This window comes from Manis pentadactyla, chromosome 3 (assembly GCF_030020395.1).
Source record: "Manis pentadactyla isolate mManPen7 chromosome 3, mManPen7.hap1, whole genome shotgun sequence".
Classification (NCBI taxonomy): domain Eukaryota; kingdom Metazoa; phylum Chordata; class Mammalia; order Pholidota; family Manidae; genus Manis; species Manis pentadactyla.
The window spans coordinates 218,639,098-218,747,320 of record NC_080021.1 but is presented as its reverse complement, the minus strand read 5'-3'; the positions used below and the strand labels follow the sequence as shown (position 1 = coordinate 218,747,320).

The following is a 108,223-nucleotide window of genomic DNA, read 5'->3' as shown; positions in this document are numbered from 1 at the left end:
GTGCTGCCTGCTGACTGCAGGTGGTTTGCAGCAGCTGCCGGTCCTTGAGTTCAGGGCCGGGAGGGGTCTGGGTGGTTCCTGTTGCCGGCCTGGGGCTGCAATGACTGCTGCGTCCCCTGCCCATGCACCCCAGGTCCAGGGCTCTGAGGAGGATGCTCCTTCCTCACCTTCTCTGGCCCATGCTTCACCCTGTCATGCCAGCGCAGCCCTGCCTCAGGCTGCAGGGCCAGGTCCACCATCTGCTGAGTGACCAGGCTGGTCCCCTGCCCTGGACCCCTGCACCACCCCAGGGAAACCTTGTGCTGGTGTGGGGTCAGCCTTCCTCCAGGGACCAGAGCAGCAAGGGATGGTGTCTGTCCACATGGTGGGGACTGAGAATGGTGCCAGCACCTCCTCCGGTATGCCCTCCTGGGTTCCTGCTGTACCAAAGGGCCGCTTGCTCAGGGGCCCCAGCACAGCCCGCTTCGGGGCTGCCTTGCTCCTGGCCACGTCTGAGCCCCTCCGGGACGGGATCCGGGTCTTAGTTACTGTCTCTGGGTCTTCCAGCAGTGCTTTGCATACAGTAGGTGCTCAATGAATGTAGAGGGCAGACAGACGCAGCAAGACAGACAGAGAGCCCCACCGCACAAGAGCGCAATTGTTTGTTGGGTCGTGTGAATTGCAGCAGTAATCAGCACCTATTCTGATCGCGGCCCATCCAGAGGCATATGTGCTTATCCTCCCACACTCCCCTGGGTGTCTCCTCTGGGCATCGTCTGCCTGGGCAGAGATAAAATGCCCTCGACCAGAGTCAGACCACAGGCTTCCTGTTTGGCTCTCCACTAGTTTCTTATGGGGCCTGAAGCAGGCTGGCTCCCCTCTCTGGCTCTAGTGCCCCCAGCAGTCAATCGGAGGTGGGCATCCCTGACCGCGGTGAGCTGGGTGATGTGCAGTGGGACAGCCGGCCACTCAGGGGTGTCTCCGCAAGCGACAGAGGGATGGGGGCTCAGGAGGCAGGGTGCAGACAGCTCGGGAACCTGTCCCTGCGCCCTCCCCAGACTTGCTGACCTGCCCCCGAAGGCAGTGAGCACCCCGCTCCCTGGTAGGGGGGCATCTGAGGCTGGATGGGCAGGTATGCGCTCAGGCCCCGGACCACCTCACCAAGAAGCCTGCGGAAGACGCTGGGTCCTGGCACTGGCCCTGTGCTTCTGCCCACCGTGCCTGTGCTAAGTTAAGCTCCTTTCGGGCATGGGATGCCAGGCACGCAGGGGCGGGCAGGGGTGCACGGGTCTACCAGCAGCAACCCTGTAACCCCTGTTCAGGAGGTTAGAAAACAAGGACCCCTGCTCCGCCACCCGGGGTTAATGGGGCCCCGGATTCACGGCCCCGCCCGCCGCCGCGGGGCGGGGGTGGTGGGCGGTGCTTCCCGCCCGCTGGGGGCGGTGACCGGGGTTGGCCGTGCAGCCGGGGCGGGTCAGGGGCCGCGCGGTTCCTGCTGGGCCGCTGCTTGAAAAGGAAGGAGGTGGCAGTGGGTAGCGCAGCCCCACTGGGCCGAGGGGCGCTGCAGCCGGCGGAGGTACACCCCTCGAAGGGGCAGGGCCCAGGCAGTCCCCTGGGCGGGCGGGGTTGGGACCGGCCTGGAGCTGCAGGGACTTCTCTCTGCCTCAGGCTGCAGCGAACACGGGGCTGGGTGGGCGCGACCGTGGGTCACCGTAGGGGTGGCAGGGGGCCTGGGCACCTACCCCGCCCTTCTCCGCTGGGGGAAGACTGTGCCAAACGCTTACCTAGGTCAACCCCCCTTCATCCTACAGCCTGCCAGGAGGGCTCCTCCGGGCCCCCGCTTTAGAGCATCACGGGGTGCTCAGGCCCTGGCTGTCCTGTACCCTCACCCCTGGCAATGAACGGGCCACAGCGCTGACTGCGGGGTGGGAGGTTGCTGGAGGGTCAGCAGAGCAGGTTAATGAGAAGCAGCTGCTTCTGGTGGGCGGAGCCTCGGGCCACCCCCACCCCCAGGCCGGGTGGCCCTCCGGGACTGGCCGTGGGTGGGAGGAGGCACTGGCAGCTACAGGCCAGCCCCGATCCTGTTGGCACAGAAGGGAGGAGGGAGGCCCGGCAGGTGTGCTGGGCAGTGGTGGGGACAGACGGCCGGCCTTGACCGTGCAGGCAACCACGTGACGTGGACTTTCCACCAGCAGGACGCCACTCGGGGATCCTGGAGGACAGGGAACTCCAGGGACTGAAGGTAAGGGCAGCCACGTGCCCAGGGCACCTCTGCAGGCAGAAGGCAGGTGGGCTGTCAGCCTGTGGGGCAAAGGGGGACAGAGGGGACTGAGGTGCCCTGCCTCAACCTCCCCCCCACCTCCCAGAGCCTCTCAAATCCCAGCCATATGCCTCCTCTGTCCCTACTCCCCTGGGAGGGGCCACGGGGAGGGGCAGGGCAGCCTGACCAGCCTGGGAGCTGGGCCATTCACCTGCACTGGGCACCGGTGAGGGTGGGACAGGGTGTGGTGTCTCCACCCACCCACTTGCCCTACCCCCCAGGCCAGGCCCTGAGACGTCTGGGCCACTGCAGAGGTTGGTCGGGGTCAGGAGAGTCACAGTCTTCAGCCACACAGAGGCCTGGCCTTGCATCGCAGCTCGGCCACATAGAGCCCTGGGACCGGTCACCTTAGTGAGCCACTGCGTGCCTCAGTGTCCCCCCTTGTAAAATGGGACAGCAGTCTTACTGACTTTGGAGCAGTTTGCAATTGTTGAATGACCTCCACCCTTGGCATGTGGCATGCACTCGGAAGTGGAGGTCGACTTTCTTAATTAGCAAACTGATGTCAATTATAACTTAACACCGGTGGCATGGCCCACTTTGCCTGAGATCGCAGCAAATTCTCTTGCTCTTCCTGCTGATCCTAGAAGTGGGCCCAGGAGCCCCTCCGAGGCATCTCTCCCCCCAGTGTTGGACAGGTGTCCCCAGGGAGACACTTTTCTGGCACCTTCTTTCCTTAGAAGCTGGGCTTCCTGGTGACATCCTTATAATTATGAGATTTTCCTGGCTGGGGAGGTCTGGGAGGACTTCCTGAAGGAGGAGGGATTTAGGTGGGCCCTGACAGCCGGCTGCTGGGAGGACTCTGAGTGGGGAAATCGGTGGCCCAGCCTCGGAGCCCCTCCCTGGTTCCCAGGATGGCCTGAGGGAGCGGGAGGCCTGGACCCCACTGCCTTCCTCACCTCCACCCTTCGGTCTCAACGGGCAGAAAACACTTCTACCTGGTGTGGGGAGGGCATTCCCGTGGAGGGCTCCCCCAGCCCCATTCACTGTCTGTGTTGGGTTGCAGAGGGCAGGGAGGGACTGAAGACAGAGGCGGGATGCTCCACACCTAAGAGGCTTGTCTTGGGCCCTGCATGAAGACTAGAGCTGTCTGACCACTGCCAGCATCTCAGCGCTTCATGGAGGCCTTAAAGGGCTCAGTCCCATGCTGTCCAGCCATGTCAGCCACATGGCTCTCTCAAGGCTGCTTCCTTTAAATGGGTCCTGGTGCCGGAGTGGTGGGTGGGGTGAACGTCCCAAGGGCAGGACAGTGGGGAGGAGCCTCTGATTGCCCAGGTCCAGCTTGAGGGTCAGTCGGCAGTCGTGTCCTCTTGATGGCCGCCCCCAACAGCCTGCTCCTGGGCTGTGCGGGAACTTCTGCCCCCACCCCCACTGCAGTCTCACCCGGGCGCAGCCAGAGTCTGATAGACGCCAGGCCCTCAGGATGCATGCGCTGGATGGATGTGTGAGCGCACATGTGCTGTGGGGAGGCCACAGGAGGAAGCCTGGTGGGTAAAAGCACAGGGACACAGCCCTCACTGGGTCCCCTCTGCACCCCAGCCAGCCCTGACTCTTTCCCCAGCTCCCTGAGTTGCCAAAGCCTGGAGTCCTCATGGCCTGGCTGAGCCGAGCCCTGCACGTGGCTGCCACATGCCCTCGCCGGAGTCCTGCATGGGGCCTGGGGCCTCGCTCCCTGACCAGCAGGGCTGGCCCCACCACTGAGAAGAGTGTGCCATACCAGCGGACCCTGAGAGAGGCACAGGGCCCCTCAGTGGTGGCCCAAGGCCCCAGCCGGCCCCTGCCCAGGACAGCCAACGTGGTGATCATTGGTGGGGGCAGCTTGGGCTGCCAGACCCTGTACCACCTGGCCAAGCTGGGCGTGAGTGGGGCAGTACTGCTGGAGCGGGAGCGCCTGACCTCTGGGACCACCTGGCACACAGCAGGTAGGGCCTGCGGGCAGGCGGGGCCAGGGCCTGGGTGCAGTGAAGGGCCCATTCTGGGTGGACACCCACAGGCCTGTTAGAGGCGGCTGAGCCGGAGGGGGAAGGGCACGGAGGAAACATTCTCAGTCAGGCTGAAGGTGGGCAGACTGGGGGGCCCTGCCCGCCCCCGTCTCTGAAGAGCTGTTGGGGGAGGGGGAGAGAGCGCAGTCAGTGCCTGTGGGATCCTGAAGGGCAGAGCTGAGACAGAGTCAGGGGCCCAGGCGGCTGCCTGTTCAGGGTGAAGCCCCTTCCCCGGAGCCACCAGGGAGGAGGAGCACCCATGGCGGGAGAGGATGGGCAGGGACGGGGCCTTCAGGGCCCCAGAGAGCAGTGTCTTCCATGGGCACCAGATGTGTCCCAGATTCACATCCTCCTAACTAACCAGTGAACATGTAATAAGCACCTACTTTGTGCATGGCTGCAGGGCAACAAAACTTCTGCCTTAACCCTGGGTTAAGTGTGCCAGTTTCTGTGGGGTAAACACTCCCACACTGGCCCATGTCACCAGTGTAAGGTCACTGAATGTGGCACTGGAAAGACCCTGAGGCACCACCACACAGCCTGAGAGCTGACCGTCAGGGCCCCACGCCACGGCCTGCACCCTCCCGCTGTCCCATCTCAGCAGGGCCCATGAGCCTCTCCCCGCACTGTCACACTGACCTCCCCCTGCCCTGTCCCTCCCAGACTGTGTCCCGAGGGGAACAGCTTCACTGGTGAGGAGCCCGCTCTTGGGTTGCTGTCTGCTCTGGGTCGGGGTCCCCACCCCCAGCTTTCTGATCCTGGGCACAGGACAGTTTCTGCCACCTTAATTACTCTGTAAGGTAATCATGCCCACCTCACAGGGCTGCTGTCACCCTGTAACAGGCATAGCCCAGGACTTGGCACACAGTAGGTGCTCCATAATTGGGAGCCTTTGATATTGTCGTTTGCAGCTGCCCAAGGGCCTGGAGGCCCATCCTAGAACTCGGCTTTGACCCCATCACTTCCTGCTCATCAGCCTCCCAGGGGTCCCCGTGGCCTGCTACCTGGTATCGGGAGGACCTGGCCTGTGGGGAGAGGGGCAGAGCACTCCTTGCTGGGGACTGACGGTGCCCGGCCCTCCCTGGCCAGGCCTGCTGTGGCAGTTGCGGCCCAGTGACGTGGAGGTGGAGCTTCTGGCCCACACGAGGCGCGTGGTGAGCCGTGACCTGGAGGAGGAGACAGGGCTGCACACAGGCTGGATCCAAAACGGGGGCCTGTTCATCGCGTCTAACCAGCAGCGTCTGGATGAGTACAAGAGGCTCATGTCGGTGTGTGCCCTGCCAGGGTGGGGGGCTCCCTACCAGGGCGGCAGGGCAGCGTGGCTCAGGGAAGGAGCCCAGCAGATCTGGGTTCAAACTCTGGGGCTGCCCTTGATGGCTGGGGAACATGAGACAAGTGACCTTGCCTCTCTGAGCTTTGGATTTCTCCCCTTTAAAACGGGACCTTGTTTCCGAGCACAGTGCACGGAGCCCCAGAGGCAGGAGGGCCCAGTAAGCGGGAGTCATCATCACGGTGTGTGGTGCCCACAGGGGCCAGGGTGGATAAGGAAGCACACTACCCAGAGGGCAGCACCCTTCTCTGCAACACCGACAGGGCTTAGGGAGGTGTCGTGGGGGAGCCGGGCAGAGGAACCCTGTGCTGGGAGGGGCGCTCGTTCCTAACCCAGAGCAGCCAGCCTGGACCATAATTCCAGGGCATGGGTGAGACAGGCTTCTCCAGCAGTTCATCCTTATGAGCAGCGATTGAATACCCGCTCAGGACCCAGCGAGCAGCGCCTGCTGTGTGGTGAGCCGAGGCCGGTTGTGGCAGGGACCCTGAGCTCCCTGGGCGCCCAGGACGGAGCAGCGGCAGCTGGTCTCGTCAGATGGGCCTGGGTCTAAGGGTCAGGACGTAGCCGTATTCTGCCCCCTCCTCTTGAGCTCACTCATAAGCTGGGATGGAGGCGACTAGAGGAAGCCCCCACCAGCGCCCTCGTCTGTTCACCTCCGGTCCCCAGGCTGCAGACCGAGGTCTGCCTCTTTTCATTCCCAATTTTCAGACAGAGAAGCTGATTGGCTCGGCTCAGCTCTAGATGGGCGGAGCCTGTCCTGATTGGCCATGCCTGGGGACATTTGATTGGCTTTGCTTGGGCCAGTCGAATGTGATGGGGGTGTGGGCTGTCCCACCAAGTCAGGGCCTTGGGACAGATGACCACGTTGATCTTTCTGGCAAGCTGGTCTGATTTGGAAACTGATCCTCAAGCCAAAGCTATTAGCCCTGCAGTGGTTATTTTAATTTATTTTATATAGTAAGCCTTCATGTGTTAAGGTCTGAACTAAGCTCTTCAGGGATTTCAGCCACGTCAACGGTTATCACCCTCACCTGCCTGGGCCGCATGGCTAGTGTCCGAGCTGGACAGGGAAGGCGGGAAGGCCCCGGAGCACGCGGGTGCCACCATGCCATGCTCCTTACATTTATGCGGAGCTGGCCCGAGGGACAGGGGCCGCTGGGGCGTGGTGGCCAGCTAAGGCTTCCTGGAGGAGGCAGGGTTGGAGCTGACCCAGGGAGCCCAGATGGGGAGGCGAGTATCCAGAGGAGGTCTGCTCCCCGGAACTGACTAGCTTCCTCCCGTGCTCCAGCTGGGCAAGGTCTACGGCGTGGAGTCCCACGTGCTGAGCCCGGCAGAGACCAAGACACTGTATCCGCTGATGAACGTGGACGACCTCTACGGGACCCTGTATGTGCCGCACGATGGGACCATGGACCCTGCCGGCACCTGTAGCGCCCTTGCCAGGGCCGCGGCAGCCCGGGGAGCGCAGGTACTGGTGGCCACGGGCCCTGGGTCTCCTGCTCCCAGTCCCCACTCCTGCCTGAGAACCCCAAGAGCAGAAGGCTTGAGCACAGGTGTTGTCCTCCCTGCTGGTAACCGTGGGCGGGGTGGGACCTGAGCCTTCTGATCCACCCTGCGGTGGCGGGCTGTGCCCTGCAGCTCCCCGGGTGTCAGCCTCCTCCCCTCCCTGAGCTTCTGGCCCGGCTGGGCAAGTGAATCCTCTCAAAGTCGCTTCCTTGATGTGTCGTCATCTCTGTCTCAAATGCACCCATTGTTGTAGAAAAGACAAATAAAGCGAAAACAAGAGTGAACATCACCCGGAGGCAACCAGTGCTGGCGTTTTGGTTTTAGTCTGAGCATTTTCCCCGCAGAGACACACTTGTAGACAAAGTGAAGCCACACAGCACTGTTTTGTGACCTGTTTGCCAAAGAGTAGGCCACAGACATCTGCTACGCCAAAGAGCCTGGCTTTCTTTTTCTCTTTTAAACTCACTTTACAAAAAAGAGCCACTGTGTTTGGGAACAAGTTCTCCAGGTCCAGGAATGCGTGGATTTAGTTTCCGGCACTGTGGTTACCCCCGTCCCCAGCCCCCACGCCAGCAGTGCTCCCACAGCGTGGGGCCAGTGACCGCAGAGAGCCCCACCCGGCTTTGGAAGCAGCTCCTCTCTCTCCTAGGTCATCGAGAACTGCCCGGTGACTGGCATCCGTGTGCAGACGGATGACTTTGGGGTGCGGCGGGTTGCGGCAGTGGAGACAGAGCACGGCTCCATCCAGACGCCCTGTGTGGTCAACTGTGCAGGTGGGAATGGGTTTCTCTCGGCTCCTGAGTGTTGGTGGTGGCTGCTCCCTAGCCCTGGCCTTTCTCTGGGTGGGGGCCCAGTGTGGGGAGTCACTGCCAGGGCAGACAGACCTGCAGAGGTGCCCTATACCCTCCCAGCTGGCAGGCCCCACCAGCTGCCAGCAGAGCTGACCTGTCCGTGCTTTACCTGCAGGAGTATGGGCGGGCGCTGTGGGCCGGATGGCTGGGGTCAAGGTCCCGCTGGTGGCTATGCACCATGCCTACGTTGTCACAGAACGCATTGAGGGGATCCAGGTAGGTAGATGGCCCCAGGCACTGTCAGGCTGTGGGGGGCTGGCTTGTGGGGTGGCGCAAGGACCCAGCTGTGAGCCCAGCCCTTGCAGGTGGAGTGACCCTCGTGGGTTCCCCTACCACTCTGAGCTTCTTCGCCTCATCTGTGAAGTGGGCGTGGTATCACAGTGTTTCAGGTGGTGTGAGAATGAATGGGGTAGCACCAGGGTGACTCCGGTGGCGCCAGCCCCCTTGGACTTCAAGGCACAGCTCCTTACCGATGCCCAAGCCTGGCCTGCATGGTGCTGCGCTGCCAGGTCCTGTACCCCAGGTGTTTTGGGAACCCCCAAATGTTTGCCTGATCCCAAACATGCCCTGGGTGCCAATCTGAGGGGGCACTGCTCCCCATCCCCAGAACCTTCCTGGGAGCCCAGTGATGCCTCTGCAAGGGAGGAGGGGGCCTATGGACCCCTTCCCTCCTTACCCCTTCTGACCCCTGTCCTGTGGTGGTGGCCGGTAGTTCCCTGTCCCCTTGTCACTGAGCATGCCTCACCCCTCATTGTGCGTCCATCTACCCATCTGTCCACCATTCCATCTAACCCTCCACCCCCACCTTCTCTCTATCAAACGTTGACAGGATAAGATCTGTGGTTCAGACCCTGTTCTAGGCGGGGCCTCTGACACAGGGAGGGGCCTGGTTCTGGCGGGCATGGAGCTACGGGCGGGTACAGACAAGCGCACAAGCTGTTTCAAAGCAGGCTGACAAGGGCTCTGCAGGCCGGGTCCAGGCCCCCAGCCCATGGACGGGGGGCGGGGGGGGGCCCAGGTGGGGGCGCTTGTCTGAGGGATCTGCTGCAGGCAATGAAGGCAGCAGAGCAAGGCCCAGATGGGCGAGGAGAGTGCATGGAGCATGGCGGCCAGGGACCAGCAGGCAGCTCAGGGGCCCGCCCAGGCGCAGGCAGAGGGGAGAGGTGAGGGCGGAAACCGGCCTCGCGCAGGGTCAGGCCCCGGCAAGAGTGTCCTGGGAGCCTCGCCCCCGCCCTGGATAAGCCTGGCTTCCCTCTGGTCACTGGGGACACGTGAGGTTGGCGGCTGGCTGGACCTCAGTGGTGCAGAGGGTGGAGAACTGGGCAGGAGCCAGGGTCCCCACGTGCTCCGGTCCCTCTGCCTTGATGCAGGTTTTCCCCACTCACAGAAGGATGAGTTTAATCCAGCTCACGCCTCCTGGGGACTGCATGGTGCCGCCTGCTGGGTCGGGCGCTGGGGAGCAGAGAGAAACCACTGTAGCTGTCGGCAGGATGAGTCTGTGGCCCCGGTTCTGCAGGGGGAGCCCCCAGGTGGCTGTCAGGGCCGGCCTCAGGCTGCAGTGGGCTCTGGAGGGCTGGCCTAAAGTTGGGGGCAGGCTGGAGGGTAGGACAAGGGCTTTGTCCTGGGATGGGGACCCCAGGGCATCCACCATGCCCAGGACTGTGGCCTCAGGCTCTCCAGGCCCTGATCCCTCCTGATGCCTGGCTTGGGAGCACCCACCTTTCAGGAAGAAGCAGGGCAGAGTCAGCCCGGGCCCTCCATGAGTTTCAAAGTCAGAGCCAAGCCAGGTTTATGTGGGTTGGTCACAAACTCTGTCCCCACACGGGACCGCACGGGCTCTCTGGGGGTCGGGCATTCCCCCGACCCCCCCCCCTACAGAGCCATGCAAAGGGACCCAGGCTTGGGGTCTGCTTCCCCACTCCTCTGTTACCCAGCCTAGGCAAGTCAAGGTGCCGCCTGAGCCTCAGTTTCCTTGTTTACAAAATGGTAACAGTTGCACCGACCACAGGGCTGTGCTGAGGGAGGAACTGAGTTGGAGCTGGAGTGCTGAGCGTGGGGTCCTGCACGTGGCAGGCACACAGTAGGCGGTGGCTGTGCTGAGGACGACGACTGTGACCAAGGGGCATGGGGAGGCGCAGCCGGCTGGTACTACAGAGGAAGAGAGCAGGGAAGGCTGGAGCTGTCAGGCAGGCTTCCTGGAGGAAGCCCACAGGACTTCGGGGGGTAGGGGGCAGGAGAAGCAGACGGAAGGGAATGGGCTCAGGTTGGGAGGCAGGGGCCTCAGTGGGACCAGGGTCATACCTATAGGGTGGGCTCCTGCACGGAGAGCGCAGTGAGGGGACCCTGTGGACGCCTCGGGACTGAGCTGAGCACGTGCTGGGGCCCCAAGGCAGCTAGGTGAGCTGGAGCTGGGACGTGAGGACCCTGGGCCTGCTGGGGCAGAAGTCAGGGGCTTCCCTGGCCACCAGGTGTCCCCACTGTCCTGCATTATGAAGCACCGGTGGGTTTATTTTTTATTTATTTATTTATTTAATTGTGTTTCTCTTCATTTTTAGAGTAGTGTTGACAGTAGAGGCAATGATGTCAGTATTGTTATTTCTGAAATGCTCAGTTGCTGAGAATCCTACTCCCATCAGCAACCCCTCCAACATCCTAGACATTCTCATTCCAGCTCGACAGAGGAGACAGACAGCTAGCGGAGAGGGCATCTGCCAGATGTCCCCTTTTAATCTGCATGTCCTCAAAGAGGGGGCAGAGGGGTTATATCCGACGTGTCCGTCTCCAGGGCAGGGGTAACTGAGAAAGGGGCTGGACGCATTCCCTCCAGCACTGAGGAACCACAGAGGAGGGGGGCTTCTCTCCACTCCTGTTTGTTTACTAAAATGATTTTGTTTTGTTTGTTCATTGGTTAAATCAGTAGTCAGTGTTTGCAATACAATGACAACATAAATATTGTTAACTCCTGAGCAAATAGTGTACAACTTTTTGTGTTTCCTGGAGTTATTAATAGCTTTTTTCTACTGTCTCGGTTTTCTATGTAACTGTCACTAACTGTAACTTGCCAGCTATGTCTATCTGACATTATCTTCATTCCCCAAACTCCACACGTACTGTCAGCCACACGCATTTCCCATCCCACCCTCAACCTTAGATAATCACTAATCTGATTTCTGTCTCTATGGATTTTCCTATTCCAGACATTCAATAAAGTGGAATCATACCACATGTGGCCTTTTGTGTCTGGCTCCCTTCACTCAGCATGAAGTTTTCAAGGTTCATGCATGTGGTACATGTATCAGAATGTCATTCATTTTTTGACTGAATAATAGTCTACTGTGTCCTACATTTTATTTATCCATTCATCTATTGATGGACATTTGATCTGTCTCCGCTTTTGGCTATTATGAATAATGCTGCTGTGAGTATGCATGTACACATTTTTGTGTGGTTTATGTTTTCATTTCTCTGGGGTAGACATCTTTGAGTGGAATTGTTAAGTCATATAGTAATTCTATGCTTAATTCTTTGAGGAATTGTTAGACTGTTTTCCAAAGCACCTGCACGGTTTTACATTCCCACCAGCAGTGTATGAGGGTTCTGATTTCTCCACATCCTCACGGATACTTGTTATTGTCTGTCTCTCTGATCTAGCCATCCTAGTCATTATGAAGTGGGATCTCATTGTAGTTTTGAGTTGCATTTCCCTAACGGCTAATGATGTTGAACATCTTTTCATGTGCTTACCAGCCATTTGCATATCTTTTTTGGAGAAATGTCTATTCAGATTCTTTGCTCATTTTAAATTGTGTTATTTGCATTTTTATTGAGTTATTAAAGTTCTTCATACATTCTGGATGCCAGTACCTTATCAGATTTATGATTTACAAATATTTCCTCTCATTCTGTGGGTTTCCTTTTCACGTTCTTGATGGTATTGTTAGCAGCACAAAGGTGCTTAATTTTGATAAACTCCAACTTATGTAATTTTTCTTTAGTCACTTGTGCTTTCAGTGTCATATTTAGGAAGATATTTCCTAACCCAAGGCCACAAAGATTTACTCCTACATTTTCTAATAAGAATTTTATAGTTATAGCTCTTACACTTTGGTCTATGATCCATTTTGATTAAGTGTTATATATTGTGTGAGGAAGGGGCCTGAGTTCCTTCTTTTGCACGTGGCTATCCAGTTGTGGCCAGAATGATTTGTTGAAAATTATTCTTTTCCTCATGAATTGCCTTGACAATCTTGTGGAAAATCAACTGGCCATTGATGTGAGGGTTTATTTCTGGACTCTTGATTCTATTCCATTCATCTACATGCTTTTCCCTGTTATGCCACTCTGTCTTGGTTATAGTAGTTTTGTAGTAAGTTTTGAAATCAAGTAAAAGTCCTCCATCTTTGTTCTTCTTTTTCAAGATTGTTTTGAATATTCTGGGTCCCTTGCATTTCTGTATGAATTTTAGGATCAGCTTTTCAATTTCTGCCAAGAAGCCAGCTGAGATTTCCATGGGCATTGTGTGGGAGCTGTAGATCAACTGGGGGAGTACTGCCATCTTAACAATAGTAAGTCTTCATTTTGGAAACATGGAATGTCTTTCCATTTATTTAGATTTTCTTTCTTTCAAAAATATTGCAGTTATTAGAGCACAAGTTTTGTACTCCTTTTGTTAATATTATTCATAAGCATTTTATTATTTTGTAAATGGGACTATTCTTAATTCATTTACAATTATTCATTGCTGGTGTATAGAAATAAAATTGTTTATTTGTTGTACATCAACCTTGTGTGCAGGTACCTTGCTGAACTATTTTATTAGGTCTTATAGGTTTTCAGTGGGTTCCTAGACTTGGGACGGTATCACCTGCAAATGGAGATCATTTTACTTCTTCTTTTCCAATCTGGATGCCTTTATTATTTTTTCTTGCCTAATTGTTGCTCTGGCTAAAGCCGCCAGTGCAATGTTGAATAGAAATGGTGAGAGTGGACATTCTTCTCTTGGCTAGGTTAGAGGAAAAGCTGCAAATTAGTGGCTGTTTCTCAAATATCTTTTTTAGGAACTTCCCTTCAATTCCTAGATTGTTGAGTGTTTTTATCATGAAAGGTGTTGGATTCTGTCAAATTCTGTATTTTCTGCAGCTATTGAAATGATTAGTGGTTTTTGTCTTTTACTCTTTCACTGTGGTGTGTTCCATAGGCTGATTGTCAGATGCTAAACCAACCTTGCATTCCTGGGATAAATCCCATTAGGTCATGGTATATGATTTTTTCTATATATAGCTGGATTCAGTTTGCTAGTATTTTGTCAAGGATATTTGCATCTATATTCATAACGGTCACAATTTTCCCCCTAAATGTTTCAACAGGTAAGTCAAATCCCTATAATATTTTCTGCATCCTCATACACATCAGAAAAAGCACATAGTCTGTAAATCCCATCTCCCTCCTCCTGCTGCCTTCTGATCACCACATTGGACTGATCGCCTCTTGGCCTCTGCTTGGCTGTTACCCCGGGACCTCCCACCCCTCTTCTGTTTGGATCTGCAGCTCCCTTGATCCATGGCATGTTTTCTGGTTGCTTACTGAGAAGGGATATGTGGGAAGTAAATGGTTTTTTGTCCATGAATGTCTGAAAAATCTTTATTCTTTCCTTATGCTCAAGTGATGGATTGACTGGGTCTAGAATTCTGCATTTAAAATTATTGTCAGAATTTGGAAGACTTTGTTCCAGGTCTTCTAGCCTGCAGAGGTACTAGTCCTTTACTTAGGACCCACCCATTCACCTGGGGTTCTGATAGTTCACCCTGATGTGGCCTTGGTGCGGGCCTGCTCCGTTCACAGGGCTTGGTGAACGCTTGTGAGCACTCCGATATGGGGATGCAGGATTTTCAACCTGTGAAATCATCTTCGTTTTTGCTTCGAGGTTTCTTTCTACTGCATATTCTGTTTTCTCCTTCTGGGGCCCCGGGAAGGCAGACGTTGGCCCCTTGGGACTGATCTTCTGATTCTCTTCGTTTTTTTCCCTTTCTGATCTCAGTTTCTTTATCTTTTGTAGCCTGATACCTACAAGACAGTCTTGGTCTTTCTAAAAATTCAGCCTTCCTGTTGAATTTTTTCATTTTGATGATCATATCTCATTAAAAGACCTCTTTCTTGATCCGGGGCTGAACCTTTTCCACAGCGCCTCGCCTCGCAGGCCCAATCTTCTCATTTCTCTGATGTTCTCCTTGTGGCTTCAGTTTCGGGAGGGAGCCCGCAGGCTGCCTGAAGCTTGGAGGGATGGGACAGGAGAGCCTTTTGCAGAGGGTAGAGGCACGAGCCCTCCTTCCTGGGGAGGGGCCCCAGGGTCAGTGTTTGGAGCCTTCCCCAGGCCACTCGGTGTCTCCACAGGAGTCTTTGGTCAGCTGTTGGGGAGGCTTGGCAGCCCACTGGGGATCCTGTAGGCAGGGCCAGGCCTGGGCTGCTCGGGGTCAGGTGAAGGGGACCTGGGCCCGCTGCTTTGAAGAGACCCTGGTCTTCCTGTTCACATGTACACATGCACACCAAGCTCTGTCGTTCATGCTTGCTCACATGCACAATCACACAAACACGCATACACTAATGCACATGCACATGTTCTTTCACACTCACGTGCACACACACTCACCCACATGTGTGCACACACACACCCATTCTGCCCAACATTCCTGTGCTCGCCACAGAGACCCGGCTCGCCACAGGCTCGGCCCCTGCAGATTGGAGGGGACGGAGGGGGCAGAACTGGCCTGGCTCACTCAGGCCTGCCCCCAAGCCCGAGCCAGGGCGCCAGCCCTCTGTCCACCCTGCTCCTCCATGTCGGTCAGGATCTCCCTGTCTGCCGCCGCCTCTGCCCTGTTCTCTCATCTTTGGGGGTTTTATCTTTTCTTCTCTGCCTGCATTCCTCCTTTTTACATCTTCGCTGTACTTATGGGGTTTGGGATGGAGAGATTGGAATGGGGGTGGTTTGTCCACTGTGGGCTGGCATCCCGGGTCACTGGGTCCTCAGGACCCTACACAAGGAGGAGGCACTGTGGGTGGGTCTGCTGTGGGCCTGTGGCCCCCAGTGAAGGTGCTGGTCCACTGCCCAGTCCTGACTGAGCCTAGGCCTCTCTGCTCTGCCTTCCAGAACATGCCCAACGTCCGTGACCACGATGCCTCAGTGTACCTCCGCCTCCAAGGGGATGCCTTGTCTGTTGGCGGCTACGAAGCCAACCCCATATTCTGGGAGGAGGTGAGGGACCAAGGGATTGAGGGAGGGCATTTGGGCTGCGTCTGGGTGTGGAGAAGCCTTCCTCCAGAAAGCCTGAGGGTCCTCAGGTGCACAGTGAGAAATGTCAGGACCCCTCGCCCACAAGGGTCCAACCCATTTCCTCCAACCCTAAAAGAACCTGGCACTCAGGTAGGTCCAGACCTGGGGCAGGTAGGGAGCTTGTCTCAAGACATCATAGTTAGAGGCAGCAATAATGCAACAGAATGACTTTAAAAGGTCCTGAAAACATTCAAATCCTCTGTCCATCAGCCAGCATTCTGTTTGTTTTTCCGTCCCCCTCCCACCCCTTGGCTGCAGCGGCATCTCCCTGGACCTGGGCTACTCTCCTGGGGGCCTCGGGGTGGAGCGCTGGCCCCGAGGCTCCCTTGAACATGCATAGGTCAGTCCTGCACCTATATTCATGCATTTAGTCCACAGATTGAATGACTAAATGACTACTTGCTGGGAAAAGAGGGAAACGAAGATAAAAGTCCTGGTTCTAGGATGCCTGTATCTTCGTAGGGAGACAGACAATAAACAAACAAGTAATGCAGTTTTGGATGGTGATGTGGACACTGCATGAAGTCAGCAGGCTCAGGATAAACCTAGTGGGATGGGGTGTAAGGATGCCCTTCACACTGGTCAGGAGGAACCCCCTGAGGAGGTGACATCCAGGCAGGGCCCTGCAGAGAGAACAAGGTGTGAGGGACCGCCCCGGGCACAGGGGAAGACCCTGAGGTCAGAGCAAGCTTGGCCTCCTTGAGGAACCGAAGGAAGCTCAGCCTGGCCTTGGGTCAGTGGCAGACGTGGGCAGGCCAGCTCACGCAGGGCTTTGCAAGCCTCTGGGAGCCAGGGGAGGCTTGAGAGCTAGAGACGGCAGGATCTGACTTAGGATCTGAAGGAAGGTGGGGAAGCAGGGCGGCCAGGCAGAGGCCACTGCGTCAGTCAAGGGCAAAGTAGGTGGGGCCTGAGCATGGGGGTGGGGGGAAGGGGCAGCAGACAGGATCTGCTGGGGGGATGGTGGAGGGGGACAAATAGAGGAGACCTGAGGGGACAAGCCCAGCCCTGGCACCCGTGTCACTCGGCGGAGACCGGCTGGCTCGGCTCCCCTCGGGTGGCTGTCAAAGAGCAGGGCCCCCGCCCTGCCTCCCCAGGTGTCCGACAAGTTTGCCTTTGGCCTCTTTGACCTGGACTGGGATGTGTTCACTCAGCACATCGAAGGCGCCATCAACCGCGTCCCTGTGCTCGAGAAGACGGGGGTCAAGTCCACAGTCTGTGGCCCGGGTAAGTGGGGAGGCCTGGAAGCTGGGATGGGGGTCCTTGGGTCGTCGGGGCTGACTGCTGAGGCTGGCTGGGCCGGAGAGGGACCCAGGCCACCGCTCCAGGCTCTCATCTTCTCCTCCCAGCAGCACTGGGCTGTCCGTGTTGTTTTTACTTCCCTTTGTAGGCAAAAAACCTGGGCGCTGGGCAGAAATTTGCCCATAGACGCCCCGCCAGACTTCTCTGCACCCCTGTGTGAACCCCTCCTGGCATGCCAGCCTGGGCTCTTCATCCCCACTCAGCTTGTCCCTGGAAGTTGGTATTTCATCGGTAAAAAGGGATGAGCCCCCCTCCCAGCATCCCAAGAGGCTGAGCGTGGGGCGGTGGGAAGGCCAAGGCCGTTCAGACGCTATCCTCCCAGAGCTGCAGGCTCCCAGGTCCAAACGTAGCCTCAGCCCCACTTTCCCAGGGAGCTCTGCCCTCCCACCCTAGGCTGTTGGCCTCAGCCCTTTGCTCTCGGCCTGGGCAGCCAGTGCGGACAGGGCCACTCACTCACTCAGCGTGGCAGGGCCCCGAGCCCCAGTCTCCTCTCTGGCCTCCAGGAGAGCTGAGCTGAAGTAGCCGGAGCAGAAACGGGGGCAGTGAGCAAAGGTGCCCAGGCCCCTGGACGCCCACTCTGCGTAGCGCAGCCCCGGACCCCCACCCCGCTGGCCGGTGCTCACGCGGACCGCGCACCAGGCTGGGAGAAGCAGCTGAAGTGTGTTTGGCCGTTTTTGTACCAGCCGGGCCACACCTTGAAGTTTCAAAGACGATGTGACAGATCCTTGCACAAGTAACTTGCAGCTCAGCAAGGAGAAATGACCACCCAATGACCGGACAGTGCCAGCCTGGGGTTGCCCAGGGAGCTAAGGGACCCCGGGTGGGGGAGGCTAATGCAGACCGGGCAGGTGGTCGGAGCCGGGTCTCCAAGGCTGTGTGCAGATGAGAAGGTCCCAGAGTAAGATTCCAGGCCAAGGAGCCATGGGAGCGGGGATGTGGAGGGAAGGAGCATGCCCAGCGCTCACCCAGGCCAGTGTAACTCTGCTGAGCGCCTGCTCCGTGCTGAGTGCACGCGGGGAGCACGCCAGCCGGTAAGAGGCTGGCCAGAGCTTGAGTGGTGCCGCCAGGGGAGGCGCGCTCCATAGCAGGGGAGGCGACCTGTTGCAGGGTGAGGGCGCAGGGTGAGGCCGCTGCCTGGAATCTTGGCAGAGGGTGGTCTCTGGGAGGGAGGAAGGGCGCGCGCGTTGGCCTGGGGAACCAGATGTTTACAGCTGCAGGACCCTGGGTGTGGCTGAGCCCAGCAGCTACCAGTGGCAGCACCTGCAGCGTCACTCGCCTGCCCCGCCCCCAGTGTTAGCTGGCCCCTCGGGGCCAGAGGCGGGCAGGCACGGTCTGGCTGGACAGACCCAGGGTGGTTAGCGACTGCGGCCCAGTGGGGAAGGTGCTGTGATGGGAAGCAGTGGGGTAGTAAGTGCCGGGTGGGCCCCCAGAGAGGGGCAACCCAGCCAAGCTCTGAAGGGCGAGCGGGTGCTGTGCAGGGGAGCAGGCCGGGCACAGGCCAGTGCCTCGCCGCCCTGCCATGGCTCCAGCAGAATCCCGCGGGCACTGGCCCACCTTCCGGGGGCACAGCATCTCTTTCATTCTCAACAAAGGCAAGAAACGGGTAGGGTGAGGCTTGCCTCGGGCAAGGCGGTGGAGAGGTTCAAAAAGATAGTGTTCCCCAAAGAGGAACCTGTGTCCGAGCCCTGAGGCCCTTGTGCCTCCGTGTCCTCATCTGTGAACAGGGTCACAAAGCGCCCACTCAGCTCTGGGCAGTGAGGAGGAGAGGCCGCGTGTGAGGTGAGGTGCAGGGCACGGGCACAAGCGGATGGCAGTGAGTCCCACAAGGGGAAGTGGACAGACAGAGGCCGGGGTAAAGCGGCTTCCACGGTCGCCCAGGGAGTGAGGAGGGATGGGCCAGCACAGGGCAGGGGAGGGTCCTGATGCCAGGGGCAGGTGGCCTGCTGCGGAGCCCGGCCCTCTCTGCGGTCTGCGTCTACACGGCCGCCAGCCTGGGCTGCTTTCATCTGCGGGCCCGTGAGGAGGACCTCCGCGCCAGCGGCAGCAGGGTGGGTGCGCCCCTGACTCCGGACTGAGTACAGGCCTGGGCCTGGCCGCGCGCCGGTGACTCACTGTCCCCGCCGCCTCCCCAGCCTGTGTGGGACTGGCAGTGAGAAACGCAGGACTGCAAACCCCAAGGGCACAGGTAACCCAGGGAGGGCTCTTAGTCAGCCTGGGAGTCACTGCTCCTAGGAGGCCCTCTGGGGGAGGTGTGTGCATGCCAGGACACCTTGTGTCTAGCTTCCTGTCTGTGATTGAGGTTTCCTGGGGGAACTAGGGTTCCTCCTCGCCAGGGTGGACAAGCTCGGGCAATGGCCTTCAGCCTTGCCAACAGAACAGAACAGGGAAGTCCCAGGCACCCTTGACTCGGGGAAGCTGGGGGCAGGGAGGCTCCCATTCGGGGGCGGGGACTTACAGCCACAGTAGGGGCCCCTATCTTCGCTGCCCCAGGCCCTGCACATTCCCCATCAGTCTGTTACTCAGTCTTGAGTCATTTTTTTTTTTAACATTCCGGCCTCTTGTCCCCAAAACACTCCTGCCAGCTGTCCTCAGATCCCTGTGGGGTTGTTCAGTGCATCCTGCCTGCCCAGGGCCTGGAACCGTTTCCACGCTCCCCCAGGGCTCACCTGCTCAGCCAGGACAGAACTGCAGCCTCACCTCACCAAAACCTGCCCCCCAGCGACCACCTCTGAGCTGCAGGGCCAGCGCCCACTGGGTCTCCGCAGAGGCTCCAGGGAGCTCCTGACCTTCACCACGTGCCTCTCCCCCTCCTGTCTCCTCCATTCCTCTCTCCGTCTCTCCGTCTCTGCGCTGGAGGATCTCTGGGCTGGCTCAGCCCCTCTCTGACCCGCCTCCCCCACCTGCCCCTGCAGCCATCCCTGGCCCTTCTCTCTGCCCTCCGAGGTGCAGCCCCTCTGGCTGTTTGGAAACTCCCACAGGTCCCGCAGGGCTGGTAGCTTCCATCTGCTCAGATGCCACCCCGATCACCCCCGGGAGCAGTCCGAACTTGTTCCCAGTCCTGTGCAGAAGCTAAGAACTCGGCTGGGTCCCAGAACCATGCTCCCTATCAGGGTGACGGGGATAAGTCAGACCCGATGGCGCCCCATTTTGTCTGTAACCTGGGGTGATGATCGGGTGAGCCAGAAAGAGCCGTTGGAGCAGCCAGCACCCTGCCACCCCTGACCCCTTATCCCAGCACATGTTCTGACCAGGCATTTTCTCTTTTATTCATTTACATATTTACTCCCTCTGCATTCCTGTCAGCTCCAGGGAGGTTGGGGGGCATAAGAGGGGTGCGGAGGTGGGGGGGGGTGGCTGGGGGTGGACTTGTCGTGTTCAAAGCCCTGGGGACATAGTATTTGTAAACTTCAAGTATTTGTAAACAAACCTGGAGCCCTGTGAAAAAAGTACCATGATCCCAATTTTACAGATGAGGAAATTAAGGCTCAGAGAGGTGAAGTGGCTCACCCAAGGTCACACAGCATGGAAGGGGTAAAGCAGAGTTTAACCCAGGATTGTGGCTGCAAAGCTCAGCTCTCTGTAATGATGCCTGAGGGTCCCTTTCCTTCCGAGTCTTGACCTCTGCCTGTGGCACATTGGTGGCAGACAGTGGAGGTTTGGTCCCCTCTCTCAAAGAACGTCCATCATTCATTTGTTCATTGAACATTTATCAAGCACCTCCTGTTTGCTGGGCCCTGTGCTGGGCCTTGGGCACAGCAGTGAGCAAAGGCCAGTCCCTTCCCTCATGGTGCTCATGGTCCAGTGGACAGGACTGGCAGGCAGGACACAGCAAGAAGATGGTACTGAGACAGGGAGCCGTGCACCCTGATGGGGCTCAGGGTGAGGCACCTCATCAACAGAGGAGTGGTAGCCATGAGATACACCTGGACCCTGTAAGGTGCTAAGGAAATGTGGCAGGAGCAATCAGGGAGGCTTCTTGGAGGAAGTGGCATTGAGCTGGGTCTTAAGGATCAGGAGGGTCTGGATGAAGGATGCACCTGCAGACCCCTGCCTCAATTACTTCCCTTTTGGGAGGACCTCCCCCCCCAGGTGCATGGGGCCTGGAGGAACCTTCAGGCCCCCTTTCCTTTCAGAGTCCTTCACACCCGACCACAAGCCCCTGATGGGGGAGGCGCCTGAACTCCGAGGATTCTTCCTAGGCTGTGGCTTCAACAGTGCTGGTGAGTATGGGCAGCCACCTCCCCAGCACCCCCATGAGTGAGGGCGGAGCAGAGAAGGGTGGCCTCTCCTTCAGTTCTCAGAGCTCTGGGGGCACTGGCCCAGGAGCACTGTGGCCCTGGTGGGCTGGAGGCAAGAGAGGCCTGCAGGGAGGGGTGAGGCCCATTGCAGCAGCCAGACATGAGGTCCAGGCTCGGGGTGGTGCTGCCCTGGGATGGGAGGGGTGCCGAACTGGGGACAGACTGCACACCTGGGGCTCCTCCTGGCAGGAATGATGCTGGGCGGTGGCTGTGGGCAGGAGCTGGCCCACTGGATCGTTCACGGGCGCCCGGAGAAGGACATGTACAGCTATGACATAAGGCAAGCGTGTGCCAGGCCATTAACAACTGCCCTAGGGCTGCAGGGGAAGATGGGAGGGGCGGTAGACAGTGAGGGCTGTTTAGAAAGGAGCCTCCTCTGAAATCCAGGGGGCTTCTTGGAAGAGGCTGACAGCAAGGGAGGAGAGGAAGGGGGGCAGCCAGCGGGGGCAGTGCTGCGGGGCGCCTGCGTCTGCCAGATCCATCGCCTTCTCCAGTTTGCAGCATGTCTCGGCCCGGTGTCCTCGGGCCTACCCTGTGGGTCGGCTCCGGGGTCGGCAGCGGGACCTCCTCAGCCCACCCTGCAGACAGCGGGGCTGCAGGTGGGAGCCGGAGGGACTATGCCGGTTGCCCAGGGAGGGGTCTGAGCTGGAACCGCGACCGCTAGCATGTGGCTGTGGCTGGGGGCCAGGCGGCCGTGAGCGGACATGCCAGTTGTGTCACCCACTTAAAGGGTGACCCACTGTGAGCAGGCGTCTCCCTATAGCTCGGGTGACACATGTGCCTCCGATGCCCCTGGACACAGTGAATGCGTGTGTGAAGGGAAAATGCTCGGCATCGGGTCTGCACATGGAAACGCTAGGCAGACTTGAGCTGAGGCCGAGGGGAGCTGATGCCAGAGCCGGGGAGCACGCTGGTTGCCCCTCTGTGAGTCGGGCCAGTGATGCAGGCTCTCCCGGGCAGGGTCCAGTGGGTGGGAATCGGTGGGGTCTTGTCCCCAGGTGGCAGTTTTGCAGCCTGTGCACTGCAGGGGGGTGGGGGGGCAGCCATGGCAGCGCGTGGAGGCACCTGCCTCTGGTGTTCATCCTGCTCTGGTTCCTGCTCCTGGCAGACGGCAGGGGAACCCCAGCTGCCCACTAGGGCCACAGTGGGTGCTGGAGTGGAGGGGGCGCTGGTGCAGCTCAGCGTGCCTGCTCCTCTGCTAAGCTGGCCACTTCCTGGCCGGATGAGGACATAACACCCACCGGGGCAGGAAGGGGCTTGGCCCCCACAGAGACAGACACTGAGATCCCCGGCTGCCTCCCCCTCTGTGGTGCCTGGCACAGTGATCTGCTCTTTGGCTGCCTTGAAGCTTGTCTGAGGCTGCGCCCACACACTCTCCCAAGAGAAGAATGTTCCAGAAATGATAAAGCTGCAAGGGGCCTTGGGGATGGGCCAGTCCAAGCCCCTCCTGCTGCAAACAGCTAAAAGGAGGCGCCAGGGGCAGAGGAGACTTGCCTGAAGTCACTCAGCTCAGGAGCCAGTGGGCAGGGACCCTCTTCCGGCCCTGAGCAGGGCTGTTGGCTGTGCCCCAGCCTCCCCTGGGGATGACGGCTTCAGCGCTGGAATCAGAGCAGCCAGGGCTCAGACCTGGCCTCACCTCCGTTGCCAGGCGGTCCCTGACAGCAGAATGGGGCTGCTGGAGGGCCATGCGGGGAGGGTGGGGCGTGGCTCTGCATTCGCAGGCCGCCTGAGCTCTGGGCTGGTGGAGGCCCTGTGCCCAGGCACCTGCTGCCACCTGCAGTGTCCCTGCCCAGCTGGGAATGGATCTGGGCCTCCCTCCCTCAGTTGCCTCCCCTGGAGGGAGTGCCCTAGAAGCTGCTTTGTGGCTGGGAGGCAGAGTGCCAGCCTCCGTTTCAGGCTAGGTTGGGAGGCAGGGGTACAGGGAGGGAGCCCCTAAGAGCTGGAGCCCAGTGGGTAGGGGTGGGAGCAGGAAGCTGGCACACTTGCCCTCCTGCTCTGGGTGGTGCGTTCCAGGAGACAAGTGGCTGATAGCATCCCAGCCCCGAGAGGAGCCTCCATATCCACTCAGCCCCCTCCTGGATGGCTGCCACTGCCGGGAGCTGCCAGCAGCCGGGGTCTGTCAGCAGTAAGGAGATGCTCCGCCCCCCTGGGCCTGATCAAGGCCGTGGGAGATGAGATACGGACCCTGCAAGACAGAGGCGGAGCCAGGAAGTGAGGGAGCTACATCAGAGAGACACCGTGCTCCCAGGAAGGACAGGGACAGAGAGAGCCTGTGACCAGTTTCTTCCTGATTTGCCAGCCTGCCTGTAACCCTCAGAAGGTCAGAGCAGAGCATGGCCACGTCATTCCTCACCTTACACGCAGGAAGCCGGGTTCAGGCAGGGAGGAGCCTGCAGGGGGCTGTCTGGGCTCGTGGAGACCCTGGGCTGCCACAGGCGAGCCTCACAGGCCAGCCTGGCACCAGGCGGCCTCCAGGCCACGGCAGCTGCTTCACACGGCGCAGGCGTGGCACCCCCTTTGAAAACCCAGAGGGGTTCTCAGTGGCCCAGCCCCACCCCCACGACCTTTCAGCTATATGGCCCTCATCCGGCCCCTCGGCCCCTCTGCAGCTCAGTTTCCTCATCTGTGAAAGGGAAGCGATGACCCACCCTCAGAGCAGAGTGTGTGTGAGGCTCACGTGTGGGCGCTTTGCCTGGAGCCTGACATAGGCTGTTGTTTTTAGGAAAAGTCCTGGGGTTCTGGTAACCAGGCAGGGCAGGAGGAATCATTCCTTGTTTGAGCAGGGAAGGCGGCTCGACCCCAGCCCCAGCCCTGGTCCTGGCTGCAGGGCCCTGCGCTTGCAGGTGGGATACGGTTGCCAGGTCCCCCCGGGCCACAGGGAGTGGTCCGTCTGCTGCCGACTCCTGGCTGTGCTCTGGCTGAGCTGAAAGCCCGTGCCTTTGGCATCCACAGATGTGGGCAGAGGTGAGCAGAGGGGCTGACAGAGTCCCGGCCAGCTGGGAGCCTGGATGGGCAGTGTCTGTTGGTATAGGTGTCACCCAGCCCTGCCCAGCCTCAGCCCCCTCTTCTGTCCCCTCCTAAGCACCCAGCACCCAGGGGGCCTGAGGAAGGCCCCTGCCCCTCTCTGGGAGCCACAGTCTCAGAGCAGCTGGGAAGATCACCATGTCCCTTCCACAAAGAGCCACATCAGCTCCTGGTGCCTGCTGGGTACGTGGGACCACTGAGGACACACAGCCGAGGGGGGCCTCTTGGCCTCCTCCCTTCCCAGCCTGCCTGCCACGTGTTTCCCAACTGCACACCCTGAACACCCTGGTCCTGCAGCCCAACATGCACACTGCCGCCACCCCCGGGAACCCCCCAGGCTGCTGGCCCAGCTGCACTGCTCTCCCTCCTGCGACGGGTCCTGGCTCAGGGTAGCCCAGCATGGGCACAGGCCGGGTTTCCTCTCTATGAAATGAGTCCCATGGTGGGCCCCATGCCTGAGGCTGCTCTGATGAGTGACAGAGAGGGTTCTTGCAGACGGCATCCGGCCCTGGACGCACACGGGAAGGAGCTCCTTAGACCATCACAGTGGCCAGGACAATGTCTGTAATAGGGACTCTCATCTGGAGCGCCTCTCCCCCGCCCAGGCAGTGCACCATGCTTGCAAACCAGGCATGCAAACCTGGGTGCAAACCAGGACTCAACTCGCCCTGATGAGGCTCAGGCAGGAATCCCTGAGGACAGAAACACCAATGAGGGCATAGCTGGTGGGCAGGTGGGCCCCAGAGGATGAGCGGGATGCCAGCAGGTAGAGGGCGATGGGGGAACAGGTGGAGAGGCTGCGACGAGCCGGGGGTCTGCGAGGTGGGTGTGTGGGGGGTACTGCAGGGCCCTTGTCACGGGCAGGCCAGGTGTCTGACTGTAGCCCAGCTGCTGTGCAGTCTGGTTCGGGGACTGGTTCAGGCAGCCGAGGCCAGGCTGAGGATGAGCCTTTGGACAGCTTCAGCTGCTGTGCCCACGAGAAGCTGGGGCGGGGGGTGTTGGTGAGGAGGCTGAGCTCGCCCAGGTCTGGGAACAGTCCGGGTCTGTGGCGGGAGGCCAGGGAGGACTCCAGGGGAGGGGATGAGGGCCCAGTGCTGCTCCAGGTCCCCGGCCATCCCTCCCTAAGGCCCCCCTATCTGCGGCAGGCGCTTCCATCACTTGCTCACGGACCATCGCCGCTGGATTCGCGAGCGCAGCCACGAGTCGTACGCCAAGAATTACTCCGTCGTCTTTCCCCACGATGAGCCCCTGGCAGGGCGCAACATGAGGAGAGACCCCCTGCATGAGGTGCCACACCCAGCTGGCACCTGCCCTGTGCCGGCGGCTCTTGCTCCAGGGGTGTCCAGGGTAGTGGGGTGACAGCAAGAGGGACCCCAACTGCAGGGCTGGAGAGGGGTGAGGTGGCGTGTTCATTCCCAAGTACCCACTAACAGAATGCCCTCGGCACGCACCCCACCTGTCTTTCCTGACTTCCCCCGTGAAGGTTCTGAGAGGCAGGTGCTCGGGCAGGCGTGTGCCCTCACACCTGAGGGGTGGGGGGCAGCCTGCTGCGGACGTCTCTCCTCCTGGGAACTCCTACTTATATGGTGAACCCCACCATCAGGAGCCCTTCCTTGAGGCCTCCTGGGCACCCCCTGCCATGCTCACTCGGGTCTCCACCCGCATCCTTGTCCCCATCTCCTGCTGCTGTATGCTTTGCTTCCCTACTGCTAGGACCCTGGGGACAGGAGCCTGGCCCCAGTCATTCTGGTTCCTGGGCACTGAGCTCAGAGCCTGACTCTTAATAGGTGTTCAGGGAACGTTTGTTGATTGGGTGGATGGAGGGAGGGCAGGGCAGGGGTGTAGGAGCAGATAACAGGGGGTATTTAGGCTGATTAAAAGAGCCTCCTCCATCTGAGATTCCAGTGCCTGGACCCCAGAGGCACCCCTGGTCCACTGCACCTCCAGGAGAAGCCTGAGGTCCCCAGTGGCTCCCAGGCTGCCCTGCTCCTGGGCTGCCTTGGGTCTGTTGGGAGCTTGGGCCACACACGCCTTGGGCTCTCCCCAGCCTGCCCTGGACTTTGGTCACCCCCACTCCCCAACAGTTCTGCCCTCCCCAGCAAGATGGGCTTGCTCATGTGGGCACACAGTTCTGCCCGGAAGGGCCGCAGCAGGGGCCCACCCAGACCTGCATGCCCCTTCCTCCCTGGCACCATGCTCAGGACACCTCCGAGCCACTGAGCTGTGTTTTGCTCAGTACAGGAGCCTGCTTCCACATTCTCCCTCCTCGGAAGGGCTGCACCTCCCTGCGTCACGGGACCCATCGCTCCCTGCGGGAGGGGAGCCCTGTACTGGGTGGCTCCTCCTGGAAGTCTGGGGAGGACATATCTGGTGCCACCGGTGGCCTCCCCCTCACAGCCTTGGCGGCCATGGAGGCAGCAGACGTGGCTGCCCAGGGCCATGGGTGCCCCCCAGTCCTGGCGCTCTGCCCTGCCAGACTCGGCTGGGAAGGCTGTGGGGCCTGGAGTGTGACCCCGAGGCCAGGAGACGGGGCTGCCCCTGGGCCCTTCCAAACCTGAGAGTGCGGATCCTTTGTTTTCCCCCAAACCAAATTTATTCTCAAGGAAATCTGCCACTATATTACTTTATTGTGTTCATGGGATATTGTGATTTATAAGAAGAAGTATGTATTTCATCTTCCTCCCTGTTTCTGGCAAAGCTCCCCAAATCCCTGAAGTTTCCCAAGAGGAGAGCCTTGAGGGCACCTTTGTTATGTTAACGAGGTGACATGAGCCTCCTCTGATGGGGGCTGGTTGCCAGGGTAACCAACCCCAAGATCAGAGAGTTGGAACTTTCAGTCCCCCTTCCTCCCCCTCCCTGCCCCTGCACACCCCACCCCAACCTCTGGGGAGGGAGAGGGGCTGAGGCTGAATCAGCTGCCAATGGTCAGTGATGCAGTTCGTCATGCCTCAGTCCTGAAGCCTCCATAAAAGCCCAAAGGAGGGGTTCTGAGCACTCGGGGTGGTGACTGTGTGGAGGGGCCGGGTTGTGGTGGCCTGGCGAGGCAGGGAGACCCCTTCCCCTGACCTTCCTCTTCGGCCGGCTCTTCCTGAGTCATAGCCTTGTGTAAGAAGCCAGCGATCTAGAGAGTAAAACGTTTCTCTGAGTGTGGTGGGTGCTCTAGCAGAGAATCAAACCCGAGGCGGGGTCCTGGGAACCTGCGACCTGTAGCCTGTTGGTCAGCAGCCCTGGTAACACCCTGGGCTTGGCGGAGCCCTCAGCCTGTGGGATCTGACGCTGTCTCCGGGCAGACGGCGTCAGCAGTGAGTTGAGCTGCAGGGCACCCCGAGGTGTCCTCGAATTACTTCGTGTGTGGGAAGGCTCTGCACACACACATACAGAAAATGGGTCCAGAAACCTAATTTAGCTGGCTATATTTTTTTATTGTGGTAAAGTACACATAACACAAAATTTATCATTTAAGTCATTTTAAAGTGTACAATTCAGGGGGATTAAGTACGCTCTGAATGCTGTGCAACCATCACCACTGTCTGGTTCCAGAACGTTTTCCCCAAAAGGAAACCCGGTACCCATTAAGCAATAACTCACCATCTCACGCTCCCTGGTATGCCCTGGTGCAGACCCTGCTCTGGCTTTCAGAGGGCCTCCTGGACGTGTCTGCACTGCCTGGGGCCCGGTGGAGAGCCACCCTGGTGTGTCAGCCATAAAGACCAGGGCCCCGGCCTGGTGCCTGCTTCCCACCCTGACCCCCTCCTCACAGGCCCTGTGTCCACACACAGCCACGCTGGGGGCAGGGCCTCAGTGTAGGGATTTGGAGATTAGGGGTGGGAGTGTATAATTCAGTCCCCGACAGAAGGTAATTCTAAAGACTGGGGAATCTTGGAGTGGGGCGGGGGTCCTGGGGGGCTCTGGTGGGAGCTGCAGTCTGGGCTGGGATCTGATCACTAGGATCTCTTTGCCCCCCGCTCCCTGGCATATAAAGTGGTGGATTCAGTGGCTCGGCTGGGCTGCAGTGGTGTCTGGGCTGGACTGAAGGGGGCTTGTTCTCCCCCCTGCCCAGGAGCTCCTTGCACGAGGCTGCGTGTTCCAGGAGCGGCACGGCTGGGAGCGGCCGGGATGGTTTAATCCCCGAGGCACGGCTCCGGTGAGTAGGCTCACAGCACCTGGTGGCCTTGACACTAGCCTTGCCCCTGACCCCTGTCCCTAGCCCACCTCCATGTGCTCCCCTGCCCCACCCACCACCCAAGGAGGCCACATGTCCCCTTGTCAGGAGCACAAGCTGTGGGGGTGTCAGCAGGGCAGGTAAGTCATCTTGTCATCCTGGACCTGGGAAGCTGAACCCCGTAGATCCGCCCCGGAGTGTGGGGCCTCCTCCTCGGCAGGTGTTCCCAGGGGTGTCACCACCCACAACAGCCAGGCCTTCCGTGGCCCAAATAGACCCAGGCTCCTGGGAAGCTGATGTGCCGCAGCGAGGAGGCACAAGCCCCCCTCCCCTCTGCCATGTGCAGGAAAAATTAGAGCATCTTCTCATAATTTTGTTTGTATATTTTTGGCAACTCCAACTGTTAGTGTATGTTAGTAGGAGGATTTAGCACAAAATTAGGCATTCCGTGTTAGTTTGTAAGTTGGGGCTTCGCAGCATCCTGGCTTCTAGGTGCCTCTGGAGGGCTCTTCTGCTCCCCTGTTGCCTCCCAGGGCCCAGGGAGAATCGAAACCATCCTGCTTGTCAAACAAAGGGCCTGGGTCTCCCGGAGCAGCAGTGTGGTGCTTTAAGCCCAACTAAGGGGACAGTGTTTGAACCAGATTTGTACAGAATAAAATCCCTTTCCCTTTGCTATATTTTGTCAGTCCCCTTCCAGGTCAACCCACCTTCCATCTCCATAGCAACCTGCGTCCCAGGGCAAGTTCCAGGGCGTGCTTAGGCGGGAGGAAGCCAGAGTGGGCTAAGGGCTCCGAGGTCGGCCTGCTGAGGCTGGTTGGCCACCCCTCCTTCTGCGGTGCTAGGGACCCACACTCCCCACTGAGGAGCACAGGCCTTCCCTCAAGGTTCACATCCCTAGGTAAGGGACACAGGACGCAGGCAGACCAGGAGGGCCACCGGGAGGATGGAGGCCGTGGGGCTCTCTGAGACCACCAGCTGGAGCAGCCTGTCCCCATCAGGCTGAGAGGCAAGGGCTGCCAGGACAGGACACAGCAGAGACGGTGGCCTGGCCAGACCCACCTTCGAGCAGTTCCCTACAGAGCCCGCTTCCTGTCATCCGTTCTGTCTTACTGGAGCCCATGGGCAGGGAGAGGGTGCTGGAAGGGGCATCTGGGACACATCACATTCTTGGTCCTGAGATGGGTAGGCTTTGTATCTCCACCCAGGAACCATCCTGGGAGTCCAGGGCACTTGGTGACAAGATGTTCTCCAGCCCCTGATGCCTGGCCAGGCTGCAATGGCTGGGACATCCCTGCTGGGGCCTCCGAGGAGAAGGAGGGTGTGGGGAGGAAGAGGAGCAGCTCGGTCAGCAGGAGCAGAGGCTGGGAAGGGTGCAGTGGGTTGTGGGCATCTCTGAGATTGGCTGACAGAGGGTAGGAGACGCCAAGACAAGTGGCCGCCGAGAAGCCAGCATCTGGGTGCACCTGCCACCTGGGTTCATGCCAGGCTCTGTCGGGTACTCACCTGTGACATAGGGCAAGGTTTAATTTCTGTGTACCTCAGTTTCTCATTTGTAGAAAGGATCTCCCTCCTTAGAAGCCTGAGGCTCTTGGAGCGAGGCTTGGCCCCAGGTCGCCACGGCAACGGCATCCGGAGCCATTGCTGCAGCCATCCCACCTCCATCTCTGTCACCACTTCCTCAGCCGGTCCTTGAGCCTTGAGTTGAAAGCCCTGATATGGCTCCAGGTCCCAGGTGACCTGCTCCACTTCGGCCCCATCTCCCCCCACCTTGTGTCCGCCCAATTTCCCTTCCATCCTCCTGGGCCCCTGACCTGCCCACCGTGCCGTCTCCATGGCCGTCAGACCACCACCACCCTGGTGCCATTTGTGCAGCTCTTACAGACTGCGCTGACCCCTCCACCACCCCCTCTGCCCCGCCCGCAGCACACCTGCCAGGGGGAAGCTCTGCGAGGTCAGGACCCTCTGTCTTGCAGGGTCAGCGCAGTGCCTGTCAGCAGCAGGCACCAAGCCTGTTTGTCTAGGGAGGGAGGGAAGGTGGCGGGAGGCAGGCTGGGGGGCCGGTGAGCACCACAGCTCCTTTTCCCAGGTTCTCGATTACGACCACTACGGGGCCTATGGGACCCCGGTGCACGAGGACTACGCCTACGGCAGGCTGCTGGCCGACGAGTACACCTTCGACTTCCCGCCGCATCATGACATGGTCAGTGGCCGAATCCCCCCTTCCCTGATGTAAGAGAGAGGTGGGTTTCCGGCAGAACTGACCCCCAGTGGCCCAGCAGGAGCTCCTGCCAGAGGCTCTGTGGGCTCCCTAGAGGCTTGCCTGACTCCGTTTTGAGGAGGAATGAGGTGATGTTTGCCTCACTACCCTCCATCCGTACCAAGTCTTGCCAGCCATTATCTTGCTGCTCCAGGCCGTCGGGCTGGGCAGGCAGACAGGCCTGGATCTGGCTGTGTGGCCTCAGGCCAAAGGCTTCGCCTCTCTGAGCCTCTGGTCCTGCCTGCTAATCTGAGGACTTGGGAGGTTTTGTGAGTTCTAAGCCCCTCCTCCCGGGGCCCAGCGCAGCACGCCCCCTTGCAGAGTAGATCTGAGACTGGCTCCTCCAGGGGACAAGCAGAGGAGGCCAGAGCTGGAGGAGGGTCTGTGACCCGGGGTCTGCTCCAGAGGCGGGCAGATGAGGCTGGTCCGGGTGCACCTGGTGGCTCAACACCCTCACCCGAGTGCCGGGCTCCCCACTCCCATTGGGGTGGGGCGACAAGGTCTTGGGGGCCGCATCACATGGGCATGCTCACACAGGCAGTGTTTGCAGAAGAACAGTGCCAGCTGCCACTTGAGCTGCCCAACTGTTTTGTAAAGTGCTTCCCAACTAGAACATTGCTGGGTCCCTATGTGCCTGGCTGGCCTGAGAGCGGGACCCAAGTGTCACTAGGGCATCTAGTGTGGGAGTGCAGCCAAGACCTCGGCCTGGGGGCCCCCAGGGCCTGGGAGGTACCCGTGGGGGGGTTCTGGGTGCATCTGGGGCAGGCAGCCAGGCCAGCTTCCCGGGGGTGTGACCTGTGTGCTCACGCGGGACCCTTGCTCAGAAGGCACCTGGGCTGCGTTTAGCGCTCTGCCACCCCTGCTTTGGAACTCTTCATACTCTCTGAACATGGGCTGCACTTCCATTTTGCCCTGGGCTTCAAATGCTGCCCCTGTCTTGAAGGGAAGGAGCTGTTCCTCCCATGGCTTGCTGTATTGGCACAAGCACAGGAGGAGGGACCTTCTGAATGGCAGCAGGAGGCACGTCGTGCCCACAGCCTGAGGCTCAGGAGTCCTGGCCCTGCCTTTCGGGGGTTGAACGGGGCTCCATCTGGTGCCTTTGCACATGTGGCTTCTGAGGCGTGCGGGATGTTCTGGCCTCCGAGGACGTGGGAGCTCCAAGGGGATGCCGATTTGGCTTCGTGGCTTCACCCAGCTCTGCAAACGTGCCTGAACAGTCCCAAAGCATGAAACACACACATGTCCTCGGTGCTGGCATCTTCCCCAGCCCTGGTAGACACGACTCAGCTCAGCCCAGGAAGCTGTTCTGGGTTCTGGTCTGCAGCCCGGGCAGCGTGAGTACCGTACTGCAGTGCCTGACTGCAGAGCAGGAGCTCCGTGAAGTGGGGGCGCCTGGACATGCGTGGAGTCGCAGCATCTGGGTGAATGAGGGGCAGAGACCCAGTGGGGTGCTGTTTCACAACCAGCTCTCCCAGGGAAGCCCGACTGCGGCTCTGGCCACTTGCCCTGGTGTCAGTACTCACCAGCCACCGCCTCCCACCTGCCCACGCGCGCCACTGGATGCAGACTTGGGAAGAGGTACCAGCCGCCTCTTATGGCTGGTGCACTAAACAGACCCAGGGGATGAATGGCTCTGCCTTTTCCAGCTGTGTAACCCTGAACAGCCCACCTACCCTCCCCAGGCCCCCGAGGGCGCGTAGGGTGAGGACTGTGGTGGTGACCCCCTGGGTGGTGGGTGGTATGCAGACCGTGGGGCCGGAGCAGGTAGTGCAGGCTGCGCTCACCACCGTGAGCGCTTGGTAAGTGGTGGCTTTGCTGTTACAATGTTTTCTTCCACAATAACAACGTTGGTGGTACATCTGCTCAGCAGCTGGGTGATGTGTTAGCACAAGGACACAGTGGTGCCTTAAGAGAAGGCCAAGTATCAAAAACAGAGGGAAAAGAGAAGACAATGACAGCCTGGTGGGGCATCTGGACACCCTGTGGAGGGAGTAGGGAGAGATGGTGGGTGGTGGGTTCCTTTTTAAAAAACAGCTCTATTGAGTTACAATTCACAGAGCATATAACCCATCCATTTACAGTGCACAGTGCTGGTGGTGTAGTCGCGGGGCTGGCTGTGCAAGCCTCACCCCAGTCCAATCTAGGACCTGTTCATCTCCCCGCAAAAGAAACCCCCCGCCCATTAGCAGTGGTTCCTGTTCCCCCACCCCTCCCCACCCACCCCACAGGCAACCAGGAATCTATTCTCGGTCTCTGTGGGTTTGACTGTTCTGGACATTTCATACCAAGGGAGTCATGCAGCGGGTGGTCCTTGTGACTGGCTCCTGTCACTCAGCGTAATGTTTCCAAGGTCCATCCGTGTTTGCGGATGTAGCAGTATTTCCATTGCTTCTTGTTCTGAACAGTATTCTAATATATGGGTTTTATATTATTTTATTTATCCATTCCTCTGTTGATGGGCAGCTGAGTGGTTTCCGCTTGTGGGCTGCTGTGAATAATGCTGCTATGATCATGTGTTTACACGCTTTTGTATGTACATGTTTCATTTCTCGTGGGCGTGTACCTAGAGTGGGGTGCGGCCTGTGTGGTGACGTCTGCCAGCGCCCCCAAAGTGGCCTCGCCACTGCACAGTCCCCCGGCCACGCTCTCCCAGACAAAGGTTCTGACTTCTCCGCACCCTCGCCACCACTATTCATGTCTGTCTCTTTGATTCTGGACATCCTAGATCTATTGATCCTCTGGTTGTTTAAGAGCATGTTGCTTAATTTCCCTAATGGGTGAATTTTCCAATTTTCCCCCTGATTTCTAATTTAGTTCCATTGCGGTCAAGGAACATACTTGGTATGATTTTAATCCTTTTGCATTTATTTATTGTCTCACGTTTTGGCTTGTGATCTGCCCTGGGAGTGGTCCCTGTGCTCCAGAATGGTGGGGGTGTGCTCCTGTCCGCACGGGAGGGAGGAGGGTCTCGGGCAGGCCTGTCTCAGCGCCCACCACATCCCGCCTCCTGGAACTTTCCAGATCAAGAAGGAGTGTCTGGCCTGCCGGGGGGCTGCCGCTGTGTTTGACATGTCCTACTTTGGGAAGTTTTACCTGGTGGGCCAGGACGCAAGGAAGGCTGCCGACTGGCTCTTCTCCGCTGACGTCAGCCGACCGCCAGGTATGGAGCCTGGGATGGGCCTCTTCGCTCACTTCAGCCCCAGGGCACAGCGCTGGGCACTGAGGAGGGTGGCAAGCTGACCCCCTGGCCTCCCCCAGCTCATGGCTCTGCCCCTCAGCCTGGCCCTGGGCCCTGTGTCCAGAGCCCCCTGCCTTCACCACCAAGCCCCGGGCCCTCAGCACCTACCCTTCCCTCCCCTCCTTCCTTCCTCTGTTTTTTTTTTAAATTTAATTTTATTATTTTTATTTTGGTATCATTAATCTACAATTACATGAAGAACATTATGTTTACTAGGCTCCGCCCTTCACCAAGTCCCCCCCACATACCCCTTCACAGTCACTGTCCATCAGCCTCGTAAGAAGCTGTAAAATCACGACTGGTCTTCTCTGCGTTGCACAGCCCTCCCCGTGCCCCACACACACACTATACATGCTAATCATAAGGCCCCCTTTCTTTTTCCCGCCCTTATCCCTCCCTTCCCACCCACCCTCCCCAGTCCCTTTCCCTTTGGTAACTGTTAGTCCATTTTTGGGTTCTGTGGTTCTGCTGCTGTTTTGTTCCTTCAGTTTTCCTTTGTTCTCATGCTCCACAGTTGAGTGAAATCATTTGGTACTTGTCTTTCTCCGCCTGGCTTATTTCACTGAGCATAATACCCTCTAGCTCCATCCACGTTCCTTCCTCTGTTTTTACTTTGTTGCAGAAAGAACTAGAAGCAGCAGGCCCCCAGTAACTGTCCGGGCCTGGGGAGCCCATTGACTCCTCATGGGAGGGGTGGTCTCCCCAAACAGGGTTTCCAGAACTAAATAGAAATACAGAGCTCTAGTCAAATTTGAATGGCAAGTAATGAATGAATGATTTTTTAGCTTCAGTATATCCTATGCAATGTTTGGGATTTTTGCCCACCCACCCAACCAGAAGCTCACCTATCCCCACCTTTTGGTCCCCTGGGGCTGAAGCACCACAGACAGGGCGGCTTTAACAACCTGCATGTGTTGTCTTGCCATTGTGGAGGCTGAAAGTTCAGAATCAGGGTGTCGCAGGGCCCTGTGTCCTCCGAGACGCCGTAGAACCTCGCTGCCTCTGGCGTCTGGTGGTGCCAGCATCCTTAGTGGCCCTCAGCTTGGAGGCACGGCGCTCTGATCTCTGCCTCTGCCATCACACGGCCTCTGCATCTAATCCTCATAAGGACACCGGCTGTATTGGGTTGGGACCCACTTCAGTGACGTCATCTTATGATGACGTCTGCAAAGACTTTATTTCCAAATAAGGTCACCTTCACAGGGCCTGGGATCCAGGACCACAACATATCGTTCTGGGGACATAATTCAACCATTTTCTAGGAACCAACCCACTGCCCGCCTGCCTGTGCTCCTCCTGGTCCCCTCCCATCAGTCCTCCCGTTAGTCCACCCTGGCCAGGCCCTGCCCACCTGCTCATTTTCTCAGCAGACAGGGAGCTCCTGCTGGGCCAGGCACAGTGCGGGAGCCCCAGAGCAGGTGCGGCGGGAATCCTGCCTCTGAAACCTTCCCAGCGAGGTGGAGGGCGGAGAGTGGGCTGGAGGATGGAACGGGGTGGGGGGCCTCAGTGGGGAGGCATTTCGAGACGTTTCGCCCTGATCCTACCCCTCCGGGGTGGCCATGCTGGGTGACCTGCCCATCCCTCTCGGGGTCACTCCGTCATGATGGCATCGCTGAGCTGAGGCCTTTGGGCAGTCACTCCCACTAGGGCATCCTGCCACGTGGTCACCCACACTCATGGCTCTGTGTCCCCCCGAGCGGCCCCTGTACCCCGGGGCCAGCATGGACCTGGAGTCTTCCTCGTGTCCCAGGCTCGACGGTGTACACCTGTATGCTGAACTCCCGCGGGGGCACCGAGAGCGACCTGACGGTCAGCCGCCTGGCCGCCGGCCCCCAGGCCTCCCCACTGGCCCCCGCCTTTGAAGGTAAGAGGTGCTCCAGGGCGCGGCAGCCCTGCTCTGGCAGCTGGTGGTGCACATGGCACACGGGTGGGAGGGGCGCCCGGTGATCGCCTGTTGTGCGGCCAACATCGGGGCCTGGAGATTAGAGGTCTCGCTTTGGGCTGAACGCAGGCTTTGTTCAGGCAGCGATGCTGGGCTCTGGGTGCTCATGACTGCGTCTTTGAACGTGTCCCCCCCATGGTGTCTTAGAGCGTGAGCCGGTGGGTGTGCTCAGCACGCCTGCCCGGAGCAGAATGAACCAAGGAGAAGGCCATGCCTCCCCGTGGGAGAAGTTAGCTCCTTTCTGCCAGCGACATCTAAGCTGAATCAGCTTTCTGGGCTTCCAGGGGACGCCCGGTGTCAGGTCTGGGCAGGTAGAAGATAGGCAGCCCAGTGGCCAAGCTGATACTGGATCCTCTGTCGCCCCTCCGTTCTGCTTGCATGCCCCCAGTGGCGGGGAGCTCGGTATCTGTATTCCTTGTTTGCACAGCGCTGACTACTGCTGAGCTGGATCTGACCCCCAACACTTGAGCTCCCACCTCCCTGCACCCTTGGTTCTCGCAGGAGCAAGCTACTCTAGTCCTGCGACCCATCCCTGCCAGGGAAGAAGAGAGATGTGCCCAGTGGGAAACATTCTCTTTCTCTCTGATGGGGCCCCGTTGGCAGCTCTGAGGGTCTGGATTTGCGGAGAAGAAAGGGGTCAACTCCGTGGCTGTCTGGTGGCCCCAGCTCTGGGCCTGGCTCTGTGCTGCTGGAAAGTTTAGCTGGGCCCTCAGTGGGGCTTCGGTCCCTGGGCACTGGGAGAGGGCAGTGGAGGGAGAAAGAGGGGCTCATTCCTAGTCAGGTCACCTTGCCAAGAAGTCGGCGACAGTCCCTGAGCACCCACTGCGTGTCAGGCTCATTTGAGGCACCGAGGACACAGCAGTGAGCCGAAGGAGGTTCTGGCCCACGTGGGGCAGGGTGATGGGACAAGTTTGCTTCACTGCCCATGGGCTCCTCTGGGGTCAGTTTGGGCACTGAGGGCTGGCGGGGACTCCTGAACTTCCGAGGTGGCTGCCAGAAACAGTGTCATGGGAGTAGCCCTGGCCAGACACAGGCTGATGGGGAGACCAGGCTGCGAATGTGGGTGAGGGTCTTACTGGGGCAGGTAGAGCTTGGGGGCCCTTCCCTCCTGCCATTGGTGATGTGGAAGGCATGGGCTTAGCCAGGGCATGTGAGCTCAGGGCTCATTTGCAGAGGCTTTACCATGTGACAGCTGAGGGCAGCCTTGGGAGCAGGAGGTGAGAGGGGCTGGGCAGGGCATTCAGGGTCTCGCCTTGGGCTGAATGGACAGACATATGCTGGAGCCAGGATGAGGAAGGCTTCTTGGAGGAGGTGATGTCTGGCCTGAGCCTCAAATGTTGGATAGGAGCCTCCAGATAGAAAGGTGCCTGGAAGGAGCTAGCTGGAGGGGTCAGAAGGGGCCATTTAGAGAAGAGCTGGTGGGAGCTTTGTTTGGCCTTTACCCACCAGAGGAGGGGAGGTCCAGGCCCGGGCACAGATGCCATCCTTAGAGAGCGAGTCTAAATAGGGAGACAAGACAGAGAGAACCCAATCAGTGTGCATGTCACCAAAATCCTGGGCCAGGCTCTGCCGCTGCCGGGCTGAGGGGCCCGCCTCTCTGAGCCTCAGTTTTCCCCATCTGTGAAGTGGAAACAAAAGGACCTGCCTGCCTGGTGGTGCCGGGGGTGCTAGGGAACAGCCTCCCTGAGCCTCCGTTTCCCCGCCTGTGGATCCCTGGGCCCGAGGGTTTGAGGAGCCTGCGCCTTGCCCGGGTGGTGAGGGCAGGCTCTGGGATGAGGGAAGGGAAAGGTGCTGATCGCCTGCAGAGGTGCTTTTCCTAGACTCCGGCACCTCTGAATCAAGTTAAATGGCTGCCTGGCTCGTGGTGGGTGCCTGCCCGGCCGGGGCGAGTGTGTGTGGCGAGGAAGGCACGGTGGCGCGCGAGCCACGTCCCAGGAGCACTGAGGAGCGTGTGAAAGGTCCCAGGGACGCCGCTGAGTGTGGGAGCCAGCTGTGCACTTTGTTTTATTTTCAACCTTAAAAACTGTGCTGCTCCTGCTGTGAACACACACGTCTGTCAAACACATGCGCTGTGTACATGTGTTCATTATACCTGTTATATCAGATCACCGGCGGGTGAAGAGGATGTGATTTGCATTCGGTCAAGGCTGTGTACAGAGCAGCTGTCAATCTTGAAGGTGATCTTTTAGACCACATAAGGGTATGTGCACAGGAAACACTTTGGCAACACAAAAAATACAAAATAAAATCCCCAGCCCACAGCTCCATGGCCTGCACCCAGTGCCCCCCGCCAGGGTCTCTGCCTGGCAGGCTAGGCCTGGACCTGGCTGACCAGGGCCTCAGGACCCTGCACTTTGGGGATTTTATGATGCAGGATGGCTGCCCAGAGGAGGCGGGCTCCATAGCTGCCATCCCCCGGCACCCCGCCCTCAGGAACTCCCACCCTCCTGGGAGAGGCCCAGGATGTCTGCAGGTGGTGGGACTACATGGCGGGTGAGACTCCGCTCCTCAAAGGTGTCCGGGATTCTGACGTCCCGTAGGAGCCCCCTGCCCAGGGATGAGATTTTGGGATAAGCCTTGTCTTTTTGGCTTCTGTCTTCTTTTGTGTTCATGCCTTTCAACAGGACAGAAGGAGAGAGGAAACTTGATCAAACCTGGCCAGGATCTTGATAGGTTTTTTTATTTATCCAGCGAATGTTCTCAAGAGCCCTATGGGAGCAGGTGCTCCTGTTCTGCCCATTTTGCAGATGAGAAAACAGAGGCTCCAAGAAGTAAGACCAGTGAACAGTAGAATAGTGTCTGGCCAGGCAGTCTGGTGTCCTCCTGGGAGTGGGGCAGTGTCCCTGTGAAAGTCCCCAAAGGGGGAGATGGCAGGGATTTGGGGAGCAGCCCTTTCTTTCTGCCCCCAGGGTCCAAAGGATGCTTGGTGTGTGCAGGGCGTGGTCCTGGCCATGGGGAGATTGGAGGGACAGACATAGGCCCCACGTCCCAGGCACAGGCAAGGGAGCAGGCCACTGAGGAGTGAGGTGAGATAGGTGCTCTGCAGGGGTGGGAGTGGGTAGGAGAGCTTCCTGGAGGAGGTGGTGTTTGAGCTGGGTCAGGAGCCTCCTGGGGCTTGCCTGGATGCAGTGGGAGCAGGGAGGTGACGACTGTAGCCCGGGCAGCCCTCATTCTGCTCCTCCCCAGTTGGTACCAATGGAAGCCTGGGTTGGAAAAGGTGGAGGGTCCCCAGCTCCGTGCTTCCAGGCAGGTGTTCTGGCCCATCCCAGCCCCAGGACCTCCCATCACAGCCTGGCCAGCAAGTGTTCCTGGAGAGGGGCAGAGGCCCCTGCCCACCTTGTCCCAGCTCTCTGCTGCCAGCTGCTCTCTCCTTTGCCAGAAAAGGAAAGTGAGGCATGGCTGTTCTGTAATGGCAGTAGGTGGCTGCACTTATTTTCAGGATGGCGTGTTGTTCCTCTGCCAGGGGGCACCCAGGGAGGACCAGCGTTCTCCAGCTCAGGAGCAGCCTGAGGGCTGCTGCCCACTGCCCACCTCTCACCGGTGCCCACCACGTCTGAGCAGGGCTGGGGGCTGCTGCTAGGCCTGCCCAGGGCTGATGCCCAGTATAAATGGTGTCAAAGGCCAAGAGATGCAGCCCCACGCAGGACAGGACCCCAGGAAGGGGGTGAGCATCCCAGCGTATAACCACCCCTGCCGATTCTCCATCCCTCCCTCGCTGGGCTCCCTGTACTACTGTAGCTCTTTAAATCCTCCCAGCAGCCCCAGAGGGGGTCTGATCACATTCCCATTGTACAGAAGGGGAAACCAGGGCCAGGAGGTCAGGGATTACCCTGGGTTCATGGCTCCAAGAGGGGATCCCTGACAGAATTAGTAAGGAAGGAAGGCGGTCAGATGGGGAGGGGAGGTTCAGAGAAGAAGAAGGAAACTCTCACCCCCTGCCTCCCCCGGCCCCTCCCACAGCTCCCCAGAGATTGTTGCGGGGAGTAATCAGTGTGAACCCACCCACCCCAGGCCCGGGCAGCGCCTGAATCTCATGATATGCCTGCAGCTGAGATCCACTGACCCCAAGTTGCAGATGAGATCACGGAGGCTCCGGGAGGCTGTGTGACAGGTCCAGGCCCCTCAGCCAGCCAAGGCCTCAGCTCCCCAGGGCAGTGGCTTTCCCGGGATGCTGGGCCAGGTGACCGCACTCGTCACCAGTACCCAGGTGGCAGTGTGGCTCAGGCGCTGCCCTCAGAAGTGGACAGAGCCTGGTCCTCTTCCACCATGTGATCTCTCTGAACCTCAGTCTCCGTTTCTGAAACCTGCCCCTGGTGAGAACCTAGACCTCACGGTGAAGCCCCAGGGTTACTGTGCTCTGGCTCGTGTTGCTCACTTAGAAGGAAAGAGCATTTGTTTTCTCAGCTGGAGGCCTCAGGCTGCCCCTCGCTGCCCCCTGCCCCTCCCATCTCCCGTTCCTGCCTGAAGTCCGGCGCTCTTCTCTTCCAGGGGATGGCTACTACCTGGCCGTGGGTGGGGCTGTGGCCCAGCACAACTGGGCCCATATCAGCACGGTGCTGCAGGACCGGAAGTTTCAGTGCCGGCTCATCGACAGCTCTGAGGACCTGGGCATGATCAGCATTCAGGGCCCAGCCAGGTGAGGGGGGACGGGAGCCCAGCCCCTGGGTGCACAGCCCCTGGGACCTAGAATCTGGTCCTTCCAGCTGGCTCCTAGAGCAGAACCACTTACTGGTCCAGAATGGGATGTTCTGGTCAGCTAAGAGCTCTGATGAACCCAGAGATGCCACCCCAGAGAAGTCATTTTCAAAGAACTAGAATGGAGACAAGTCCTTAATATGGAGCGACACTGAGCTTTACAGTGAATTGGCATCTGACCCCGGGGTCACAGAAGGCCTGTGGGAGTCTCTGGACTGTTGATAAGGTCTAGGAATCACATAGGCATCTCTGAGTGGGCAGACCTGGGCTGGCCTTCTCCATGCTACCTGGGTTGAGAATAGTACCCTTTACTAAGAGGTCCCCTCCCTGACCGCCTGCTAGGTCTACAGATGGATGATTCAATCATTCGTTCATTCTCTAAGCATGTACTGAACCGTGTGCCCGCTCACGAGCCGTCAGGGCCTGGAAGGCCCACGGTGCCAGCTTGTCCACAGACCCACAGCACGGTGTCAGGTGCAGGGGCCCCAAGTAGGTGTGCACTTTGGAAGCTCCCTCCGGCTGGGCCTGGGGAAGGGGCTGGGGGCTGGGGAACAGAGAAGAAGAACCGTGCTAACAGCCGCCACCTGGGCGCCTGGGGTCGGCCAGACCCGTGCCCACATCGTCTCCAAATGCTGCTAATGGCCCTTTGAGGTGGTTGTGACTGTTCTTTTCCTTATTGGTGAAGAAACAGGCACAGAGAGGCACTTCCCCCAGGGTCGCACAGCCAGTCAGTGCCAGGGCTGACGGCGGTGTGGCCCCCTGCCCGCTCTCCCCGAAAGCCGCACACCCTGCATGGCGTGACAACAGCTGGGGCGGGTGCTCCGTCGTGGTCACAGAGCCTGGGCACCCTCGGGTGGTGGGCTCTGCCAGACTGGGGGGGTGGGGGGAGGCAGGAGAGGGGGGACGCTGCTTCTAGGGGCCCATGAAAAAGGGGGTGTATTCCTGAAAGGTGAGGGGCCGGCCTGGCTGCCGGGAGGCAGAGGGGGAACGGGCGGTGTGCCTCCAGCCAGGCCCAGCCCAAGCTGTGGGCGATGGCAAGGCACAGCTGTGTGTGGGTGACATCCTCGTTAGCCACGGGGACTCGCCAGGACCCCGGCTGGCGGGCTCAGACCCTGCCACAGGGCCCGTTTTCCCTGGGGCCTCAGAACTGACCAGGCTGGGCTCCCCAACTGGGCTCTGGGCTGGCCCTCCTGCCCTCTCAGGCTGAGTCGTAGGTGTCCGTGTGTGCGTATTGCTCAGGGGCACGTGGCGGACACGCAGGCTGAGCGAATGAATGGTCTGAGTTGGGCGTGTGCTTGAATGTCAATCAGCCTCACAGGTGTTTGACGTCAGGCCGCCCATGAAAACCATCCATTGAGGGGACATTTGGGCAAAGCCTGGGGGACATAAGGGATCAAGCTGTGGAGCTCTCTGGAGGGGCAGCACTCTGGGCCGAGGAAACGGCAGCTGCAAAGGCCCTGTGGCAGGACTCGCCAGGTGTGCTTAGGGAAAGCAGGAGGCTCGTGGAGCACGGCCGTGGATGCGTGTCTGCAGGTCCAGACGCTGTTCGTTTGGGTCCCTCAGGGGGAGCCGAGCAGGGGAGGGATGGTGGGACTTGGGCTTTAACCTGATGCTAGGCCAGGGGGTAGGAGGCCGACGGGGGGCGAGGGGCCTCAGGGCCAGTGAAGCAGGCTTCCCAGGGAGTGGAGAGCTGTGTCCAGGTGGTCGGTGGATCGCGTGGGACAGATTGAGCCCTCGGGGTGACAGCTTACTCGGTGAGGCGATTTGGAGGGTCGGCTGGCTGGGAGCGTGCCGAGCAGGGAGGGCAGGTGAGGAATGGCTCGTGAGGGCTGCAGCTGGAGGGCAGGGCTGCTGGGACTCAGTGAGACAATGCTTGGAGCCACCCCAGGTCCTGGCCCCTAGGAAGGGCTCAGCATCGTGGGGCTCTTTTGCATTTTGCCCAAACTCCAGATCTCTGGGGCAAATGGGGGTGGCGGGCCTGGCCGGCTGAGCTCAACGTGCAGCCCTTGGAAGCCTCAGCTTCATTGCTGGCGACCTTGGACAGGAGTGGGCTATTTTTAGTGCGGGGAGGCGGGTGGGCAGGGGAGGGAGGGTGCCGGACAGACAGATGAAGGTGCAGCCCCGGGGGACGGGCCAGCCTCATTATGAGCTGCTCCAGGCGGCTGTGGCGGCTGCGGGCAGGAAGACAAGCCCTCCTCCCGGTAATTTCTTAACTTTCTCCTACAAAGTGTCCTCTCTCTTTCAAAAATAACCCAAGTTTCTTCCAACAATATTACCAGCACCGCTGATAAGGGCTAGGCTTTCTGAGTTGTTATGTGGGAAGCATTTAGCACAGTGCCCAGACCATGGTGATGCTGTGACCTGCTGCCCCATGGAACTGTCTGGAAACATCCCATAACTCGGTGATCCAATACAGTAGCCACTAAGCCATATGAGGCCACTGAGCCCTTGAAATGTGGCTGGAGAGACTGAATTTTTCACTTTAATTAACTTAAACTCAAGTGGCCACACACGGCCCGCAAAGAGAGCACCGGGGCAATGATCACTGGTGTAGTGAGTGATCAGGGCCCAGGTGCTTGGTGGTGCTGGCGGTGCTGTGATCCTCACAAGGGCGCTGTGAAGGCCATGATTGTCCCTGGTGGCGGGGGGTAGTGGGCAGAGGGTGGGGGGTGAGACGCAACTAGGAGAGGCGGGGCTTGAACCTGCCTGTGCCCTCCAGTGCCGCCTGCTGCCTCCCTTGGGGAGGGACAGCGTCTTGCACCCCAGCCCTTGCTTAGTTGATCTGCATGCCCCCCCGCCTCGACCCCTGTCAGTAGATTGGCTGGGGTACCCGGGCACTGTCGGGCCCTTTCAAACCCTTAGCCTGTGGGGAAGATGCAGCAGCAGCGGGGGCCCGGGTCCCGTAGGGCTGCAGAGAAGATGGGCTCTCCAGGGGCTGGCGCCACATGGGTGCCAGGGGTGCAGGTGTTACACAAGGATCTTGGCAGAGGGCAGCAGGCCGGGCACCTCGGGGCAGTGTGGATGGGCAGCTGCCAGCACCGTGGGGCTGGGTGTAGGGTGGGTGGTGTTTCTGGTCTGGGGTCACCTGGGCAGCCCTAGCACCCACTGGGACCCCTGCAGGGAAGAAGTGGGGGGCTGTCTCCTGCCAGTGGGGAGCTTGCCCTGTGGTGCAAAGCCAGGCTGTTCACAGTCAGTCCCATTCCCCTAGTGTCCTGTCTGTGCCAGGGAGGCATGTTGGGATAGGGACCGTGTTGGCATAGAGCTCCTGGTTTAGTGGGGACAACTACAGAGAGTTCAAGAGGTGCCCTGTAGGGAGATGCATCAGGGCCTCAGGGTGCAGATGAGGGGCATGTGGCTCAGATTCAGTCAGGGAGGGTTTCCTGGAAGAGGTGACAGCTAAGCCAAGACCTGCAGGACGACAGAGGGTTACCTGGGCAGCGGACCTGGATGGGAATGCGGAGGAGTGAACTCAGGCCTGGAGGGGGGCAAGGGGGCAAAGCCCCCAAGTCAGGAAGATTCCCACGGACTTCGAGGGTTCAGGAGCCAGCGGGGTCTCAGGTAACCCGTCAAACCTGGGAGCCAGACTGCATGCTGGGCATGTGGGGCTGCGCAGGCAAGTGGAGGAGCTCATGGACGAGCCTGCCTGCCGGCCTGCAGGACTCGCGGGCTGTCAGACAGTCAGCACGCCTGTGAGTCGGTCCGGCCCAGGCTCAGCTGCTCTGCCTCCCGCGGTTCTGGCTGACAGCGGCGCTCTGATCTGACTGCACCTTTGGCGTGTGCTCGTCTCAGTGCCCTTTTATGAATGTCATGTGTGCTGGGGGTCTGCCCCGTGAGGATGGGGACTTGTCCTGCTCACCGCTGTATCCCCAGGGCCCACATCCAGGAGTGCTTGGCAAGTGTTTGTTGACTGACTGGCTGACTGACGGTGCTCTTCCTCACAGCCGGGCCATTCTCCAGGAGGTGCTCGATGCAGACCTGAGCAATGAGGCCTTCCCCTTCTCCACCCACAAGCTGGTGAGCGCCGCTGGGCACCTGGTAGGTACAGCTGACCATTGTCCCCTGGATTATGTTTCCCCGAGTTGAGCTCAGAGAGGTTGGGTGGACTGTCCAAGGCCCCCAGCTAATGAAATATAAAATACACAAATATGCATCCCAAAAATATGGCCGTGGCCTTAACGAAGGGGGCATGGGGGTGTGGACAGCCAGACTGCCCTTGCCCAGCCCCTTTGTGGGCCTCCAGGGCTTTTGGTGGGGAAGTGCTGTGGAACCTTGGTGCCGAGCGTGGTCCTAGTCCTCCGAGGGGCTGGAGGGGGCAGGGATCTGGGTCCTTCTAGCAAATAACAGTGTGTTGAGGAGGCCTGGGAGGAAGAGGGGGCTGCCAGAGAGCCGCAGAGATCAAGGCAGAGCCCAGCACCGGCCAGTCTCTGATCCTGCCCTCGCTCTCTGGAGGCCACGCTGGGGGGGCAGGAAGCTGCTGGGGGGTGGGGAGTGTTTCTGTCTGGCCTGTTTCCTGCCTCCTTGGTGCAAAGCTTCCTGCCAGGATCAGAGAGGGTGGGTGCTTTGAGAGAGCGGCACAGGTCGACCCCAGGTCATGGCCCACATCCCGCCTGCGTGGCTGCAGCTCCAGCCTTCTAGGCCCCCCTCTGGGGTCCACACAGCATCCAGGCTTGACTCAGACTGGACTCTGACTTGTGGAGGTATGCGGGGAAGCTGTGAGGCCTGGCGTCGGCTCAGCCTCCGTGTGGTTCGGGGTTGGCTGGGGAGAGGACCAGGTGGGGACACTTCCCCTCCCGACCCAGGCCGCTCCAATGGGGCACCTGGGACTTGTCCTTGGACAGGGAGCTCCAGCTGCCTCCCCAGCCCTGGGGGCAGGGTGCCCCCAAGGCCTGGCTCATGGGTGTCTGGCCACACTTTAGCCGACAGGGCCCAGGAGCCGGGCTAGGCCAGGTCTCGAGCCTAGTGGAAGCAATGGCCAGATGCCAGGCTGACTCCCTTCCCACGGTGACAGGCAGGCCAGACACAAGTTGGGGCACCAGGATGCCCAGGTCGCAGTGCCTGGGTGCAGGGCGCCCAGAGGGCTGCTTCTCCTCACTACCCCTTCTGGAACTGGCTTGCTGGTTTTGGCAAAAGCATGTTGTTGTTTGATGAATAAGTGCTTGTTACTGTTTCCAACCCCAACTGCAGCAGGGGCCTTAGTGCAGACCTCAGTTCTAGATGACCCCTAGGGTGCCGCCCTTGACCTGTCTGGCCCCCCCTTGCTTGGCCCTAGCACAGGGGTAGTGGGTCATTGAGTAGATGCCAGCCCAAGAAGCCGGCACAAAGCTCGCCTGCCTCTGAGGCTGGCTGAAGGGGTGTTTGACTTAAATATCGGGAACCTTGGTGACGTGAGGACAAGTACATGAAAACCCCCCTAAGTCTCCCCGAGAAAAAGCCACAGCTCATGGTGTGCTGGACTCCCTTCCATCTTCGCTCCCTAAAACCTGTCTTTAAATTTTAAAACAGAGGCAGAGTATCCTGTATGTAGTTTGGCCGTGCAGTTTTCTTTCACAAGGTCGTAGCAGCTTTCCTGTTCACGTGTCCTCCGAGGAGCCCTCAGCACGCGCTGTCACCATCCCTTGGCCCTGGGGCCAGTGTTCGGGCTCCGACAGTGAGGCCGGGCCATTTCTTGTCCTGGACTCGCCTCCCTTGACGGTGGGCCTTTCACGGCTCTGATTATTGACCTAAGACAGACTCCTCAGAAGCAGCCCAGGAGGCAGCGGCGTCCGGGGCACACAGTCCCAGCTTCCAGGTCATCCCACAGCATGTTCCTGCTTCTCCTTTGGTATTTCTGTCTCCTCCCCAAGCCTGTGCTGTCCGTGGCCCGGATGCGTAAGGGGCAAAAGTTAGCTTTTCCAGAGGAGGCCCCACCTGAGGGGCCGACAACTCATATCCAGCCAGTTCAGATTCTTAGCTGAGCGCTGACGTTCGGTTTTCAGCGCAGCATCTCTCCCAGTGCTGAGCTGCACCCCCCGCACCCCGCGACCCTGGAATAAATAAATTCCCTGCACATCCCTGGTGGCGGGCTCTGGAAGCCGGCCTGAGCCAGCTGGGCCTCTGCCACTACTCCGAAGCGCCCTGGGCTGGGCTGGGAGGGCGTGAGCTCACCTTCCCCCGCACACTCAGCACAACCGTCCCTGCCCAGCACAGACGGCAGCTATGGCTGCCCTTTGAAAGAGGAGGCTGCTGGGCCTGCACCCACCCCACCACCCCACCCCAGCACAGGGCTTCAGCCACAACCCAGGGCCCCCGCACTGGGGTGTCAGAGAAGGTCCTTTGTCACCGTCAGATGTTACCACCAACCATGGCAACCTCGTCACCACAATAGCTGCTTCTTAAGTCCCCACTCAGAGCAGCGAACTGTGTGATGGCCCCTAGAGGCAGGTGGGAGTGTGTGCCCACCCTAGAATTAATTCTGGCATGTTGGCTGGGAGCCGCGCAGCCCCAAGCCGGGCTCAGGGGCTCTGGGATGGAAGGTATGGCCCCCACTTCCCACAGGCTCATGCCCCAGCCTGTGGTGAGAGGGCCTGGGTGGGGAGCAGCAGCCACCCCCCAGGGAGCTGACCTGGGTATGAGCAGGGCCCCAGGAGCATGTTTGCAGGAGGGAGAATTGTGTTTTGGCAAGACTAGAGAGAGAAGGACGAGGTAGTAGGAGGCCTGGGACCAGGGTGCTGCCGGGACATGAAGCTGGCCGTGCTGTGAGGGGCTTCTGCCCTCGGACTGACCTGGGGGACAGCAGTTGAGCCAAGGGCCCAAGGCAGCTGGCCCCATGGCCTCATCTATTACTCCCCATTTTCCCATGGGGCCCCTACCCCACTGTCCCTTGGCCCCTTTTCCAGGACAAGAGGAACCTGTGCCCCGGGGTAGCCAGCAGAGACCCCCCTCCCCAGTGCCTCCGCCAAAGCTCATCTGTTGTTCCCTGCAGGGGCCTGTGACAGCCAGCAGCCAGGGCCCAAGGGACGCCGCCTCACTCCTTAGGAAGACCAACCAGTCTCAGAACACACAGGTGTAACATCGTCAGGGGCTAGTGGCTGCTCATGTCCTGCGGGCTCACTGACATGTTCATGTCCTCGGACACTGTCGGGCTTACAGGGCAGGGTGGTCCGGTGAGTGCTGGGCTTAACCATCTTCATCCGGAAACCCCGAGCGGAGGCCTGGCAGTCTCACGACAGCAGGCCTTTCCCATCTTCCTCTTCTAGCCACTCTCAGGAGCAGCCGGCAGGGGCTTGGAGCCACGTCCAGGAACCTGGAGGTCAGGCTACTACAGCCTGCTTGGGCGACCTCTTCCTGACCTGGGGCTGGGTGGCCAGGAGGACCCGCCCCTGGGGGATGAGGGACATGAGGTCAGGAGTGGCCGAGGGCTGGGGCACAGCTGAGGTTATGGTAGGATGGTGCCCAGCCAGGCACCCAGGCATGCCAGAGCCCTGCCTCAGTGACCACCCATTTTCCCGAGGGCCGCAGAGGGCATGGGCAAAACACGGCAAAGGCTTCGGCCCCTTCGTGTTGGCATTATAGGTTCTGCTGGTCTCAGAGTGGCCCAGGCCACATGTTCCAGGGGGTCCAAGCCTGGGACACATGGCCTCCCCGTTCACCATCCAGCAAGAGGGGCAGGAAGTTAGTGCTGGCAGGCCTTGTGGCTGGGCTGAGCCCCACGGCCCCACAGGCAGGCGGGGAGGGCGGAGCCACCAGCACCTTGAGAGCAAAGCCACCCCGTTGCTCAACAGAGCGGGGAGCTGGCCAGCCGGCCTTCTGCGTGCCTGTGTCCCCAGGCCTCGGTTTCCCCGTCTGCAGTGCAAAGGCTACACAGTGTCTCAGATCCTCTCTAGGCTCTCTCCTAAGTCTGTCCAGACATCCTGAATTCTCTCTCGATCCAGGGTGATTTCATATTCTCCTAAATATCTTGTGCTGGCTTCAGCACGTGTTGACACCACATCCTCCATGTGGGGAGATGCTGGGTCAGGGGTGCGTCTGGGCCCGGCCTTTAAGGGAGGGAGCTGGATGCCAGCCAACCAGATGTAGGGAGGAATGTGTGCGCCTGTGCAGTTGGCAAGGCCTCTGTGGCACCGCGGAATGGTGCGGGCCAGAGCCCAGCACCACAGCCCAGGCAGGCGTGGGGGAACAGGACCCTGCCAGCGCCCACTGGGACCCACACTCATGGCGAACAGATGGAGGGGACGCTGGCTGCACGGTGTCCCCAGCTGAGCGGTGTCACTGTTTGGCAATCATTCCCTGACACGCTCGGATCAGCCCCGGGCTTCCACGATCTTGCATTCCTAAAGGAAGAACGGGGTGGGAGCAGCTGTCCCCTCGGCAGCCAAGTGACCAGATGTCCTCGCCTCCCACGGGTTGGCTTCAGGGCCAGAGGGGTTCCCAGTGGGAAGCGCTCTCCTGGTCTGCTTACTGGGGAGACACGGTGTTCCTGGAGCCTCGGCCCAGGACAGGGCCCCCCCTAGAAAGCGAGCACCAGGCCTCAAGCTCACCACGAGGCTCTGCAATAAAGCGGTTGTCTTCGGAAAATTAATTTCAGGTCCAGGGGAAATTGTATTTCTCCTCCTGACAGGTGTGCCTCACTGCGGCACAGTGGGGTTCGATTCACTCAGGACGGTTGTACAGACAGCCAGAGGCTCCTAGGCCGGGGGGGCCTGCTCCCCCACAGTGCCTGAGCTTGCCAACTGGGCTTTAGTCGCTGCCTAAAAAGTCGCTTTGCACGACCTGTGTAAATTTGCTGTGGCCCTAGAAAGCTGGGGGGCCGTGAGTGGGATGTAGCCGAGAAAGGGGTCCCGTGGGGCACCGTGTGTTCTTCTTGCCTGAAAAGTGTAAGGTTAAGGCACACCTGGAATGAAGTCAGGGGGCTTCTGAGGCCCTGGAGCTCCCCCAGGGCAGCGCCCAGTGCTCTCTACATGGGATGTTGTACCATCCTGCAGCCCTGCGTTGGCTGTGGTGCCGGCACGTGGCCTTCTGGGGTGATCCATAGCGAACATCAGTAGCTTGTAATCTTCACTTCCAGGGGCGGGTGACTGGCAGGGTGGGGGGAACCGCTCTGCGGGGCGCCTGGGGGTAGGGCTGGGGCCGGCCCGGTACTCCCGAGGGCTGGAAGGGGAACCCGGGGTTGAATGGCTTCTGTGGAGTTTTTTAGGTCTTCAAAGAGGGTCAGGTTTGGGAGGCGTGGTTTGAGCATCATACCCTTTACCTATCCTTGGAAACTGTTTCCAGTCACCATTCCCACCACCATCATTCCCACCCCAACTGCCACTGCCAACAGCACTCCCGCCACCACCTCCTCTGTCACCACCACCGCTGCCACCCTCAGCCCCCCAGCGCTGTCACCGCCGTCTCCACCACCGTCTCCACCACCATTATTATTGCCACCACCACACCACACATCTGCCTTCTGGACCAGTGGGAAAAATTGCACATAACATCCCACAGCGGAATGTTACTAGAACCAAGGGTATCTTGGGTGCCTCCGGGGGTTTCTAACCGTCTCTCCTGTGGGCTCGGGGTCCCAACCCTCTGGGGGCTGCATGTGCTCTGACCCCTATCCTGCCCCCTGGGCCCCTGGGATCCTCATTTATTTAAGGGCTAAGTTTGCAGGATGTGCCTGGTACGCTGAGGGCACTGTTACACAATCAAACACCCCGGAAACTTGTAAAATGGCCACGAGCTAATGTGATCTGAAAAGGTTGGACATGCCAGCCTGGGTCCGTGGGCACATCTGCTCAAGCCCTCCTGAGATATTTACCTGGAAAGTCACACTCCAGGCCTGTCCTGCTGACGCACGTGCCCAGAGCGTCCCACGGGAGTGCTGCGGCCTCCGCAGCCCCGGGCACCTGGGTGGCCTTTGATCCGAGCTGAGGCCGGGACTGAGCACTCCCTGCATTGAGTCAGCTCCACAGAAAGCTGGCGGGACGCTCAGTGACGCACCTGGCATTTAACTGAGCCCCCTCATCTGCACCGTGCTGAAACCCGAGCATATCCCCTCTCACCCAAAAATACTTACATGAGTCAGTCTAGGGCAGCGAGCGTGTATCACGCAGTGGTCAGCACACGCTCTAGAGCTGGGAACACATGGCGGAGCCCTGGCTCTGCCACTTACTAATTGCGAGGCCTCTGAGCGTGCTGGAATGTGCTTGCGCCAGCTCGAGAGCTGGTGGTTGAATCTGTAGGAATATTAGCAAGCAGATTGGCCACAGTGGGAGGATTTACACCATAGAAAGTGGTAGATGCCACAGAACAGCCCCCCACCCTCCCAAGAACTCACTGTCACACCTTAGGCAAGTGACAACTTCCTTGGGCCCCAGTTTCCTTATCTGTAAAGTGCGCATGCTGGTAGCCCAGACATACTGATAGCAAGCACCCTGCCTGGGGCTTCCTGGGGACAGTTTTCTTGAGTGTCCCCACAAGCCCTGTGAGGGACATACTGTCATCATCCAGGGTTTGCAGAAGCAGACTCAGGGAGGGCAACTGCCAGGGATGTGACATTTGGGACTCAGATTTAGACCTAGTGGGTATGTGTCATTCCAAGCCCACGCTCTCAGCCACGCCTGTTCGGCTCCTCACCTGTCAGCTGTCAGTGCCAGCAGGGCAGCATCGTTGGCTCTGTGCAGAGCTCAGGGCCTGGGACACTGCTGGGCCCTGTGGGACTGTTGAGCATGGTTTGTGGAACGGGTGGCCAGGAGCTTCATCTTGTCTGGGGCGGCCACTTCTGTCTCAGATAAGTGACCTTGTGCAGAATGAGTGATACTACCGACCACCCCTGTGCACAGAGCTGGGCTGGGAGCTCAGAGGCATCCGCCACGACGCAGGTTCCAGGTTTTCATGCCCTCAAGGAACAGAAGTCTTGAGCCTGTTGCATGGAGGCTGATGGGGATGGGGACAGGGTGCTGCAGGGCCTAGTGTGGGGAGGGCCTCCCCATACCTTCTCTGCTGGCAGACTTGGTGGCCACCCTCACGGCCTGAGAGAAACAGGTGTCAGGCAGAAGGGAGAATCCTCTCCCCCTTGCGGACCTGCACCACACACAGAACCCCCTCCAGGTCCAGGCAGGCATTCTCCTCTCTGCGTCTGTCTTTCTCTGTGTCTGTCTGTCTGCGCCAACTACGATGTTCTCTCCACAAGAATCTGTTTTTATTCACCCTGCTTGGTGCCCATTGTGCTTCTGCAGTCTGAGGGCTCATGTCTGGCCACCTTCATTTCTGGAAGATTCACTGTCGCTATCTTTTCCGAGGTGCCTTTCCCCTGTACTCTCTCTAGACTCTCCTTCTTAAGCTTCCATTGGATGGAGGATGGGGCTCTGCACCTGGGCTCCTGCCTGGGTCAGCCCCTCGCACTTAGAGCTCTGTGCTGTGTGCCTGTGCTTGAGCCTGCTGCCTTCCTCCTTGACGCCAGCACTCAGAACGTGAAGGAAATACAAACACTGAGGCCCTCTGAGCTTCAGACGCCCACCATGGAAAAAAGTGTGTTTTGTTTATTTTAAGCATACAGTTCAATAGTGTTAAGTATGTTCACACTGTAGTGCAGCAGATCTCCAGAACTTCTCCATCTTGCAAATTAAAACTGTATTCATTAAACAACACCCCCCTTTCATCCCCTTCCCCCCCTGCTCCTGGTAAGTCCGTTCTGCTTTTTGCCTCTGTGAACCTGACAGCTTTGATACCTCATGTAAGTGTAATCATACAGTATTTGTCTACTGTGACTAGCTCGTCTCGCTCAAGGTTCGTCCATGTTGTAGCAGGTGTCAGAACCCCCTGTCTTTTAGTGGCTGAATAATATCCCAGTGTATGGATATACCCCACTTTGTTTAGTCCATCATCTGTCAGTGGACACTTGGGCTGCTTCTACTTCTTGGCTATTGTGAATGATGCAGTTGTGAACATGGGTGTGCAAATATGTATTTGAGTTCTTGCCTTCAATTCCTTTGGCTGTACACCCAGAAATGGAGCTGCTGGACATATGGTAGTTATATTTTTAATTTTGGGGGGAACTGCCATACCATTTTCCTAGCAGTTGTACCATTTCACATTCCTCCCAGCTGTGCCCAGGGGTTCTCATTTCTCCACATCCTTGCTGACACTGGTTATTTTCTGTTTTTTTTTTTTTTTTTTTTTATAGTGGCCAGCCTAATGGGTATGAGGTCATATCTCATATGAGGTCATATCATTTGATTTGCATTTCTCTGACAATCAGGGATATTGACCATCTTTTCATATGCTTGTTGGCTATTTATGTATCTGTGGAGAAACAGCTAATTAAGTCCTTTATTCATTTCTTCTTTTTTTTTTTTTAAATAATTATTTTTTATTGAAGGGTAGTTGACGCACAGTATTACATTACATTAGTTTCAAGTGTACAACACAGTGATAAAACATTTATATACATAATTCTAGGTTCCAGCTATCACCCTACTAAGCTGTTACAATATCTTGACTATATTCCTTATGCTATACATTACATCCCGGTTACTTATTTATTTTACCATTGGAAGTCTGTCCTTTTTTATTTATTTTTATTTATTTATTTATTTTTTTTTTTGTGAGGGCATCTCTCATATTTATTGATCAAATGGTTGTTAACGACAATAAAATTCTGTATAGGGGAGTCAATGCTCAATGCACAATCATTAATCCACCCCAAGCCTAATTTTCGTCAGTCTCCAATCTTCTGAGGCATAACAAACAAGTTCTTACATGGAGAACAAATTCTTACATAGTGAATAAGTTACATGGTGAACAGTACAAGGGCAGTCATCACAGAAACTTTCGGTTTTGTTCATGCATTATGAACTATAAACAGTCAGTTCAAATATGAATACTCATTTGGTTTTCATACTTGATTTATATGTGGATACCACATTTCTCTCTTTATTATTATTATTTTTAATAAAATGCTGAAGTGGTAGGTAGATACAAGATAAAGGTAGAAAACATAGTTTAGTGTTGTAAGAGAGCAAATGTAGATGATCAGGTGTGTGCCTGTAGACTATGTGTTAATCCAAGCTAGACCAGGGCAATAAAACATCCACGTATGCAGAAGATTTCTCTCAGAACAGGGGGGGTGAGGTTCTAAGCCTCACCTCTGTTGATCCCCAATTTCTCACCTGCTTTATTCATTTCTTATTCGGGTTGTTTTGCTGTTGTTGAGTTGTAGAAGTTCTTTATATATTCTGGATATTAAGCCCTTGTCAGAAGGATTTGTGAATATTTTCTCCCATTCTGTAGGCTGCCTCTTCTCTGCTCGTTGTGTCCTTTGATGCACGGGTGTTGTTACATTTGATGTAGCCCCATTCGAGTTTTTTTGCGTTGTGTTCTGTGTGTCTTTGGCGTCTTAGCTAAGAAATCATCATCAACTCCAATGTCATGGCGTGTGTGTCCCCTGTATTTTCTCTTAGGAGTTTTCTAGTTTTAGGTTTTACCTTTAGGTCTTTGATCCATTTTGAATTAATGTTTTCTATGGTACAAGATAAGGGTCTAATTTCATTCTTTTGCATGTGGGCATCCATTTTTCCAAACTTTGTTGAAGAGACTGTCCTTCCACCGCTGATGGTCTTGGCCCCCTTAGTGAACATGTATGTGAACATGTACATGTGAGTTCATTTATGGGCTTTCTTTTCTATTCCATTGGTTTATTTGTCTGATTTTATGCCAAGACCAAGCTGTTTTGATCATGGGAGCTGTGAAGTTAAGTTCTGAAATCAGGAAGTGTAGGTCCTCCAGCCCTGTTCTTTTCTAAGATTGCTTGGGCTATCCCAGGGCCCTCGGGATTCCATATGCATGTTAGGATGGATTTTTCTATTTCTATAAAAAATGCCACTGGGGTTTTGATAGGGCTGGTATGAGTCTGCAGATGGCTTTGGGCAGTATGGACATCTTATATTAAGTCTGCTAATCCTCAAACACAGGATGCCTTTCCATTAATTTGTGTCTCCTTTCATTTCTTTCAGCAATGTGTTGTCGTTTTCAGTGTGCAAGTCTTTTGCCTCCTGGGTTAAGTTTATGCCTAGGTATTTTACTCTTTTTAATGCTATTATAAATGGAATTTTTAAAAATTTCTTTTTCAGATTGTTAATTATTCAGGACTGATTTTTGTGTCCTGTAGCCTTGCTGAATTTGTCTATCCCATCTGTATTCGGGGGAGTCTTTAGGGTGAGAAAAGCACTTAAACGAAACCTGGCTTAAGGCCTTCCTGCTGACCCTCCGTGATTCTGGGACCCCCATCCACTGTCTGTGGTTCCCATAAGAGCAGGGGGCTCTGTTTATAGGGGGGCTGGTTGCCAAAGACTGTGGCTTGCTCTCAAGGTCCATCTAAGCCAACGATTCCCGACAGGTTGACTGTGTGCGTGCTTTCCATGAACTTAATGCCCACAGGCCCTGGCCTCACCCCACTGATCAGAGGGGGCATTGAGGCTGGCAGGGGCCGACCCACATGGGTCTGGCTGACCCAGGGCCCGTGTTCCAGACATCCTCATTCTCGTCATTTCTCTTTACCTCGTGCCCCCGTCAGAAGAGATGAGGGCTTCCCCAGCTCCACCACTTCAAGGGTCAGTGACTCTGTGAACTTAGAAAGGTGCCAGGAACATCCCAAACTCTGCTCTCATCTTGCTGGGAAGCAGAGGTCCACCTGGACCTCCAGGCAGGAAGTATCTATTCAGCACCTACTGTGTGCTGGGCGCAGAGGTGCAGAGCAGAGCTGGACCAGTCAGCCCCCCCGCCGTGGCCTCCTCGGGGTGGGAAGGGGCTGCAATAGCTCCATGCCTCACCGAATCCAGGCATAGTCCAAATGCCAGCCCTCTCACTTACCTGTGGGCATGTGAGTCAGATGCAGACCTGCCATCCTGGGGCCGTTAACGGGGGAGCTTTAAAAGCAATTTTTCCTATTTGAGACTGAGATTGGCTTTGAGCCCCAAGCTCCTCCATCGTCTGTCTAAAATTAGAACCCCGCTGACAGGCAAGGCAATCTTTGTCGGGGGCCCACGGCTCACACCAGGGAAGCAGGAAAATGTCAACAGTACATTTTCTGTGTCAATTTTGAGTTTTTTGTGAGGCCTGAGCAAAGGGCAACTCAGAGCACATTTTCACTGTTGCAAAAGCTTTCGGAGTCCAGCCCCTTGGCAGCAGTGTGATTAAAGTGTCAGATTTATAAGGAGCTGGTTCTGTTGGCAGGAGAGGGGTCCCCACCCGCCTCCTGGGCAGACAGCATCCCAGGGGGGGCTGCCCAGTGGCCCTTTAGCTGGAGCAGTAGGTGGGAGTGGCTCCTCCATCTCTGGGAGCCGTGCGGTGGGCTGTGTGCTTGACTCCCCCGTTTGGAGATGGATGGTCCTGGGGCCCGGTGCTTGGGTCTCACCCGTGGGGATGCTGTGGGTTCAAGGACTGCCTGAAGCCTGGGGAGCAGGCACCAGTTGCTGACTGTGTAAATGACATGCAACCAAAACTATGTGCAGGAGGGTGCCCGGGTGAGCAGGCAGGGAGCCACCGCCAGCTGGTTGTGGCCTCCGTGCCGCGGCTAGGCCGGTAACAGGTGTGCTGGACACACATTCCCGGACACCTGCCCGAGCCGTGTGGGTGCAGGTCAGGCACAGCGCTTCTGGGTGCCTGCTTCTGCGTCATCCCCTGGGCATTATTTACAGTGGTCCACACCACTCACTACCTGGGGTGCAGAAGGACGGCGGCAGCGTCCTGTCTATGGAGAACATAGCCCATGGCCACTCCATAAATGGCACTGTCATTTCCATGGGATCTGAGGTCCATGGTCCCTTTTCTGGCCTCTGGGACCCAGTTCTCATGCAAGTGGCTTTCATGAATATCCTCAGCCAGGTGACAAGGCCCTTCCAGCCCCACCCGCAGGCCTTTCTGTCCTGTCCCCCTACCTGCCTCTCCAGCTCTGTGCCCCCGCGCCTGCTCTTCCTGGAAGGCCTGTCTGCAGAGGCCAACTACTCAGCCTTCCAGCCAGGCCCATCCCGCTTCCGTCCCTGCACTCTGCCCACCCAGAGGGTGGTTGCCACAGGACTGGCTTGTGCTTCTGGCTGAGTCCTTCTAAGACTTGAGTCCTGTGTCTGTCTTCAGATCCCGGCACCTGGCTGAGGCTGACCAGGCTGGGGTTCAGTCACGACAGATTCTGTGCCCATCTGCTTCCTCCCTTGATGCCTCTGAACCCAGGTGTGGCCGTGGTTATTCATGAGCCACACGGGGAAGGTAGTACAGCACAGAGAAGACAAGTAGTGACTCTATAGCATCTTACTGCGCTGATGGACGGTGACTGTAATGGGGTATGTGGGGGGGACTTGATAATGGGGGGAATCTAGTAACCACAATGTTGCTCATGTGAAACCTGAGCATAAAATTGTATATCAGTGATACCTTAATAAAAAAAATAAAATAAAACAGACAAAGCCAGCCTCCCTATTTACAGATGAAGAAATCAAGGCCAGAAGGAGGCTAAGAGGCTTGTCCAAGGTCACTGCAGTGCATGAAGGTGGCCTTCAAGAGAGATGTCTATGTCCTAACCCTGGACCCTGTGAATGTGGCCTTTTTTGGAAATAGGGTCTTTGCAGATGTAATTAAGATAAAGATCTCACGATGGCATCATCCAGGATTAGGATGGGTCCTAAATCCAATGGCAAGTGTCCTAATGAGAGACCAAAGAGGGGAGGACACGGCGCAGAGGAGAAAGCATGGGATATAGATAGTGACGTGTCTGTTGAGTGACGTGGCCACAAACCGAGGAAAGCCCGGGGCCGCCAGGAGCAGGAGGCAGGAAGGACCCTCCCCCCCAGCCTCCGGAGGGGGCACAGCTGGCAGACACCTCGATTTGGGCTTCGAGCCTCCAGAACTGGGAGAGGACACACTTCTGTGGTTTCAAGCCCCCTAGTCTGTGGTCATTTGTCCTGGTGGCCTTGGGACACTCACACAGTCACTTAGAAGAGTTGAGGCCTGGGAGCTGTGCGTCCACTTTCTCCCATTCCCAGCATGGACACCCCTCTTCCCTTAAAGATTTCCAGGCCAGTCCTGAGAACTCTTCTTGGGAGACCCCATTTCTTAGTGGCAGGCCCAGGGCCAGCTTATAATGGTAACAGTAGGAACCATGGTCAGTAAGTGGCAGCTGGGCCTTGACCTTGGTCATCGGACCCCAGCCTATGTCTGAGCCGTGCCCTGTCCCCACAGGTCCGGGCCATGAGGCTGTCCTTTGTCGGGGAGCTGGGCTGGGAGCTGCACATCCCGAGGTCGTCCTGCGTGCCCGTGTACCAGGCCGTGATGACAGCAGGGGCCACGCACGGCCTTGTGAATGCCGGGTACCGGGCCATCGACTCCCTGAGCATCGAGAAAGGTGCGTGTGGCGCCCAGACAGTACTGGTGGGCTGCCCGGAGGCACGCTGGAGGCAGAGGCTGCTGCTCCCCCGTCGGGGCCTCCGCTTCCCTCCTGCCTCACTATACTTCCTGCTTCCCCAGCCGTTGTTTTCCGGACTCCCCTGGCTGACCACTGACCAGGTCTGCCACAAAGGCTGGGGGACGGTGCCAGGATCTCTGACACTGCACTTGGGGCAGGGGAGTGAGGGGTGGCCAGGGCCAGATTTGGATTCAGCACCTGTTTCCCCAAGGGATTCGAAGACTGTCCGAGCAGGAAGGGGCCCCTTCGCGAGCCCCCTCCCCAGCCTCCCCAGCCTGCTGGTGCGGAGGCTACAATGCTGACGGGATCTGTTCTGAGGGGCTCACACAGGGGACCTTCTGCTGTTGTGGTGGTGGCCCCCACCCCAGGTTGCCCAGGTCTCGAAGCGGCTCTGAGGGTGGGGATGTGCCTCTTCCGTAGGGTACCTCTGCTGGACACTGACCCCATGGGCTCCCTTCCCCACAGGCTACCGGCACTGGCACGCTGACCTGCGGCCGGACGACAGTCCCCTGGAGGCAGGCTTGTCCTTCACCTGCAAGCTCAAGTCGGCCATCCCCTTCCTGGGGCGCGAGGCCCTGGAGAGGCAGCGGGCCAGGGGCCTGCGCCGGCGCCTCGTATGTTTCACCGTGGACGAGTGAGTGGCCCTCGTGGTTTACAGTCTGTCTGGAGGGCAGGGTCAGCGGGGCCTCCGGAGACTGGGAGAGGGGGGCGCCCTCCTCAAACACAGATTGTAAATGAGAAAGGCTGCCCAGCCGCCTCTGGGGGTGGATCAGGCCGCGGCCCCAGGAGGGTGAACCGCGCCTCCAGCCAGCTTCCCAGTCCCTGCTGGGACCTCCCACTGGGTGCCAGTGAAATCCTGCCCCCATCAGGATGGGGGACGGTGAGGGCAAGGCCAGGCTGCAGCCGCCATCCCCAGTCAGATGGAGACCACTGGTGCCAAGGGGCAGGGCGACTCGTGCCTGGCCACTCGACACAGGTGGAGGGGAGCCTGGGCTCCACCTGGGCTGAGTCTCTGAACCGACAGTGCCACGCTGCTGGTGAGTGTGCCACCGTGGCCTCGGCAGGGGTCTGAGCAGCACCCTTCCCCGGGACGGGGGCTTCTCTGGGCTTTGTTGATCTGGCGCTGATAGCCAGCCACGAATGGTGCCACTTCTCCCAGATTTCTGGAGCCTTCAAAAGAGGTGTCAAGAGTGACAGAGGAGAGGAGGGCAGACGGGGGGGTGAGCAGAGCAGGGGTCTGTCACCGTCCCACCGCCTCTCCCGGGGCTCCTGCCAGGCTGTCCCGCCACCCACTGCTTGTCTTGACTCTGGTTGGGGCTTGCAGGCGGAGCAGGGGTCTGCGGAGCCCCTCCACAGGCCGACTCACCCTGCACAGATGCCCCGGGCCTGGCTGCACAGCCCACCTGGCACCATAGCCCTGTGGTCCCAGCCCTGAGGGAGACACTCCTGCCACTTTGCCCTGGGTACTGAGTGAGGCGGGTGGCCTCCCAAGCCTGGGTCCCCTCGTGGAAACAGCATCTACCCTAGGATTGGGGTGAGACTGGAGGCAGGGGGGAGTTTACAGATCTCCATCCATTGCACTGTCACCCACAGGATGGGGCGCCCAGGCGTGCTGGGGTGGGGTGGGTGCAGGCTGAACAGCCTCTTCTTTCGAAGGGCATTCACTCCGCTCACAGAACCTGGGTGCCCCCACATGCTGCCCACACTCTTACACCCGGGGCAGGAGCACAGGCCCGGCTGTACTCCCCACCAGGCTTGGCCTCACCACCATCCTGTAGGGCCCGTATCCAGCACAGCCCTCGGCACCCAGCAGGTACTCAGTAAGCTCCACAGCGGGCGTGCCACAAAGATTTGCCACTTACCTCTGGGTGCTGGTGTGTCAGATTATAGGCAGACCCTTTCTTTTCTCGAAATTAAAAAAAAAAATTTTATAGTGAGCATTCATATCTTACATGTAATGCAGAGAAGTACCTTAAGTTGTGCATGATACTGTATAAAAAGCAAGGACTAGATTCAAACAAGCTGAATTGGTGGGGTGTGTTAAACCATTCAGGAGTCAGATGGAAAATGGGCCTCGTCCAGATATGTAAGTCAGAGCCCAGTTTTGGTGTCTTCCATTCATTCATCTGCGCCCTGGGTGCCCGGGTGGGCCAGGCTGGGTCAGTTCTGCGAGTCAGGAAGTCAGTGCCCCAAGTGGAGCTGGGGGCTGGCGGGCACGGCCCAGCTTCCCTTTGTCCTCTGCCAGGCCCAGGCACAGATGCCTCCCCTCCAGGGACTCTGGGGCCCAGCTGTCTCTACTGCTTCTTCCAGGAAAGTGCCCATGTTTGGCCTGGAGGCCATCTGGAGAAACGGCCAAGTGGTGGGCCACGTCCGGAGGGCTGACTTTGGGTTCACCATCGACAAGACCCTCGCCTATGGCTACATCCGGGACCCCAGCGGCAGGCCGGTGAGTCCCGTTCCCTGCCGCTGCCAAGGGGTCCCGCAGTTCCTGTCCACCCAGAGCCCGCACCAGCACCCCTGCACCACACCTGTGTGTGGTGGGTGCAGGTGGATGGGAGCACGGCTGGGTGACTGACCGGGCCGTGGCTCCCAGCAGGGTCGGCGGCTGTCTCTACATTTCCTTCTGAAAGGCTCTGTCTGTGGGGCTCAGGCATCTCTTGGTCAGAAAGAGGCTCGGCGTGGGGCTAACACCCTCTGCTCCCTGGAGCCAGATCCCACCTCCCACGGCCAGCCAGCCAGTGCCCCGGGGTGGAGAGCACGGAGGGCAGAGGCCGCAACTCGGGTCTTCCCAAGACCCACAGCCCTCCCCTCCCCCCCTCCTTCCTTACCCCAGATGCCCAGGCATGGCGGCCTCATGTTCATGCAAACAGCTGTGTGCACATGCATCAGTGTACAGCATGTGCACACATGTGTGCACACATGTACATGTGCACACACAGTCACATTTAGGGAGCTTGGCAGGGAGACAGAAGGGGCAACATGTTCTGGGTATAGAAAATCTAAACGTTTTGCCCGAACAAACATTTATAAACCTGAATATTCCCCCACCAAGGCCAGATGCAGGGGACGCGTCTGAGCCCAGGAAGGGCTGGGTGTGAGGATGCCGCGCTGCCCAGTGGTGCCAAGGGAGGAGGTGCTCATTGCTGCCACTTGCTGCTTCCCAGCCTCCACAGCATGAGAGCTGAGAAACCGGGGCCCGACGGGCTCTGCCGGTGGGGGCCGGGGTGCCCGTCCCGCTGGGCCTGGCTCTAGAGCCTTCCGGCTTCGGGCCCTGACAGTCTCAGCCCCGATGGTCCTGGAAAACTTGGGGCTCCACTCCCTCGCCCCGCCCCAGACTCAGGAGGGAGGGGCACTTGAAGGGGCGGCCGGGAGGCAGGCGGAGTGGCTTAAACCAGCCCAGCACGCTGCAGGCTGCAGGGAGCGCTGCCTGGCCTGCAGGCCCTGGGGAAAGGCCGCTGGGCTCTACCCTGGGCCCACCCAGAGGCTGCTGCGCTGTGGGGGCTGCGCCCTGCAGTACCCCGGGAGGCTCCCAGGCTTGCTCTCAACAGCCTTGGGGCTCCGTGAGCCAGGACAAGGGCTTCTCTCTAAGCCTCAGCTTCCTCATCTGTAAAGTGGAGACAGACTCCCACCTGCCTCTAGGGGCCATCACACAGTTTGCTGCCCTAAGTGGGGACTTAAAAAGCAGCTATTGTGGTGATGAGGTTGCCATAGCTGGTGGTGACGTCTGGCAGTGACAAAGGACCTTCTCTGACACCCCAGTGTGGGGGCCCTGGGTTGTGGCTGAAGCCCTGTGCTGGGGTGGGGTGGTGGGGTGGGTGCAGGCCCAGCGGCCTCCTCTTTCAAAGGGCAGCCATAGCTGCCGTCTGTGCTCGGCAGGGACGGTTGTGCTGAGTGTTCAGGGGAAGGTGAGCTCACGCCCTCCCAGCCCAGCCCAGGGCGCTTCGGAGGAGCGGCAGAGGCCGGGCCGGCTCAGGCTGGCTTCCAGAGCCTGCCACCAGGGATGTGCAGGGAATTTATGCCAGGGGGATGGGCAAATGGGACACCCCCAGCCCCTCTCCTGCCTGGAGAGCTGTTGTTAAAGATTCCCTAACATCCCAGTGGGACAGCCAAGACTGCTTCATCAGGTGGGGGAACTGGCCCCGAAAGGAAAGGCCCTGGAGTGGGGGCACTTCAAGGACCATGGCCGGTGCTGAGTGGCCACTCTGTCTGGGGCAACAGTGGCCTGTGTGTGCCTGTGGCCCATGGGGCAGGGTGGAGCTCAGACCTCCGGGGGCTCAGGCATCACTCAGGAGCCTGGGCTAGGAGCCACTTCACTCCCAACACCGCAGGCACAGAAAGAGCCTCATTCGCTTTTCTTTTTCTTTGTCTAGTCCTGAGTTGCCAGGAGAGAAAGGTCGTTTAACTCCCAGAGTAGAACCCAGAGGCCTTCCCTGTGGCCCAGGAAAACAGGGTCTCTGTTCTCCCACACGGCCTCTGCCCGTCAGTGTCCCTGTTCCTGTCCCCCGCTGCCTAGGGTCTGCAGTGCGGGCAGGGCTCTGCTGGCCCATGGGCAGGTCTCTCTGGCTGCCAGACCTTGGCTTTGCTGCACCCCAGGAGCCCCAGTCCAGCTCGGGGGCTCAGGAAACAGAATCAGCCTGCTCAGGGCGGGTCCCCGGTTCAGAGAAGGGGCCTTGGCTTAGTGATAGGCCTTCCCACAAGGCGGGAATGAGGCTGAGACCACCCCTTCCAAAAAGTATGTAGGCTTGAGCCCCGCACACCCTGAGTTACTAGTGACCCACGTCCCCCTCTTCTTCTGCAACTAGGTCTCGCCAGACTTCGTGAGGAGTGGGGACTACGCCCTGGAGAGGATGGGGGTGGCCTACCCTGCCCAGGCCCACCTGAAATCCCCCTTTGACCCCGACAACAAGAGGGTGAAGGGGATTTACTGACCGGGCCAGGGCAGGGCTTCAGCCCAACAGGAGGCTGGAGACCTGCTGCCCCGCCTCACACTGCGGATTCCCACAGGGTCTGTGCTGCCTGGGGCCCCAGGACCTGTCTGCCTCCAGAACTGGGTTGTCCTGGCCTCAGCCCAGGCCTGCGAATCCCCCAACAGATACACTGGGGCGGAAAGAGGACCCAGAGGGACCTTCCTATGGTCACTGAACAAAGGGTGTTCTCTAATCCAGTCCCACCCCCCAGAAATCAAATCTGCAATGTCCTAGGCCCAGGGACCGTGTCTTGCAGCCCTCTATGAGATTGAAAAGGTGCTTACTAAACGCTTGACAAGCTCAGTGTAAAAATAGCGAGGCAGCGTGTCACCTGGTATTCCTTGCCTGCCTGTGCGCGGACAGCCCGGGGCATCACTGGAGGTACACTTGTAAGGTGCATCTGGAATTGGGGCCAGGGGATCGCTTGGTACTGTCTGCCGTGAGTGCAGTATGGAAGGCCAAGGGCATGGGTGCCTGGCTGTCGCTGTCCCTGTAGTCCTGGCCATTAGGCAGGGTCGTCCGTTTCCCAGATCCCGGGACGGGAGGGAATCTACAAAGCAAGTTTCCTGCTTTGACCCCAGCTCCTCAAACAGGAAAGCCTTCTGAGGGTTGCTAGTGCCCAGAAGCAGTGAGCAGAAGCAGGGGCTGGGAGCAGGCTCACAAGGAGGGTGCCTGGGCGGGAGCCTGAGAGAAGCCTGCCTGGGTGGCTGGTGGCCTTGCCCTTTGATCGGGAGGCCTTGCCTCCTTTCCCTCCTCTGCTGACCCCCAGGGGAAGGACTCACGTAGAGCCTCGGAAAGTGCTGACCGCCCTGCTCCCTTTCTCTGAGCCCTCACACTGCCAGCGTCCGCCCGTGGGCCCCTGCGTCCCTGCAGGGACTGCTGTCCATCTGCCTGTTTCCGGGCCCCTCCTCCTCCACCTCACTCCCTGCTCATGGTCCAGGACGTCATTGCCCACAGGGCAGCCCGGGAGCCAAGCAGCCCCTACAAACCTGCGCCCCATGGTCATGCCAAGGCAGACCCAGCCCTCTGGGGCAGGAGGGGCCATGCTCAGGGTCAGGGAGGACAGGGGTCCCAAAGAGGCCCAGAATAGCAGTGCAGTGACGGGGACAGAGGTAGGCCTTGGTGGGCCCTGCTTCTTTCAGATGCTCACACACCACTCAGCCCTGCCGTGGACCGAGCGGGAACAGGTCAGGCTGATGAAGTCGGAGCCCTGGGAAGACGTGTACTTTCACAGGCAGGCCTGGCTGCGGCGGAGAGCCCAGCCTGGGGGAGTGGGGGGGCGAGTGCATCCCCAGGGGCCGGAGGAGTGGGGGCGATGGCTTCCCGGATGCCCGGGCCTGCTTCCCCGGGCCCCGGGGTCTGGCCTCGGATCCCTGGATTGCCCGTTGCCCATGTTCACCCCGCAGCCACCCTGGGGGGCTCAGAGTAAGCAGGGCCAGACCCAGGCTCCCACCCGCCTCCTTCCTCGGGGCTAAGCGCAGGAGCTTCCGCCTGTCCTCCCAGTTTGCGTGTGTGCTCGCCTGCCTAAGGGGTCCCCCAGCCTCTCCAGGAGGAGCTGCCTCCCGAGCTCTCCTGCTCCCCCTGCAGCAGCCTGGGAAGGCCCAGGTACACGGAGGCCCCAGGCGTGCTGCCTTTAGGGAAGAGCACGCCGCTCCCCCAGGGCGCGCCCACGCCAGTGCCCCGGGCTGCTCCTCAGCGCCGCACTAAGGACTCCTGTTGCCTCACCCACTTTGAAGTGTTTTCTGGACAGATGGGCACCTTTGCCTCGCTGTGGCTTGATGTTGCCCGTCACCAGTTCTGGCCTGAGTGTGGCTGGAGGCTGAGAGAGAGGAGAAAGGAGGCATCCTGAGCCTTCGGACTTAAACCTCACGCAGGCTCGTGCGGTCCCTGGGGCTCAGAGGCCCCTGTGAGGTGTCCGTGGCAGGGTCGTGCCCCCCGGAGGGCTGGTGGACAGGCCCCGCTCACCCAAGTCTCTTGTTAGCTCCTGTCTGTCAGCCTGAGCAGGTGGCCAGGATGGGCTACAGCTGGGCTGTTGGTCAGAGACCACTGGCTCTCAGACCCCTGTACCCAGCACGGGTGTGGGCGTCAGAGCGGCCAGCGCACGGCGTCTGGTCTTCGCCTGGTGGGCAGCGAGGAACCCGGCCTGCAGAGACGAGGTGCTCACCTCTCAGTGAGGACCAGGGCCCGGGCACTGGGACCCCCACTCCACATGGTTCCGAGACGCCCAAGGGCGTGGGGCCAGCACAAGGCCCACCTCCCTTAGCACAGCCAATGAAAGTTGCAACAAAAGCATCTGGGAAAGGAGAGGCCCTAGAGGCAGACTGAGGGCTTGGGGACAAGGGGCCTGTCATGTGCTGAGGTCCTGGGGTGGCCGGACCCACCATGTGACCTGGGCAGTGTCTTACCCCTCTGGGCTTCAGCTACTCCATCTGCACAGGGGAGGTGGGGGCACAGCTCTCATGCTCCCCAGCTCCGCCTCGGCTTGGGGACACCCCCAGTGGGGCCCCTGCCTGCCGAGGATGCCCCCTGCCTCCATGGAAGCGCTGTCTGGCCCAGATGGAGCCGGGGTGCTCATCTCATTCCCCTCCCATGGGACGATGCCCGAAGAGGCCACAGGGCCGAGGACAGCCAGCCCGGTCTGCCCAGGTCCCTGCTGGAGAGGCGGGCAGCTGGGCCTTCTGGCTCTGGGCCCCTCAGAAGGGAGCCAGGAGAGGGTCCGCCGGCGGGAGCCCTGGGACCCCCGTGAGCCCTCACTCCTCTGAGCTGGGGGAGAACGGGGCATCCCGCAGGTGGCGGGGAGAAGCAGGTGCTCGTCTCGGGGAAGGGCTTAGCAGAGCTCAGCCACCACCAGCCGGGGGCACCTTCACACCGAGACGCACGACGGCCAAGACGCCGCCAACCCCTGGGGAGGGGCGGCCTGCGGTCCCCCGCCCGCTCCGAGCCTGCCTCTGCCCCTCCACTTATTCTTCCATCCCCCCGGATTAAAGGCTTAAAGCCCAAGTCGCCCTCTGTGGACAGGCTGACCCTCCAAGTGCTGGGCAAACTCGGGACCCCTCGGGCTGCCCCCCCGTGTCCCAGGCTCCAGGCAGCTCCTAGCGCCGCCCCAGGGCCCTGAATAACTGCCTCCTCCTGCCCCCGACCCCCAGCCCCCTGAAGAGCAGCCCCTCTCGGAAGAAGAAGGGCCAGGGGCAGCCCAGGGCAGAGCTTTGATTTCTGACAGGAGGGTCACCGAGGCCAGCATCCCCACCCTGCCCCCAGCCCAGGACAAGGGCCGGTGACGCATGAGCCCACGAAGTCTGTGCTCGGGCCGCCGCTGAGTTCCGTGGGGGCGCCTCTTGGTGTGGAAGCCTGGGTGCGGATGTCTGTCAGCCTCTTCCTCTCAGTTTCTAGAACTTGCCAGCTATTCTCATTGGCCCTCCCTTCTAAGTGTATCTGGAGCCTGACCCAGCTCTCCAGCCCCACTGCCGGCTCCCTGGTCCACGTCACACCCTCCCCTGGTGCCATGCCGGCCTTGCGGCCTCCACCTCTGTCCAGCCTCTCTGACCTCCCACTGCCCCCACCCAGTCTGCTCAGCCCCATGGGCCCCCCGGCTGCTCCTCACCCCCACTCCGGGCTCCTCTACCAGGGCTCCCCGGATACCCAAAGGATTCACTCCCTCACGCCCTTCAGGATTTTATCTAATGCCACTTTCTCGGCTAGGCTGTCCCTGCAGCCACCCCACATGCACCATCTCCCACCACTGATCTTCTTAGCAGCCACCGCTTTCTGCCCTCTGCCCTCTGCCCACTCTGCCCTCTGCCCTGCTGCACCACCTCCTCTCCTCGTTGACCGTCTCCCCTCTGGGATGTGAGTCCCAGAGGCAGCACGTTTTGCTCAGGTTCCATCTCCAGTGCCTGCGCTGGGGCCTGGCCCACAGCTGGCCGTGGGTAAGGACTTCAGACCAGATAGAGGAGAGGGGGCTTGGGGACGGGAGACCCGGAGCCGCAGGGCCGACTCGGGGGCAGTCGGGATGGGTCCCTCCCGGGTCCTGACCTCTGTTTATGAGCAAACATGCTTGAGGACAGTTTCTAGACCCCCTGAAACCAGGTTCTCAAGGGGCCAGGACTTAGCCACTCTGTTCAGAAGAGAGTGAGGGCCTCCCACGGTCTAGTCTAGAATCTTCCCCTGAAGGCTCCCCAGGTCCCCACTAGGGCTCTTCCACAACAGAAATTTCTGGTCTGGGAGCTACAGGACACAGAAACTGCTTCCCTCCAAGAGTGGGTGCGGGAGGGTTGGGTATACTGGAAGGGAGACAAGACTTGGGGGAGAATAGAACCCTGTGTGCCCCCGAGACGTGCTTCTTGGCAGGGCTGGCGGCACTAAGTGGGAGCACTGAGTATCCCGAGAAGCTTCGCCTTTAGCTACGGTGGGGCAGAGAGAAGGTGGGGGTGCCCAGGGAGCCCGGGGCTCGTGCCTCCTTCTACACGACAGGGTGGGTGGGTGGGTGGGCCAGGGGCTTCTGGGTCCTGTGACAGTTGAGGGGCCAAAGGGTTTCTGTTCAGAGCCTGCCCCCTCGCCCACCGGGCATTTGGAGGCCTGTGGGGCATTTCTGGTGGCCACGGGGCTGGGGCTGGAGATTGCTGCTCACCCTTTGTGCTGGGGGCCGAGGAGGCCGATCCCTCTGCATCAGGATGATCCTCAGTCCCAGGGACTGGTCCTGCCTGATATACCTCCGGGGGAAGTCCCTGCACCCCCGAAGTGCTCCCACTGCCCTGTGCAGACCCAGGTGGCGCCTGGCCCATCGGGCGGGGCTGAGAGCTCTGAGGATGCGCGTGCAGCTCGGCTGGCGAGCGTTGTCCGGCACCGCGGCCCTGAGGCAGTGCGGCCCAGGGGAATGTTCTCATTGACAGAACCGGTCCATACGTGTGCTGTGCCAAGGAGCAGCGGTGGGCCTCATGTAGCTATTGATTGTTGGAAATGTGGCAGTTGTGATAAGGACCTGAATGTTTTGGTTTATGTCATTTTAATTCATTTAAAATTTAGCTTAACCAGGACATGAGACTAAAGGCTAAAGGCCCCTGGGTAGTTGGCCTGAAGCATCCGGGCACAGCCCAGGCAGACACACAACCTGGGAACCTGCAGCTTGTGCATGCCCAGCCCTCAGCCCCCACCCCAAGCCCTCCTCACATCAGGTGGGTCATGCCACCCCGGCAACCCACCCTGCTCAAGTTGAGGAAACTTCCCTTCAATGGGCATATGGGGGACAGAGGCCCAGAGAGGGAAAGCAACTGGCCCAGGGCCACACAGCAGAGAGGAATGGGAAGCCAGGCTGCTAGACCCCCACCACTCTTTCCACCGCCCTTGCTGTACGGACAGCGGGAAGCCTGGAGAGTATTTAAGGGGACTTGGCCCTAAGGTTGTTTTCAGGTAACCAATCATTTCTCCCCATGGCCTCGAAAGGCCTGTGTCTATTTCCTAAGGAAGCAGAGGCCGAGAGCCCAGACCCTGCAGTCCGACAGACCTGGGGGCACTTCTGGGCCTCACAGCTCCTCCTGGATGACCACAGCACCTAACTTTGGGTGTAAGCCTCAGTGTCCCCATCCGGCAGCGGGAGCAACACGTACGTGGTAGGTTTGTTGGGACGGTTAGGGCAGAACCAGTACATGTACTGTGGCAGCTCACAGGAGCGCCGGATGCCTAAGCCAGTGAGCGGGGCTGTCGGACCCAGGAGCAGGGGCCGGCAGGGGGCAGGCCGTGGTCTCCAGGATCAGCCCAGCAGGCTGGCCCCAGGAGCAAGGGGGTGACCAGCCTGAGTGTGCGAGTGAAGAAGGGGAGGTGGGGGCTGTCACCGTGTGAGCAGGTGGTTCCGGAACTGCGTGTTATCACCGATCACCACTCACCCTCCGGGGGACCCCGGGTGAGGCATTGGTCCTCTGCGAACCTCAGTTTCCTCCTTGGTGATGGTCGAACACCACAAGAGCCTCTCGGGTGTTTGGGGGACAAAGCGATGGTGACAGGGAGGGTTGGTAGGTGTGAGGCAAGCTCGTGTGGCCCTTGGGGCTTGCCCCGCCCTCTCCTAGTGCTCTGGGCTGACCAGGACCTTCGTCCGAGCTGCTGTAGGGCATGATCAGAGGGCGGGGGTCTTCTTGGGCCAGCAGCCCAAGGCCAGAGGCTGGGCATGCTCCAGGCCGTCCTCCCAGGACCTGCACTGCAGGGGAGGGCTGCCTCCTCCTGTCATCCGAGGCTGTAAAGATGACGGAGGGCCGGCCAGCTCTCTGGCCTCTGTTGGGTCCTGGCATTTCACTGCGATCACACCCTGTGACTTACAGCACAGGAAGCCATGATTTATACGACGCAGTGCAGAGTGTCTGGGTCCATTTGTTCCCGTCTATAATGAAGCAGCTCTCGGAAAGAGAAGCAGCCACTTGGCTGTGTCTGTTGTGGGGGGGGAGGGGGGGGCTCGGAGGACCATCCATCACCCTCTCCTCCCCGAGAGGCTGTGGCGTTTTGCTGAACTGGCTGAACAGAGCTGAATCTGTTACTCCCTACAGAAACCGTCAAAGAGCTGAACTTGGCCTTAAATGGGAGGCAGCTCGTCGGGGAGCAGGCATGAAGGTGGGCTCCGGCTCTTCTGTGGACGGAGTGCCTGGCACAGGCAGGAGGCTCGGGGGGCCTTCTGTGCAGGCTGCACCGCCCGGCAGTAGTTCTCACTGGTGCCAGCCGCGTGTGAGCTTAGCTCATGAACCCGAACAGCAGTGGCCCCACTTCATAGACGAGAAAGCTAACGGGCAGGAGAGGAAACGGCCCTCCCAAGTCGCAGCTCCACTCATTGGAGAACCAGGCTCCTAACGCCGTCTGATTCCAGAGTCATGTCTTACCACCTTTCCCACCCACGCCGAGAAGGGCAGCCAGGGCTCAGCCTCCGGTTCCCCAAGGAGCTGGCACCTGGCTTCTTGTCTGGATCTGTGCCGCCTCATCTTTCGGTGATGGGGGAGAATTGTTGTCAGGATTTCCCTTTAGGTGGGCGAAAATATCTATTTACCCTGCAATGGAGCACCTCCCCTAGCAAGTCTCTAACTAGCTAAATGGCTTGTCCTGCCTCCGTGGGCAGGGAGGACGCCCACTGTGACAAACGAGCCGCTCTTCAGGGAAACGTTTAAGTAAAACGCGAGCCCGCCACACACCAGCACAGGTTGCGGTTGACAGGGCTGGGGACACAGGGCCATCTTGGGGTGAGTCTGCATGCAGCCAGGCCGGGCTCGTGTCCCAGAAGGTCGGCTGCTCCCAGCGAGTCAGGCAGGGCTTTGGGCGCACTGGGCTCTCAACCACCCAGGCGGGTTAGCCTTATGCTGCATCAAAGCGTGTGGAGAAGGGGTTGGTCTGCAGTCCTGGGGGCTACTGGGAGCTCTCATGGGACCCTCTCAGCCACGTGGGGGTGTCCTCCAGGGGAGAAAGCTGGCATGGACTAGGATCTCAGGCAGGGGCTTGGTGCGGCCCATTCATCCCCGGCACAGAGAACCATTCCATGGGGGTCTTCACCGAGTGGAGACGCAGAGAGCCGGTGTGAGCCCGCAGGGATGGAGGGAGGGCTGGGGAGGCGGCCCCCACTCAACCTCTGCCCTCACCGATGCTGACCAGGGCGGGGCCAGCAGGGCTCTGACCCGGGCTCCCTGGGCACTGCGGGGCGGCCTCTTCCAGCTTCGAGATGATCTCAGGCAGGGGCTGCAGGTTCCATTCACCCTGCATGGAAGGGACCAGGAGGTCACACTGAGGCTGGAGGGGCAAGACGGCCACTTAGTGGGCGTCTGTTGGGGGGGGTTTCCCAACCACCTCTGGGGCTCACACTCACCTTGTCCCAAACTGAAGTCCCATTCTCCCACTCCAGGTTCTACTTGGGGGTCCTTGCCTGGGAGTCACCCTGACCCCCAACCTCCCTGCCCATTCTCACTTTAGTCACCACCCAAAGTAACTGGAGGTCCCTGGGTGCAGGCTGCTTTTTTTTGCCATGACAAGGCTGCTTGACATGCCGCATTCGCAGCCGCATCAGACACCTGCCCGTGTCTGGGAGAGCCGGTGCTGGCCGTGCCTGGGGTGCTGCGAAGGCTGGAGTTAGTGGTTAATCCAGCTCCCAAACGCTTCCAGAAGCCTTCCCCGCCTAACTCAGCACCGGCTGAGGCCTCCGACAGGCAGCTCCCTGGGGAATAAATGAGCTGCCTTTGAATCCCAGTGGGTCCCAGATAAGGAGGTGAAACCAGCTTGCAGTTTCAGACTGTTTGGGTTCCCACCCGCCCCTCCCCCAGTGCTTATTTTTAGGCTCTGGGGGAGGTTGCTGGCGCCTTGTTCACAACCAGCAACCAGAGAGACTAGTCCCGTGATGTGCTATTGCCCAGAAGAGGGGTAGCCGCCCTGCCTGGGGTGCTATCAGTTCCTCCCCCTGCAGGCTGTCTGTCTTTCCGGGCCTGATCTGTCACCACCTGCTTTCTCTGTTTTGAGTGAGGAGCTGTCCAATTCCTTGGAGCGGAGCCCTGTCACCACAAGCGGGGGTCCTCCATGGGGCTTGGGGCACAGGGGGGTGGGCAGCCGTAGGACTTGCCACCAGGCATCGGAAAGAGGTGAGGGTATTGCCAGCTGCGACCCCCCCACCCCAAACCCGACAGGCACACCTGGAAGCGGACAGCCGAGGACTTGTTGCAGTGCATGGCAATGGGGGCGAAGCCGTACAGGGCCTTGAGCACATCTCGGTTGAAGGAGTTCCAGGGAACAGAGGCAAACTGCTCGGGGACGGAGACCTGAGGACAGGTGCAAACTTCCTCGCTGTTGAACCTGGCCGGGGAGAAGGAACAGCGCAGTCTGGGGTGCAGCAAGCAGATGGGAGGGGAGCCCAGCAGGGCACGGGTGAGGCTTCCCTGCAGATGGGGCGGAGCTCCCAGAGTGGGCTTCTGGGCCACCTCTTCCCAACCCTGCTGCCTCCATCAGGCCTCCCTGCATAGCAGTGTGGCCCTGCCTCCATGCCAGCGATGGCTAACAGGCTTCATCTCCCAGTCACCTTGGGTCAGCTGGGAATGGCCGCTCCAGGGCTGGGTGCTCAGGCCAAGTCCAGGCTCAGCAGGAAATGGTGTGTGTGGGGGGGTGTCGATTAGTGATCAGTGATGTCTGCACAGGTTTGGGGGAGTGGAGGCCTGGCTGCATGTGCAGGCTAACCCTGCTCCCAGAACTTGGCCTGGACCCTTCACTTCCACCCTGCTGGCTAGCAGGGCGCAGGGCTTTTTATGTTGGGGCTCCCCTGCCATGCCTCGGGCAGGGGGCACGGGTGGGTGTGCTCCCAGGGAGCCATCACCTGTTGATGAGGTGGAAGTATTTCTGCAGGAAGCCAGGGTCCACGGCACTCTTGCAGAGCTCCAGCTGCGTCTGGGGGTAGTAATGCACGTAGTTGACACACATCTCCTCCAGGATGCCAAAGCCCCCCTGCAAGGGGGAGAAGACGCGGTCAGCACGGGCTCACGCGCACGGGTGCTGCCATCGGCTTTCGGATTTCCAGCTGTTCGCTGCACTCGCGCCCTGATGGCACAGCGCCGGGGAATGTGCCAGGTGAGCAAGCGGCCTGCTCCCTTGGACTTCCCGCCTTCCCAGGAGAGACAGACGACAAACCAGTCAGCCAGCAATTCAGCCAGCAAGCTCGTCTCGGGGAGATAAGCATCGGGAGATGAGCTTCAGGCAGGAGCATGAGCGTGCCCGTTTGATGGATAGACACTGAGTCCTGGAGAAGGGAAGGGACAGGGCCTGAGTGGGCGCAGCCTCCCAGCCCCTCCAGCTGCCGTGAGAGCATGGGCACAGAGGACCGAAGGGCGCTCCCTGCACCCTGCAGGCCCACGCCACCCCCCCAGTCACTTTCAAAACCGGGCCTGAGTGGCTCCAGAAGAGGAGACGGAGGCCGGGGGCTGTCACGGCACCTCCCGGGGCAGCCCTGCTGCCTTCTCATTGAGCAAGGGGGGCTGAGTCCCTGTCCCCGAGTCCCTGATGGGGGCTTTAAGCCCCTGCTGGGTCCCCATTCTCCGAGCTGTTGGGGGAGGAGCCAGACCCACAGTGGGACAGGCAGCTCAGACCCCACAGGGCAGGGCCCTGGCCCCAGGCTCCCTGCTCTTTGTGGGTGCTCTTGTGGGTCTGGGGGTGTAATCTGGCTGATGGGAATGTCTGAGGGAAGAAAGACTTCTGCTGCTTTATGGCAGAACAAAAGGACTGTGGAAATCCCGCTGAGCGCCCTTCTCAGGCCCCCTCCCCCGGAGCAGGCCCAGCACCAGGAGGGCCTTTGGGAAAGGAAATTCCCAGGCGCTCATCTGTTTGGCTCTCCGGAATGGCATCTACTGGGCGGGGCTTACCTGTCCTGGTCGCTTGTTTCGCAAGGCCCGGGGACCCTATCTCTGATCACCCGGCCTGGCCAGGAGGCCTGGGAGGACCCCCTCCCTCCTTGAAATCCGGTGCCTCCTTACAGCCCCCGCGGCTCAGACATCAAAAGAAGGCCCCCACCTTATGCCAGCTCTGCTCCCGGAAGCCGCCCTTTGTCTTCACCTGGGGGTGGAAGTCGCCTTTCAAGGGCCCCTGTCTCTGAGCAGCACGCCCGGGAAGCTCCCTTCCTGCTGGGAGCTGCTGCCCCTGTCTTGAGCCCACCCGGCAGGGACGCAGCCCTGCTGAGAACAGGGTGCGGGGTGGCTGGGCCGCACGGGCCGGGACTTTGGCTCAAAGAACCCGGGGTCTGATGAGGTACAGAGGGGACAAGGGACAAGCATCATGTTTCCTGCCTATGATGAAGATGGTGAGATGTAAACAGTATATTAAGAACAGGCAGGACCCCATCTTAAGACTAAGATTCCATTTTAAAAACCAGGAAAATAGGAGCTAAGATTCCTAACATTCTTATAGTAATTAGCCAACAACTGACCCTATCTTAGGACAGGGCAAGCAGTCCTAAATGATATGATCCCACGTCTTGAGGGTCACCACTGTCTTGGAGAAAGGGATCAATAAATTCCTCGTGTTAAGTCCATCTTACAGAATATCTGGGGGACTGGCTGAAGGTAATGACAGAATGTCTCTCACCAGAGAGACACCATGAGATCACAGTCAGCCTATGCGCCCCCTGACCCTTTTCCCCATTCTTGAAATCCTTAAAAGACAGAATCCTAAGCCCTTGAGGGCACCTCCTTTCTGAGGTTGCCCACACTCCCCTTTCTTCCAACTTTGCCTTAAAGACTTCTCACTGCTCAACTTACTGCGTCTTATCTCTGCACTCTCCCAGCGGTAAGCGTCTTTGTTACTTTGCTATTTCATTCAGTGTTTCTAGACTTAGGCACATGTCTTCACGCTCTCTGTTCTACTTGAGACAAGTAGGGAAGGGCTGCTGAGAGCTCCCATTTGTGCTTGCAAGTTTCCGACGCCTGGGTGACCCGGACAGGACTGTGGCTGTGCGATCATGCTCCTTAGTAGCCTGCCCGAAAATCTCCTTTCTTTGCTTTGAGAAGTTCTCAGAACATAATCTCATTCCATCCAGTGCTCTGCAGCTCCCCCAAATCCTGGGGTGGTGGGGGCTCAGTTCCCAGGCCGTGCAGATCCAAGCAGACTAGTACTGGGCGCCAGGTGACCCTGGCTTCAGGAGTCAGCAGGGATCTGCCCTGTGCTGAGCAGGAGCTAAGAGAGCCTCCCTTCCCTCCCTCTGGTCTCCCTTGCTCTCCGCTGCCTGCAAGGAGCTCCCACTCCCTGCTGTTAGGCAGGAAAATAGATATGAGCAGGGTGGAGAGCGAATAAGGCCAGGAAAGCCCACTAAAAAAAAAGACCCAGAGTTAATGAGTTAATCAGTTAAAGCTCAAAAAACCAGGAGTAACTTGGCCTGGAATGTTTGAATAGTCCCCAGATAAAGGAGGGCACCTTAGCACAGCCCATGTCTTTATTGTGTTAATCATGCAGGCCCAGCTTATTTTTCAACTTTACCTATATGCTGTTTTTTTTTTTCTTCCTTCAGCCCTAATCAAGTAATTTGCAACTTAGGCAACTAATTTAACATGCAGGCCCTGTGGTAAACCACATAGTAAAAGACAGGAAGTTAAGAAGTAAGATTCTTAACTTACTCTTTAGCAAACAGACAATAACTCAGCCCATTTTGGGGGTTGGGCAGGAGGTCTTGTTTGATCTGCTCCCAGACCAAGACACCAGTTATCTCAGGGAGAAATCGGAGCAGTAAATTTCTTGTGTTAAGTTCATTTGAAATAGCCAAGGACCACTTAATAAGTCTGCACCCCCAGCCTGTGGTCACATTCTGAAAAACTCTTAAAAGGGTGAACCCCCAACCTTTTGGGGCACTCCTCTCTCTGAGGTCGCCTGCACTTTCTAAGTGCATAATCTTTTAATCTTAAAACTCTCTCCAACCTTTCAGGGTGCCTCTCCCCCACCACCGGGAGGTTGCCTGCTGCACTTTTTCTCTCTGAGTAACTTTAAATAAAACCTTTACTCCGCTTTGCTACTGTGTCTCTGCCCTTCAATTCCTTGTCCCAGCAGGGACAGGAACTGAGGAAAATACACAAGCTCCCCAAACACTGATACTCACTTCAATGAATTCCTTCCTTATCTACACTCATCAACCTTCTCCAGAAATTTCTCATTCAGAGTCAAAAACCCTCCCCTGCCCGGGTTGAGGTTTCACCTGGTGGGCAGGGAGAGACCTCCCAGACGCAGCTGCCCAGCAACGGCAGGGACGCACATGCCTGTGTCCTGACAAAGTGCCTGTGACCCAGACCACTGGCTCTGTAAGGCTCCAGTACATCTTCTTTTTCATGTCAACCTATTGTTTTGAAAGTTTTAGAGCCACCACCAGGCTTAGAGACCCTCGGTCAGGTAATCAACGGAACCAAGACAGAAACAACCTGTATGTGCACATGAGGAGAGTGGGTGTTTGGTGTCCAGTAGTTGTTACCTTGACCTCGTTATGACACTATGCTTCCCTCCCCTGGGTGCAGAGTTCATATGCTAATGCTACATGACATGACGCTGCACTACCTGTACGTATGTAATCCAGCTGCTTGGGTGCTCATGGGACCCCACCGTATTTATGCGGGGTAACCGAATAACTAATGACTAAACATTTTCACCCCCCGTGATAGGAACTGCCCTGATCCTTCTCAGGACTGACTCTCTCCAGCAGCCCAGCCTTGTCTATCAAGGTGTCTGTTCCCTCACATCTCGAATAAAATGCCCTGCTTGCTCGCATATTCCTAAGTCACAGTGTTAAGTTCTTTTAACACTCAAACACGAGAACTGAGGACCCTGTTCTGGTGTCTGCTGGTAACACCCCAAGTTTATGAACATGGACCCAGAGTAGCTGTCACCCCAAATTCGGAGGGAGGAAAGCATGTGGCAAGAGCTTCGCAGGCACGTGGCCCTGGAATGAATCCCACTCGGCCTGTATCAGCTGTGTGACCTTTAGCCAGTACCTCCCCTCTCTGAGCCTCATTTCTCACCGGCAGAAACAGAGACAAGATTCTTCTTGGAGACTGGTGTGACAGCTAAATGAGAGGTGGACACGACCCAAGTGTCCATCAGTGGGTGAATGGCTGAACGGTTGGCCCACCCAGACACTGGAGCGTTACCAGCCATAAAGAGCAATGGCGTTCTGACACGTACACAATAGCATGAACCTTCAAAACATGATGCTGAGTGAAAGAAGGCAGACGCAGTGCGCCGCAGGCCACACGATTCCAATGACCTGAAAGTCCAGGAAGATAAGTCCGTAGAGACAGAAGGGAGATCAGTGGCTGCTTGAGGGCAGGGTGGGCCGGGGACACTGGCGGGGGGACAGCTAAAGGGTTTGGGTTTCTCGATGAAGAAATGCCGGCTGCGATGTTTGCACGTACCCGTGAATGTGCTTACTGTCGCTGACGTGCCCACATTATATGGGTGAATTGTGTGCTGTGTGGATCACATCTCAATAACGCTGTTTAGAAAGAGTGCCCTAGCTGGATGAGACAGTCCGTGGCCGCCTCTCCCGGCACTGTGTGCACGCCCAGCCTTGAGAACAGAGTGTCTCCCCAGAGAGATCTCCCCGGGTGATCCACAGTCCCGCCCAGATGAATCCGTGCCACATCCCACTCCGCCGTCTCCATGTGAGGGTCCCCTCTGCGGCGAGGCCTCCCTGGCCATGGCTCCCAGCACGTGCCCACCTGGGGTTTTGTTTCTATCATTACGTCCTGTCACTCGCAGCCAGTGTGGTGGGCCTACGTCCCTGGTTGGCGAGCCCCCTGGGACGGGCCCAGCCCCCTGCTCTCCTCCCCAGCACCGGCACGCAGGTGCAGAGGCACACTCACAGATGTGGCTCCTGAACGCAGGCAGGCGTCAGAACAGCATGGGGCGTTGTTACACCGTAAACACGGGGTGTCACGCCCCAAATGCCAGCTCACTGTGTCTGGAGTGGAGCCTATGGCTTTGTGTTTCTACCAAGCTCCCCGGAGCATCTGACGCTGCTGGTCCCAGAAACCTGAGAACTGCTGGTTTACTGACAGAATGAGGGAAGGCGCCCCTGCCCCCAGCAACCTACACTCCAGGCGAGGAGTTAAGTACCAGGGGGCCCCTCTGCGACCCCCCTACCTTCTCTCTCCTGTCCTCACGGAAGTGTAGAAGGTTCTGAACGGGACACCCCAGGCCACATGTGCCCTGCGGGCAGGCGGCAGGGAGACTTACCACAGTGGCCAGCTTCCTGTCTCCCGTGTTGTAAGTACAGGAAGTGATGAGCACGTCCCCCTGCGGAGCCAAGCCAACAGGTAACAGCTGTTACCTGGGGGTAACAGGTGTGTTGCACCTGGGCCCACCTGTGATAGAGCTGCCACGCAGGTCGTCATCAACCCATTACTGAGGAACCCAGTGGTAGCCCCTGGCCTGACACGTGAGGCTCAATCTCAGAGTCCCCACGGAGTGACTACTCAGTGGCTTCTATGGCCCCTTAGTACACAGGCCACCGGCAGGCCGGCCAGGGTCTGTGCAGCCTGGCTGGTCATGTCACAGCCTAAGAGTGAACTTGAGCAAGCACCCCCGTGGCCTGGACTTCCCTTTCTGCATGACCAGGGGGCCCCTCAGCGACCTCCGCACCTTCTCTCTCCCTAAAGCTTTTGGGGTTTGCATTAGGCGTGAGGGCCACATCCCCTTCCCCTCGGTGGCTGTTCTGTGAAGTACGGGGACCCGCAGCCCAGGTGGCCCCAGCCCCTACCTGTGAGGACATGGTTCCGGAAAACCTGCCCACAGTCCCTCATCACTTTGCCTTTCCTCTGGGGACGCCCCCACCCCCACCTCCCAGCTCACCAGCCCCTGGCCCTACCCAGCACTCACCGGATAGACAGACACGACCTTCCTCAGCATGCGGATCTCCTGGGGTGGGCAGAGGAAGGGTGGAGGCTGCAGAGAGCTGCACACCAGCTCCCAGCCACCTCCCCTCCGGACCCCTGGGGGTGTGCGTGTGTCCCAGCCCATCCGGGGGAGACCACACTGCTAGGCTGGTCTAGGGCCATGGGGAGCCACACGCCGAGCTGGCAGCGGGTCCCTACCTGGAAGTGAGGGCTGTAGTGGCCGTCCCTGCTCACGACCTCCTGCTCTCGGCCGTCCCGGGCCAGCACAGTGACCACCTTTCTCCCTGTCAGGTGTGTGTGGAGCTGAGAGGCAAAGATGTGGATCCCAGATGGCGGCAAGGCCTGCAGGGCGGGGGGCAGGGGGCAGGGCCTGACCTTGGGGCCACCCCGCTGGCTCCTGCGGGCGGCCAGCACCAACCACAGGCCTCAGGACGGCCGCCTTCCCCAGAACGTCTGCACTGCCCAGGCATCGTCTTTCTCCCTGACGGCAAAATCCCCCCCAGAGGCTTCGCAGGGAACGAGCTGCCCTCAGTGGGGGGGCCCTGTACCAGCAGCAGCCCTGCCTGCAGCCCCGGACGCTCATTCGGCAGCAGACCACGTCCCTCTGGTCCTCTCCACAGGCCCCGGAGGCAGGTCAGTTCACTCTGCATCCGTTTGACAGACTTTAGGGCGAGCCCACTGCGGGCTCATGTCCAGTGGGAGACAAATGGCAGCCGTGCCGGCTCCCTGCCCAGCACCTGCAGGCCCGCCAGCTGCCCCGGGGCCGGCACCCGGACTGCCTCACTTTCTGCAGCTCCTGTGATGTCACCTTCGCTCCTCCTGTCTGGCCCCCCAGCAGCTGCTGCCCCTGCCCTTGGCTTTATCGAGGCTTTTGGCCCCCTAGCAATGATTTGGGGATGGAACCCTGATGGCCACGTTTGTGACAGCTGAGAGCCAGGCCCAGGAGCCTCTGCTAACACACGGGGCCCTGGGTTTCGCTCCCCAGAGATGCAGGTGCCAGGTGATGGAGGGGAAACTCCATCCTGGGGCCTGCGGTCCAAAGCACTGTGCTTTCTCCTGGCTTGTCTGTTTGGACGACGCTTTCTAGACACGCCAGACTTCTGACTGCACAGCGTGCACCCCGGGTGGTCTTCTAAAGGAGAGACAGACTCCTGGGAACCCCTTCAATGAGTGCTCCACACAAACGGCATTTGCCGGAGGAATGTGCTGTCTGCAGCGAAGAAGAGCAAACTGAGTTTGTTTTACTTTGTCACTGGAAAGTACTGGAGCCTGGCAAGAGAGAGCAGGTGTGTCCTCCCACATGAGAGGCATTCTCAGGGCCAGGGGTCAAAGTGGCCTGGTCCCGACCATGGGCAGTAAGCTGCCCTGGGGCCGCTCCTCCCTGGGGTGACTGAGGAGGTCACTGCCCAGCCCCAGGCCGGGGCCACAGAGCTTTCACCTGGCAAACGATGTCCTGGACGGGAGGACTGGGGACACGGAAGGAGTGTCAGACGCTGGGTGTGGCTCAGAGTTCTGGCCCCTCGTCTCAGACAAAGGAGCGACTTAACACAGGCAAACAGGTGCCCTGTGCAGACGGACAGCTCTGTGTCTCCCCAGCTTGAGGTCACCGGGCCCGGCTAAGGGAAGATGCAGGGGCCCAGGGAGCTCACGTAAGGAACAAATCACAGTGAATCAGTCGCTGGGAAGGTGAGCCCCCCGTCAGCCACCTCACACAGCGCCAGCCTCAGGAGTCAGGCCCGCGGCCAGCTCCCCACTCCACAGCTGCTGGCACTGTGACCCCAGCTCGCCCCGGTCCCCTCATCTGTGAAATGGGGGTGCTGACACTTGCCATGCAGGTCATTGTGAGACGCCAAGGTGCGGGATGGGAGGCAGATTCTGACACAGCATCCATGATACGGGAAGAACTCCCAGAAGCCAATAGTGCTGCCACCAACCCACCAGGGAAACTGGGCCAGCGTCGTGAACAGATACTCAAGGAGAACAGGTGGCAAGACGCAGATGGGAAGACCCTCAAGCTGTACAAACAGGGGCTTCGCAGCGGAAGAAAGGGTTCCCTCCCAAGGGACTGAAAAAAATTACTCGAAATATTGGTGTTTTGCTTTGGCAAGCCCGCGGATCTGGGCGCCCTCGGTACCGTGTGTGGGAAGAAGTTTCAGAACGGGCTTTCCAGAGGGCGGTTTGTGAGATTTACTCAAACTAAAGCTCGCATGTCCTCTGTGTGTGGCAGTCTAGAAATCTAGACTCCAGAAACCTAAAGGATAAAACGTTTTCCCGTGTGGCCCAGGATTTCCTGGCAGCCTGCTCCCCGTCGGTGAAGGGGACAGGGGGTCTAAGACAGAAAGGTCTGAGGGGCTTCACCTTGGAGGGGTGGCTGGGGGACAGGTCAACACAGGCTGGGACAAGGAGCCCCAAGGGTGCAGGATGTTGGGGGGCACTTCCATGGTCTGGAGGCTGGGTCCCCACTCTTTGCTCCCTGTGCACCAGCTGCGCCCGGCGGCCTGGGAACCAGAGCCCCTGCAGCCTGTACCCTGGTTCCTCGCTGGTCCCATGGGATCAACGCTGGTGAAGCCCTAAGTGAAACCCATGCTGGGCAATGCCATGTGCTGCTTGAAAGGCAAGTCACAGGCAAACGTTTACCTTTCAACCTGTCTTTTAGCACAGCACCTATAAGGGCAGGTAGCAAAATACAGGGGAGACAAGTCTGCAAGGACACAGAAGGGCCAGTGATTGGCCTCTCAGGGTGAGAAGGGCGAGGAAACTGAGGGGCTTTCGTTTTCAGGGATGAGCGGGGGTCTGTCTGCGCACAGAAAGTGTGTCTTAAAGGGCAGCGCATGTGAGCCCTGTGGACCACGAGGGAGCCATGGTTATTGCCGGAGAGGAGGTACAGGCGCAAACCAGAGGCAGGAAGTCTCCTCTGCGTGCAAAGGGGCCTCGGTGAAGCCCCAGGGTGGGGGAGTCAGCCAGAGCCGCCCTTCCTTGGCCGCCAGGTGCAGGGAAGCACAGGCGTGGAGGGCGAGGCGCGGGCCCACCCACTCACCAGCTGGGTGCACTTGTCCGTGCAGTAGCCCGTGAGGGTGTAGGCCGGCTCCTGTGGGGGGATGGCCATCACGGGCGTGTACACCAGGCCCAGCTCCATGATTCCCGCGTCATAGCGCCGCAGCTTGGCCGTGTAGGACAGGCGGATGCCAGAGGAGTCGCGCCGGCCTGGGGGAAGCAGGGGCAGAGGCGAGGGAGTCCCCTTTGGCCCGCGTGCAGACCTCCCCTGCGCTTGCTCACGTGCTGAGCCCCAGCCGTCCCCAGCCCAGAGGTAGTGCCCACCCCCCACCTGCCCCCACCTGCAGTATGTACGCAAAGCCAGCCGCGTCTGCTCCCACACCTGTTTATGCCAGGCATTGGCACCACCTCACCAGGGGCACGGTCACACAGCCACGTGGCCTTGGGGGCCGCTCCCCTGCCCTAGCCCTGCCTGGGAGGGGTCAGCCTAGGCCCTGGGTGCTTTGGGGAGGAGCCCTGGGCTGGTTCCAGCGGGGAGGCGAGGGGGCTGGACGTGGCCCAAACCCTCGGGACGCACGGTGGAGCTGGGAGATGGGCATCAGAGCCCGTGAGCCCGAGAGTTCCCTTCTCTGACTTACAGATGAGGAGAACTAAGGCTCAGCGCTGAGCTAAAGACCCTTCCCCATTCGGTCTGTGAAGGGGCCTAGCTGGGTCCGAGCCCAGGGCGGTGACTGGGGACCCGGCAGCCTCTCTGCTCTGCTCCTCTGCTCCAAGGGGGAGCCAAGAACGCCCCCTCTTCCCCCCGCCTCCCTGCTCCTCACTCCAGGCTCCCCCCGCAGTGTCCAAACGCAGCCTCTGTATCTCTGGGCTGATTACATCAGAGGATAATAATAAAAAGGGAGATGCAATTGGTTGAAATTCAGATGGGGGTTAAATAATGAAATAATTGTGGAATTCTGATATTTATAGAAAAGTGGCCCATCTCCAGATTTGTGAAGTGACAGCATCCTTATATCTGGCAACGGATCCATAAATACAGCCAGACGATCAGGAGGAGACAGACCTGCCTGACGCTTAAGGAGTTTTCAAAAATCCATTTGCTTTCAGGTTTTAAATGAGCAATAAATCCCGTATCTTGCTAAGGCCCAAGCTGACTTATGTCCTTCTCTCTGCTTGCTGTAGATAATCCCCAAGGTGGCAGAAAGTATTAGTTATGTCACCAAGAAGAAAATCCCCGGCGGCCATTGGTGGAGCACACTCGGGACCCCCACCCAGCTGGGAGCATCGCCCGCACGCGCTTTCCCAGCCCCAGGCCATGTGTGGGACTAGAGCAAACGCAGGCAGGCTCGGCTCCCCACCCAGCGTCCTACAGCAAGGGAGGGATGGGCTGGGACCCAGCCTGCAGGTCATGTCCTTATCGCCGAAGCTATTTCTGCCTTCTCGCTCACAAGTGAAAATAATTGTCTTTAAAGAGAGAGAGAAAGAAGGCTTGGTGGCTATGTGGTGGGAGATGCTGGTGCAATAGAGAGTGGGGAGTATTGTCAGTTTCTGATGTGGCATCAACGGGCATCACCACCCTAAAGACTAACTCTGGCTGTCCACCTTCAGGCACAGCGTGATCCAGCAACCCCTGCTGTCTGCTTCCAGCTCCTGCTCTCATGCCCTGCAATGCAGCCAGGCAGGACCGCCTGTGTTCCTGAAACATGCTCTCCATGTGCCCCGTCCTTTCCTGCACACAGACTATTCCCCTGATCTGGAATGCAGCACCTGGCAGCTTCCCTTGTGAAGCTTCTCCTTGTCCTCCAATGCCCAGGTCACATGCTGCCACAATGCCACCCAGGCCACAACGACTTCTCCTTTTATACAATCTCACATCTTGCCTTCATCTTCCACCTAGGGTCTGGCCCCTCCTGCCTTGTGTGTGTGTGTGTGTGTGTGTGTGTGCGTGCGCGTGCAGGTGTGTATCATGCTGGCTCACATGCGTGCTCACGTCTCAGCTCCCTTCCCGAAGCTTTCTGGGGGCACAGAGGTGTCTTCCTCATCTTGAGGCTCCCCTCTGGCTTGGCACAATGTCACACAGAAGCCCCGCAATAAACACAGATGAGTGGAAGTTCTCTGCTATCGGGTACCTCTAGGGAAAGCAGGAAGTCAGCCTGAGTGGCCCTTGCCCTGACCCAGGCCCTTCTAGGCCAGATTGGACACACGGTTGTTGCCTGAACACTCAGACACAACGGGACACGTGCCCAGGGAAAAACACTCAATTCAGAGCTATCTGTTCCTGCCTGATAATTCACCCTTCTGGACCTGAGGTCTGGCGCAGTTGATCAGGGGATGCGATCGCCATCCCGCATCCAGCACAGGGGACCATGAGGATTTGTGTTTGCTGGTGTCAGGGTCCTTAAAAACTCAACAGCCCTGAACAAACAAGATCAGCCCTCCAGCACACAGGACAGGTAGCACCAGTAAACCGCAGCCTGGCCCTCCTGGGCACGGGACAGCTCCACAGGCCGTTCCAACAGGAAGTGCCACGCCACGGCCGAGGGTCAGTTAGAGAAGCCTGTCTGCCACCCCTGACACGAAAAACATGGATAGAAGATCCTGTACTCACACTCACACTCGGGCATGCATTCGTTCTGCTACGATGTGTTTGGAGAAGCAGAAGGGACGCTCATGACCAGAAATGTCCCCAGTTGAGCCGGAGCTCTTCCCTCGCCCGAGGACAGCCCTGGGGGCAGTGCCTCCCACAGTGAGCCCAACGAGGGGTGGGTTCTGGGCAGGGGCTGCATCCTGCCATCCTTCTGTCTTGCCAGGTGCCCCCTCCTCACCCAGCCTGTTCCTGGGAGGGCAGCGACCCTGCTCCGTGAGTCAAGCCGTTGGGGGGCAGTTGGGGATGAGGGCAGCCACTGGTCTGAGCAGCCTCAGGCTTCCAGGGGACCGAGCACATGGGACAGCGCTCTGGCCTGAGGCCTCTCTGTACTGACCTCCCGCCCAGGGGTCAGCACACACTGACGCTAGCCCTGGGCCCTGGCTGGCATCACCATGTGAGAAAAAGGTGTGCTGGGGAGGGTACCCCAGCTGTGTTTACTCGGACTGACCCAATGCCTAAATGATTCCTTACAGCTTTACAGTCAAACCAGTCTTTCAGGATGGCAAGGCTGCCGACTGAGGCCAGGGAGGGACCCCAGGGACCCCACCCCAGGTCTCCTGGCCCCACCTACTCACTTGGTGGCTGTGGTGGGGGTCCTTCCCCAGTGGGTCTTAATTTCCTCATCTGCAAAATGGGCATGCAGGAAACCTCTTCCTGCCTGACCCAGGGCATGGTACTTGGGACAGCGCACGCCGATGGCTGCAGTGTTTATGAGGAAGACGTGGGAAGGTACTGAGCCCCCATGACTGGGGGGGCAGCCCTGAGCCAACCCATTGAGGCCCTGCTCCAGGGAGCCCACTGCAGTTCTAGGAGACGGATGGTGGAGGAGAGACACTGGGGGCACACTGGCAATGGGTCATATAACAAGTAGGCTAGAGTTTGGGGAGCAAGTCCAGTGCTAAACAGACAAGTCAATTATCTTCCTGACTGGATGCAGCCCAGTGCCAGGGTTTCCAAGGAGAAGATGGTGGCAGGGCTGAAAACATTCCCGGTGCCCCCTACCTTGTATCCTCAGTGGGTTGTGGTAGTGAACTTCCAGGCGGAGAAACCTGGAGGACCCAGCGCCCCCAAAGGCAAGGCCCGCTTCCTCCGGGTAGTAAAAGGCCTGCAGCGGGCAGAAAGAAGGGTATCAGGCATTTAGGAACCACAACCCAGGAGGACAGACTGGTGCCTCACGAGGGGATCCCAGACAGGGGTGCGGGCAAACCCACCCAGCTGAGCTATGGTGGGCGGTGCTGGGGAGCAGCCGGATTACAGCGACACCGTCCTGCTGACGGGCAGCTCATTACGGCCCCCACGGTGTGGTGTCCCTATTAGACTCGGGGTCAGGGAGTGCCCCCAGGCCACCTGCTGCCCCAGCCCCTTTCCCAGCTGTGCCCCGGCCTCCTCTGGGCTGGTGGGAGAAGCTGATGGAAGCGCGGTAGACGCAGGCCACAGAGGCTGCGGCGACAGGCCCTGGCACCGCCAGCCCCAGGTCCGCCCTGTGCACGCACCCCCAACTCCAGTGGGGAAGCGGGGTCAGTACCCGCAGTGAACCTAAGCTCGGGGGCGTTGAGCATCGCTGTAGAGATGTAACAAAGGCTGGGAAAAGGCTGTGTGGCTCAAAAGAGCAGTGGAATGTGGACGATGCACAAGCAGTCGGGGTTATTTGGGCCATGGGCCTCTCTGGTGGCCTGATGAGCACCCTTGGGAGCCCCCTTCTTGGGGGCCCTCAGAGAAGTGGGGGACACCGAGGTGTGGAGGCATCAGGGCCCCCAAAGGCTCCCGAGAGACAGGTGGGGACCCGGGGGGTGCAGGGCACACACCTTGGCACCCAGGGCCCAGGCGGCCAGCACGTGGCGGCAGTAGTTGAGACGGTCAGGCTTCATCTTGGAGTCGCAGGGCCCGCTGAACTGGGGGAAGCTCTCGAACTCGGCGGCGCACTGGAAGACCTCCATGTGGTGCACCAGGGCCTCGTTGCCCTCGGTGACCATGGGCTCGTACTGTGGGGGAGGCCGCGGCAGCTGAGCCTGAGGCCGCGGACACCCCCACCCTGCCCGCCCACCCCCGCTGGTGGGGGCGGGCCAGCAGCCCCCCGTGGGCCTCTGCTCGCCATCTGTAAAATGGGCGGGTGAGGGAGGTGATTTCCAGGGTTGCTTCTGTGGCTCAGGGCTCCGAAGTTGGAGCCACCGACCTGGAACGAGGCAGAATCTGCCAGAAGCACAGGCAGAGCCCCAGAGTGAAGGAAATGAGGACGCAGGCAAGCCGTTCCTGATGAGGTGGGCGGGGAGGCAGCTGTCCTCGTGTGAGCATGGCTGCACAAGGCTAAGCCTGAGCCCGGGGGACCAGGTGGGGCTGTGGGCCCAGCCAGCTGCCTGCTGTGTGACTTCGTGCACTCACACAACCTCTCTGGGCTGCACTTGCTCTACTGGAAACAGGGGATGGTGCCCAGTCCTGTGCGTGCTCTGTTGTGGTGGTGGAGTGGCAGGTGGAGTGGCAGCCTGTGCCCCTCCCCCCGGGCCAGGCACACTGTGGGCGTCCAACGGCTATTGTCACGACTGGTGTATCTCCAGGTGGGTGTTTGGAGCGATTGGGTTCTGAGTTGAGCTGCTGTTCTGTGAAGGGGGTTGTGGCCTGGCAGACAGCCTCTCCCAGTCCCAGGGGAAGACACAGAAATCAAGCCATCCTTTGCCTTTGACCAGGCCGGGAAGCTGGGCCCCAGGAGGGTGGGGAGTGAGCCAGGTGACAAGGCTCACCAGTGACTGCGACTGCAGGAGGCTCAGGCCCGGCCTAAGGGTCAGGCGGGAAGAGGACACCTGGTTCAGACGGGACCATGGACAGCTCCCTGGGCCAGGGACACCTCACTGCTGGCCCCTGGGGCCCCGGGAGGGAAGGCAGAGCTGGGGTGAGGACCTGCCCGCAGCCCCCGCGTACCATGACAATGTGGTGCCTGGAGAAGCCGTCCGGAAGCTCGGTGATATAGCACCAGTACGTGGTCTCCTGGCCAGGGATGAGGACGTCTGGGGCCCGGATCTCCATGGTGTGCAAGTCCGAGGGCAGGGCCGGGACGGAGATGTCAGGCTTCAGCAGCTGCACCCTCTGCAGCCCCGTCTTCAGGCTGGACGTGTTGATGGCCTCCAGCAGGTGGAGCGGCTCGTCCAGGATGCCATACACCAAGTGGACAGTGCCATCCTGCCAAGGCAGGGCCTGGTTGTTCACCCTCTCAGACCCCAAGGAGCTGGGCTCCTCGGTGACCAAGCTCCGCCAAGTCCCTGCCCCCCTTGCCTGGCAGGTGACATGCCTGGGCCTTATGTCTGTGAAGGAGGGGATCTTTGAGGCTCCGAGGGGACCCTGCTGGGATTAAATCCCAGGCCAGCTCCCCCTAGAGAGGGTATGCGGGCATCACATGCCTTTTGTCTTTCTAATGCATTTCGCCCACATTGCTTAGCCTCCACTCAGTTACCAGGCCAGCTGGCTCCCGCCCCCCGTGATATTCGTTCCGTCCACTGCCCCCAGGATCACTGGTCATCTCCTCTGGTCCCATCAACAGCTCAGCCTGTGGAGTCAAGACCCCTTTAAGTGAAAATAAGCAAACTGAGGCTGCTTGCCGGTGACCCTGGACCTGCAGGGCTGTGCTGCCGGTCGGCCGCCCCCAGCCCTCTGGGGTGGGACACAGACACAGAAAGCTCCGGCCATTGCTGTGCCAGGGGTCACAGCAAACTCAGGGGCAGGGGGCTGGCTTTCTCCCGTGCTGCCGGGAACATATTTTCATCTGGAAAATGCCATACGTGGTCTTCTGGACACCCGTGTGGTGTGTGTGTGTGTGTGTGTGTGTGTGTGTGTGTGTGTGTGTGTGTGTGTTTATATGCATGGCAGGCGGCTGATTTGCCCTCTGAGTAAAACCTGGGAATCTGCAGAGGGCATCTGAGAGCTCCAGGCAGGAGCCCCCACACCTAGGCTGGAGGCTGAGCCAAGCGCCCGTGGGCATCGGCGGGATATCCTGCCCGGTCCTTGGAGGTGGTCTTCTGCCGCCCTTGCCTCGCCTGCAGCGTGAGGGGGTGAGCACTCAGGGATCTGCCGCGAGGCCACTTTGGGCTGCAGCTCTGTCCCCACCATGCCCTGTGCCCCTGGGCAAGTCCTTCCCCTGTGCGGCCTCGGTTTCCTCAGCAGGCACACCCCCAACCTGTCGCTGCCATGACATCAAAGTTACACAAGGACAGATGTCAGAGGGCACTGAGACTTACAAGCGTTTTGTTGTCAAGGGCAAGGGGGGTTGTTTTCCCTCCCTGAGGGTCTCGGGGCAGCTCGAGAAGCCTGGGGTGTTGGGATCTGCTGTGACCCTGAGCTCCTGTCCAGGGCTCCTTCCAGTACCTGCCACACAGGGACGCCAAGAAGGCAGAGGACTGCCCCTAAGCCTCCCGGCAAGGGGGCCACAGGGCCGGGCTGGGAAACCAGGCTCCCGGGTTCCTTCCAGAACTCCACCTGAAGATGATGGACCAGGGGGACAGAAGCAGGAGCGGCTCACTCCGGTCCCAGTTTGAGAGGCTTCGGGGCAGGACCCGAGTCCAGAAACACGTCCCCTGTGTGTCAGCCAAGAGGGTCTTGGGAGGAATCAGAGGCTGCTGGCAGGGCTTGTCTCTCCAAACCCTCGTGCCCCCCTGCCGCCTGAGACCCCTCTTTGGCTTTCTCTCTGTACATAACTGGCCAGGGCTGCTGCCCTAGGATGTGAGAGGGCTCCCCCCAGCCCATGACCTCCTGGGCTGGGCCCTCGGGGCTACGACTCACCTCAATGAGGTAATCCTTGGGGTCACAGGTGCCAAAGGGCCTCTTGAAGAGCAGGACCAGGCCTTCTGGAGTCCTCTGTGCCTGCAACAGCTGGTAGTCCTGCTGCGAATCCAGGTGGATCTGCCCCTTCTGGTCACTCCAGGCGTCCTGCAGGGACAAGTCCTGACTCTGAACACAAGAGGCTGGGCGGCAGGGCCAGAGCTCGAGGCTGGGCACCCACGGAGCAGCCCCCTAAAATACACACAGCCCTGTGGGCCCTGGGCTTCTTCCCGGGGCTGGAGGGTCACTGTGTGTCCTTTGTCCACCTAGAGACAGTGGAGTTCAGCTCTAATGCTGCTCTTTCCCTCTGAGCCTTGAACCAATGCTCTCAAATGCCAGCCAGGACTCGGAGGGCTGGTCCAGGGCAGGGACATCTCTCACCACAAGCCTCAGAGGCCCCAGGTGGAAGGCAGAGTGGGGGTGGGGCCCCGGGCCCCCAACTGCCCCCCCCCCGCCACACACACACAAATATCATCTCAAATTGGTGCATAGAAGCCATCTGGAAGCATAGTCCCCAACTTCTGGGTGGGACTCAGGAAGGTGCCATGATTGGAAACAAGACCTGAGAAAAATACTGCCCCCACTGGTCTGTGGAGGGAAGGGCCCTGACAGGGCCTGGAGCCTCGGAAAGGGGAGGCGTGGGGGGCAAGGCCACCCTGGGGAGGCAGGAGAGAAACCTGCCACGGTTAAGGTGGTGCACAGGCTCAGGGGCCCACCCCGCGCCCCCACCCCTGAGGGGAGCGCCTTAAACCGTGCACCCCAGGCATCTTGCTTGCCTGCCTAGCTAACCTTGCCTGGAGGGGGAGGAAATGGCCCTGCTGCATAGGTCGTGGGCAGAGGATTTGGCCGACTCCTGCCCTCCCCTCACCAGGCTGCCTCTCTCGCAAGGGCCTGTAAGGCTCAGCACCCTGGGGGCTCCAGGCCAGGGCCCAGGAAGGAGGGCACCTTGAGAGGCAGCTGGGGGCAGGGAAGAGCCTTCCCCAGCCAGCAGCCCTCTGTTCCCACTCAGGAATGCCACACACCGGGGCCTTAGGATTTGTTTTTAACGCTGCACCCAGGGCTACGGCATGTTTTCTTCATTTCCCTGAAAAACAAGAAACCTACAAAAGATTTTGCAAAATCTTCCCCAGGGAACAGCACCACGCTGGAGCTCCTGCTGGGATACACTGTTGATTTGCAGGACTAATTTTAAACAGAGGCAGAAAGTTGGAAAAGAGGCTTCAGCTGGAAATCTAGAATATATTTGTTAAACGTATTGCTAAAGGAGGAAAAACAAGTCTGACATTTGTTTGCATAGGAATTTGTTGTGCAAATTAATCTCGCAGTGTGCAGGGAAGGTGAAGTTACCCCAGCTCTCTTGGCCGCAGGGGAAAAGCTGCCCCAGGAGGAGCAGGGGCTCGGATGCGTCTCTGGGAATGGCAGGCGACACAGAACTGAGGCTGCCCCAGCACCCTCTTGGCCAAGACCCCCTGAGCCACTGAGCTTCCTTGCGTGGGCAGAGCTGGGGCCCAGCTAGGCAGCTCACCCCATCCTACCTGGGTGGCCCAAGCAAATGGCCCCAGCTCACCCAGCCCCCAGCCTCACCTGTGAAATGGGGACAGAGCTGTTGTGGGGATTGTTTGGGGCACAGGCTTCCAGAAACACCAGCCCGTGCGAACTCACAACCACCCAAAGGCAGAGACAAATTATTCTTCCCACTCTTCTGGTGAGGAAGTTGAGTCCCAGAGATGACTTCTGGCTTCTCCCCTCTCCTGACTCCACCTTGGTCTCCTGCAGGTGCCTTGCCTAATAGGGATAAAAGCCCTTCGGCTCACAGGCAGAGAAAGTGCTTCCTTACTTAAAAAACGTTTTTAACCCTCTTGGGTCTTTTCTCATGGAGAGTCAGGTTTGTCCCCAGAGAGGCCCTGGTGGCCAGGCCCATCTGGAGAAGAAGGTGGGGAGCAGAGGCCCAGGGAGGGTGGTTGGGCCCCCACTGAACCTCCCTTCAGCTTGTCGAGGGCCCCCAAACCCTGTCTAGTTTGAAGGGAAAATTCCCCCTTTCTCTACCTTTCACAGCAAGAATGGGGCTGAATTTTGACGGCAAGGAGCGAAGCAGATGCACTGACTGTTCGGGGCTGGTTCCTGGGTCTGCTCCACATCTGGGGGCAGTGCAGGACATGGGTGTTTGCACCTGCCCGGTTCATCCATGTGCGCTGGGCCGTGAGGGCTGCGTCCTGGCACTGGGGGTGCCCACCCCGTGCTGTGCTCGGCCCATGCAGCCACCAGGCCCTCACTGGGGACGTGGTTGCACTGGGTGCTGCCCATGCTGGTGGGGACACGCCGCCTGCCTCATGAGGGTGGGCAGGTGGAGTGGTGCTCGCGTACGTGACATGTGTGTGCATCCTTCCTGCGTGCTTACCCTCCTTGGGCTGGGTCCTGTTCGGGGGTGTGCAGTCCAGGACTACAGAAAGTATATATTTCCCATTTTATCCTCAAATTGGTGTCCCTGAGATGCCCAAGCCTGGGACACAGACATGGATAAGATCACAGCAAATGCAAGCCAAGAGATGGGAGGAAAACTTCCTTTGCTGGGTTAAGGAGGGTGACCGCAGGTCAAAGAAGGCCCAGTGGGGGACTGGGGCAGGGAAAGACTCACCCCAAAGTAGGCTCTGTCTCCATCGGTCCAGAGCACTACGAGGTCAGCATTCTCCAACTCGCCGCGGTCCGACATCCCGAACAGGACCCCGGCCTTGAGCTCCCGCACCAGGAGCTGGAAGTGGATGGTCTCCTGCACATAGCTGACATTCCAGGAGAGCTCCAGGGCCCCCCCGGGGTCCAGGGGGATGCGGTAGGGGAAGGGGCTCTCAGGGGGTGCTGAGCCCTGGAGGGCGGCCACCAGGATGACCAGGAAGACAGCCACCGCTGTGCCGTACATGGAGGCCGCCTCTCGCACGGTGGGGCTGGGGACCTGCATGGCTGGTGAGCTTGGCCGCCCCGCCTGGCCACTTATGTCCTGGCCCTCCAGGGCGTGGGCCCAGGCCCCACTGGTAATCACATTTGTCTGGTGGGGAATTCAATTGTCCCAGTGACCCTCCCACCAGCCTGTGCCCCGGGCCAAATGCTTTGCGTCCCTTGCTCTCATAATTGGCGCTAATGACACACGGACAGCATCAGTGGGGATTGAAGTAGACGGGCTGATTTCACCCCCTCCGAGTCCTCTCTGAAGAGCTGTCGGGAAAGCAGGCCCTCCCTGCAGCCCAAGGCCTTTCAGATGCCCTCTGGTCAGGCAGAGGGCTAACTAGCAGGCGGGCTGTCTGGTCCAGTCTCTGAGCAGCTGGCAGGACAGGTGCCATGCCTCCCCATCCATGGATGGGCAGCATGAGGCCCCAGGAGGTTGTTTCCAGATGTCCAGTGAGTAACGAAACCTTGCTGCTATGTGCTTGGCCGAGTGAGCAGATTCTACAATGCTGGCGGGTGGGCCACTTTCAAACTAAACATAGAAGACAGTCCCCAAGTCATCGCTGTGCAGAGACACGCTCTCCGTGGCCTGCTGTTCCCACTCCTGTCTCCTCTGTTTCCCCCACAGGCTCCAGCTGGTGCCAGGGCGGCTCCAGAAGGAGTGGGTGCACTGTTGGGGGCCGACGCAGATGGCCCAGGTGCATGGCTGTGGCAGCCTTCGTGGTGTCTTGCTGAGGGGTGGTTGCCCGCCTCACTCCATCCGTCTCTCAGCAGAGCAGACTCCACTTGTGCCGTCACTTCCAGGAAGTTCTCCCTGATCACCCTCTGCTCTGAACTTGGCTCTCTCCTCCAATACTTGACTCCTTCCCTCCCTCCGTCCTCCCCTCTTTGGAGAAACCCAGAACCCTACCATAGGAACGCAGTGACATCACCAGCTGGCTCCCAACTTTAGGTCCTCAACTCCACACACGGGCCGGCCGGACTGGTTTTGCTCTGAGCTCTCTTCCTCAGGAAGGAACGACTGTGTCTGCCTGAAGATGCAATCTGGAGAAAGGTCCAGCCCTGCCCTGGCCCTGCGGGGGGTGCTCTCTGCCTCCCAGAAGCCAGGCTGCCCTGCAAACCAGGCAGAAGAAAGATGCCACAAAGGCCACCCCTCCCTACCCCTGTCAGCTGGGGGCCACATTCACCAGCCCGCAGGCTCAGACAGGTGAGAGCTAAGTGCACAAACCCCTGGGGCACAGGGTGCATCACTGGTACCCCTCACTGGCTGTCTCCCCAGGTCTAGGCTGGGGCCAGATAAAGGGCTGAGTGAGCAAACAGGAATTAGCCAGGAAAGGGCACCCCAGGCCCATCCTCCTGGGAGGGAGCGACAGTGTAGGAAGATAATGGCCAGGAAAGCAGGCTCCGTGGAGCGAGAGGTCACAGCCACCAGGCTCCAGTGAGAACTCGGAACCCCGGGGGTCCCGCGGGGCAGCAAGCAGGCTGCTGGGACACAGGGCCTGCGGAGGAGCCCGGCAGTGGGCGAGTCAGGCTACAGGATCGTCCCAAAGCTGCCTGGCACGGAAGACTGGGGGCTCGAGGCAAGGCTCAAAGGCCTCACCCGAGAGGGAGCCGCCCTCACTCTCCAAATGATTTCCCAAACCTCTTTATCAGTGAGCAAAGCAGGCATCCAGTGTTCGAGATCACCAAGCACCCTGGACACCCGCCCTTCAGGATCAGGGAGTGGCCCTGGCATCGGGATGGACAGACTCCTTGGCTGGGCACATGGTGACGAAAGCCAGCACAGGCTAAGTGGGAGTGAAGGGGCTCTGGGCAAGCCCCCCGCCTGGCCTCATGGCCTTCTGGGTGCCCCGTCCTGAAGACAGGCGGAGTGCATACCAGCTCCCCTCTGGGGTGCGGAGACCCCCCGGCCTGCGCGGTGTGCCTTCCAGGGCGCAGAGCTCTGGATTCACATCGTGTCGAGTCCCAGCCGGTGTCCGGGGAGAAGCGCTTTCCCGCCAGATCCCCACCCCAGCTAGAGAGCAGGGCGGGGACCATGACTGACCCCTCCGACTCCCTTCAACCCAGCGGTTCTGGGGAGTAAAAAGGACTGAGGCCTGGAAGTGGGGGCTCAGGTCAGGGTTGGGAGGCCTGGAATGGGGTGTCAGCCCCAGCCGCGTGACCCCTGGCAGCTAAGTGCTATGTACACATGTTTATTTTTAACAGGTTTCAGAAGACATTCTCTTTCTCCAGCTCTGAGCTGGGCTGCATGCCGGGCTTCTTCTCACAGTTGACAAAACCGAGCCCACGGATTTCAGAAATAATGATTAGCAAGTCCTGGTGATCAATAGGAGACACAGTGTGTCCGTGCCCAGCCCACCGCTGCCTTGTCTCACTTCACCCTCCCCAGCCCTGGGGGGCCTGGGCTGGGGCTGTGCTCAACCATGAGGAGATACAGCTCCGAGCCTCAGAGGTTAAGCTGTTGGGGACAGACCAGGCCTGGCACCCAGGTCAAGGACCTCTTGACAGAGGGTTGGGTGATGCACCCGGAGGCAGCAAAGGTCATGGAACCATCCCTGGGGTCAGGAGGAGGGGACACAGGGAGAAGATGCACGGCCCCCCGCTCAGGGGGTGGGGGACATGGGCCAACCGAGTGGCCTCTGCTGCAAAGTACCAGTCCTTACATTAAAGGATTTTTTTTTAAGCAAGCAATCAGACTAGGGTAAGGAAGCAGCCCTCTGCCATCCGCCTGTCCTGGCCAGTATCAGGTGACACACCTGCCCACCCCAGGTGCCCTGTGGACACCTCAGGTGCTGAGCTGGGAAGCCCCCTCCTTGGTGTCCTTGGGGTAGTGAGGGTCTGTGTGCTGGCCCTGCTCCCACCCCTGCCTGGCTCTGCCTGGTGTTTTGGGAACAATTCACTCCCAAAGGTGGGGGGTGTGGGTGGGGGGGTGGCACCCGGGGCATTGCCACTACCCTGTCAGGAAACAAACATTGTTCACTGCCCCGTGCCTGGCTCTCCTCCAAGGCGCTCCGACGGCTGACCTCATTTGGAACCAATTTCAGCGTTTTAATAAGCCCTTTGCTTCTCCGCATCTCCCTGACGCTGTCATCCTTTGCATGCTGTAATCCCCCATTGCCTCTGCCACGTGAGGCCAGCTCCAGTGGGCTCCCCACCCCCAGACTGAAGCAAACGGGGGGACTGGAGCCGGGGGCGGGGGTGACCTGAGCCAGATAGGCAGGCCAGGCCACTGCCCAGGCCACAGGACAGCTGAGGGCACTGCCCCTCAGCCCAGGGAGCAACTCATGGCACGAAAAATCCAGCTTTCTAGTCCATGGAAGCAGGAAGTGAGCTGTGTAGTGCCGAGGGGTTGCGCTTAAAGACTTTTAAAAAATTCTGTTTATTATTCATTTGTTTGTTTAGTATGTTTACTGCATAACATGCAATTTACCACCTTCTCCATTTGTAAGTGCACAGCTCAGGGGCATTAGGCACATTCACACTGTTGTGCAGCCATCCCCACCATCATCTCCAGAACCTTCCATTTTCCCAAACTGACATCTGTCCCTATTACACACTCACTCCCCATCCCCTCACCCGGCCTCTGGCTCCCGCCCTCCACTCTGTGTCTATGACTTCAACGACTCTAGGTCCCTCTAATAAGAAGAATCCTGCAGGATTTGTCCTTTTGTGTCTGGCTTATCTCACTGAGCACGAGGTCCTCCAGGTTCATCCATGTATAGCCGGCGTGTCAGGATGTCCTTCCTTTTTAAGGCTGTGTAATATTCTGTGTGTATAGACCACATTTTGTTTATTCATCCTGGATGGACGCTTGGCTGGTGTGCATACACTGCTATGAACATTGTTGTACAAGAGTCTGTTCAAATGCCTACTTTCAGGTCTTTCAGATTTATACCAGAAGCAGAAGGGCTGGATCACTGAATTGCAGTTCTGTGTAATTTCTTGAGGTGCCACTACTTTCTACGTGGCCTACTGGACACTTGCCAGTGGCCTTTCCACTTTTATCTGGACACCTCCACCGTCCGCACACCCAGCTCTCCCTTGTTCCTTTGAATAGCGTTCAAGTTTCTCACTGTGCACTGTGCCCCAGTTTATTTAACCAGCTACTTGTTGGTAAACATCTGGGCTGCTTGCTTTTTAATTTAAACCAGTCATGGCAGTGGTGCAATTAATGTTCATGCACCTCTACCCTTGCCCCCTGGTGCCCATGATTCTTTACTAAAGACCCTAGAAGTGGAGCGGTGGGGGGGGCCAAGGACAGCAGGGCTTCCCCATCGAAGTCACTCCCAGTGTTCAAAAGGCCTTTCAAGGAAAACATTCACCCACTGAAGACAACCCTGCCTCCTGGAACAAATAGTTTCTTACAAGTAAGTAGGTTTCAACCCTGTTGATGGGCCAAATTCACTATTGGGCTAGGCAGCCGCCCTCTGGCTACAATCAAATGCATCACATACATAAATGCAAATTCAATAAAGCCCAAAGCTCTCTACCTGTTTTTCAAAGATGAGACTTTGGAAACAGCAGGCGCCCATGCCCAGAGGCCTCCGACATTCACATGGTTAGAAGGGGGCAGTGATGTGCACACCCTGATCCAATTTTCCCATCACTGATCCAGTTAGGGAGAGACTCGCCCAATAATGCGCTGGGGAAAAGGCAAATTAAAGTGACCAGGATAGGGATGATCTGCCGCACGCATGTAGGAGGTGGGGAGGTGGGGACGCGGTGTGAGCTGGAGGGCGTGCGGATGGCGACAGCTTTCTGGAGAGCACGTGGTCACTGTCTAGAGCAACAGGATGCCTGGCAGGGCTGGCTTTGTGCAGAGCGGACAACAGGTCTGCCTCTGAACTCCCAAGCATGCTGCAGGACTGGCCACTGCTAATGGTCTAGGTCCCTTCCTGGGGCCTGCAAGGGAACAACCTCCTAGAGTCCCTGGTGCCAGTCTCCTGGGCCTGTCTGCCTGCCATGTCACCCCATGGCTGAGGTCCTCTTACACTGTCTCAGCATGAAGGGGAGTCTTTAAACCAAAGCATCAGTTGGCTATCCTCACATTTGGACAAACAGGACCCCCTCGAGGAGCAGAGGGGATCTCCAGGTGATCCCGTGTCACCACCAGGCAGGACGTGTCAGCATCTCTAGTTCAGAGAAAGGCCCTGGAAGTCATCATTACTTCTGTGGTTTCAGCGTTTTGATTATTTCCTGTCTGTGGTCTCAGGACGGCAGGCTCTCAATCCAAAAGCATCCACCGACACAAAGGGCTGCTGCTGCGTGTTGGCACTGGCGCCTGACACACAGGCCTGTCTGTGCCGCCCCGCCTGGAGAGGGCTCCGCTGCGTACCCAGGGCGGGGGGCGTACTCCGCCTGTGTGTACTAACATTCTGGGGCTTCGGTCAAGTGGGACACTACACATACTCCCCAAAAAATCTCCCCAAGTGTCAGAAAAATGTTTTTAAAAGAAAAATAACAGAATTGGTTTTGAAAAATGAGAAAGAGTCTTTTCAGAGGATCCGAATTCCATAGAAATCACAGAAAGATGTAAGGAAACAAAGGTGGAGGAAATCACACCCGGAAAGGCGCTCAGAGAGGGCTTCTGCAGAAGGAGCCCCAGGCCCGCCGCCCAGTGCCCAGGAGACGCGGGGACAGGGTTGTTCCCTGAGCAGCAGCTTGGCCGGTCACTCCTCCCCGGCCGTGGCCGGCAGCGGACAGCCCCTGAGCCCCTGAGTCCCCAGACGGGCCTGCTGCCCCCCGCTCACCCCCAACTCTCCCCCCTCCAGTTCCCCACCCACCTTGGCTGGATGCACGCCTCCCACCTTCCAGCAGAGGCTCAGAAGCAGACCCCGCCGCTGCAGACAGATAAACAGGGCATCCAATGCAAAAATAGGCACCCACCCTGTCCACATGACCAAGCGTGTGGGGAAAAACAGCCCCACCAGAGAGCCATCATCTCAGAAACCGAAACTCTGACACCCAGGGAAGCGGCAGAGACTTAGGCAGCAGCAGGAGACTTTAAAATAACTATAATTACTATCTTTAGGGAGATAAGAGGGGTTATCGTATTCATGAAGCAAGAACGGGCTTTTATATAAAAGAACTAATTAGAGATCTTGGAAATTTAAAATAGAAGGGCTGAAAAGCAGAGAAGAGACATCTGAGGAGCAGATCCGGGAGCGGACGGCGGGGCCAGGTGCTGCTCGAGGAATCCGGCAAATACAAGGGGAAAGTGGGGGGCCTGGGAGGAGGTCCAGGGGCCCACAGCCCTCTAGAGGGTAGCCGGGATGGAGGGAAGAACACAGCCAGCTAACCAAGAGCCACAGAAAGACACCCACTTTCAGCCAAAGACCTTGCCAGGTGCCGAGCAGAGCAAATGAACACAGGCCCCGTCTAGACAGGTGGCGGCCTGCTCCCAGATCCCCAGGAACAGAGGGAAGATGCTCCCAGAGAAAGAGCGGGAGAGAATGAGAGACCAAGTGCCTTAGAACCAAAGTGAGAAAACGATGAAGGGCGGGAGAGCGGGAGGAAGGTCGCCTGTGCAGGGATCCGAACTGGAGCACACCCGAGCTCCTCACAGTGCTGCCAAGTGACGGGACGCAGATCTGCCCGTCAGTGCTCACAAAGAGGTTATCAGACCTGCCACTCCAAAGTCAGCGTTCTGGTCTGAGAGTGAAATAAAACATTCAAGCATTCCAACATTCGATGCAAGGACTCCAACATTTTACCACCATCCCCTTCTGAAAGAAGCACTCAAGGATGTATTCTGACAAAAGGACGATCCTCACCCAAGGAAGAGGAAGGGGGGAGAGAAGAAGTGATGGGGACGTGACAGTCCAGGAGAACGTCGAGTGAAACCCGGGTACTTGGGCTCTTGGCAGGAGAGGGATCTCTTGCCATCTTTGCATTATGAAATGTTTCAAACATAAGAAACATACAGAGAATGATAATACAAATACCATGTACTCACCACCCAGCTTATTATGCCATATTGGTTTTATTTTTACAAAATAAATAAATATCACAAGTTCAGTTAAGCCTCCTTTGTACCTTCCACAAATTGAACCAATTTTTCACCACACATCTAATTAGGTTACAGGAACGAGTACAAAAACATTGATTTAAAAAAAATGTTTATTTTGTACCCATCCAACTTGCTAACCTCATAATTGTCTTAATAAATCTTCATTGGGTTCACTTGAATTTACCGAGTGGAACTTTCCACGTGTCAGTGAGCAGTCACAGTCCAGCCTCTTCTGGTTCAACATCTGTGTCTTTTATTTCCATTTCTGTTGGGCTGAGTGGCCTCCCTGGCCACAGGGGATGCGGTTTTGCAGGGCTCCCGGCTCAGCTTGTCCCTGTGGGCACGTCCTGTGTCCCCTGTCTGCAGGACGCTGCTCTAGATCTGACTTAAATACCCTTTAACAGGCTGGCAAGTGTCTCAGCATTTCTTTTCGGTCAGCCGTAGGTGCTGACTTTGATTAGCTGCTTTTTCAGCATCTATTAAGATGATCCCCAGGTTTCCCTGCCGTTTTGATAACACAGAGCTGTGGTTCTCAAACTTTTAGGCTTCAGGACCCTTTGCCCCCCGTGAAGATTACAGAAGTCTCTAAAGAGTTTAGGTGAAGAACACCATGAGGTCTTAGTGAAGGAGAGGAAAAGAAAACCTAACTAAGAAAAAGAAAAGATAAGGCCCTCCTCCCTGATGGGAAGATACTGTATCATCATAAAGACAATACCATAGTGATCCTAATAACATAACCTTCCACATTTGAACGTCTCTGAAACTGAGATATACTTTACCCTCAAGTGCATATCACAGTTTAACTGGAAGCAATTTTTTCTTCCTCGTAGTAAATGCAGGAATGTTTTATCTTGAAAGGGATGACGTCTGACTTAATATATGCTTTACATATCTCAGCTCATTTATTTTTTATACTGGCCCCTGAGCAGTATTGGTGTTATTATTTCCCATTTCATAGGTGAAGAATCTGAGGCACAGAGAAGTCAAGCAACTTGTCCAAGAGCACGCAGCAGCGGGGGTGCAGAGCTGCGACTTGAGCCCCGGTGTCTGGCCCTAGTATCTCTGCCACTCTGCTCTACTTCTTCAGACATCAAGTTTCTTCACCTAAATCTATAATTCAATCCAATCCTAATTTAAGCCCCCAAAGGATTCCCAGCCTCAAAAGTTGATCATATAAATCATTCAGAAGAGAAAAAAGCTCAAGAAAATTTTGACAGCAAGATACAAACACAGGCAGGCACCTCGCCTTCTAGATAACAATGGCCCCACAGAGCTGTGAAAGTTGGTGACGGGAGAGGCAAGTAGATCAATAGGACAGCAAGAGGTGCTGAAACAGACCCCGTATGGATGGAATGTGATTTATGATTGAATGTGACTTTCACTACAATAGGGAACAGTGACAACTTTCTACCTACATGTTAAACTAAAAACATGAATAGGTAAAATTCTAACTCATGTCTGCAGAAATCCCACATAGGTCAAAACTAGACACAAAAATCTAAATTGTACAAATAGGAAAATATTGTCTACTTTTATCAGCCCCCTAGAAGTGCTGGAGGAAGAGCCCCACAGATCTACCCCATGAAAACCATCAGCCTCAGCACAGCAACAGTCCCTAAACAAAGGTGAAGATGGGCACCAGCCTGGGAGGAAACATTTGCAACCTGCAAAACAGGTGAAGAACTCTTATCCTGAATATATAAAGAGTATCTACAGATCAATATGAAGACACAAAGACTCAGAAATGGAAAAAATGGGCAAACAATATGAGCATATGTATGAAAGGATTCTCAGCTTCACTGCAGGCAGCCAATGAGATATAGCTGTACATCAACAAGTTGCGAGAACTATTACAGCTTAATGACATCCCATGTTGGTGAGAATTCAGAGAGATGCTCCCTGTCCACGTCAGGTCCCGGAGGGAAAATGACAGGTCAGTTAGAATGCTCAGGGAGGGCTTCGTAAGGGGCTTTTCTGAAGCAGGTAAGGTGAGGAATGCCAGAAGGTAAAGTGCAGTAGCCAGGCACTGTGCCCACCGTAGGCCTGAAGGGATGAGTCCCCAGAAATAGAAAGGTGGGTCAGAGGAGCTGGGATGTGACATGGAGGGAGACATGACATTACAGGGTGGGGCCAGAGTTGTAACTCCCCACGCCCCTCCCCTCGGCCTCACCACACCTCCTGAGCACCCCCACCCCCACCGCCAGGCCTGGCGGGAGGCTGGAAGGCACAGGAACCTGTGGCTGGCATCTAGACAGAAGCAGCCTCCGTTCCCTTCAGATACACGGCTTTGTCCCCCACTCCCATGAGCCGCACCCTTCACATGGAAAGGGGATCTGTGAGGGGTTCCGAACCCCAGTTTTCAGCCCAAACAAGGCCCACTCTGACCCAAATGCCCTATACCTGGCTACAGGGTAGAAGCCTCAAGAGGGCCCCCGGTGGAGGACCAGGCTCAGTGTCAGCAGAGCAGGGGTCCCAGCTCCTCTGAGGGGTAAAACGTACATCGCCCAAAGGTGACAGGGTCCCAGAGCAAAAGCAAATGAAAGCTGTGCTGTGAGAGAGGCAGGCAGGCGCCAGGAAGGGCAGCAGGCAGAGACCTTGGGTATGATTATAGCTTCATAACAGGGACGGTGGCCTGGGGTCTGGCCCCCATGCAGGAGCCACACTGCACCCCAGGCTTTGAGCAGGTGACACAAGGGTGAGATGGGGGCAGTGAGAGCTCACTCCTGCTGCCACATTTCCTGCTGCAACTTGGCAACGGCACAGCGACAGGCCTGGGCTGGGGGCCGGTGCTGGGGCAGCTCATCGGTTGGCCCTGGTTTGGAGGCACATGCCACCCTGCTTCAGCGCCGCATGCAAATGCATCTCTAGATGTTCTCCACAAAGCCTCAGGGTCCTGTTGCTCCCCACCCCCATTCTCTGGGGATCAGATGGTTGCCAAGGGAAGGCCTGGGAATGCAAGGCCTTCCCACAGCCCAGAGGAGGAGGAAGGCCTGCCGGAGGGGCTGTGAAGGGGTTCACCGCCAGTTCACAGGGTGGTCAGTGGGCAGGTGCATGAGTAGGGGGCTTAGAGTGGATGCCAACTACCCCCCAGGCTCCCTCAGAGGCAGGAAGGCTGTCTGCCTAAGCCCCTCCTCACCAGGATGGGTGAAGCCTGCAGGTCTGGGGCTCCAGAGACCAGACACCAGGAAGAAGAAGTGGGATTTGGTGTCCAGCTCGGTCCTTCCTCCAGCTCCTGATCAGAGCAGCCCAGCCTCACCTAGGCACGCCCAGTGAGGTGAGCAGATCTGTGCAGCTCAGCACCACACGTGGGGAAACTCTCCTTGGAGAGTCAGAGCAAAGGGCCTTTGTTCACCCACCTAGGAAGCAGTGGGCCACTAGGTTCTGCCTGCCTTCAAGCCCTTGTCTTCCCACCACGCTGCCCCAGAGCACTGTGGGGCTTTGCTGTGTAGCCAAGAGATCTACATCCCCAGGTCCAAAATCTGGACCAGCTCCAACTGTGGGAGGGACCCTGGGGCAGGCATGGAACTGGGGGCAGCAGATCCATTAGATCAGTTCTGACAGGGCAAGGTTGGGCCTGCCCTGTTCACCCCTGCATCCCAGCACTCAAAAAAAAATAATAATAATAATGAAGCAGACTGACTAGGCCCCAGGCTTAAGGCACATGTGCTCAAATAGAGTCAAACAATTGCAGAGAAGGTGATGTTGGAATTTTGATCAAAGCGTTACGTGAGCACAGAAGGAATAAGGACTCTGTTGCTCCTGGAGACAGCAACACTTGAGCTGGGTCTTGTAGGATGCATAGGAGTTCACCAGATGATACTGGGTAGAGAGGGCATCTCTGTCAGAGGGATCAGTATGTGCAGGGTGGTGAGGTGTGACAATAAACGGCGTGCTGAGCATGGCCAGTCCCGGGGTGTGTGGGCTGAAGGCCTGGGGAGGCCTGGTGGGACGGCCTGCGCTGCCAGCCAAGGCGCTGTAGGGCGGACTGGGCTAGAGGCACCACCAAGGGAGTCTGGCAGCGGCCCATGCCCCCAGGGCATGTCAGCCCTTTCCTCTGTGCAGCCTCGGGCAGGGGAGGGGCTCTGGGCCAGAGGTTCCTGCGAGCTGCTCATTAACCCTGTAGTCCCACCAGTCAGTTGCCCCTCACTGCCTCAGTTTCCTCATCAGTCCAACAGGAAGAATCAAGATGGCCAGTAGTCTCAGAGTGGGGAAGCTCTGCTTCCAGCCACCAGAGCCAAGGTGGCTGAAAGCCTGGGACCAGCCAGTGCCACAGGATGCTTTCTCTTGCGAAGGTCGTCCGTTCAGTCAACAAACAGCTGCTGTGCTGGGACACAGCCCAGAACAGCAGAGACAGAGCTCCACCCTCACGGGTCTTCCTCTCCAGCACAGAGAGGCAGGGGGCAAAGGAACCAGCAGATGAGCTAGTGCCTGAGAACTGGGGCTGTGGAGAAAATGAACAGGTGCTGGGTGCAGAGGGACTCCAGTGGATTATGAAGGGCCATGCGAGTCTCCCCACTTTATCGAGTGGAGACTGTCTTTGGCAGCAGGGCTCATTTGCTGGAGCACAGACCCATAGCTGATGCTCTTCAGGCCACACCAGGCCTCCAGATGGTTGGGGGAGGCTGCCTCACGGCCAGGGCAGGAGAGAGCCTCAGCACCCCGCAGCTCCTCACAACGAAGCCCTGCACCCCTCGATCCTAGAGCACGGCTCCCTCCTTGCTCATTTCTGCCTCCCCACAATTAACCCCACTGCTCCCCCTCTTTCTCTCCTCCCATGCCCTCCCTCCTCCTGGTCCCTGGTCCAAATCTGCCATGGTCCACTGAGGCATGGCGGAGTTCTGATGGAGAGCTGTGAAAGGGTTCAAGCACACAGCACCTCACCGCTGTGTCATGATGTTTGCGTCAGTCACAGAGTAGGTACCTTCCTCATCCTTTCGATGTAGGACAGGGACCTGAGACAAGCGTCATGATTAATTTTCCAAAAAAGATGGCATATACACAGTACAACAGTAGGGATTCCATCGTAAGGCTGAGATTCCATTTCAAAGCCCAGGAAGTTAGGAAGTGTCACCTGGCCAGTGTCACCTGGCGTCCAGTGTCCACTTGAATCTGCACAGCATGGGAACTGAGCCCCCATCACCCCAGGATTTGGGGGAGCTGCAGAGCACTGCATGGAGTGAGCTTATATTCTGAGAACTTCCCAAAGGCAAAGAAAGGAGATTTTCAGGCAGCCTACTAAGGACCATGACGGCACAGCTGCAGTTCCAACCGGGTCCCCCAGGCGATGGGAACTTGCAAGCCCGAATCAGAGCTCTCAGTTGCCCGTCTCTATTTTTCTGGAGTAGAACAGAGAGAGTAACACTCGAAGAAAGGGGAGTGTGGGCAGCCTCAGAGAGGAGGCATGCTTAAGGGCTTGGGGTCTGGGGTTTTATAGGGCCTTTTGGGTAAGAGTCAGCATAAGGCATGATCTATACAGATGATTCCTAATTCCTTTGAAGTTTTGTCTTAAGAATAGGGTTGTTTAGGGGACTGTGTTGGTCCAGATCCTGGCATTCTTTGTCCATGTAGATTTATTTACACTTAGAAGCTCTGCCTCCTGCCCTGGTTACAAAGTTGCTTGATTAAGAGACTGAAAGAAAAGGAAACAAACAGCATATACAGTTAAGTTAACCAATAAGCTGGGCCTTTTTGCAGGCTAAGTGGATTTTACAACGCCATGATCTAATTGGAGCAACGGAAGGCATGGGCCGCGCCCAGATGCTGTTCCTTAACTGGGGACTGTCCGGACATTCCAAGTAGCTCCTGGCCTCTGGAGCTCCGGCTGATTAACTCATTAACTCTGCGTCCTCGCTGGCTCTCCGCTTCGTCTGGTCGGCTCTTTGAGTGCCTCTCAGTGGGCTTCACTGGCTTTATTCTCCTTCCACTCACCCACGTCTATTTTTCTGCCTAACACTTGTAGAGGCAGCGGGCTGTGGGGAGATTGTTTTAATCTTAGGTTCTCATGGTCCAAATAGGCCATCCTCTGTTTGTATATCCTAGTTTCCAGCAGGATGGACTGAGGGCCAGAGGTGGGCCAGGACACGCTGCACGTGGACTCCGGAGTCTGGTGGGCTCTGGCCACAGCGCGCCTACGGCTGGCCGTCCGCTTTCTCCAAGTCTCAGGCTCTTAACCGCAACATGGGCAAAATAAAAAAAACAGTTGTCCTCTCACAGGGCTGTCAGGAGAAATAAATGAGCATAGGTTCTCCTTAAATGATGCCTGTGGGTCGTGCAGACCCCGCCCATCTCCACCTTCCTCAGGGCACCCTGGCTCTTCCACCCTTGGGGCGCCTCTGAGCCCCAGAGAGCAGAGGCTTTGGCCCTTGTCCACACCCGCAGCGCGTGGCACGTGGGGGAATGCACACGCGCACCCGTGCACTGCCGGGAACTGCTCGGCCGCAGGAGGGACTGAGCAGGGAAAGTGAAGATCACATCACAGCACTCATGTTAATGCTTCTCCCAGCAGCAAATCCCTGAAATTAGAAACAGAGAATCCTCACCCTCCCTCTGCTGCCCCTCACCCCCACCAGGATTGCCAAGGTGAACTATGACTCACAGGAGCCCAGGGACCCTTGACTGACCCCCAGCACCTCACTCAGCCCTATCTCCTCCTCATCCATCATCCTCGAAGAATTCCTGAAGAATGAACATATCAAGCTTGCTGTCACAACATTTTAAAATGTTGCAGTAATTAACAACCACTAAGTGATTTTTGTTCAGACAGGGCTGTCTTTCTAAACCAAGGCAACGGAAGGAGCCCGCACACCACGTGTGTGCCTGAACATACACACGCACACCCCTCACATGCCCCCGCTCCCATCCCCTTGCACGCTTGATGGTCTAACCTCTGGCTCTAGCTTTCTCTTGCACACTCTGATGCCTTGTTAGTTTCCCGGTCACGTCCAAAAGACACCCGATCCAAAGGCCTTGATCCAGGATGTGAGCACGCATGCTCTGCCTAGTGAGTAACACATAATAGTCACGTCATGGCATTGCTCATCTCTCAATATATATAATTTTAATTCATCTACTTTCTAAATGGGCTGGACTTAGATAATTTGCAAGTGGGTAGACACAGATTTAGTCACATAAATGACCCACCATCACAGGGCCCATTCAATCAGCGGCCAAACCCCTCAGGAGTGCAGACTGGGAAAAGAAAACAATTCAATGACCAAACAAAGGTTAATTTAGTCACTGCCCAAAGGCACAGGCAATTTCTGTAAGCACTGGCTGGTGGAAACAGCAGTCACTTTGGTCATTTGGCCCAGGGCCTGTTTGGGGAAAGAGCTGGGAAGACTCCACATGCAGTCCCCCTTCGCTGTCCTGAGGTCGACAGAGTGGCCGAAGCGGAGGCTAGAGATAGGAGCGCCCACCCTGAGGGCCATCGGCTGCCCCCTCTGAATTCTCCAGCCTTCCAAGGTTCCCCAGGGCCAGCTTGGCCCGCTTATCTCTGCTGTCCATTCATGGCCAGCCTCTGCTTGGACACGTCTGGAGATGGTGAGCTCACCCCCTCCCAAGAGTTCCCAGAAAGAGAATTGGAAAGGCTGCAGGCCATCATTGCCCACATCCTGGCAGAGAATGTACTCCTCCTGCACTTTGCTCCTCTGCCTCTCAGCAGGATGACTCAGGTCAGAGACAGCAGCTGGGCACACACCATTTGCTCCCGAGTACTTAATTCTCTCCATCTGAATTTGCGTGTGACTGGGTGTGATGGGTGGCTGTGGTCAGAAGGTCCAGATCCCCACTGTCGCTCCTATGATCTGTTCCTATACATTAAGTTGGTGAATGTGTAGGTGCATGCCCACTTGGAAAGCCCTGGAGAGAAACAGGCACTCATCAAGCCATGGCTCCTCCTCCCTGAGGCTACACATATTTGCCTCCAAGAAATGTATGGACCTAGGTCCTGTCTTTATAGCATGGGGCTGATCTTACAAAAGCCCCATTTACCAGTGGAAAACAAACCCTTGTAAACTGCCATGCGTGCTCCAATATGTCGGGGTGTTTTCAACCAACTTGGCCATCTGTTGGGTTTGAGTTATACCCATGAAGCTCTGCGTTGTGCAAAGATGCTAGTGATGGGGGCATAGTAGCCACCTAGACTGAAGTTGCCATGCAACTGAAAAGCATATTGTAGTGGAAAGAATGCCAGCGGGGCGGCACGAAGCTGTTCCACCTTCCCCCGGGCCTGTTTTTGGCCAACCCGAAAGGACTGGGTATAGCTCAAATCCTTTCTTGCACGCACCAGGGGAACTATCTAAGAAAGACTGATGGTGAATTGCCTCTATAAAGTCAGACCAGTGACTCCTCATTTCCTCCTATTTTTGGAAATGGGGTTTTGCTTAAAATCAGGCCATGCTTTGGTCACACAAAGAACGAGTTTGGTGAGGACCACCAAGCATTGTTCTCCGAGTGAAATCTGTCCCACGCAGCACCTGCTTGCCGTCTGTGACGGTGGTTGAGCTGCTTCACCTCTCTGTTAGCATCAATACAGTGAGGATTAGAAAGGCATCGACCTAACATGTTGTGGGGAATATTCAGTCCTGGTTTTAGAAGGGAGCTCGTTGCATTGTCCCAAGTGCCAGAAGCCCACTTCTCTGCACAGTATGGGAAAGAAAGCAGAGCGTCTGAAGGTCAGGAGCTGCAGACCTGAGCTTGCACTGGAAGCAACCCAGACCCACACTGCGAAATTCTGCCGAGTGTGAATGGGAAGTAGACACAGGAAGAAATGGAAACGCTTTGGAGCTGGCTGCTAAGAGGGTGTGGCAGTGATGTTCCTTTAAAATTCTTGGCACACATTGGCCAAGATCGAAGCAGTCCTGAAATTAAAAAGAAAATAAAAACTTGCTCAGTTGTCATAATGGGGATTTTGACTGAAAATGTTGATTTAAAGGATTCCAATGTCAACTCCTAGAGCACTGATTGGCCGGCCAGTTTGGCTCTCTCTGCCTCCTTATATGGAATTTCTATTAATGTTTCCATGTTCTTTCCTGGGTTGGGAAAAATGTGGAAAATCTGGAAGGAGGGTGTTAGGAGAACATGTTTGGGAGTCAGTCCAGCCCAACTCCAGTCTGTGGCTCTTAAGCCTAAAATCTTCACCTGCAAAGTCAGGGTAATAACAGTATCAATCTCATGGGATTGTCAGGGAGACCATGCAGGAAAGTGTTTAGCCTTGTGTCTGGAACGTATTAAGCACATAGTGAGTGATGTTTATCATGAGATAAGTGCCTGGTGGAAGCAGGTACTGTGCACAGTTAATTAATGAATCAAGCACAGCCACTGGTCCCTTAGGAAATGAGGCAGGTGACGTTTAATTATCCTGGTTGGAATGGACAGATACTCACAGGGGCAGGTGCCGAATTTCCCCTTAGCTGAGGGGAATGAGGAACTCGCCTGGTTTATTATAATAAGGAAACTCTTCAGGGTCAACGAGCTCCAACAGCTCTGGGAAACCGGGCAGCTGCCCTTGCTTGGGGAAGATCAGCAGGCAGGGCAGCAGGCTGGACACCTGGAGCCTGTCTGTCTGATGAGTCCTCGCCCTGGCGGTCCTGTGCTGTGGCTCTGAGAAAGCTGCTCGCCCTGCCCCCCTCAGCCCACCTGTAAGTCGGGAATGGGCTCCAGGCAGGGCCCTTTGTCCCCTCTGTGCTGTGTTCTTGTTTCTTGAATAGGGGTGAAGTAACAGGGTCTCCCCACTAGGATACAGATCCTCATGGAGAACTTAAGGGCTCGTGAAGCAAACATCCATATACGCTTGTTTGCCAGGCATAGTTACAGCTCATTTTTAACTCCTGAGTATTTGCAGGGACAGAGGCCACTGACTGCCTCCCGGGGCGCGCCCCTCAGGT

At 58.1% G+C, this 108,223-nt stretch overlaps 2 protein-coding genes across 4 annotated transcripts; one reads left to right on the top strand and one right to left on the bottom strand.

Annotated features, from left to right (window-relative positions):
* The first annotated feature begins 1,456 nt into the window (after positions 1–1,456).
* SARDH (sarcosine dehydrogenase) lies at positions 1,457–62,908 on the top strand. Of its 3 annotated transcripts, none has more exons than XM_057499199.1 (22): positions 1,457–1,555; positions 2,175–2,221; positions 3,861–4,221; positions 5,371–5,549; positions 6,900–7,079; positions 7,767–7,890; positions 8,084–8,184; positions 15,113–15,217; positions 16,390–16,519; positions 20,728–20,814; positions 21,082–21,172; positions 25,062–25,203; positions 27,977–28,060; positions 30,165–30,278; positions 33,357–33,495; positions 35,324–35,437; positions 40,004–40,151; positions 44,152–44,245; positions 57,401–57,563; positions 58,089–58,257; positions 59,934–60,069; positions 62,426–62,908. In XM_057499199.1, the coding sequence occupies exons 3-22, from the start codon at positions 3,891–3,893 to the stop codon at positions 62,549–62,551; spliced, it is 2,757 nt and encodes a 918-aa protein (XP_057355182.1). In that variant the 5' UTR covers positions 1,457–1,555; positions 2,175–2,221; positions 3,861–3,890; the 3' UTR covers positions 62,552–62,908. The 3 variants fall into 3 exon arrangements, with proteins under 3 accessions (XP_057355182.1, XP_057355181.1, XP_057355180.1); XM_057499198.1 differs by having other exon boundaries at positions 1,466–1,555; positions 2,143–2,221; XM_057499197.1 differs by lacking the exon at positions 1,457–1,555 and having other exon boundaries at positions 2,099–2,221.
* A 4,663-nt stretch (positions 62,909–67,571) lies between these two features.
* DBH (dopamine beta-hydroxylase) lies at positions 67,572–91,346 on the bottom strand. The gene is made up of 12 exons (XM_036901415.2): positions 91,029–91,346; positions 88,355–88,501; positions 86,504–86,761; positions 85,396–85,572; positions 84,593–84,695; positions 80,987–81,153; positions 78,148–78,291; positions 77,933–77,971; positions 77,291–77,350; positions 71,907–72,034; positions 71,233–71,392; positions 67,572–70,309 (listed from the first exon to the last, which is right to left on the bottom strand). The coding sequence occupies exons 1-12, from the start codon at positions 91,344–91,346 to the stop codon at positions 70,178–70,180; spliced, it is 1,833 nt and encodes a 610-aa protein (XP_036757310.2). The 3' UTR covers positions 67,572–70,177.
* Between the last annotated feature and the right edge of the window lie 16,877 nt (positions 91,347–108,223).

Bases quoted from the DNA above. Each gene is read 5' to 3' on its own strand.
- SARDH (XM_057499199.1), top strand. From the start codon at position 3,891: ATGGCCTGGCTGAGCCGAGCCCTGCACGTGGCTGCCACATGCCCTCGC. The intron at 4,222-5,370 runs GTAGGGCCTGCG...CTCCCTGGCCAG, and splicing joins GACCACCTGGCACACAGCAG to GCCTGCTGTGGCAGTTGCGG. The intron at 33,496-35,323 runs GTATGGAGCCTG...CTCGTGTCCCAG, and splicing joins TGACGTCAGCCGACCGCCAG to GCTCGACGGTGTACACCTGT.
- DBH (XM_036901415.2), bottom strand. From the start codon at position 91,346: ATGCAGGTCCCCAGCCCCACCGTGCGAGAGGCGGCCTCCATGTACGGC. The intron at 78,292-80,986 runs GTGAGTGGGTGG...CCCGCCCTGCAG, and splicing joins CGGACAAGTGCACCCAGCTG to GCCTTGCCGCCATCTGGGAT. The intron at 77,351-77,932 runs GTGAGTGCTGGG...TTGGCTCCGCAG, and splicing joins AGGTCGTGTCTGTCTATCCG to GGGGACGTGCTCATCACTTC.